At 41.8% G+C, this 144,179-nt stretch overlaps 3 protein-coding genes across 5 annotated transcripts; 2 read left to right on the top strand and 1 right to left on the bottom strand.

The window, feature by feature from the left end:
* Positions 1 to 8,195: 8,195 nt before the first annotated feature.
* On the bottom strand, positions 8,196 to 11,733 carry LOC147612979 (uncharacterized). The gene is made up of 8 exons (XM_086782731.1): positions 11,501 to 11,733; positions 10,860 to 10,968; positions 10,568 to 10,721; positions 10,066 to 10,336; positions 9,826 to 9,983; positions 8,802 to 9,718; positions 8,538 to 8,711; positions 8,196 to 8,393 (listed from the first exon to the last, which is right to left on the bottom strand). Exons 1-8 carry the CDS (start codon positions 11,731 to 11,733, stop codon positions 8,196 to 8,198), a joined length of 2,214 nt encoding a protein of 737 aa, XP_086638857.1.
* Positions 11,734 to 20,683: 8,950 nt separating this feature from the next.
* LOC147612978 (uncharacterized) lies at positions 20,684 to 24,314 on the top strand. The gene is made up of 10 exons (XM_086782730.1): positions 20,684 to 21,327; positions 21,433 to 21,643; positions 21,739 to 21,870; positions 21,981 to 22,459; positions 22,554 to 22,606; positions 22,824 to 22,958; positions 23,066 to 23,326; positions 23,447 to 23,697; positions 23,792 to 23,866; positions 23,967 to 24,314. The coding sequence occupies exons 1-10, from the start codon at positions 20,684 to 20,686 to the stop codon at positions 24,312 to 24,314; spliced, it is 2,589 nt and encodes an 862-aa protein (XP_086638856.1).
* Positions 24,315 to 49,307: 24,993 nt separating this feature from the next.
* LOC147612977 (5'-3' exoribonuclease 4-like) lies at positions 49,308 to 113,649 on the top strand. 3 transcript variants are annotated; one of them, XM_086782254.1, is made up of 22 exons: positions 49,308 to 50,669; positions 50,893 to 50,995; positions 51,178 to 51,254; positions 51,623 to 51,814; positions 51,898 to 52,017; positions 52,112 to 52,174; positions 52,250 to 52,387; positions 65,386 to 65,550; positions 65,637 to 65,714; positions 77,604 to 77,690; positions 96,378 to 96,467; positions 96,569 to 96,664; positions 99,761 to 99,831; positions 99,934 to 100,062; positions 100,169 to 100,245; positions 100,720 to 100,760; positions 111,738 to 111,812; positions 111,897 to 112,054; positions 112,163 to 112,267; positions 112,380 to 112,455; positions 112,558 to 112,634; positions 112,711 to 113,649. In XM_086782254.1, exons 1-22 carry the CDS (start codon positions 50,466 to 50,468, stop codon positions 113,420 to 113,422), a joined length of 2,934 nt encoding a protein of 977 aa, XP_086638380.1. In that variant the 5' UTR covers positions 49,308 to 50,465; the 3' UTR covers positions 113,423 to 113,649. The 3 variants fall into 3 exon arrangements, with proteins under 3 accessions (XP_086638380.1, XP_086638381.1, XP_086638382.1); XM_086782255.1 differs by having other exon boundaries at positions 49,442 to 50,669; positions 50,893 to 50,961; XM_086782256.1 differs by having other exon boundaries at positions 49,452 to 50,669; positions 51,726 to 51,814.
* The last annotated feature ends 30,530 nt before the right edge of the window (positions 113,650 to 144,179 follow it).

The following is a 144,179-nucleotide window of genomic DNA, read 5'->3' as shown; positions in this document are numbered from 1 at the left end:
GGAAAAGAGTTCCCAGGTCCCCCTAGCTGGCGCTTCATGTAAACTTCAACATAGTCACACCACTTACACACCCAATATAAAATTGCCTGTTTCACAGATTCAACTAACTTTAAAACAATCTTTTAATGAAATCATAGTATCACTTATCATAATCCTCCAAAATATCCAGTTGAATTCTAGTTTCCAATCATTCCTTCATCGGTGTAGCTATGGCATCATTGGCAACCAAAACGCTCACCACATGTCCACTCAGGGGTCTTTTCATAATAGTTCCTAGCTCATAGTACCCGAAAATATATTCACTTATAAAAAACCAGATGGACTGAAGATCAGCAAGATCAACCAACAGATCCATATAAAAGAGCCATGGACTCATCCGTTGAGGACCAGCAAGGTCAATCAACCAGATCCATTGTCCGAATTCAGAAAACAACTCTTACTCCTTGTTCCAATATCTTCCTCGCCGCACGCGTGGGTATCTTCGGTGACCCAGAGCCCAAGCACCATATGGTCAGCACCCTCTAGGATCCTTCACAGGTCACCTAGCGCTTCACTCATAGGCCGCTTCCTTGGTCCCTCATCCACCGTACCGGAAGTTAACCATTTAAATCGAACCGAGGCTTGGTCAAGACTGCGGCCGAGACCTTGCTACACGAGACGTCCTCCGTTGACTCTCCATCAGATATTGCAACTTTATCACTTAGGTCTCCATGACCTCATTCACACGACGGTCAAAATGCTTCCCCAACATTCTTAACATAAAACAGTCATTTAAAAAACAGGTCATAAATACAGTTTCTATAGCGAACTCTCGTCTTTTCACATTGTTCCACATCAATCCACATTACTTAATCCAAGTCCAATCATATGTACTCCAAAAGTCCTTCATCCATTCTCATCCAATCACATCATTTTCCATCTCATCACATCATTTTCCATCTCATCACATGTTTCCACATTTATACCATGACCTCATTCACACGACGGTCAAAATGCTTCCCCAACATTCTTAACATAAAACAGTCATTTAAAAAACAGGTCATAAATACAGTTTCTATAGCGAACTCTCGTCTTTTCACATCGTTCCACATCAATCCACATTACTTAATCCAAGTCCAATCATATGTACTCCAAAAGTCCTTCATCCAATCACATCATTTTCCATCTCATCACATCATTTTCCATCTCATCACATGTTTCCACATTTATACTCACTCATCACATCTCATCCACTCGCATCTACCCATATCCACATCTCATCACATCACATTCATTCATATCTCAATCATTTTCCATCTCATCACATCTTTCCACATCTATACTCATCACATCTCATCCACTCGCATCTACCTATATCCACATCACATTCATTCACATCTCATCCATTCATATCTACCCCAATCCACATCACATCACATCCATTTCACCTCACATCTCATTCATTCACATCTATCCCTTGGCTCCCTTTTGATTTGGTTTGATCTAGGAGAGAGAGGAGAGATAAAAATATCACAATTTTTTTGAGTTAAAAACTCCACCACATGTGTGAAATAGGCACCTCCTTGAAGTCCCCCCTTCTCCTTACCAAGGTGTCAAAAATGTATCATTATATCAAAATATCTCATTTTTCTAGTAATATCTTATAGTTTTTAACTAATAAATCTTATACTCAGTCAACTCTTCATCTTATGTGGGTGTTTACTCATTTTTGGATATTTTCTTTTATTCATTGGATTTATCTCCTCCCCACACTTGGATTGATCCTATTGGCGCATAGAAACCTTAATTGGATTGATCCTATTGGCGCATAGGAACCTTAATTGGATCATAATCTAAAAATTTCTGAAAAATCTAGACCCTCGGGCTAAGGTCCTTTATACACATTTCAATTAATTCCAATTGCACATTGGAAAGTTCTTTTTGAATTTCTGTTTCAGGGGAAACCATTTTAGACACTAGGAGGATTTTTATATCCAAAAATATCTCAATTTTGGATTACCTCCCTCTAGACATTTTCTCTCTCCAAGCCAAAACATGGTAAAACATGATCTTTCTTCTATTTCGGAGAGGGGAATAATTACACGATCAGAAGGGGAGGTTCTTACTCCTTTACACCTCAAAAGCTAGAAGGAGGAATCTTACATCCTATCTCACTTAAAAAACGCAAGATGTCCTTATCTCGCAGCTGGAGGACAACTCTTTCTCTTAAGATCCAACTGATTCTGGGGTTTCTTATGGTCTGGTCAATCCAACAGAATCCTGGGATAAGATCCCTTATATAGAACTCATTATTAGATAACAATTTATTTAAATCATTTCATTCATATCCTTAACACAATAATGGTCCATCAGACCGAGAATTCTATCTGAACATTCCTTCATGGGAATTTCAGTTATGCAGGTTCTCAATTTGTCATCCCTTAATTTGAGCCACTGGGTCAAAGGTCAAACAGCAACAATCTGTCATCAGCACAATCCACTAATCTCATAGTGATTTGCTGAAGTCATTATTGCCATTCCAACTATTAATATCATTACTGGAGATTCGTCCCATTCATCCTCATTGTGGTTTTGTTCAACTTATCTCCTTTCAACTAGAATTCAAGAATCATCATCTTTCAATCGGAATCCAAATCAATTCATCAATTCACAACCAGAATTTTAAAATCATATCAACCAGCATTTAAATTCGTCATCTAAATAGCATTTTTGCTTATAATTTCAAGGTCTTAGATTTACTCGTTATATACTGCCAGTAAAGAGCTACAGTTAAGTATTTAAATTCATCATCTAAATAGCATTTTTGCTTATAATTTCAAGGTCTTAGATTTACTCGTTATATACTGCCAGTAAAGAGCCGCAGTTATACTCTCAGTATATACGGGTAGTCACGATCCTTGGAATTATAAGGTAAATACCATCATGTCTAGGCCTCAAGCAAGTCAAGGATTCCATACAATTGTGGTACTTTAATCTGAAGACCCAGTTACCAATTTATGAATTTCATTCTGAATATGAATTTGTATGAATTTCGTCACACAATTTCAATCTTTTACTGGTACTTCATAAATTTTTGACATTTCTGGCTTCTCGGTTGATCCACTTTAGCCAATTCGCTCTGATACCAGCTAAAAGATCCCTGCCCCCTCCGCGTAATGATGAATTCGGGGGTGCTAACAGCAGAAGTAGCACTTCTTGCGTGGGACAGGGCCTCTCACTTGGGGCCTCGCCCACAGATATCCAAACAAGAGACTAATCCCTCAGTTCTTCCAAAACCGAACCCGGAAAAAAACTTCCCTCGCCCGGAAAGCACGGGCGATTCCTCCAGGATATTTCTACTCTAACGTAGTCAAGGTTATCACTGTGACCAAACTGATCCGATCGAACCTCTACGTCACTTGGTCAGATCAAGGAAGAAACTTGCACTTGGATCATAGAGACCAACGCTTTTTTCCTTATCGAGAGACACAGCCGTTGATTCTTTTCCATAGAACAAGACTATTCGGGATTTACTTCATCTATCGTACCATAACAGAATTGAGTCTCATCTTTGGGATCCATCAATCCAGCCTAACCCCATCCAGTCCCATGGGTTAGCCAACCGCCCAACCACTATAGTGATAGAATCCGAAGAAGAAATTTGGTTATGTTTTGTCCCGAGTACCAGGGAAAAGAGTTCCCAGGTCCCCCTAGCTGGCGCTTCATGCAAACTTCAACATAGTCACACCACTTACACACCCAATATGAAATTGCCTGTTTCACAGATTCAACTAACTTTAAAACAATCTTTTAATGAAATCATAGTATCACTTATCATAATCCTCCAAAATATCCAGTTGAATTCTAGTTTCCAATCATTCCTCCATCGGTGTAGCTATGGCATCATTGGCAACCAAAACGCTTACCACCTGTCCACTCAGGGGCCTTTTCACAATAGTTCCTAGCTCATAGTACCCGCCCAAAAATATATTCACTTATAAAAAACCAGATGGACTCTGCATTGAAGATCAGCAAGATCAACCAACAAATCCATATAAAAGAGCCATGGACTCATCCGTTGAGGACCAGCAAGGTCAATCAACCAGATCCATTGCCCGAATTCAGAAAACAACTCTTGCTCCTTATTCCTACACGAGACGTCCTCCGTTGACTCTCCATCAGCTATTGCAACTTTATCACTTAGGTCTCCATGACCTCATTCACAAGATGGTCAAAATGCTTCCCCAACATTCTTGACATAAAACAGTCCTTTAAAAAACATGTCATAAATACAGTTTCTATAACGAACTCTCGTCTTTTCACATTGTTCCACATCAATCCACATTACTTAATCCAAGTCCAATCATATGTATTCCCATCGTCCTTCATCCATTCTCATCCAATCACATCATTTTCCATCTCATCACATCTTTCCACATTTATACTCATCACATCTCATCCCCTCGCATCTACCCATATCCACATCTCATCACATCACATTCATTCACATCTCATCCATTCATATCTACCCCGATCCACATCACATTACATCCATTTCACCTCATATCTCATTCATTCACATCTATCCCGATTCACATCCCATCTCATTCATTCACATCTTTTCCGATTCACATCACATCCCATCACATCTCATTCATCCACATCTTTCCCGATTCACATCATATCCCATCACATCTCATCCATTCACATCACATCTCATTCATCCACATCTATCTCGATTCACATCGTATCATATCACATTCATTCACATCACATATTATCCATTCACATCTATCCCAATTTACATCACATCCATTTCATATCACATCTCATTCATTCACATCCCGATTCACATCACATCTCATCTCATCCATTCACATCCCATACCATTCATTCACATCCCGATTCACATGACATCCCATATCATTCATTTACATCTCGATTCACATGATATCATATCTCATCCATTCACATCTATCCCAATTTACATCATATCACATCACATCCATTCCACATCACATCTCACCCATTCATACTTATCCGACTCACATCACATCCACATTCATCACATTCATTGTATCCCCATCCTATCACATACATTCTATCCACATTACATCACATCCACATCATATCTCATTCATACACATCTCATCTCATTCATCCACATCCATCCAATCATTCACATGCACGACTATTCACATCTATCCATACATTCACATCTATCACTTCACATCCATGTATATTCACATCACATCACATCTCTTTACATCACATCACATCTCGTCCACATCCACATCACATTCAGATCCACATCTCTTTACATTACACCACATCTTATCCACATCTACATCACATTCACATCCACATCCCTTTACATCACATCACATTCTTTCACATACACATCCACATCCATTTACTTCCCATCTCACCCTTTCACATATCCTCTCATCTCATTCCATTTCCTTCACATCCCATCCACATTCATTTTCATTACATCACATCCTATCACATCTTATCACATCCCATTTACATCTTATCACATCCATTCACATCCCATCGCATCCCATTTACATCCTATCGCATCTCATTTACATCTTATCACATCCTATCGCATCCCATTAACATCTTATCACATCCATTCACATCCTATCGCATCCCATTTATATCCATTCACATCCTATCGCATCCCATTTACATCTTATCACATCCATTCATATCCTATTGCATTCATTCACATCATATCACATCCATTCACATCCTATCGCATCACATTTACCTCTTATCACATCTATTCACATCCATTCACATCTTATCGCATCCCATTTACATCTTATCACATCTATTCACATCCTATCACATCTCATTTACATCTTATCATATCTATTCAAATCCTATCACATCCGATTTACATCTTATCACATCCTATCGCATCCCATTCACATCTTATTCCCATTTAGTAGCTTTTCCTACTTCGATACCGATAATGGAACTTTTTCTAAATTTTTGCCAATTGTTTGGCTTAGATAAAGGTTCTTTTTCTCGACGGCTATTTCCATATTCTTTCTCAATTTCTCAAATGAATTATATTCAATATTTCTCTTTTGAATAAAAGAATTCATAGGATTTAAAAAATCAATTTTATCCATATTTTCACTTTTGATAAATATTCATAAATGGAATTATACTAAAATTTTCTCTTTTTTTCATTTAATTTCTTGGGTCTCAAATATCATGGGAATTCCTCTTTTACATTTAATTGCTTGAATTCTAAAGGTCATGAAAATTCCTCTTTTATCATCAAATAAATTTATTTAAAATTCTTCTTTGAATTTAGATAAAATATCCATTAATTTTAATATGCTAAGAATTCCACTTTTACTATTTAAATGATTGAATTCCAAATATCATGGAAATTTCTCTTTTATCATTTAAATATTTCTCATGCATAAAATAAATTTATCTAAATTTTTTTTAAAATTTAAATAAAATATCCAATAATTTTAATATACTAAGAATTCCACTTTCACTATTTAAATGATTGAATTCCAAATGTCATGAAAATTTCTCTTTTATCATTTAAATAAAATTACTATAATTTTCTCTTTTCTTAATTATTTAATTATACATAAACCTTAAAAAATAATTTTTCATTGAATGTGATGAAAATCATTCTTTTAGCATACGATGACCAATCCTAGAATATGGGAGGAAGTCCTCTTTTCACGTTATGCATAAGAATGAATTATGTATCAATTTCTTAAAACTTTTACCATAGCTCCGCTGCTATTACTGATAATTTTTAATATTTTTTAAAAGAATAAACTTAGTAATACAATTATGATAGTATAAATATCTTCTAAACTTAAATCCAATTTATGGATTTAAAGATTATCATAATTTTAGAAGCATAAAGATATAAAAAGCTACTTTCTTAACCTCTAGCTTCACAAGCCTAGAGTTTGATTTGTGAATTAATAATTTATCAATGAGAAGTATCATTTGAATAGAGAATTGGTCATAGGAATGACCATTCTTTGGGGGAGAGAGAGATAAACGTAAAAAGCATCCTAATTAAGCATAAATGTAAACTTTTCTTAATTATTTATTACAACTCTTAAGAAAAGCTTGATTTACAATATAAACACTTAATTTAGAAACTTCTCAAGCTTGAGAGGGATTGAGAAGTGAAAACATTAAGAATAGTAGAGAAAAACCATAAAATTACACTTTACCTCTTGTTTTTGCTTGCTTCTCTATCTTAGAGGAATCCCCCAACCAATCAATTAATTAGTGTGTTGAGAGGAAAGCTCCAAGGATGGTTGAAGAGAGAGAGAGAAGCTCCACTCTCTCCAAAAGTAGAGGATTTTTAAGGGATAATAGAAGATATGAGTATTTTAGTGTAATACTGTATGGTATATTTCAAAGATTTTTTTACAAAAGACTAAGGATCTATTTATAGGTGAGGGAGGCCTCTAACCAAGTCCAACTAGGTTCTAGAATTTTCCAGGTTCAGTTTGGCTGAACCTGGAAAATTCAATTTGGCTGAATTTGGATAAGATTTGGACCTAGTTTGGCTCCCTTTTGATTTGGTTTAATCCAGGAGAGAGGAGAGATAAAAATATCACAATTTTTTTGAGTTAAAAACTCCACCACATGTGTGAAATAGGCACCTCCTTAAAGTCCCCCCTTCTCCTTACCAAGGTGTCGAAAATGTATCATTATACCAAAATATCTCATTTTTTTAGTAATATCTCATAGTTTTTAACTAATAAACCTTGTACTAAGTCAACTCTTCATCTTATGTGGGTATTTACTCATTTTTGGGTATTTTCTTTTATTCATTGGATTTATCTCCTCCCCATATTGGATTGATCCTATTGGCCCTATAGAAACCTTAATTGGATCATAATCTAAAATTTTTTGAAAATCTAGACCCTTAGGCTAAGGTCCTTTATACACATTTTCAATTAATTTCAATTGCACATTGGAAAGTTCTTTTTGAATTTCTGTTTCAGGGAAAACCATTTTAGACACTAGGAGGATTTTTATATCCAAAAATATCTCAATTTTGGATTACCTCCCTCTAGACATTTTCTCTCTCCATGCCAAAACAGGATAAAACAGATTCTTTCTTCTATTTAAGAGAGGGGAATAATTACAAGATCAGAAGGGGAGGTTCTTACTCATTTACACCTCAAAAGCTGGAGGGAGGAATCTTACACTCCCTCCTGTGGAGACCCTAACTCTTTCTTTATTATCGGCTCTGAGCACTTGGCCACCATTGTGTTCTCATCATAATGTAAGCAAAATATGTCAACTACGAACTGTGATGTTAGCTTGACATTGGACAACACATGCCCATCCATTTTTCTGATTATCTCCATCTGTGTCTTTGCAAAAAAAATATTCCTCCACTGCTCCCATGGCAGGCATGCAAAGTCTCCCACAGTCCTATTTCTTTCAACCATTTTTCATTCTCCTCTAATGACAAATCCAGGTCTACCTTTAAATCAGCAACGGCTCCATCAATACCTGAAGAGCTTTAGAGTTCAACTTACCCGAATCAGGAGATACCTTTTCTCCAAGGTCGATGACGTCCGTTTCCTCTGCACAGTCATGGTGTCTGAAATCTCCTTAGTCGCTATGGCATAGTGGCGGGATGTTCTTCTTACCAACGTGCCTTCATCCCCCACTTTTAAACTCGTGTCCTTGCTACGCCCCATCGCTATCACCTGCTAGTGAAGGGCATTAGGCTTCTAAAGAGCCTCAAAGCTACTCATGCAAACTCGCAGAAAAACGCAAACCCGAAATTTCTGCCACACCTTTTGATTGAAGTGACCACCAAGTGTGTGGGTGTCATTTTTATAAACCCCAAGTGTTGGAAAATATTCTGTCGTACTATTCGACATGTCAATTCTCATAACTTGCACTTCTTTTAAAAGTCCGACTGTTGGTGGATTTCCTATGAACTTCTTTAGTCGAAACCCATTAATCGGTTTTTTCACCTCTGTTTTAAACATGTCTGCCAGTTTAAATGTCCCTTGACCATAGTCCCTCATTATTCTATATGGTCCAATATATTTCAGTTTCAGCTTCCCCGGGTGTGGCGGCCCCAACTTAGAGTTATATAGCATAACCCAATCATTTTCCTTAAAAACCTTAAATTTTATGTGCCTATTCACCCAAGCTTGTCTCCGCTTCTGAATGACGTCTGTTATAAATGAGCTGACAATTCTGTCCTCTTCCAATTGCATAAGATACTTTTGCCTATGCTTCACCGACTCCTCAAGTGACAATCTTTCTGCTGCAGCCACCCTCAAGCTAGGTACAATATACTCCATTGGCACCACAGCCTCCAATCCATAAACTAATTTTAAAGGTGTCATTCCTGTGGTTACCTTGAACGCTGTTCTGAATGACCAAAGAGCTGAGTCCAATTTAACATCCCAATCGTCCCTATTTTTTGACACAATCTTCTTTAAAATTCTAACCAAGATCTTATTAGAGCTCTCAGCCTGACCATTAGCCTGAGGATGATACGCAGTGGACTTCTTGTGAAGTATTAAATGTGTTTTTGTAAGCACAGAAATGACCTCATTCAAAAAATGTGTACCTCTATCACTAACTAACTCCACTGGGCATCCAAACCTTGTCATAATGTTGTGATACAGAAACTTTGCTACACTACTTGCCTTGTTATCCTTCAAAGCCATGGCTTCTACCCATTTAGTACAATAATCTGTAGCCACCAAAAACCCCACTTTTGAAAAGGCTCTAAGGGCAAAATCGGATTATCCGACATCCTATCCCCTGAATTTGGCTGGCCCATTTGCTAACACACAAAACAGCTCCTTGCATGATTATGAGCATCCTTTAAAATAGTGGGCCACCAAAGCCCTGCCTGCAGTATCTTCTTCCCTGTTATATCACCAGAAAAATGACCACCTGAAATTCCACCATGTGCTTCTTGTAAAAAAGCAGGCTGTTCAAACTCAGGCACACACCTTCTTGCAAAAAAGCAGGCTGTTCAAACTCAGGCACACACCTTCTTGCAAACAAACAGGCTGTTCAAACTCAGGCACACACCTTCTTATAATTTGATCTATGCCCTTCTTATATAGAGCACCTGCAATTACCAGAAATGGTTTGCTTTTTAAAGCCAATTTCCTTCTTTGATCAGTTGTGAACCCTGTGGGCATTACTCCATCCGTTAAGAACACCAACATCTGATCATACCAAGAATCTGATATAGACCCTGAAACTACAAACAAGGCTAAATTAGGTAGTTGATCATCTACTCCTGTTGGCTCTCCACTTTCCAACCTACTCAAATAATCAGCTATTGCATGTTCTTTTCCTGGTGTATGAATGATCACAAAATCAAATTCTTGTAACAAAAGCATCCATCTTACTAATCTCCCTATAAGATAAGGTTTCTTGATCAAATATAACAATGCTTGGTAATCCACATGGAACGTCACCCTATTACTCAGCAAATAATGTCTGAATTTGTTAAGTGAATATACCATGCCTAATGCCTCTCTCTTTGTGACAGTGTAATTTCTTTCAGCACTTGTCATCATTCTACTTGCATAGTATACTGGTCTGAACCAGCCCTTCACTTTTTCCTGCATAAGAACAGCTCCAATAGCAATGTTAGAAGCATCAACAAACACATGAAAAGTTAAATCCCAATCTGGGGGCTGCACTATCGGAGCTACCACCAACATTTTCTTCAAAATCTGAAATGACCTATCTTGAACTGTAAACTAGGAAAAGTCCACTCCTTTCTTTGTTAGGTGTGTAAGAGGTGCACACACATTTGACAAGTATCTTAAATACCTACTATGCCATTTAATTTGCCCCACAAATCGACCCACTTCTTTCAAATTGATTGGTTTTGCAGCCTTCTGTATAACTTCTATCTTCTTCGCATCTATGGACATCCCTTCCGGGACACCACATGACCCAGCAACACTCCCCTTAATACTGCAATAGTGCACTTAAAAGGGTTGAGTGCTACTCTGAACATCCAACATCTTTCCAAACATAGCCTAAGATGATATAAATGGAAATTCTTCTTACTAAATACTGAGAAATCATCCATGAAAACTCTCATGAAGTCTGACAAATATGGTTCAAATGTTTTGCTTGCCACAAAGGAAAATGACAGTGGACCATTTTTTAGTCCAAAGCTCATCACTGTATATGCAAATGCTCCCCATTCTGTAATAAAGGCTATTTTATCCATGTCTTCAGGTGCTACACTGATATGATTATACCCTGAAAAACCATCTAGAAAACTGTACATCTCGTGTCCTGCTATTGCATCAAGGAGTGTGTCACAAAAGGGCATTGGAAATGGATCAGTGATGGTGGCTGTACTTAATTTCTTGTAGTCCACACACACCCTCATCTTTCCATTCTTCTTTGGCACCACAACTATGGGAGATAGCCATGTCACCTCATTAATAGGCTTAATAAACCCTGCATACAATAATTTATCCAATTCCTCTTTTACCTGTCTTGCATATTTTGGATGCAATATCTCTGCAGTATAACAGGTACTGCATCTTTCTTCAAATTTATCTTGTGTTGATGAAGAGCCGGATCTATCCCCTTCATGTCAAAATATTCCCATGCAAATTCATCCTTGAACTCCATTAGTAGCTTCCTCAAATCTTCTTTAAACTGCCCTTTAACATGGATACTAACCCTTACTATCTTAGGGTCTTCCTCAATCCCCAAGTTCATATCCTAAAGCTTCGTTAGCACAAGCACAAGGCTCTTGGTATGCTCCTTATGTTGGGTTCTGTCAAGGCTCTCGACATGCTCCTTCTGTTGGGTGTCAAGATGATAATTAATGTTTTGGGAATCCATATGGGCTGTCAAAAATTTGCTATTACTTTTCAATAAAGTACACAATTTCATCCTAAACTCATCACATTCTCCAACAGAGGGCTGCTTCATTTTCTTTCGGTCGGGTAGGGCATCAGGTTTTTCCTCAAAAGCATCCTCACATCCATCCATGCTAAAAAAATTTGACATCATTTCTCATTAGCTAGAAGGACTGTTTTGCCTTATAGGGTTTGCTAGTCTCGGATTCTCTTGTAGTCTACAGAGAGGTTGCACCATCTCTTGCAGCACTGGGCACTATCTCTTGTACCATTGTACACAATCTTTCCCATTCATGTCTCTCTTGATTTGAATATGGAAGAAGATGATGATGATAATGTGACAATCATAGTGTCTCTTAATTAGTGGGATGAAGGTAACAACATATACTTTCCCACACCACGTCCCCTTTACCATGTGAACTCTCCCATATCAAACCCCCAAATCACCTCAGTGCTCCTCCCGTGCATCGTGTGCTACCATTGGAGCCTGTAGCTTGGCCGCCTCCCTAGCTCTCGCTCATGCCCGCCTTGCCGCCCGCCATGATCATCATCGCCACCTAAGGAGAAAAACTAGAGAAAAAAATATGGTCACTTGCTACTTGCCTATGAGACCTTAGTAAACAAAAATATAAAAGAAAGCCCCTGTGTGGGCAGGCCGTGTTGATGCGGCCTGCCCACTGGGGCTTTTTTTCAATTTCCTTTAAAAAAAGATAAAAATAAAAAAAATGATTACTAATTCTAAACAAAATTTTAAAAAATCCCTATGGGTTTTTTTTTAATTTTTGCTTACTAATCCTAAATAAAAATAAATTTTTTAATTACTAATCCTTAAGAGATATGTGTCTAGCACAACCTATCCCACAAGGGCTTTTTTTTTTAATTTAAAAAAAATAGTTTACTAATCCTAAACGAAAATAAAATTTTTGATTACTAATCCTAAAGAGATATGTGTCTATATGTCTATATGTGTGTTAAAGGAGATAGAGGGAGAGAGAGACAATTTTGTGAGAGAATGGGTATATTTATGTATGTTGTGAATGTGGGGGTATATTTATATATATTATGGGTTTTTGAATATATTTAAATGTGTGTTTTTAAGATAGAGTATAAAAGATAGACTTATTTATAATTGCTCATAGAGATTTCAAACATCAAAATAATAAAATCATAAGCGAGCTTAATCAAAGGATGGACTAGCACAAAGGGAAAATGTGAGCAACCACCATTAGTGAGCTTGATGAGCTAGATAAAAGCCTTATGAGAGCACTCAAGTGAGTAGTCAGATAATAATCATGACCAACAAACAAGTAGCTGAAGGAAGTCACAAATTATGTTGAAGCATAGATTAACTCAAGACAATGATTAAAAGACACAACCAAGTGATTGTGTTTTCCTACATGAAGAGGGATTAAATACTGAGGTAGTGCTATAAAAAAAATTTCAAGATTTTTTTTTCATTTATACAAATCAAATATGCATGAAAACTATCAAACAACCTCATTGTCATTTATGTAAAAATAGTGCACTATGAATGCAGTGATGTCAATTGTTTATTAGCCTTAGTGGTAGTGTTCTAGGAGCATAGGAAGAAAGAAGATTTCAATGGTTTATATGGCACTTTAAATGAGGCTCCTGAGTAATTTTTATGTCTAATTTGACATTGGGGTAGAATAAGTGTTGTATGACACCTCAAATGGGGCTCCTCAAACGTTGTTATGTCTAATATGACATCCGTGCTACCCTAGACGTAAGGTGTTTTGCAATAATAGAATAAGTGCCATTAATACCCTAGAGATAGGGAGGGATGCCCATTTTCCGAGCAAAAACCTCTGAGCGTCTGAGCGAAGGCAAAATATCTCAAGGAATACTCATTGGAGTTTTAGTTTTTTTGATGGCACTTAGCCATGGTTTCGCTAAGAAACTAAATGTGTTGATCAACCCAGATGGGCAAGGCAGTAGAATTAGTTATCTGTTTTGGATTTACATAAAGCATTTGAGCATCATTTGAAAACATAATTCTTTTGAAAACATAATTGTGTTTAAGGAGGTATCATTGGACAAAATGCAACATACGAACAAAATAGGATACAAAGAGAACATCTATCATAGTGGAGCTCTCTCTTTGTCAAGCAGACCACATCTATCAATTCAACATACGAAACATATAGTGGAGCTCTCTCTTTGCCCATTTTCTGAGCAAAAGAAACATGAGCGTCTGAGCGAAGGCAAAATATCTCAGGAATACTCATTGGAGTTTTTGTTTTTTGATGGCACTTATCCATGAAAACGCAACATACAAACAAAATAGGATACAAAGAGAACATCATTGTGTTTAAAACAGGATACAAAGCCCAAAAGGTAGACCAATTTTATCCAAACACCTAAGCATGTCCTAAGCATGTGAACATCTTTTACAAATATGATACCGTTTTACAAAACTCAGCATATAAATATGATAGCTAACAAAGCCCAAAAAGTAGACCAATTTTTTCTAAATACATAAGTTTGAAACCTATCATAGATACCATATCGGTCCCAAAAAACAGAGTAGTTGCCTAACTAATGTGCTGAAAATACAACTAAGTAGTCCACATCTATCAATTCAACATACGAAACATATAGTGGAGCTCTCTCTTTGTCAATGCTGCTTGGTGAACAAACTTTTGTTTGCTAACATCTAGCCCTAACTCCTTTATGTAGATGTTGTAAAGGTGTTTGCAAGGCATATACTTTTTCCCTTGGTCAACTCGTCTTTTGAAGTCCTGGCATGTGCAGGTAGGAAAAGTTGATATAGTGACCTTATATGTCTCCCCATTTTCCTAGCTACCTGGAGTTGAAATTGTGTAATCCACATGCTCCTTGTCCACAACCACCTGTCTGTGTGATGAATGGTGCAAACCAAATCCATAGCCCTCTTGATTCTGTCCTCCATTTCTTTTGTGACCGTCCTTGAAATGACTATAGGTTTACCTGCACATTCCATGGGTCGTATGTCTAAATTAGCATCATGTGATGTGCCTTCTTGTGCTGGCCTTCCACGGGATGGTCCAATGTGCTATAGATCAAACCCTGCATCCCATAGAGCTTGCACTTCTATGCTGTTTAAACAAGTCCCTTCTGCAAAATCAGGCCATTCTTGTGGACGATTGATTGGTTTCTCAGTAATAAGGTCCGACATCTCCCATGTATGGTCAACATTATCTCCACAGAACCAAACATATTGCTTCTTCACACAAGATGGCAAGGAGACAAGTCCCTCAAAGCATGGTGCAGGAACACCCATCAAGCCACCTCGACCCTTTTTATCAATCAGAGCGTTACACTTGTGTCCCTTTTCACGAAGGTAACCCTGACACCTTACTTCACTTCCTGGGTTTGTCCTCCTAATTGCCCATTTTGTTTGGTGAATTTTGACCTCAGTGTATGTACTTTCCACAGAAGGAAATTGATCTCTTAGAAGCTGGCGCCTTACATTTTGTGTCACATACTCATACTCAGGGCGATGAGAATCATTGGGTTGAACAGGTGTCTGTGATCCCACTCTACGTTTTCTTCTCACTCTGCGTACTCCATCATCTGTTGAAGCCCTTTTGTTTGTTGCATGTAGCTCGATGGCTGCATCATTAGTCAATTCAATGACAGTTTTTGTTGTCGGCAAACTGGGACTGGCCGAGGCATATCTTTTCTTAATCTTTTCAATCCCTGGACCTGTACCCCTATGAGTACCTCTCAAGAAAGAGTCATACCTTGCACTCTGAAGCAAAGTTGCCATCAGGTCATTATAGGAGGCAGTATATAGGGAAACATACTTCACACCATCATGTGAAGCAAGCCAGCTTCCATGAACTGATTCTGCAAGATTGGTTTGTGGTATAAGGTAAGTGTCCTTACCTTCAATTGCCTACAACAAAAATGCATTTGTAAATTTTCTCTCAAAAAGCGGGAAACATATACAATTATGAAAACTAGAAAAGATAATAGAAAATTTACATGCATCATGTACTCTCCCCAATGGGCAACTCTAGCATGCCACCACACACAATCCATGTCTCTAGCATAGAGATCTTTGTCTTGTCAGCATGGCCCTTCCTCAACCATGCTCTCAACTCATCAAGCTCAATTTCAGCTGCCTCTTCAGAAGGAGAATTCTTCCAACGTCGACATCTTAATTTAAACTCTTCTTGGCTATGTGGTGGTATACATTTCTTAGCATGTTGATTCAAGCTCTGCTCCCAATGGAAAGAACAAGAACGCTCCATACCTGTCATTACATTATCTGGCCCACCATTGAAAACTGCTCTCACAGCTCGCCAGTTTGATTGCGCTTCATCTGCCCCCATGAATCCCTTGAATTGAGCCTTCTTATAACCTTCTCGTTCCATCACCCGATTTAGTAACTCCCAAAATAATATTTGAGCATCTGTGTCCTCAACTTTGAAGTCTCCAATTGCTATTGTCTGCATCTCTTGCACAAAAGGGTTATAAACATGACAAGCCATGGTTGTCCAATCTTTGATTCTTTTCACAAAGTCAAAACAAATCCAGTAGCTTTCAAGCTCACCACCAGGTCTCATCTTGTTAACTAAATCAACCCCACTCCCTGGACCTTGTGTAGACATCTTGAAGACATGACACCTATTGAAAGAGGAAAATTCTAACTGCCCAGGAAAAACAACACTTTGGAAGTAGTCATACAGCAAGCTATTCTTCAACTTTATTATTGCCTCTATTTCTCCAATTGCTTGTCCCACCTCCATTTGTGACTCCTTTCTCCAGCGGGAAAGTCTTCTTTTGTCCAAGACAGGTGCAAGCTTCTCCAGTATATTTGTCAAATCATTATCAGAAAGCTTTTTTCCTGATGATACGTCTCCAAAGATGGCTGATTGAAGAAGGATTTCCCTAGCCAATTTATGTTGCATAGCTTTTGGTCTACCCAAAAAATCTTGCTATACCATCTCTTTCACTCTGTTCTTGACCTCTTCAGCATCCATCCTTGTGATTCCAGCTTTAACAGGGTGCATATGAGAGCCAATGTGAAGAACTGCACGTGTCACTTTCTTTCCTATTTTTTCAGAGGGGAAGCACATCACTAATTTGCAAGGGCATACAGCTTGGCATGTAGGAGGTGTTGAACAAAAAGAGCACTTCAAACTGCCATAGGTTTCCACACTTTGTTTAGCAAGACAAACTTTTGTCAGACGTCCAATCCAATGCTGCTTATTGGTCTCCCTTGACCTTGTCAATCCTGCACAAAGCACATTAGTGCACTGTAGATACCCTCCACATTTCCTTATCCTAACTGTCCCAATGAAACAAGAAATATTGCTTGTCGTCTCATCTGTCCACACATGGCCATCAAACTTGTTCTCCAATCCAACCATTCTATTAGCAGCACTAACATAGGGCAACTCAAACATTATATTCCCATCATATCTTGTAGGAAGCTCGTCAACCTGCCTGATTTCTCCCATTAAATCAAATTTGATTCTAAGCGAATTTTTAGCAGGCAATTTTTGTAGAATTTCAACAATACTAATTTTATCTGTGGCCCCAATGCTGATAACAGGCTCTTGTTGAACCTTAGCATCATCCAAAACTTCAGCTATGCAGCTTCGAGACAACATTTTTTCTCCACTAACTACAAAGGTTCTCCCAAATTGAATGTCCAGCTGAAAGACATTCTGATCTCCTCTGTTTATAGCTGGCATCTCAAATGAAAGACCGTCATTCTTGTCACCAAACATCTGATGCAGAATGAGTGAATCTTCCTTCAATCCAAAGGTCATTGAGAGATAATGTTTGGAAACCTCGGTGATACCATTTGTGGTTGCTAGCTCCACCTGCTTACTTCCAAATTTGTCCTCTAGATATGCAGTTTCCATTGTGCAAAGAGCAGTAAAGAAGACTAATTACCAAAGAAGGAGATGAGCATTACTTGAAAGAGGTAGCGTCTTGAAATTTATAATCTTCAGGATTTCTTCACATTAAGATATAGAAATAGTTATCTTAAAAACTTATTTAGAAAACCTCGCCTTTTTTGAGATCACAAAATCTTAAAGCTAGGCCCGGTTACAGCATCATGCCATGCTTAGGGAGAGTGGCATCTTAAATGATTTTTTATATTAGTTGTCATTGCTAGAATTAATTTCACCTCAAAGTAATATATCATTAATATTAGTTTATTAAAAAATATATATATATATAAATATATACTAGTCTTCAATGCGGCGCCGCCTACAGCGACGGCTTATCTCTCTCTTCCCCTCACCCCTGGGCCCTGGCGCTCTTTCTCTCTCTCTCTTTCCCGACACAGACATGCTCTATTATATATCGCATCTTGAGCCAGTGCTCACTGGTAGGCACCAAATATCACTGCCCTAGTATGTTGTCAGCCTTCATATTTGTGTAGTTATGATGTCAGCCGTCATACTTATGTAGTTATGTTGTCAGCCTTCATACTTCATACTTCACCGTTTGAGCAACAACAGCTACACTTATGTAGTTATGATGTCCTTTTCTTGTGTAGTTGCTCAGGATGCTATCGTAATCAATAGTGGAGCAATTCTGTTGGGAATGCAAAAGTGTCTGCACAGAATTCTGTTGGGAAACCCATAGTATCGTATGACTGCACGAGACCTAATATGACAACCTTAGTATCGTATGACCTAATTTGACAACCTAAGCTTGTTGGATAAAATTTGTTGGAGCAGAAAGGCGCAGGAGCATCCACGAGCACCAGAGAGGCGCAAGCAACGCGCAGGAGCTTCCACGAGCATCCACGAGCACCACGAGTAGAGAGGCGAAGGAGCATCCACGAGCATCCACGAGCACCACGAGCCACAAGCAACGCGCAGGAGCATCCACGACCTACGCCAAGAATGGCTCCAAAAAGAAAAGAGGTGCATTTTTCCTCTTGAATGTTCACTCTTAAATGGTCCCTCCTGCATAGTTCGCTGGCGAAACTAGCAGGAGGGATGATGTTGCTTGCGAGGAGCTGTTGCATGCGCATGATGTTGCTTGCGGATGATGTGGCTTGAGAGAACTTCCAATGCTCCTCCTGCATAGTTCGCTGGCGAAACTAACAGGAGGGAACAACATTGCCTACTCATTCCTTTGGCCACACGCCCCACTCTATAGTTCTCTTGGGGTTTTTGTTGATAGGGCGGTGGAATGCCTGAGAGATTCTATGTGGGAAACTAGCATTCTATGTGAGAGATTCTATGTGAGAGATTCTCTTAAATGGTCCCTCCTCCTGCATAGTTCGCTGGCGAAACTAGCAGGAGGGAACAGCAATCCAAGATACGATCCATGGAACATTTTTTAGTATTTACATTAACACTAAAGTTCCCCTATTTTTTAAACCTCCTTGATGTGGTGCTACAACGGAATTCTGTTTTGGCACAATACTATGTGTGCCATTTCAGAGACTTACAAGCACCAAATATTCATGTTATTCTTGAGATAATTGATTTTTCAAATGTGGTGCATCTCCACTAGATTACAACAGAGCCCTATTATTGTAGAGATGATTTGAAACATGGGTTGAATGGAGGATGATGAAGCGTGGAAGATCTTGTAAGTACTGCGGGCATATGTACTTGGATAGTATTGCCAATATGGTGACCAAAGTCCTAGCTTATGTCTCAGAAAGATGCATCTTTTGTAGCAAAGGCATAAGGTTGCTTTGAGTAGCTCGTCAATGCCTCTTAACCAAAGCTATGGGCTTTGAGCAGGCTTACATTTTGGAAACTTGGATTGTAAGCATGATAATTAGATGGTAAAAACCTTAACAGTGTCTTGGGGTTGTTTATCAGGTAAGTCTGAAATTTGAAGTATGGATAATTTAGATATATGTGCCTGACTTGTTGTGCATAGCTGCTAGAGTGGGTATACTACTTCAAAGGATTGAGATGTCTCATATGATCGAGATGTTTGCTGTTCACCTCCACAAAGGATCGAGATGTGTCACAGAGTTTTACACAAGCTTGCTGCATATGTGCATTTGAAGCAAACCATTGGAGTATAAATTTTTTAAATGGATGTGGCTGTGGAAGTTTAAGTGTTCTATCTATGATATGTTTCTTGCAGAAGCAACACAAAGAATTCCATTTCATATCTTATATGAGTCTCTCCCTCCCTCCCTCCCTCCATCTCTCCCTCCCTCCGTCCCTCCTTCATAATGACATATATATTATATGTTGTTATTTTGTGCACCATCACATGCATATTGAAATGGTGTTTAGTTGACTTCCAATGCTCCCCCTGCATAGTTCGCTGGCGAAACTAGCAGGAGGGAGCAACATTGCACACTTTCTCCAAAAGATATAGCTCCAATCAAGAAACATTACTGCATGTGGTGGCCTTCCATAAGGTTGGCCAAAAACCATAAAGGCCGCTCCAATCAAGAAACAACATTGCATGTAGTCATGTAGAGATGTAGATTACTATGGCGAAAGTGTCCCTTTGTGGTGTTTTTCTTGCAGATGTTTGTTTCTGATGCTTGTATTGGTTTCATGTGTGCTTATGCTCTGCCTATCCTAGAGCTTTTTGGATGTAGATTGTTACAGCCCTTGTGGTCATTGCAAAGTTATTGCCCTTGTGGCTTGCTTTTATAACAGGCATGGGTGTATGTGTTTTTGCAAAGAGACTTTTGGCTTCTTTAAATGGCATGTAATTGAAAAACCCAATATTTTCTCTCTATCATATATATATATATATACTTGCAGGCAGTCAAGACTAGAAAGAGAAAAACTCTTGCAGCATCTAGTGCTAGTACCAAGAAATCAACCGTGGAGCCTACTGAGAGCATGGAGCATCTTGAAGATAAACAAGAGGATGAACAAATGGTTGAAGACACAAATCTGGCTACTAGTAAAGAACTAGTTCCTGTTGCAGCTACACAAGATGATTCAAAAGATAAGGATGATACACCTGACGAGCTGATTCCTCAAGCAATCTCTAAGGCAGATGGTTCTGACTTTTTGTCTAGGTTGGCTCTTAATCCTAGAATTCTAGCACCTAGGATTCCCCTTTGCAGGTGCAGGATAAATGAAAGGGTTAGAGAGCTTAGACGTGATTTGTCCAGATTAAAGTCAGTTTTGGAAAAAGAGGGCTATATGGCAATGAAGGGTAGCTTGATTCTATCAACTAATTTGCCTGATGGGTCTACCTTGGATGTTGATGAAACAATAACAAGTACTTGGGATAGGCATTGGCAGGCTATCAATGCTGAGTTTGAGGAGGAGCTTGAATCTAAGGAAGAGTGGTCTATGTTGAGGGGGAAAATGTTTTTTGTATGGGAGGGTAATCACAGGACTGCAGCTTGGATGGAGTGTATCAATGAGAGTTTTGCAAATAACAAGGGAAAGCATATCAGAGTTCAAGCTGAGTTCATTGTACCAAATGAAAAAGATGAGCAGGTTCTTGTGGCTACTCTACAGAGAATTAACTTGTAAGATTCTCTCCCATATCTCTTTATATAATGAATGAATTTCTTTTCAATTTGTATTTTTGCACTAGGATTTGTTAGTATTGACTATTGTCAATCTTTATTTAGGATGCATGAAGAGGCCATTGTTATTACAAATCTGAAGGATTATCTCTATCACACAAGTACCCTTTGTGCATTGGATGAGACACCTCTCATGGAGAGTTTCACTGAAGCGGAAAAGAATCACATTGCCTCCGTGAGAGTAAGAGAGGCAAGCATGGGAAAAAGGGTGTGGTATCCCTTGACCCAATCAATACTAGGCCGCATGGTTTTTGCGGTAGGTTTTCTTTTGAGAAAGTGGTTTCAATTCATTCTATGATTCTTTTTTTTTTACTTTTTGTTGTTTTTTTGGTTTTTCATTTTTTATTGCAGGGAAAATGGGACACGGCATTTGAGGTAGCATGCAAGAAGATCAATCCAGGACTTTCCAAAGAGGATAGAGATGTGGAGGTGACAAAGGCAAAGAAGAATGTTATCAAGACTTACAATAGAAAAATGATAAGGGTTAGTTGATATTCACTTTCATGTATTTTTGGATACCTTTCTTTTGAGTTTTAAAGGAATGACTGGCTATTTAAGCTTTTGTGTAAAAGGATATTGCTTTTATGTCTTAGATGCTTTCGGTGGTTAATCCATCAAATGGCAAAGAATGGTTTGAGATATTGTGGAAGCTTCCCTTTGAAGAGCCCCAATATAAAATTAGTTTGGAGAAATTATATGCACTATCCTCAGCAGCATGTTCTCCAATTCTTAAATGCTCAATGCTAAAGCTTCTAGGACAAGATGACAATGTAAAGCAATCTTATGGGATGCCTCTTGGAGACCATCAATACATTTCATGGTTGGCCAAGGAGGTGTGGATGGACCAATTGCTAGAGGATGCAGCCAGATTGGTAAAACAGGTGGTGGATTCTAATATCGGCAAGGAGAAACTGACATTGCCTCAAGAGCCAAGTTTGGAAACATACTTCATGGACATTGTTGGGAGGTATCGAGCTGTATTGTTTTATTCATTTGAGAGAGAGATGAATGTGGCAACGCCAGCAGCAAAACATGTTGACTTAAAAAATGCTTCTAGACGTTTGGTCTACAGGTGAGAAATAAGATATCAAGTTTAGTGGTATTGTTGTTTAGAAATATTTTAATATTATGCTTTTCTAAAAGTTTGATTTTTTGCTTGGGTTTAGATATTTGCTGATGCTTATCTCTACGAAGAAAATGTCTTTCTTGCCTCATGTTTGTAAGGCATGGACAGTGGATTCTACATTCAGCATGTACTCATGTTCTATCTTTAGAGAAAACAACCAGACAGGTGGGGCTTTTGATTATAACTGAGTGGGAGAGGAAGAAGTGCCCTTGGTGGCTGGACATGAAGAGGGGGGAATGTTTGGAAGAGGACAAAGAGATATACTTGCGGCATTTGAAGGGGGAGTGCATGTCTGACTCTGGTTCTTCAGGTTCTATTAATGAGGAGGAGAAGAAAAGGATCGATGAAGAATTGCGAGCCTTGAAGGAAAAGGACCTGCAGGAACAAATTCAAGCCTCAAATAAGGGGGGACGACCACCAAATAAGTCTGTGAATGAGAGTCAAGGTAAGTTTACTATATTGATGTAGGATTGCATATAATGTTATAAATGTGTACTCTTTAAATGGATGCATTTTTTGGTTTTCTGGATCATATAGTGCTTGACCATGCAGTTCCAAGAAGAAGTGCAAATCCATCGGGGTTTGTTTCATTGACTGCTTTTCGAGAGCAAGAGAGGCTTGGTGTGAGAAGTCAAGTGAATGTATGGACATATGACTATATTCAGTTGGGAAAAGAGTTGCTAGAGCATAATTTCAAGGAGGGCTTTGAAGTCATGAGACAATTTTTCATGAGTCACTCCGGAGAGAAAAAATTCAGAGGAGGCAAGCCATGTAGTTGGAGCATTGACTTCACTGTCATTGATTTGCCAACAGGTTTGTAAAGACCTGCCCCCTTTTCCAATGGAACCTCTCTCTTGGCACACCTCTTATTTGTAACATTTTTTGAAACTTGCTTTCTATTTTGGCTTATTTTCTTGGATTGTCTTTTCTCAGGAACTCCAGTTGCAGGCTTTGATGGGATTCCTTATTGGAATCAAATTAGTGAGGATCATATAAAGAGTTCTTTGGTGGTGGCCAATGCTGTGATGGATGACTTGGGTTGGGTTTTGGTTATCACTAGTCCTGCTCACCTTTCTCTTGTGGAGCGAGTTGCTACTAGGACACGCATGGTTGCCGGATTTCGTTGGGCTTTAAACTCTTCAGAGCCTTACAGCTATGAAACAAGACTAGGAGTGTCTACAAAGGTAATGCTACCATGTACATTTATATTGATGTTTATTAAGTAGCTTGCAAGTTGTTGAAAATAATACTCTCTCTCATTATTGTATTTACATGTAGATGACATTGCTGCATGTGGTGGCCTTCCATAAGGCTGGCCAAAAACCAGTTGTTAACCTTTTGAATGCTCAAAAGGTAAGTTATAAAGTGTAAGGTTTGTGCGGTTTGTGCTATTGTGTTGTGCATTCCTTGAATGGATAATTTAGTTGTGTTTGCTTCTTTTTCTTTTTTGTAGGTAGGACAAGCGTTGGACTTAGACTTCTCCAAAGAGGTCTTGGTCCATTGCTTGCCTTCATCTGCAAGGGCTAAGCATGATGGTAAGAGTGGAGGTTGGAGGGGCCCACTTGAAAAGAGTGTCCCCCTGATGTTGTTCTTCATGGAGGCCTTATGTCCACATTTAGGCTCAGTGCTTGAGATAGGAGGTGGGACTGGCTCTGTTATGAGAGCTGCTATGCACAGTGCACGATTGTGCATGGTGATTGAGAGAGATGATGAGATAACCAGTCATTTGATGCCATTTGTAGATAATTACTATAAAGTCAGCACTGGAACTGCTGACTTGGGTGGTGATTGTGCATGGTGATTGAGAGAGATGATGAGATATGTACCAGTCATTTGATGCCATTTGTAGATAATTACTATAAAGTCAGCACTGGAACTGCTGACTTGGGTGGTGGGTTTGGAGATTTGCTTGGGGATGATGAGGAGAGTTTGGCAATCACAGATGTTCCACTGGACTAGTGAGTATCTCTATGCTTTGAAAGCACCATGGAATTTTGAAATATTCAGATGATAAGGTTCAATGTTTCTTGACCATTTTGTAGTTGTTTGCCTTCTTATGCAGAGAGCATGGCAAGAGAGATGGAGGCAGACACTCGTTATGATCACACTACTCGGCAATCTAAGAAGAGACCAAAATGTTATTTTGTAGATGACATTGCTATTTCAGAATAACTGCAAGAATAGGGTTTTTTTTTCCCTTCCATGAATTACATGTATTGCCTTAAGTTTTGGACATCTTTGCTACAAGTGATTTTAATATTATGTTTTAATTATGCTATTTTGGTCATTTTTGTGCGCACATATAAAAGTGAATTAAAAGACTCACACACATATATACACACACATATGCATGCACACTACACATACATACACACACATACATAGGTCTTATTGCTTGGTAGATCTTATGGTGACAATTAGGTGGATTGCCATGACTACACATACATACACACACATACATAGGTCTTATTGCTTGGTAGATCTTATGGTGTGAATTAGGTGGATTGCCATGACTAAAATTATAAATTCGTCTATTGATATCATTATTGTGGGTGGGTTTGGAGATTTGCATAGTGTTGATGCCACATTGAACTATATGATCACTTTGAGGTGCATAAACGAAGATCATAAATATAATATCAATCCTTCCCTCTCTCTCTCTCTCGCGCACACACAGAAACACACACACACACACACACACACACACACAAAATGAGGCACCACATGTTTAGTCTATCTTACAATCGTTGAGGTGCATAACCAAAGTACATAAATATAATACCAATCCCTCTCTCTCTCACTCTCTCTCTCTCTCACACACACACACACACACACACACACACACACAAAATGAGGCACCACATGTTCAATCTATCTTACAACCTCTCTCTCTCTCTCTCTCTCTCTCTCTCTCTCTCGTTTGTCACCACCTGTAGTTTCAAAGAGAACTATAGTTGGGTGTCGGTCTTCTTTTTCTCGCTCGAAAGAATCTTGCTCGTAATTTTTTGCTCATTTTTCGAGCAAAAACCTCTGAGCGTCTGAGCGAAGGCAAAATATCTCAAGGAATACTCAAGGCAAAATATCTCAAGGTATTTAACAACAACCAAATGAGTTTCATTAATGCTTTTGGGATTGTGGTACATGGGTTGATGGTCAAGCAAAGCACGGAGGGCCTATTGTCCATGTAGCATACTATTGGTCAACATAGTAGCCAATGCAATAGATAGCCTAGTAATGGAGTAAAGGGAAGGGTGGTGATCTTCCTCTAAAAATGAGAGTTTGGATTGTAATTGTCTTACATGATTAATGTCTGTTATTTTACGCACAAAGAGAGAGATTTCACCATGAGAGAATCTCAGGCTAGGTTCTCTATTCACAGGAGATGCTCCTAATGGGGCATATAGTGAGAGTGGTATTATGGAGCAACATGTGTGGAGGAAAATGTGTGGGTGCCTTATTGTGTGCCTGTTCCTTAAAATGTGTCGCTCAATTTTTTCCTTGCTCGAAAAGTTTTGCTCGGAGAACGGGAGGACTCCCACTTTTGCAAGTAGTCCTTAAAGGCTGTGCACATCAGTCGTTGGAAAGTTGTTGGGGCATTGGTGAGGCCAAAAGGTATAACCTTATAAGCATAGGTACCCCACATCATGTTGAAGGCCATCTTGTGTTGGTCTTTTGTAACCTGAAAACCCATCTAAGAAGCTATAGGCTTCCTCACCTGCTACCCGTTCTAATACATGTTCCGTATATGGCAATGGGTAGTAGTCTTTCCTGGTGGCTACATTGACCTTTTTAAGATCAACACAGATTCTTAGCTTTCTATTCTTCTTTGGCACAATCATGATTGGTGAAAGCCAATCTATGTGCTCAATCTCATAGATGAAATCGGCAACAATGAGTTTATCAATTTTCTCCTTTACAATTGCGCATATTTTGGATTCATTTGATACGTTTTTGCCTAGATGGTCTCAATCCTTCCATAAATCAGGATAGTGTGTTGAACCACCTCGAGTGGTACACCCTTAATGTTTGTGTATTTCCAAGCAAAAAAATCCTTGAACTCTTTGAGGAGAGTAACAAGTTCTTCTTCTTCAGTAGCAGTTAAGCCTTTAGCAATGTACACAGGTTTGGTATCCTCACTTGGCTCTATAATTTCTACCTCTTTTTAACTTCCGCTTTGGGGACCGTCATAGGATGTAGATTGGACATTTTCCTTCACATTTTTGGCCATCAATTGGACCACTTTTCATTCATCAATCGTGTGGGTTTTGAAATGGTCCTGAGAGCAGGCATGGCTTGTCGTCCTCATCATCTTCTATCCTAGCCATTGCCTTTTTTGCCTCTCACTCGGTTTCAACCAGAGCCTTATTTCGTTTTCTTTGTCCTGCCTTGGTGGAGAGTTTTGGCGTATCCAGTTCTCGAGGCATGGTTTTCTCCTCTTGTTTTCCTACCAAGGTTATCTTCCTCAATTTCTCACCCCTAGTTCCTAGGAAACTCCTCGTGCACCTTAGTGACTTTGAGATATCTTAGCCACTAGTGGGCATAATAGGGTATTTCGTCAAGCGATATACCTCCGTGGGTTTATTACATAATAGGGTATTTCGTCAAGCGATATACCTCTTTTGTTTTTGCCACTTCCTGAGGCATTGGGTGCTGTTGCGACCTTGTGGTCCATACCCTTCTATTCTGGAGGCTTCATCCTCTGTTTCCTCTTCTCTTGATTGCACATCTACCATGCGCACTGAGGTGGTGGGAATGATTCCTGATTCAACGTATTTGATTCCTCTGGGGGGGAACACATCTATGATGGTGGCAAGTACATGCATCTAGTTTTCACTAAGGTCCGCAGGTGGAAGCAACACGTACATTTTGGCTTCTTCCTCTTCCCATGAATTCTCCCTAACTGGTTGGGCAGACTTGTAAGGATGTAGTTCGTTTTGTGGTGATTAAATCATCTCCAAACAATTTTCCTTCCATGGGGTGTGCCTTCCATGTATGGAGATTGACTTTCAAAATTTGTGAATCCCTTTGAATGGTCTAATGCCCAATCATGCATGACCTTAGCTTCCCTCATGAAGGGTCTGGCCTAAGATAATATCATATGAATCTGGCTAGCACAAAAAGTCCATTACAACAAACGTATGATGGTAACGGAACGAAAAGACCTTAAGCCAAATGTTTTTCAATAGCCCCATAGGTCTTGAAGATGTTCCATCCACCATCTTGACGATTAGATCCGCCCTTTCTAATTTTGGTTTTCCCCAATTTTCTCGACATCTCTTGGTGATAATGCTCACATCTACACCTCCATCTAGGATGCCAAGTGCTTGGTACCCGTTATGGTGGATTGGGATTCTAGCATTCATGTTATCACTCTCATAAACAGGCCCAATTGGTTGACAGGTATTTTGATGAATCTAGGTGCTCCCCCTTCCTCGGGCACTAGGTTCTTTTCTACTAGAGGTGATTGGTTTTGTTCTGTAGTGGTCATATGGTTCAATCTTCCTTCTACCCAGTCCTTGACATCTGCCCCCAATGTCGGCATGTTGCGTAGCAATGGTCCAAGAGGCATTTTGACAATTGTAGATAGTATTGTTGAGAGACTGCCTATGTCTCTAGGTTCTTTAGCAAGTGAGGGCTCCTTCCATGTGTTTGTCTCATATTCAATCCTAGGGAATGAATGGATTAACAATTCTTAATCCTTTTCCTCAAACATTCTTGCCATTAGGTCACTATGAGTCCCTTCTTTGGACTCTTCTAGAACTGGAGTAGGCATGTCCAACTTCCTTTCTTTAAACAACTCATTTCGTGGATACACTATATCCCTAGCCTTGTTAGCCCTCAATTTGGCTTCATGGCTATGTTGACATTCCTCGACAAGGGCCTTAGCTTCCTCAAGATTCCTTATTCCTTCTTTAGTATTTGGATATTCTCGAACACCTTTGGGGGTTGCTAGTCTCTCTTTTGGCTACTCATCTAGTTTTAGCACTTGGTCATCTCCTTCCTTTGATTGGGTGGATCTGGTGTCAATGGTGTCTTCCTCGGATCCATCATGAATTATGCCCATGGTATCACCCTTGCCCACCTTTTCACACTTATAGTCCTGATGGTGGTATAGTTAGAAGTAGAAGCACAGCCATTGATCGATATGGGCAATCCTTGATCAAATGATCAACACCACACTTAACACATGAAAATGTCAGCATGGCATTGGTCTGCATTGTGATTGGATGTGTTTGGCTAGCATTAGCCACATTCTTTAGAGGACACTCCGCTACTCAATGAGGTCCATTACAATGGAAACATTGTATGGGTGCCCTTCTCATAGTTGAGTTTATGTCTTTTCCTTTCCATTGTACTGTGGTTTGAAACATTGGTACTAGTGTGCTATTCTGTAAGACAGAGATCATGGTTGATATGCAGCCAGTGGGATGACAGGCTGTGTGACAACCATTCTAGAGACTGGCATAGTTATAGCGCTAGCTCATTTAGTTGGGTTCACACTATAGAGAACTCTATTATGTATTTGGTTGAGTACCTTTTCATATTGTGTGTACTCTTATCTTTGTATATGGTGTGTTGAGTGTTGTGTGAAGAACAAGAAGATTTTCAGCCTCTCACCTTGTGTGTTCTCTTTTAGGGTTTTGTGAGTGTGTGTGTGCTTTGCAAGAGCTCAAGCTCTCTTCTCCCCTGGATCTTTTCATTACCAAGGTGTCAAAAATGTATCATTATACCAAAATATCTCATTTTTTTAGTATATCTCATAGTTTTTAACTAATAAACCTTGTACTCAGTCAACTCTTCATCTTATATGAGCATTTACTCATTTTTTGGTATTTTCTTTTATTCTTTGGATTTGTCTCATTCCCACACTTCGGTGTGATTTCCGTTGGGTTCCTCATAGTAGTCATTATTATTGACTTCTACCTACCGCATGACTTATCCTTCTTCCAAGGGCTCCTCAATCAACACCTGGTTGAGCTTAGCTTGTGGAGGCTGCGGTGGTAGGATAGGTGGTGGTAATGGCGACACATCCTGCATTCTAAACATCCCCCTTAGGATGTATTCAATTGCCTTGTATCCACATTGGTTTGCATTAGAGGTGTTGGTAAGGCTAGAGGCACTCTGGGTGTTGGCATTAGAGGTGTTGGTAAGGCTAGAGGCACATTGGTTTGCATTAGAGGTGTTGGTAAGGCTAGAGGCACTCTGGGTGTTGGCATTTGTACTAGAGGTTGGATCCTCAGATAGCTGCACATGGCAGTGTCATGGTTCCCTAGTCTCTAACAGTGAGCACAATAGAGTAATTCCCTTGGTCTTAGGTGAGGGCATTTAATGCTCGTGTGATTTTGTCTACAGATAGAGCACTAAATCAACACTCTCCAGGGGTAGAGATGGGCATTTCTTGATGCTTCCCTCCCATCCTTGACCTTTAACTTCTCCAAGATGGCATTACTAAATTCCTCAACTATCATGTTGCCAACTTGCTTATTCTCGGATCCCGTGTCGTCCTGAGATGACTAGATACTCGTGATACTGCTACCACCAAAGCTACCTTGGCATCTTCCAGTTATGGCAACTCAAGCATGCTATCCTCATATTCAATCGCCAACTTATAGCATGTATCTAGAGTGGTTGGTCGGGCTAACACCAGATAACCACGCATCTTATGATCTCGGACTCCTCTCCGAAAACAGGGCAATAACTCATCACTTAGCCTTCACCTCACTTCGCATCTTGAGTTCAAGTGTTTGAGTCGAGAAACATAATCTCATTGTCTTTTTGCTTGATGTTATGGAGTTATGCCACAGGAATCCACCTATCACCACTTCAAGCAAAGCTCAGTATGAACACATTCTTAAGCCAAGGGTAATTGACTTTATCCTCAGGCTTTAGGGTTTGATACCATTGGTGGGCTTTCCCTTCTAGGGTCAGAGAAAAAGCATGTATCATGGTTACATCACTCATCGGCCCACATGTTTCATAGGTTGACTCAAAGATCTCTATGTGTTGGATTGGGTCCCGATCATCTGAAAATTTTTACACCAGCTTTGAAACGATGTGTGCCTTCATTTAAGACAGTTTAGATTCTAGGGTAGTGCCTAGTTCCCTAACCATGCCTCTGCCCATTTCTACAGCCATATTTAACAAATTTACCCTTCTGACCGCATTTAGATATGTGTTAGGATCCACAATTGGCCTTCGAGGAGCTACCCCCTACCTAGACCCCTTCCTCTTCCTTCATTGGTTCTTTTATTCAATTCGGGTCTATGTGGGTCCGGGTAATTCCTCATCACCTGGCTCATTGTTAGCGGCCTCATCCCGCCTTTGTTGGATTACAAGTTCCATGCTCTGCAAGAATGTGAGATCCTTGATCATTTCTTGTATATCCTCTCTTGTGTAAAGCCAATATTCTCCTCCTACAGAAGCCCCAGGTAGATTATCCACCTCTTCTTGTGTTTCAAGGTTTTCATTAGCCGTCGTTGGTTCCTCATTGATGGGTTCTAGGGTTGGTATCCCTCCTTCTGTCATCCCCATCCACATGTTATCATTGGCATTTCTAGAGGTTTCTAAATCCTTGCACGTGGTCGGAATAGATTCAAATTATCCATTTCCCTCTATTCCACCATTGTTCTCATATCGAGCTCTTGTTTTTTTAAGCTCAGTAGCCGCAATTGTTGCTATGCTTTAGCCACCTTCGAGTTCACCTCCACTTCCTCAGATGTGGGGAATAAGATTTGACCTTTCTTGGTAACATTTTCCTTATCCCTCTTAACCCTAGGGGTCATCCCACTAATCCTCACTGTGTTAGCATTCCTGAGGCCAGAAGGTTGGGTTGGTAATTTCGATCTTAGATCATGTCCTGCACTTGTTGACGGGCCTGTGCCCATAGATTGCGCTTCATCTTCTGTGCTGTGCTGGAGACCAAAAAATCCCCTAGCCATATTAAAACTTATGGTAGACTTCGCAACGGAGAAGCTGGTTTTTTTCCTCTCCAAAGCTAGAGAATCTTAGCCCTTCTCAAATAGATTCTTCGCTACTTATTTCTATAGTGGTCAGATTTCTCCAAGTTGCAACACTCAATTGAGTGCTCGCTAAGCAACTTGAACCGACACTTCTTTGGTAGGAGGAACTTGGGTGATTTGATGCACTTCGTTAGGGGTAAGGTTGTCTCCAATGAGTTTCCCTAACCTCAAGTGCATGAGAATGTGTTTCAACAGGCTAAATCACTACTCTAACTGCTACGATTGGTTTTCTGTTGAGTTGACTCTTCTTGTCGTACAACAACAGATCTCTGTGAAAGAGTATACTACAGTTTATGTCATTAAGTAGCAGATTGCGGTTCACGCCGTGAACTGTGTTTCACACTTTGGAATTTTAGCTTAGATCTATAGTAATTAAGTCAGGGCGACTCCTATGGTGTACTTATGAACTTATCTTACGTTGGTCTGACAATTCTTACTTTTTTTGAACAAGATTTTTCTTGTCGTGAAGTAGCAGGTCTCCATGAACTAGTAGAGTGTGGTTCACGTCATGAACCAGATGGTGTTTCACATCATGAACTAGAATGTGTTTCACGTTGTGAACTAGAATGTGTTTCACGTCGTGAACTATTTCACTACACTTTCATAAGATAAGGTTTTTGGCGTTTATTTGTGTCAGATGTGTTAGGATAAGGCACCCTAAGTTTAGTAAGGTAATCCCGAAACAGTTGCATCAATAGAATGACATTTAGAGTGTGATTTTCCTATCCAAAAGATCCAAAAAGGTTGTGCCAAAATGCAATGCAAGTTACCAACACAACTAATGCCTTTTTGTTTTGTAATTTTTGTGATTTTTTTTTTGAAAAAATTAGAACAAAGCATGTCACCAACTGCTAGCTCATGCTTTAGAAATTGGCGATGACAACAACAAAATTGAATGAAAAACCAAGTGTAGCTTTTCTCAAGGCAATACCAAGTACTCACCCACACTTCCAAACACACGATTTTCCACAATTACTCTAATTTCTTCTCTTCCACATAAACCTTATCTACACAATTTTTCACAATGCACCTTCAAAATGTAAGGACAATAGCGAATCTTGCATAGTGGGAGTTGGAGCTCTAAGATGATGGAAGAAACAATGGTGTTTCCCCGACAGGCGATGCCAAAAATGTTATAGCCTATGGCACCTCGCAAGAGAGAACTCTACCCATTCACAATCGAATGAGGCAATAGACAACAACTATCATTGGGTACTTTTACCAACGCTTCGAGCTCACGTCCCTTGAGGCTCTCCAAGCTCGCTTTTGGAAACTCCACTCCTCTAATCTCCACCTCCATACTATCACCACAGAGTCGCTCACACTACAATGCAAGGCAATCTTCCTCTCACTCTACAATACACATGCATAGAAGAGGAACATGCACTAGAGTACACACACTCTCTCTCTCTCACACACACACAAGACAAAAAAGCAAGGGCTCTCATAGCACAAAGGGAGATTGTTATGAGAAATTACCTTTTATACATCTGGCCCTTATTTACACTTGGGCGCCCAAAACTTACTAACTAAGGCCTTTGGTGATGGTTAGTATCTCAAAATGTATAACTTTTATAACACTTATTAATGTCCTCAATTGAAATATCATCGTTGTTAATCCAAAATGAGATTAGCACCTGGCCAATGGTGTTGGAATTATATGAGCCTCAATGTTGTGGGTTGTGTCTAGGTTGTTTTGGTGCGAACATCCTCTTAGGTGTGAGTGCCCTTATTAAGGGGGATTAATTCAAAAGATAAGGCCTTAGTGCCTATAAATACATTGTACATGGTGTGTGTTATCAATCATAATATAATAATTGTGTTCATGTACAATCTCTCTCTCTCTCTCTCTCTCTCTCTCTCTCTCTCTCTCTCTCTCTCTCTCTCTCTCTCTCTCTCTCTCTAGCCTTAATCACCATCACCATGGCTAGACCTTCCATGTCCTTCACAACTTTCACCATTGTGTGATCCTGGCACCATGATATCCAACAATATCTGGCCAAGTTCCAAGTCCTCATCTTATCATTTCATGAAGGAGATCCCAGCTGTAAGTTCTTGTATGTATCCATTTATGATAATTTATCAAGGGCTTTGGTGGGTTAGGTGTCTGCTGTGTCGATGAGACTAGTTTAGTTCATTCTGATAATTGTCTGTATCCAATTGTGATAATTTATCAATGGCTTTGGTGGGATAGGTGTCTAGTATGTTGGTGAGACTATTTATCTCATTGGTGTGTGCTATGTTGGTGAAACTAGTTTGCTAACTCATTGGTGTGAAGATATCCATGTGTTTCTTGCTATAAATCTTGACCTAAAATAACCTATGTATAAACACATACATTTTATCTACTAAGTAATGCCTTGGGAGGCCTTGGGAGGACATCTAAAAGATCCTGGGAGGACATCTAAAAGATCCCTGCCCCCTCCGTGCAACAGATTCGGGGGTGCTATTAGTGGAAGTAGCACTTCTTGCATGGGGCAGGATCCCTCACTCGGGGCCTCGCCCACGGATATCCGAACAAGAGACTAATCCCTTGGTTCTTCAAAAACCGAACCCAAAAAAACTTCCCCCCTACCAGAAAGCACGGGCGATTCCTCCAGGATATTTGTACTCTAACGTAGTTAGGGTCATTACTGACCAAACTGATCCGACTGAACCTGTGAGTCACTTGGTCAGATCAAGGAAGAAACTTGCACTTGGATCATGGAATCTCCGTTGAAGATTAGCAAGATCAACCCCAACAGATCAATATAAAAGAGCCATGGACTCATCAGTTGAGGACCAGCAAGGTCAATCAACCAGATCCATGCCCGGTTTCAGAAAAACAACTCTTACTCCTTGTTCCAATATCTTCCCCGATGCACGTGTGGGTATCTTCGGTGACCCAGAGCCCAAGCACCGTATGGTCAGCACCCTCTAGGATCCTTCCCAGGTCACCTAGTGCTTCACTCATAGGCCGCTTCCTTGGTCCCTCTTTCACTTAACCGGAAGCTCACCATTTGAATCGAACCGAGGCTAGTCAAGACCTCGGTCGACCTTGTTACACCAGACGTCCTCCGTTGACTCTCCGTCACCCAGCAGCTGTTACAACTTTATCAATTAGGTCTCCACGACCTCATTCTCAAGACGGTCAAAATGCTTCCCCAGCATTATTGACATTAAAAAGAATATGCTACATTCTTTTTAGGTAGAAGCAGTAGTAGCAAATGCTATATAGATTATGAACAGGACACCCACTACAGTTGTTCATGATATGAGACACCTGAACACAAGTTTACAGGCATAAGATCGGATGTGTCTCACTTGAAAGTGTTTGGGTGTATTGCATATATGTGCATGTTCCTACTGAAGTAAGAATAAATTTGGATCCAAAGGTAGAGAAATGCATCTTTATTGGTTATGCTATAGAATAAAAAGGTTATAGATGTTATAAACTACCACTCATGAAGATGTGAGTAAGCAGCGATGTTTTTGACAAGACGAGTAGTTGCTACGCACCAACATTGAAGGTAACAAAAGATGTAGATGTAAGAAGTGTTGATGCTACACCACATGGGGAGTAACATGTGCTTAGTGGACTTGGAGAGTCCTCTAGCAGTGGATCCAATGTTAGTGAAAGGTCAGGCAGGTTGAGAACAGATGTAAGTACACATATATCATGCAAAGGGAAGGAAAAGGTAGTCAACCTTTTATGCATGATCTGTAGCAGGTCACTCATATGTGAATGGTGATTCTAGCGGCTCTGAGTAGAGCCTTGATGAGGAGCTTGGCATACCATCTATGGTTACTCCTGGTGTAAGGAGAACCAAGGTGTTTTTTAGGACACCTGGCAGTGATCCATGTGTATGCAAGTCTACAAGGGTTAGGTATCCTATTGATAGGTTGAGATATGATGGATATACAGCCCATCATTATGCTTACATGGTTAAAGAAATACAGGAGTTGAAGCCCACTTATTGAGTAGGCACTTGAAAATAAGAAATAACATTGGATGCAAATGCAACATGGAAGTTAGTGCCTTAGCCTAAGAAAAAGAAGGCAATTGGATGTAAGTGGGTGTATAAAGTCAAGCATAACGTTGATGGTTTAGTGAGCAGGTATAAGGTAAGATTGTTTGTTGCCAAAGGCTATGCAACTTATGGCATTGACTATGAGGAGACATTTAGCCCAGTTGCAAGAATGGCAACCGTGAGAGTTGTCATTGCTATGGATACAACAAAGGGTTGTTCTTTACATCAAATAGATGTAAAGAATGCCTTCTTACATGGTGATTTGCAAGAAGAAGTATACATGATGGAGTCCCCAAGTTATGAGAGTGATGCACACCCAGATTTGTGTGCAGGTTACGCAAAGTCTTGTATGGCTTAAAGCAGGCACCCAGAGCATGGTCAAACAAGATTGAGAAGTATCTTGTTAACATTAGATTTCAGATATCCGATTTAGATTTTTTACTTTGTGTGGAAAAGACAGATAGAGGGATCATGCTATTAGTCATCTACGTGGATGACTTGATTATCACTGGTGATAGTGATGCTAACATACATGATGTTAGAAGGCTTTTGAAGCAGAAGTTTGAGATTAAGGATTTAAGTGAGCTGCAGTATTTCTTGAGCATAGAGGTGGTGAGATCACCTCATGGCATTTTGTTATTGGCAGAGGTAGTATGGCTTGGACACGTTGTCCAAGTATGGTATGACAGATTGTAAGCCTTTTTTAGTGCCATTGGAGTAGAACACAAAGCTTTTCGCATATACATTGAGATTTTGGAGAATTCCACGATGTACAGGCACATAATGAGTAGCTTGATCTACATGACCAGTACTAGGCTAGACTTGAGCTATGATGTTGGACTTGTGAGTCAATTATGTAGGCCCCTAGGAAGCCACACTTGGATGCGGCTAGACAAACTCTCAGGTACATAAAGTCCCAATTAATTATGGACTTTTCTATTAGGATGGCATAGAGATAGAGCTACATGGGTATACAAATACTAATTGGCCTAATAGTGTTGCAGACATGAGATCTACTAGTGGTTTTATACTCATTTGGGAGTGCTGTTGTGAGTTGGAGTAGTAGTAAGAAGAAGCAACCAACAATTTCCTTGTCTCGAGTACATAGGTAGAGTACAGGGGTGTTGCTATGGGAGCTTGTAAGGTAGCTTGGTTTCAAGAGCTACTTGGGGATATGGGTGATCTCCTTGATAGGGCAGTTATCATTTATTATGAAAACATGAGTAGCATACAGCTAGCCAATAACCCAGTATACCATGCTAGAACGAAGCACATTGAGGTGCGCATTATCACTTTGTGAGGGAGAAGGTTCTAGCAAGTGATGTAGAGTATATGTCAACACAGATGGTCAGGTGTGGGTGACAACTTTAGAAAGGAATTGGGCACAGAGAAGCTCCACAAGTTTAGGAGCTTACTTGGGGTGTAGTGTGTGGAGTTGAGCTCGAGGGGGAGTGTTGAGAGCGAGCTCAACTAGTGCTATGACAAACATTGATGACTTGCTTGGTGATAACTTTGGCACTTATTCCACTGGCATGGTTGGAAAGATTCTAGAAGAAGAAATTAATTTGGCTCTGATACCATGTTGGATATTATGGTGCTGGGATCATAGGGTGGTGAAAGTGGTTAAGGAGATGGAAGATCAAGCCATGGTGATGGAGAGAGAGAGAGAGAAAGAGAGAGATGCAATAGAGCTCAAGTGAGAGAGATTGCACATGAACACAATGATTGGATTATGAATGATAATACTCACACCATGTACTAGACATTAAGGCCTTATCTTCTAACCTAACCCTTAATAAGCGGTGTTCACACCAAAACAACCTAGACACATGTTGAGAAATGTGGTGCTGAAGAGCACAAGGAAGAGGTAGGGAGTGAGAAAGAGTAGCCAAGAATGTGCAAAGCATAGCATGCAGCCACATGAACAAAGGGATTTTTCCCACATGGATGTACAACCCCAAGGGTGTACCTCCTCGTATAAAAGGGGACCATTTCAAGCAATGAAATCATATCACTTACACACATCTCAAGCCTCTTTATGAGTACAAGTCTTAATCTTATAACCTAATTATGCTTAAGTCTATTGCACGTACTCATCATCATAAGTAAACTTAGATTACACCCAAGCCTCTTTATGAGTACAAGTCTTAATCTTATAACCTAATTGTGCTTAAGTCTATTGCACGTACTCATCATCATAAGTAAACTTAGATTAAAAGGGGACCATTTCAAGTAATGAAATCATATCACTTACACACATCTCAACCCTCATTATGAGTACAAGTCTTAATCTTATAACCTAATTGTGCTTAAGTCTATTGCACGTACTCATCATCATAAGTAAACTTAGATTACACCCACCTTAGATTATTTCACTCTAATCACATTAGATTAGTGTAAGATTAGCACTAATCACCTTGTTTATGCACATGATGTCCATGATTCTCAACATGGTATCAAAGCCTTCCTTCTCCTTATGAGCCTCTCTAACCCCTCATTACACTAATTTTAGCTTAGCCCAATGTCATAATTAAGCCCACTAACCTCGGCCTTATCCAATCACTTCCTTTATGGGGCCAAAATTTCAGGTGCTTGCCATTGATTATTCTCTTGACCATTTTCAAAACCCTTCTACCCACACACTACTTGTCCCTAGGTGACCTACTGACAACTAGGAGGATTCGACAAAGTTGACACGTTGCACAATGCAAATTCATCCTAAAATCAACGATTAGTCTTTTGATCCTTTCTCCATGTGTGCTTGAAATTGACCAAATTCCTCTTAGTTGAAGTTTAGAAATGGTATAAGCTACCCACAGTTGAAATTTGGTGCCATTTCATCTAGTGTGTGTGTCACAGCAAACAAAAACACAATCAACTGCATTAGGTCAAATCTGGGAAGTTTGGGTGCATTTGAGCTAAAACCCTTACTTGTGCCACTTCCCCTCACCAAGGGCAAGAAGCTAAAGCAAAAATCCCCATCAAATTTAACTTCCTCAAGTTTAATTAAAGCCTCCAATAATTATATATGTTAATCACTGTGAGTAAGTACTAATCACTATCATTAGCGTAGCATTAGCAAAAATTGGGCTAAATTAATGTTGAAATTGGATAATTGGAGTATTGAGGGAAGTTTTCTCTTGCATCAAAATCCATCGCACCTATTTGCATTACTGAATTTGAGTACTTTTATACCGCATTTAGTGCATTTCTAGCACATAGTTTACATTCTAATCATTTTTCATCGGCTTGAAATCGTCATTATAAGGAAATCCAAAGCACATTACCAACCTTGTACGGAGATTAGACACTGCCAATGAAGCAAAACACAAGCTCATTGGTAAGACCTTCTCAAATGGCAAACATTTTGCATTTTAAAGCATCATTTGGGGAAGGGTTAAATCCTTGGGAAACTCATCATGGAAAAATACATGTGCATAAACATCAAAAGCAAAGAAAAGATGCATTTACATCCAATCTAAAATGATCAAAGCACGAGTGCATGAGATGACCACAACATACAGCATAGTATCCACACTAAATGCATAGCATCCACACTAAATGCATCAAAGAAAGCGCATCAAATCACCAAGCATCAAGTGGCAACAAGAAGAATGATGTTCACACCAAAGGAGTTGTCAAATAGCCAAGAGTTAAGCCAAAGAGCAAAGACCAAGAGCCGGGAAGTAGTCAACAAAGTGAAGAAGGAAACGTCATCGACGACAAGAAGGAGTTGTCAAATAGCCAAGAGTTAAGCCAAAGAGCAAAGACCAAGAGCCGGGAAGTAGTCAACAAAGTGAAGAAGGAAACGTCATTGACGACAAGAAGAACAAGAAGTGGAGTCAAGGTCATAGCAACCAAGAGGCTACCACGACATCGACATCAACATGAGCAACAAAGAAGCTACCACCACTACCATGTCCATCAGTTGTAAGAGGGGTCACCACATGAGTAGACACCCATCTTATCATTTCATCTTGTTTGTTATGTGTACCCGACCACCTGAGAGTAGCCAGTTGAGCACCTAGGGGGGTAATTATTTTTGTAACCCTACTCTTAGAAGAGACCTCTAGACCTTAAAGATAGGTCAAGTCTCTATCAAGGGAAGGCCCCACTCTTCGAGATAACCTCTAGGCCTCAAAGATAGGTCAAGTCACCATCAAGGGGGAGCAAAATATTTTGTAAAACCTCGCATCCGACCACCTTGAGTAGACCAAAGATTTGGCACCAAAGGGGGGTGTTAAGAAATGTGGTGCCAAAAAGCACAAGGAAGAGGTAGGGAGTGAGAAAGAGTAGCCAAGAAATTGCAAAGCATAGCATGCAGTCACATGAGCAAAGGGATTTATCCCAAATTGATGTACAAGACCAAGAGTGTACTTCCTCATATAAAAGGGGGCCATTTCAAGCAACAATGAAATCATATCACTTGCACACATGTCAAGTCTCTTTATGAGAGTACAAGTCTTAATCTTGTAACCTAATTGTGCTTGAGTCTATTGCACATACTCATCATATCATGAGTAAACTTAGATTACACCCACCTTAGATTAATTCACTCTACCCACATTATATTAGAGTAGGATTAACACTAATCACATTAGTGTTAATCCTACTCTTGTAACCTAATTGTGCTTGAGTCTATTGCACATACTCTTGTAACCTAGGGATACACGAAATCGGCTAAGGAAGATCGCACTCTTTCTATGGTAGTTAGCCCACTACAACCTCACCGTCAGCACTTGGTTATCATTTGGAGGACAACCAACACATTATGTGCATTGCAACCATGCCACACGAAGTCACAAGGCACACCTCCAAACTGTAATAGGTTTAGTAGAGGATCCTTTGCCTCTACACAAAAATTTGGGCCACTCTATGGCACTAGCATGGGTGACTAAGATTGGCCCACTCTCTCTTGTGAGGATTCATATGAGGAGGTATCATGAGGACATGCTCTCCAACTATAGCAGGATTGATACAATATCCACTCCTGACATATTGCTAGAGCCTTGGTCTCTAGGGACTAGCCGTGAGCAGTATTGCTACATAGCGTATATGGCGAGCCCATTGTAGGTGAACGCCCCTCAATGACGACACTCTCACCCCTATTGCTAAGTCCATCCATTTCATATAGACCAACATCATTCATACCCTCTACAGCCATTCATTCCTAATATAGTGACATCATTCATACCCTCTGCTGTGATTAGTGGGGGAAGCTTTAGATATTGGATTCCTTATATAGTGACATAATTCATACCCTCTGCTATACGGTCAATGGGGGAAGCTCTAGGGAGGTTTGAATTGCATAGAGAGATGGCAAGAGGCTTTTATACACACACGGTGCCACATGGTCCTTTTCTCTCTGATATAGGCTTGGCATTACAAGCTACTTGTATATGGTCCTTCCCCCCTACCCTACCCCCTTGTACTGCCCTTGCCCTCTTGTATGAGATAGGTTGCCTCTAAGAGCAGCTTGCCATGGAGGAAGCCACCTTCCCCACTTCCTACTTTGATTTTTTAGAGGGTCCTAGGCATGTACATTTAGCTACATTTAGCCTGTGACTTTTAACTAATAGAAGCATCTCTTTTCCTCAGGAAAAAAATTGATTTCTCGACTAGCTTAAGCTTACATTGAGAGCCATCTTGTTGCTTATCCATTGTACTCTCTATTGTTGCATGCATTTGCTACTTTACACGTTCTATGGAATTTGGGAGTTCTCTAGCTCTCACAAGAACTCTTGATTGTAGGATTTGTGATGAGTTTTACTTTTATAGCTTGGGATCAAAGAATTATGTATAGCATGAGTAGGAAGTGTCCAAAGAGCTTCTTTTGAGTAGTAGGGCAAATGCTCTTGCTTGAATGGAGTCAAGCTTATAAATGATAAATGAGTGGACCTAGTGAGTGAAAAGTCAATAAGGAGAGTAGAACATGAACACAACTTAAGAAATTGTAGGTCTTGAGGAGTGGGAATGAGAATTTGCTAGTATGAGCAATCTCTCATTGAGCTTCAGGAAGGCATCATGGACAAGGAAACATTTTCTTGTGAGTTGAAGCTTGGTAAGGATTTTAGTAGAAATGCTTCTCCCCAAAAATAGATTAATCAATGCCACATCACTCCGCATTGTGAATGCCACACATTCCTCAGCCTTAACATGGCCAAAAGTTATCTATGGAGAAATGAGAAACTGAATTATTCTTAATGAAATTGCAGGTAACTATGACTGAGAGACCTAGCGACACTTTGTCTGATAATCTCTACAATGAGATGATGGGTTACCAAGAATGCATTCATTGCTTTCAATGCACCCACATAATGAATTTTGGACGAGGAACTAGAGATATTCCATGGTCATCTATAGAAATGATGGACAAAGCTTTGGATGGCCAGTATACTAAATGCATAATTAAAATTATAGTTATTGGGGATTTAGAAATGGTGGAGAAAAATGTAATTATCTATCATGAGCTTGAAAGAGTTAGAGTGGTAGATTACTACTGGATTATAGAAATGGACCTAGTTTCATACAATCGGGGGTTTTGTGATTGAGTAGACCTATCTCAAACAACTCCTTCCTGTGCAAGATTCACATCTCCTATACCGTTAGGATTGTGACCTTAGGGGTTTTTGAAGAAAATGAGATTTTGAGATGTAAATAACCTCTATAAATAAACTTGTTTTAGAGTGGTTTTTCAAGAAGGCTTGCAATTCTAAGTTATGTGTGAATTTGTTATTAAACTCAAAAGTATGGTACATGATGCTAAGGGAAATCTTGATGGAGCAATCTAGGACAATCTCCATAACTTATCACATAGTGCCCACATCAGGGACCTTCTTTAGAGAGTAACCCAATGTCATAAAACCTTAGGGGAGTTGCTAGATTCCCTCCATGATTACTATGAACTAGCAAGGTATAATGAAAGGAGCAGATCCATCATGGTGTAGCTAAAGTTGTACGGCCTCGTGTGAATACATGGTGGAAGTCCGCATGTCACAAACATGTGGCCTCAATGAGAACACACTCACTTGGGACTAAACCACAGAGATCTGAAAGGAGTGATAATGGATAGCCAACTTCGAGCTCGATAAGGTGGACTCCTTTTTGGATTGTTAACGAAGGGGAAGATCTTTGGATGTATACCATTCAAAATTTGTCCACCTTCCAGATATCCTCCGTAAATGTTCCAGGCTCAACATTTACGTCGGTTCATCACTAGGCTTGGGACCCCCCTAAGTTTGGAGATTGAGGCTTTGCAGCCAGTCTTGATTATAAATGTCATTACAAGGGCCAAAGGGCCTATGCAATCAAGGCAAGCCCACCATCTAGCCACCCACCTTCATGATGAGATAGAAAGCATCTCCCTCTTCCTTGGGGTAGACAAACCTTCAAAGGTCAAGATTTCAAAGCTCCTTGCTCGAAATTTCAAGGACATGTACCAAGTTCTTACCTCTCGCTTGAGCTTTTGGCAAGAGCTAAGGAGGAGAATAGATGCTTTAAATGTTATGATAAGAATCACAAGGCCTAAGACTATGGGAAGCCCTTGTCTTTGACCACTCCCTCCTCCTTCACGTGGCAACCAACTCCATCCATGAACTCTCAACCCGATCCATGAGGAAAATCAAAGGTGAGTGTGGTTCATACGATCACCCTCAAAGAAGAAGAAGAATCTGCACACATCTATGCAGCTATGGAATCCTATGAGCCAATACTCTTTCATTGAGATTCTAGCTACTTTTAAAGGTGAAGGTTTTTTCCTTCTCGTTGATTCAAGTATCTCTCATTCCTTTATCTCCTCTAAGTGTCTTAAAATACTTGATTTTAAATCAAAGAGAACCAGTAAGTTCTTGAATGTTAAAATGGGTAGTGGGCATATGGAAATTTCAAACTTAGAAACTAATTAGGTTCTTTTTCCTCTCAACAGTCACCCAACCTCACAAGCTTTTTTAATGACATTCTAGATATGGATTGGCTCAAAAGGAATGATGCAGATATCTATTTCAAGCTTGGCCTTATCATTTTCCTAATACTTTTCAATATAAAGTGCAAGCTCAGGGAATTGAAGGAAAAGCTTGAACCAGGTTCTCGATTTATGGCAAGAAAAGCTTATAATATGTTCTTGAAAAAATTGAGCTCAAGGAGAAACTCTCTCAACTTATAGAACATGGGTTCATCCATCTAAGCATTTCATCGTAGTGTTTCACCATGCGGTGCTCTCGTGTTTCACCGTGGTGTTTCATCATGCGGTGCTCCCGTGTTTCACCGTGGTGTGCTCCCATACTCTTTTAGAAAAAGAAGGATGACACCTTGAGAGTATGTGTGAATTACAATTAACACACCATCAAAAGAACAAGTATCATATTCCTTGCATTGAGGAGCACTAAATGGTGCCAAATACTTCACAAAATTTGATCTAAAGTCTGGCTACTATCAAATCCGCATTCGGGAACAAGATATCCTGAAGCCTACCTTCAATCCTTACTATGGGCATTATGAATTCAAGGTGATTCCACTTTCAATAGATTGGTTTAACTAATACTCTTGCCACTTTCAATAGATTGATGTCGTAAATTTTCAGAGAACAACTTGGTGAGTTTGTGCTTGTGTTCTTTGATGGCATTCTTGTGTATTCTAAGGATGAGAAATAGCATGAGAGTCAAGGCAAGTTCTTGAGACTCTCCGCAAGCACAAGTATGCTAGAAAAAGTAAGTGCACCTTCTTTGCTTGATAAGGTGGATTATCTTGGCTTTGTCACCTTACGTGAAGAGACTTGTCTCCAGACCCCACAAAATCCAAGCAATTATCAATTGGCATACTCCTAGTTCAACTAAGAAAATTTACAGTTTCTTTGGTTTGATAAGATGGTATCAAATCTTTGTCAAAGAATATGCAAAGATTACCTTTCCCCTCACCTATTAGCTTAAAAAGAATTTACCCTTATAGTGGACCCCAAAGTGCCAAAGCAATTTTGAAAACTTAAGGTTTCTCTTGTCTATCATCCACTATTGATGTTCCTTGATTTTAAACGGCCATTGGAGGTAGTTGTACCCAAGAACCTCATCGGTGGTTTAACTTCTTGCATTTAGTGGAATCTACCTATAATGCCTCTCACCACCATAGTCTTGGTGTGTCCCCCTTCAAGACTATGTATGGGCAGGATTATATAACTCCTCTTACTTGGTCAGATCCTCAAATCAAAGTAAAGGACACTAAGATGAAACAGACAGACAAGCCAAGTTCATCTGTGAAGACTTGAAGTTCCTTAAGACCATCAGAAAAAGGACCTTATGTGGTTACTAGATGCATAGCTGACCACACCCATGAAATTCCTTTTACTTTGTATGTATTCCTTTTACTAGACACATAGGTGACTAGGACCATGAAATTCCTTTTACCCTATATCTTTGAGTTTACAATATATTTCATGTAAGTTTTCTCAAAAGGTATGTAGTAGATCAATTGCATATTCTTGATGTGATGAACATGTATGAAACATATTCTTAATGATACATGTATGTAACAGATCCGTTGCCTATTCTTGATGATGGAACAAGCAACAATTCCCAAGCAAGGTGAATTTCAAGTTGATCTAGAGAGGATAATTGACATTAGGGAAGAGAAGCCTCTTTGTAAGCACCTTGCTCGAGCAATCTTAATGTTCGATGAAAGCACCTTCCATTAGGAGATGCCACATGGAAAAGAGAAGATAAGTTCCGTCGACTAGGGATCACCTAAGACATAAAGAAAATCTATTCTTTCAGTTATAAACTTGAGAGAGAAAAATATATCTAGAGACATAAAGTTTGGTTTTTTAGTTTTTATCATTTGGAAAATTTATGCTAAGTTAAAGGAACTTGTGTATATACTTAGTTTCCGATTTGGACTTCGTTAGATCCATATTTTCAAGTTACGGACTTGATGAGAACCATAAATGGGAGTGGTTTTAAGAAAAATATGGAAAATGGCATTCTGATTGAGTATGGGGTCATGTAACCTCTAAAAGTTTATTTGTTGGAAAATTCAGGAACCCCAGAGAAAACAAATTTAAGATTTGAGCCCCAGAGCTTAGTTAAATGTGAATATGATTTATTATTAAGCGATTTTTAAAAAATAAAATAATAGAAAGAGTGCATGAGAGACGAGAGTTGGATCCATGACCCTCTCAATGCTCAAGCACCAAAGCCACTCCACAATGCTAAATTTTTGGTGATTATAATGATATTATGTATTTCTATTTTTTGCCAAGACTAATAATTATTGGCAATAATAATTACCTTTGACCTGTTCACCACGCCCACCCATGGCTCCTCTTTTCTCTTTTCCTCTCTACTCTTCTCCTGCCACCTCAACCCCGGCCTCACCCTTTCCTCTCATTTAAATGCTATAAAAGGTGGTTTGAATTGAATTTGGCTGAGGAGAGAGTGGTCAAAGCATGCCAAGTGGTCACTGGACCTGAGGATAGGTAGGTAAGGCCTAACACATATGTTTGATACCTTTTTTTCATGTGACACACATGTTTGACACCTTTTTCTACAAGACAATATGCTATACTTGTAAAGGGGAAAAAAACATGTCAAGAATATTGTAAGGCTTTTTCTTAAAAGCAGGTCATCCCAAGAAAGAAAGTGCCATATAATGCATAGACAACATGTTAATACATGTGAACTTTGCAAGGAAAGGTTTGCATCCTTACTTTGCATTTTAAAAGAACTATTGACTTTAAAATCCATCAAGTGATCCAACTAAACATTTCTTTGAATGCCTACACAATTTGGTGCTTTTATAGATTAACCCTTTCTTTTTCTCAAAATAATGGTAAACTACATGCACTATGAAATTTGAAAAGAGATAAACAATGAGGTAAAAAGGAAGTTCAAAGATGGTTAATTATGGAGCTAGGCCCTTGTTTATATGATTGCTTAACTTTTGAGAAAGAAAGTTATGGTAAACTACACAAGGTAAGCAAAGTAGGAAAAGAACCCCTCTCCTCATCACAAGAAAGAAAGAAGACATTATGCCTTTACAAAGAGAGAGAGAGAGAGAGAGAGAGAGAGAGAGAGAGAGAGAGAGAGAGAGAGAGAGAGAGAGAGAGTGCTGAGATGACCTATAAGACAAATGAATAATTGCATGACCATGTTGGTCTTGAGCTGAAGATCTATGGTCAAGAAAAGAAAAACGTACATGAAACACATGCTACTAGTTTACTAGTGAAATTGCAATGTCAAGCATCAATTACAATCACATCTGCAAAAAATCACATTTTCTCTTTTCAAAAATCCTCAATGAGTGCTCTACCTTCACAATAGACTACCACTTGCCTTCTTTCTGAGTTGCTCTAACCTTGGCTAATAGTGTATTCTTTTGCTTGAGTTGCATTGAGGTGAGTTCCTTGCAACAATCGATATCTTGGTACCCTTAAGTTTGTACAATTGTTTTAGGGCCCCAATCTTATCATTTTTGTAACAATAAGTGAGCACGACCTTTGTTATGCAAATACTAGCTCCCAATCTAGCATTGGCACTGTTCCGTGTAGTTACTCACTTAAGCACCCCTCCTCATTTCCATCCATGTACCATGCTTCAGGCAAACTACCCACATGGATGTGAGGGGTCTTTGACTTTCTAGCTCCTTTTCCTCAACTTTAGCTATGACTTCTGATTTGATATGTTCTCTCAAATATTGCTTGACCACCGTCTTGATGCTGCTAATGGTATCATGTAAATCTTGCTTCATTTCTTCTTTTAACTTGACAACAATTTTATACTTTTATGGTGTCCCAACTTTGTAGGGCTTGGATTGTTCTGTAGAGTCATGTGACGATCTGCTACTTCATGATGCTGCACCTTGATGTGTGTGTGTGTGTGTGTGTGTGTGTGTGAGAGAGAGAGAGAGAGAGAGAGAGAGAGAGAGAGAGAGAGAGATTAACGTTGGTAGAATGCAACATGAGGGCATATATGACCAACGGTGGGACTTGAACTTGGGTGGATCATGGCCTTTATAAGGGCCCTCGCACTAGCCAATCTGCCCCACTTGTGGGTGGCAGAAAGGTAGTGCGAGGGTCCTCTTTTTATTACACACACACACTACAGGAGAGAGAGGTATTAACGTCAGTAGAATGCAACACGAGGGCATATACGACCAACGGTGGGACTTTTGAACTCGGGTGGATCGTGGCCTTTAGGCCCCTCGCACTAGCCATCTGCCCCACTGGGTGGCAGAAAGGTAGTGCGAGGGTCCTCTTTTTATTACACACACACACATACACTACGGGAGAGAGAGGTATTAACATTGGTAAAATGCAACACGAGGTCATATACAACCAACGGTGGGACTTGAACTCGGGTGGATCATGGCCTTTATAAGGGCCCTCGCACTAGCCAATGTGCCCCACTTGTGGGTGGCAGAAAGGTAATGTGAGGGTCCTCTTTTTATTACACACACACACACACACACACACTACGGGAGAGAGAGAGGTATTAATGTCAGTAGAATGCAACACGAGGGCATACATGACCAACGGTGGGACTTGAACTTGGGTGGATCGTGGCCTTTATAAGGGCCCTCGCACTAGCCAAATCTGCCCCACTTGTGGGTGGCAGAAAGGTAGTGCGAGGGCCCTCTTTTTATTACACACACACACTACGGGAGAGAGAGGTATTAACGTCGGTAGAATGCAACACGAGGGCATATGAGAGAGAGAGAGAGAGAGAGAGAGAGAGAGAGAGAGAGAGAGAGAGAGAGAGAGAGAGAGAGAGAGAGAGAGAGAGATCTCAACATTGAATTTAGCCCAACCCTTTGCAACCCCATCTCACCTCATTAGGATTCAAGGGCAATTGCCATTCACGAAAAGAAAAATAATGGAGATGCAACTTGCGAGCTATATTGTTACTTGCTTTCTGAAGAAGGGAACACATTCTACATAAGCGTTGCTTAAATGTTTGCATAATGCCATGTCTTTCCTTTTGCGAAATGACAATGTCCTACATTGTTACTTGCTTTCTGAAGAAGGGAACACATTTAAGCGTTGCTTAAATGTTTGCATAATGCCATGTCTTTCCTTTTGCGAAATGACAATGTCCTATACACACACAGTGAGAATGGTAGTCATCATGACTTGGGTGGCTGCCTATTTGTGCCTATTTGAACATCAATGCCTCCTCTACTAGTCACATCAACACGTGAACATAGCCATACGAAGAACATGTGACTAGGGTGGTGCTGGGTACAGTTGACTAACGAGTGTGGCTTTTGAGCCAATCCAAGCTGAGCTTAGTGGGAGCATTAATGAAGATGGCAAAGCAAGCAAAATGGAGCACATGAGAAGTGTAGTCCAAATTTGTATAGCTTTGGAGTCTGGAAAGTGCAAGGTTCACCAGCAAATCGGTAGGTTAGTTGGTTAAAGTGGATGGCTTGGAACCCGAGGTAATGGGTTTGATCCACGACTTCCTACATTGCATGGTGCTACCTTGTACCTCATGAACCCGTAGGTGTGTGTGTGTTTGTAAAAAGGGTACGTGGGACCCTCATGTAATAAAAATCGTACAACTTTAAAAAAGAAGAAGAAGAAGGAAAGTGCAAGGTCCCAATATGTTATAGTTTAAGCACAAAAATATATATTGTGGGGGACCTTTTCAATGAATATATAAATATTGTAATCACAGATTACACACCTTGTATAAGCATGAAAATAGTGTGTAATGTGTAGTTGAGAGACTTTGATCGAACACGAGATTGTATAAGGGCTTGCCTTTGTTGACTATATATAAAATAAATAAATATATATTTATAAGAATATATATATATATAATATTATATTAATATGGGGGGGAGAAAAGCATAGCATACCATGTAACATTATATTTTGTCTGGATTAAAATTCCCCAAAATGTAAAGTTTTTGACCGTGGTACAGTTTGAACTCAGTCTGTCGTGAGGAAAATAAAGGTCGGAGTGTTTACTTCCTTTCCTTTCTTCGTCTTCGTCTCTGTGCAACTCTGTGCTGCTCTAAACGGCTTCAGACTATCTTCCTCGTTCTTCGTAGCGTAGCAGTATTCCCGCGCAGATAAGGAGGGACAAAACAGACGCAGACGAAGACGAAGCAGCAGCAAAAAGGCTGATCTCGCTTCTGAAATCGGTCAAGTTTTTCTGGCTTTTGCTGATTTGAATCTGCGGGTTTGGTTTACACTTCCTACGAAGCTTCGCTTTTTTATGTGGGCTCTTAGATTCATCCACTCCAAAGTTGAGAATTTCCTGTGTTTCTCTGGCGTTTGGCTTGCGTTCTGTTCAAGCTCCCATCATAGATAGATGCTTTCTGCTCTTAGGCTCCCATCATAGATATGTATACATATATATAGTTTCTGTTCTCATCTACCATCATTTCCTAGCTTAATCTTTTTTCCTGTTTTTCGTGCATAGAAAGAAAGTTAGCATATCAGTCTTCAATTAATTTCCATTTCCTGCGATAGTCTTTAGGTCAATTTATTTTTTGGCCTGTAAATCAGCTTTCAATGCCTTGTTTACCTTAGCTTTTCAATTCATAGAGCACTTTACAAGCTTTTTGAGGCCGTTTTTTTTCAACAGATGCAGTCTCACGAGACCACATGTCGGTTTTGCTAGTTTCACTCTTTATTTCATGATTTCCTTCTTAGTTTAGAGTAGTGTAGCTGCTTTTAGCTGTCGATATTCCTTAAGATGTGCGTTACCAAAAATTTTGCTAATATGGATTGACCTAATTTTGAGTTACCATTAATATCCCTGGAGTCTCATCATCATATTTCAAGTCAGCTAGTGATCTACCCAGATTTCCTCACATTTTTAGTGAGTTAGAGGCAGCATCAAGAGATCAATTCTCCAGCCTTCTTGCGAGTGGTGGTGGATTGTTACATATCGGAAATACACTGTACTGAACTGTGTAAAATACACTATGGGAGTTCCAGCCTTTTACAGGTGGCTCGCAGACAAGTATCCCCTTATAGTTGTAGACGTGGTTGAGGAGGAGCCACAACAAACACAAGGACAGATTCAGCCTGTAGATACATCCAAACCGAATCCAAATGGGATGGAGTTTGACAACCTTTACCTGGATATGAATGGCATTATCCATCCATGCTTTCATCCGGAAGACGCAGTAAGTGGTGTAATCCCTTTTCTGATCGTCGTTTAGACATGAATATATGACTAGTTCTTGAGAATTCACACATCAGTATAATAAGCATGTAGCCTTTTGGTTTGCTTTTTTATCTTGACAGGCCACACCCACCTAAACACACTAGTTCTTGAAATCTTGAGAATTCACGCATTAGTATAATAAGCATGCAGCCTTTCTCGGTTTGCTTTTTTTGTGTTGACAGGCCGCACCCAAGACATTTGATGAAGTTTTCCAGCGTGTGTTTGAGTACATTGATCGCCTTTTTGCAATGGTGCGGCCAAGAAAGCTTTTATACATGGCAATTGGTATGCAAGAATGTAGTATGCATGGTTTCATGCACATCCATTTTCTCCTCTTGTTCTGGGCATGGCGTCGACTTTTAGTACCTCAATAGGAAGAGGGCAGAGGTCTGAGATATTAAGATTTCTCATTCTTTACTGAAGATGAGCACTTTGGCTGACTTGCTTTGTTTTGTGGGGGTGTGAAGATGGGGTAGCACCGAGGGCAAAGATGAATCAGCAACGATCTAGGCGTTTCCGTGCTGCCAAAGATGCTGCTGATGCGGTAAGCCTCATCCTCTGTGTAGCATTATCTTCAATAGTGCATGTGCTAGTACAATGATTTTGTGCAGGAGCTTCAAGCTAAGGCTAACTTTAATCTTGTGCCACTTAAGTTCGTGGTGCCATTTTCCCACATGTGAGTTATGATACTTTTGTGGGTATTATGTGAGCAGTAATATGATGCTGGTCTGTGCATGAATAATGATGCCAAATTCCAATTGTAGTGTGATTGGGGGCTTAAGGTTTTGGTTCTCGCAAAGTAAAGTCAACACCCTGGATTTGGGCATATTTTGTACTTTCCTCCTTACCAAGAGGGGTTGTGTTGTTTTTATTGACTCCAACATAGTGTAAACTTTGTAATTTGGATTCAAGGCCGCTGAGGAAGAAAGGCGGCGCAAGGAGTTTGAGGCAGAGGGTAAAATTTTACCTGTTAAAGAGAAGTCTGAAGCATGTGATTCAAATGTGATCACACCAGGCACACCTTTTATGGACAGTTTGGCAATAGCACTTCGGTACTATATACATCTTCGACTCAATTATGATCCCGGATGGCGTCAGATCAAAGTAAGGTCTTGACAGAGGTTTTCTCTTTTCAAGATCTGAGATGTTGCATTTGCTCTTCATCCTGTAATATATCTGCTTCTCAGGTTATTCTTTCAGATGCAAACTCCCCAGGTGAAGGGGAGCATAAAATCATGTCATATATCCGCCTGCAAAGAAATCTACCTGGTTTTGATCCCAACACTCGCCATTGTCTGTATGGGCTGGTAAGGTTTTGCTAACTGTATGCTTATATGTCTTTATTGTGTACTTTTGGCGCTCCTGGTGTAAAGACCTGTCTGATACCCAGACATTCTTCAGGATGCTGACCTGATTATGTTGGCCCTTGCAACTCATGAGTTGCACTTTTCCATCTTAAGAGAGGTATGGAGGATCTTTCTTTTTTCTCCCTTAGTCCTCCCCTGTTTGCATATTAATTCCAGAAGTGGCAAACTGCAGGTTATTTTTCAACCTTTTCAAGAGGACAAGTGTTTTCTCTGTGGTCAAAGTGGTCATTTGGCAGCTGAGTGTGATGAGCCGCATGGAAATTCTAGTAAAAATGGAGGAGAAACTGCAACTAAGAAAAAACCCTTTCAGGTGATGCTGTATATACATGTCTTAAATACAATTTACATTTTGGCCTTTTAAGAGTTAACTCCTTATTTTTAGGGCCAGAGTAACTGAAATTGGATGTTGCTAAGGCCGGGCCCTCCAAATTTTCAGTGGTTTTCAGCTATTTGATTCTTTATTTTTCTTTCTTTACTTGCATGAAGAATTAAAAAGTGTGATCCTTTCTGCGATTTGCTATGGTCTTTTTGTGAGAAGTCAGATTGATGCTCATTCATTGAGCACCCGTTGGGTCTTGGGGTTGCAGTGTAGCTACCCTCCCCGAAATTAAGAGGGAATTGGTCATGGGATGGCAGTGTAGATTCCTCCCTTGGTGGTGCCATATAATTTATTAAGGGAGGGGCTCCATCCAAATCCAGGAGGCCACACTCACTCTGCTCCCTAAAGGGAATGGGAATGGTGGAGGTAAACTCAGAAAGTGAGTGGCCTGACCAAGTCCTACATACTAGGCTTCTGAAAGGGAACCTTATATCCACCCACGGTGCTTTCGATACAGGGGTTTGGGCCAACGGTTTCTGCAAAGGAATGGAGTCCCCCCCCCCCCCCCCCCCTCTCAGGAGGTATTGCTCAAAAGTATACTACAACCTCTCAGGAGGTATTGATACAATGATAGAAAAAGAGAGAGGGGGGGGGGTGGGGGCGTGTGCTCTCCTTCTATTGACAAAACAGGTGTTCACTCAAAAGCATACTACAGCCCTCTCAGGAGGTAATGATACAATGATATAAAAAGAAAAAAGAAGGGGGGGGGGTGGTTGCTCATAATGGGAGCCTAATGCCAAATTATGCCAGAGTCCCCTTGGGAGCCTAATGCCAAATTATGCCAGAGTCCCCTTGGGTGAGGAAGGGGCCCTCTTGTATATTGATTGGCGACGCAAAAAAAGAAAGGAAAACTGCGGTGATCTGGCTTTGCAGTGGGTCTCTCTTCTGCCACTCTCGTGGGTCCCACTGCAGCCGAGCCAGGGGGTGCTTTCCCAAATCCACAGATGCCAGGGTCATCTGGGACTTTGAGAGGGGAGGGGTCGAGACTCCATGTGCCATCTATGGTTGTGGAAGCCTGCGCTCTGTTGAGGGGTCCTCCCTGAAACTTGGAAGAGACTATGGTGGGCTGCAGCCGGTTGTGCCTGCCTACCACAAATGCTAATGGGGGGCTGCAATCCCAGATGCTGAGGATTGCCAGAGGAATGTCGAGCTGGGAGAAAGCAGCAAGGGGGGCAGGCTAAAGGGGTGCGCCATTTGTGGGGAATGGCTGAGTCAATGAGGAGACAAAGGCGTCCTCTCCCCTAGGCACCCCAAGAGATGAGCAAATGGGCTTCAAGGAGGTGGCCCAACAGAGGTGGATGAGCACATTCCATACCAGGGGCTGCTGGATTCTCTTGTCGTCGTAGGAGAACGGGATTGGAAAAGGGCTGGTCGGAGGGTATTCTAAGCACGAAAGAGGCTGGGTGTGAACTTTTTCTTGGAGGAGGTGCCAAGCTTTTGGAGTGGGGCGTTGAGAAGCTCTATTGGGTGCTTGGGGAGCAGGGACTGCCCCAAGGATGCAGGGTGAGGAAATCCTTCCACAACTCTTCCCCCAGCTGGAGGTTGTGAACAATGACCTTGCTGAGCAAAGCTCTATTCTGTACCATTGGATTGCTGATGCCCAAGCCCCCTTTGTGGGGGGGTTCGACAATAACTCTCTATGCCACCCCCAAAGGAAGTTGCCAATGAATGGGAACTGAATCCGACAAATGCGTATGGTGGCTAGAGGAACATGGTTGGCCAGGCACCACTGGCCAACGCAGTGTCTTGTGTAGGAGCGCTCTGGATCCATCCCTCTCTCTCTCTCTCTCTCTCTCATATTTGTCTTGTGGCGCAGATTTTGCCAGTTCTTGTTAGAGAGACAGCACCACAGAGAGACACTGATACGGACTCATACCATAGGGAGAGGTGGGCGACAGCTCCAGCTCACTGATTTCTTCCAGAGATCTATCCCACTGCCTACCCTGACACAGGAGGGAGTTACACTTCAGCGCACTGCGGACCTCCGAGCCAGACGGAGACCGAGAGCACCAGGCTACCAGACTCCCAAACTACATCAGAGGGAGATCACAGAGATACGGGCTCGACATCAGCACCATATCCAGGAGTGGCTAGCTCACTTACACTCACACTCGGAGATCATGCTCCGAGGTATTTTTGCCTCGCCATCGCCTATGTATCACATATTACACCCCCATTATGGTACTGGTTGGAGCTAGACAGATCTGCATTGCATTCTTGTATACCCTACGCATATAGGCTGCATACTGAGCCTCTAGCAGTAGTGCTCCATCCATCACACCCCCCCACTAGCTCAGTACTTTCATGCTTTATTTCAGGTTCATTTTGTCCTTTTTTTTCTGGACATCCAGAAGACATTGATAGTTGTACATTGATTTGTCTCATAGGTCGAGTTCGGCCTCCAGTAGACGTTAATACAACTTTCTCTCTCTCTCTCTCTCTCTCTCTCTCTCTCTCTCTCTCTCTCTCTCTCAGAGTGGAGACAGGTAGAGCTGAGCGCATCTTTAGAGCAGGGAAGCTCATACGAACACCCAGAGAGGAGAGGATCTGCCGACTATGCCACACAGAGGTTGAGACAGAGGAGCATTACATATGCCGCTGCCCAGTATACTATGAGATTCACGGGAGGTTTCACTGTCTATTTCGTGAGGGATTCGGTCCACTCTCCAGGATCATTGACTTCCAGGACTAGCGTTGCCTGGGCCTCTTCCTGCTTGAGCTCCGCAGACACAGGGACACCTTCTTGAGACACAGGCCATAGCCACCCCGCCCCCTACCTTGGCAGCCAACCATCACCTGTTTCTTCCGGACCCAGGAGGTGGAGGACACCGACATAGTGGATCTTGTGGACCCTTCATGAGCTGCTCTGGACCTACCTTGCCCAAGAGGAGTTACCTCGGACCGAGCCTCTGCACTCTAGCGTGCCTGACGCCCTCAACCCCCCCGCCGGCCACGATCACCTCATCAGCTCCAGATCCAGGACATGCTCCACCTCCATCGAGCTACCTTTCCACGTGACATAGCTGAGGGAGACCTCTCGGCCATACTCGTCAGCCCCATGCTTGACATTTTGGAGAGTGGTATACCATCTACTCGGAGCTGATCTTGCTCCCATGTTTTTATGTTTTAGTATTCCATGATGAGTTTCCATGGACAGTTTTGAATCACCCCGGTGAGATAGCTATATTTATGTTTTCTTTCTGTTTTATTTTCCATTCCATGATGAGATATGCCATGGACATTATTGTATCACTTTGGTCTCATAGGCCCATTGGGTCTTTAGTAGACGCTTAATCTCTCTCTCTCTCTCTCTCTCTCTTCAAGTTTCAGTTGTTTAAAGTGCTTGTGTGTGGAAAAGTTGTTTTATTGAAGGCCGGTTTCAAGGTTCCATTGACGGGATCATGTCAACCTTCTCAAGGGGGTAAGCTTGTGGTCGTCTACACACAAGCATGACGAGAAAGTAGCAAAAGAAGAGAATTGGTTTCTTTTGGGAAAAAGCAAAGAGAATTCACATGGACCAAAAAAACATGAAGATGCACCGTGAAGGCCTGTGTTGGCATGTGTAGATCTGCCATGAGCATTCGCAGGGCTGCTTTGCTAAGTTTGACAGAGTCAAAAAGCGGATCAAAGTGTATGGAAAGGGTGACTACGTCAGGGTAATGGCATGTATGTGGTTTGGAACAATTTGGGGCATGAGAACATGCAAAGGCAAGCATGTTTGACCAAGTTTGACCAAGGGTTGACCATGTTTGACCATGCTTTGATTGAGGGTTGACCAATGTTTGACTCGATGGACAAGGGTGTCCAAGGGTGGACCAATGTTGTGGGAAAGCATGGTCTGATTTTGGCTTGGTCAGCAAAAGTTGCTTTTTGTGCTTTCTTGGTTGGAAAAGTCACTTTTTCTCAAGGTTTGATGAGAAGTGCTTTTGGTAGTGTGTAGGAGGACAAGATTAGGGCCTCTTGGGTGTTGCATGCACGGAAGCCTCGCTGTACTGATCCACAGCCCTAAGCTTGATTAAGAACATTGATGCTAATTAAGAATGATTAAGAGAGAGGAAAGAGAAGAAAAGAGAGTATTTGGTGTCAGGGTTTTCTTGTATTAATATGGTACACGAGACTCGGAGGCGAGATACATGTGGATTAGCTTACGCCTGTCGGAGACCAGATGGATTTATATCGCCCTTTGCTACTTTCCTCCGAAGGGGTCGCGGTTTGCCACCACCGAGGAGCCAGGTGGAGGAGAGGCTAGTGAGTCTCCATACTCTGTCTTATCTGAGGAGATCTTACACTATTCGACACTGGGAGAAGTCTTCTTGATGGGGGACTTCAATGCACGGACTTAGAGCAGACAGTGCGAGATCTATGACTTTGAGGATCCCCTGAGACTAGAGCCACTAGCTACAGAGGATACAGGGACCACTCGGATCTCCGCTGATGGAGGAGCTGATAGCACTGGATATGGGCAACATTTGTTGGAGCTTGGGGCCCGACACCATCTCGTTATTTATAACGGGATGACTCAGTGGCCAGATTCAGGTGGGTTGACTTGCTTTCCAGTGGGAGGCGGTAGTAGTACAGTGGATTATGTGATGGGATCCCGGGAGGCAGCAGATATGGTGTCTCACTTCACCGTACCACCATGCCCCATTGGGGCGGATCATACATACCTATCCCTCACTTTCAGGAGCCCACCCACCCATCATACAGCCACCACGCACTATTTTTCACTTCACTCAGGGCCTAGCCGAGGTGTACGACTATCATGTTCATGATCAGCTATTTGCCTTAGATCCATTGGCACCCATGGCCATGCTCACCTCCCAGCTCTCACATGTACTGCACTCCGCAGCCGCGAGGAGTTTCCCATACCACATACAGACAGGACGGCCACCTACATCTGGGAGCATGCCCCAGAACCGATGGTATGATGATGAGTGCAGAAACCTTTACCGTAGTCTCCGAGTGCAGAGGGCTCGCGGGGAGATCACCCGGAGGCAGGTAGGCAGGAGGATGCATACTCTCACCCGCCGTAAGCGGCGAGCTTATGAGGAGGCTCAGTATTGGGACACATCACATGCTCATGAGCAGAGATGCTGCTGCTGCTTGGAGGAGACTCAGAGAGCCCCGTCCTCCCACACCTATTGCCGATCCTCAGACTTGGCAGACATATGTAGAGAGACTTTATGATGTGCCTGCACAGCCCCCTATACCACAGCCCACAGAGCCATGCTCCACAGTCTCCACCTTCTTCACCCCACCTATGGTTAGGAGGGCCATATGCCGACTCCAACATGGACGGGCGACAGATCATACAGGATTATAGGGAGAGCATCTCATCTATGCTATTGATACATTGGCACCATTTCTTGCTCATCTCTTCAACAGAGCTCTGTCAGAGGGGTTTCCGGCTGAGTGGACGATGCACACTATTGTGCCAATCCATAAAGCGGGAGATGTACTAGACCCCGGGAACTATAGGACCATCATGATTGGCCATATATTGGCCAAACTATACGGGGCAGTTTTGGAGGCAGAGTGAGCACTCATGCAGAGGTTGGGGGATCGAGAGCAGCAGGCCAGGCAGGCTTCCGTCGAGCCTTCTCGACCATTGACCACATTTTTACATTGAGGTGCCTGATTGATCAGGCCAAGGCACGGAGGCAACGGCTCTATTGTTGCTTTGTGGATTTCCGCAAGGCATTTGATACTATGCCCAGAGAGCGCCTCTTTCGGCGACTACAGACACTAGGCATACCTTCAGACATGATGTGGGGCATATACAGGCTATATGAGCAGGTCTTTGGGAGAGTCCGATGCCCAGGAGGCTTGTCCGACACAGTTGCTAGCACCATTGGTGTGAAGCAGGGGTGCCCGCTCTCCCCCACGCTCTTTGGGCTCTATATTGATGAGGTGGTCGATTACATCACACAGGGAGGAGGCTCTAGGGTTGAGCTATCAGGTATTACTGTCCATGTTATGCTTTATGCTGATGACATCGTCTTGGTATCCGACACGCAGGTTGGGCTTCAAAGACACCTTGTGGCTCTTGATGACTTCTACGCACAGCAGGGGCTCACAGTGAACCTTGGGAAAACCAAGGTTATGATCTTCCACACTTCACCCGCAGTCAGGAGCCACACTACTCTCACATTAGCAGGAGGGCGGGTCGAGGTGGTGAGCTCTTATGTTTACCTTGGCATCACATTTACTAGCTCAGCTGGACGCTTCTCCATGGCTCAGGCAGTCCGAGACAGAGTGACCCGGGGGTATGCAGCTCTTGCTGGCCTTGAGCGTCAGTGTCATCAGGCACATTTTCAGGAACCCCGCACGAAGGGGTGGCTCTTTGATACATTAGTGACACCAGCCTTGATGTATGCAGCAGCGGTTTGGGCACCAGGGCTTGCAGCCTCCACATGGGTACAGCTGGAGAGACCACAGATCTTGATGCGCTCGAGGATGATACGCAGCAAACCATCCGTCCCGCACGACATTGTTCGAGCTGAGTTTGCTGCACCACCTATGGCAGTGCAGTCATTGTTCCAGACGATCTCCTTTATATACAGGATGAGGGAGATGCCCATGGAGAGATTATCCCGCCGAGCTTTTGAGGCATCCAGACAGCTGGCCGAGGCTGGACACATTGGATCTTGGTATGCACAGATGCTACAGTGGTTCTCACATCATAGTATAGACATTGAGCGGTTGCCACCTTTTCAGTATGATCAGTCTGCTCCACGGGGTTACCTCTCTCTCAATGAGAGGAACAGAGTGATGAGACAGGACATATGGCAGCACTACATACAGGAGACATGGACAGCACCAGAGAGCCCACTACCACCGAAGATGCTGTATTACAGAGACCACTTTATGAGCATCTCAGGGGATGGGTTTATACATCGACCGTGGTACATGGATGTATACATGCCACACAGCTCTCGTGTTGCTATTGGACAGCTACGAGTCTCATCACATCAGCTAGAGATAGAGGCTGGGAGAGCGGCACGGGTTCCTAGAGCTGAGCGGATATGCAGATTGTGCCGCGAGGAGGTGGAGACCGAGGATCACTTTGTATGTAGATGTAGAGCCCACCAGGGGGTCATAGATAGATATGCAGGATTGTTTGAGGAGCACTCTTCACTACATCAGTTGATGGAGGCCTCGGACCAGCGACAGCTTGGCAGACTACTACTAGAGCTTCATAGTTCTCGAGAGAGACTCCTCCAGACACCCGCTCCCACTAGGGGTGGGAGACAATCCCAGCTCACAGATTTCTTCCAGAGAGCTATGCCAGTGCCAGCTGATGTACCACGTGGGGTGACCGCACAGAGAGCAGAGGAATTGAGAGCCAGGAGGAGACCTAGACAGACTGGACATAGAGCACGCCGACTCCGTCACCGAGAGATAGCATCTATCCGAATGAGACACCAGATGGAGACACAGGAGAGGCTAGCTCGCTTTCATTCAGACTCAGGGTACATGTTCATGCCATTCACAGCCTCAGCATCGGCGATGTATGATATCTTATATCCCTCTTATGGCACTGGATGAAGTTAGACATAGATCTGCATAGCATGCTTGTACTACCCCTTCAATGTATAGAGATGCATCTTGCCTTAGCACTCCATCCACATCCCCACCCCCCTTATATTGTTTGTATATGGGCTCCACCGATCCATGATGATTCACAGTTGTATCCAGACACATGCACACTTTTTCTTTTGTTTCTTTTCTTCCGATGACCGGAAGAACACAGCTGTATTATTTTTTGTCTCATAGGCTGACTTTGGCCTCTCGTAGACGTTAATATATCTTTCTTTCTTTCTCTCTCTCTCTCTTTTTCTGTATGTGAGCTTCTCCATCCTGCACCTAACCCTAATGTGCAGGTTTGTGTTTTGTGAGTGTGTGAGTCCAATACCAACAATTGGTATCAGAGCTGGGAGCTGGCCCTGGAATCTGCCCCTTGAAGAGCTGCAAAAAACCTGCAGAACTCGCGAATTTCCGTCGCCGGCGCTTCCGTTGCCGCCCAGCGCTTCCGTTGCTGCTCCGCCGTCCGGCCACCAGAAACTGGTGGCACTAGTAGGGAGCCGTCGCTCAGTCCACGGGCGGCACCTCCCTCTCTAGCCGGCGGCGATAGTGCTGCCAGGACTGCCTCCGCCCGTCAACGCTCCGTTCCGGCCACCCAGAGCCACCGTCGCTGTTCCATTCCGGTTGCCCGGATCCGCGCCGTCTGCTCCGAGCTCCGTCGGTGCTCCATTCCGGCCGGCCATAGCCGCGCCGTCTGCTCCGAGCTCCGAACGTGCCCAGGTCGATGACTCAATACCGTTCCGGCCTCCCGGCGGCCTACCCGCCTCCGCCTGGACCGTCTGCTCTGTGCGCCGCCACCACCGTCGGGTCCCTGGCGATAATACGCGTTTGCCGCCTCCGCCTGTCCCGTCAGCTTTGTGCGCTCCAGCTCCAACTCCTCGCCGACTCTCCAGCTCCGGCGGCCCCCTCCAAAGGCTGCGCCTCGATACTGGCCCGTTCCTGCGCTCTAGCCACCTCCGGCCACACCTGCGCCTGGCTGCTGCTGCTGTTTGCTGCTCGACCGCCTCTGCACGCCCCCAGCTGACCGTGTTGCAGGTACAAATATGCAATTTTTTTAACAGAATTTTTTTAACAGACACTACAGTGCAGGTCAGATACGATTTTGCAGACACTATAGTGCATGTGGTAAAGGGCTCAGGCGATTTGGGGGATTTCTCAATTTGAGGACAAATTGAAAAAAAAAATGGGCATGTTGCTTTGCTTGCAATTTGGGGGTTTTCAAAATTGAGGTCAAAATCAGCAAATTGAACCTCTTTCAGTTGCAGAAATTTGGGGCTTTTGTGAAAATTGGCCAATTAAATGCACATTGAAGCGATTGGAGTGCATAAAAATTGGGGATTTTCAGATTGGAGCATGTAATTGGGCATTACAGCTCTGGTTTGTCGCGTATGTATACACATTGTGTGTAATTGGACAATTTGGTGCAGGTTTACACTTACTTTGGTTTGCAGGCATACATTTGCACAGGACATTTGGTTGCCTGGCAGTGCACATTGGTGCTTGGTTTGCTTGCAGGTATATTTTGTTGATATGGCACAAAATGCTATAGATGTATTTGGTGTGCTCACCCAGGAGGACAAGCTGGATGGATCTAACTACTCCCTCTGGAGTTTCATGATCCGTAATTTGTTGGTAGCCAAAGGGCTTTGGGGCATCGTGTGTGGTGATGACACACGCCCACTTACCATACAGCCAGCCACGCCTCAAAGTGGAGGTGCTCAAAGAGCTCCTGATGTAGAACCTGCTCCCACACAAGAGCAGAAGAGATGGGACTTTAGAGATGCACAGGCCATGTCATTGATAGCCCTTTCAGTGAAAAGGACTATTATTCCGCACATTCGTTCTTGCAAGACATCGAAGCTTGCATGGGACACATTGGAAGCAATGTATCAGGTACGCAACGAGGCAAGAGTTGCCTACTTGAAGAGGCAATTGGATCTTCTTTCTATGGATGAGGGTGACTCCATGGCAGATCATCTCACCAAAGTGAAAGATTTGCAGGAACAATTGCTCAACATTGATGAGGTTATCCCAGACAGACAGATGGTCACCAACACTCTTCATTCTTTACCACCTTCCTACTTGGGCTTTCACACCTGTCTCAACCTCTCAATGAGAGGAGGTGGTGATCCCGTTACTTTTGAAGAGCTGGTGGGTTTACTCTTGCAGGAAGAGCAAACAAGAGCAAACTTATCGAGCAATCTGGTGGAGACAAGGCATTTATAGCCAAGGATAAGGGTAAAGCATAGAGCTTTAAGCATGGGGGACAACAGTCTAGCAAGGCTGGTCATGGACAGCCCTCTTCTGGTGGTGAAAAGTCTGACAAAGGGGATGCAAACAAGCCCAAAAAGAAGCCAAATGTCACTACTGCCATAAGCCTGGACACTACATCAGTGAATGTAGGAAGCGGATTGCAAAAGAGAAAAGGAAAGAAGCAGGCAATGCAGTAGCAGACTCTTCTGATGACAAAGCACAGCAATCAGCTAATGTAATCCAAGAAGAGTACACTTTTTTGGTCACATGCACTAGTGACACACCAAGTGCTTCAGACACTGATATGTCTTCCAGTATTTTGGGAAGGATGCAACGAAAACCATTCCCCAAAGATGGAGCTGTTAGAGCTAAAAGTAAATTACAGCTCATACATAGTGATGTATGTGGTCCAATGCGGACACCATCCATAGGGGGGCATCTTTACTTCGTCACATTCATTGATGACTACTCCAGGTTTGCTTGGGCTTACCCCTTGAAAGTGAAAGCAGATGTGTTTACATGCTTTCGACACTTTGTAGCAATGGCTGAAAATATGTGTGGATGTAAAGTCCAAACACTCCACTCAGATAGAGGTGGAGAATACATGTCAAATGCATTCAAGGATTATATGCTTCAAAAGGGCATCAAACACCAATGTACTGTGCCTTATACACCGCAACAGAATGGTGTAGCTGAAAGGAAAAATAGATCTCTCATGGAGATGGCAAGATGCATGGTGAAAGCACAAAAGTTGCCTCACAAATTTTGGATGGAAGCTATAATGTGTGCAACTCATGTGTTGAACAGGTGTCCAACAAAAGCTTTGAAAACCATAACACCATTTGAGGCTTGGTATAGCCGAAAGCCAACAGTGGATTATATGCGTACATTTGGGTGTTTGGCATATGCACATGTGACAGAACAACTCCGAACAAAGCTAGATGACAAAGCAATGAAATGCATTTTTGTGGGCTACAGCAATGAGAGCAAAGGTTACCGTCTTTATAATCCAACTACACGAAGGATTTTTGTAAGTAGAGATGTGGTATTTGTTGAAAATTCAGAACAGCCTATGTACAGCTTGTATAAAAGCAATGATATAGGCATACAGGACATGTTTGATGGACTTTTGCCCATTGCAATTAGGGGGGATTCAGATCAGCCAGCCCCTACACAAGAAAATCCTCATGTAGAACATGTGGAACAGCCAACCATTCAGCCCCCTTCTATGGAAGAAGTGGAAGATCTTGTCAGGGAAGAGCAAACAGCCATAGACACAGCCAAGTCAGTGTCAAGATGTTTGCTGAAAACTTTGCAAGAAAGCAAACTTGCAGCCCCACTTACAGGTAGAACAAGGGCTAATTCCAGCCATGCTTTGAATATACATTGTGGGGAGTCTGCATTAGCAATGGGTGGTCTCTTTGATTCAGAAGAGCCTTCTTCTTATGAAGAAGCACATGAGAATGAGCATTGGTTGCAAGCTATGCAAGCTGAAATTTCTTCTATCATGAAGAACAATACATGGGATCTTGTGGAATTGCCTAAAGGCAAGCATGTCATTGGAACAAAGTGGGTGTACAAAGTCAAAAGAAAGTCTGATGGTACTATTGATAGGTACAATGTATGTGAACTTCTCCATCCTGCACCTAACCCTAATGTGCAGGTTTGTGTGTGTGAGTGTGAGAGTCCAACACCAACAGAAATCAGCCCCAAGCAAATAGTGTTTCCATGTAGAAAGAGCATGAATTACAGCCAATGTCTCTTTCTCATAAACCTGTAAATGCTTCTCGGCATTCTGTAATATACGCTCTCATAGGCTATCACATGTCCTTCTTGCATGAGAACTGCCCCAATGTTGTTCCCACATGCGTCACACTGGACAACAAAAGCCTTTCGGAGATCCGGGAATACCAATACGAGATCCGAAGTAAGCTTTTCTTTAAGCTTTTTAAAGGCTGCAATTTCCCGACAGCCCATCGAAATAGAGTTCCCTTCTTAGTTAAAGCATGAAGGGGCGAAGCAATCTCAGCAAAATACCGTATGTACCGCCTGCAATAAGAACATAATCCCAAAAAGCTGCGTACATCATGCACGGTCCTCAAATCTGGCCAATTGAGAATTGCTTTCACTTTCGAAGGATCCATACGGACTCCATAACAACTCATTTTTCTCCTCAAGCATGTTAAAATAAGGCGCCCATGCTAACACAGGATGCCCATGCATGTTTATTCAGAAGCTAGGTATCCTTCCCATCGGTGTCCTTGGCTTATAAAAAATGGGCCCCTTGCAAAATTTTTAACTTCAGAATTTTTAACTTGTCCGGCCTTCATTTTGTGTAGTTTGTACTTGCCATTCAAACAGTATTAAAGCCTTCATTAATATGAAAAGGTTTTGTGTGCACACTTACCACCTGAAAGACCATAAGAGACCCCCCTTTATTCTCAGACAGATCAAGCAAACCAAGCACACATGCATCCATGGGGTGCCCTGGCAGGAGGAAGGTTAGGGCAATCTTTTGGGGGTGGGCACAGGGAAAAAACGTGGGCACACAAGGGGAAGGGGTGCAAGTTAGGGTTTAGGGGGAGGGGGACTGCTCCTACTCTTTGAGAGTTTATTTTTCCAGATGATGGGAGTGGATGGTTTTTTATTTAAGCTCGGATACAAAAGATCTACCCTAGGCATGCAGAGGAGGAACCATTGTGTATAGGTCGCCCAAGGTCGGGTACTCCATGTGAAATGGTAAGCTTGGTTGGTGAATGACAGAAAAGGGCTTACGCCCAGCATGAGGGCTCATCGAAGGGGCTCATGTCGAAGTGCGGGGAAAGGCGTAGGTTCTAAGTTCTGGCACCACCCTCTTGTGGACCTCGGCACTGACTGCTGTTAAATTAAAATAGAATCAGGGCTTTTTTTTATACTGGCAATGTTAACGATTGGTCTCAATTTTGAGAAGCTGATGAGCTTTTAGTTCAGCTTGTAGTTGATTGCTATGACTTTTCAGTTATTGATGTTTTAACTGTGAGCAGGTTGTATGAATAAGCCGTTGACCAGGTCACATGCAAGAAAATTAACCACTTGGCTATTTCTTTTTGCAGTTTCTTAATATTTGGACCTTGAGAGAGTATCTGGAGCTCGATTTGAAGATTTTAGAACATCCCTTTGAGGTTGATTTCGAGCGCTTGGTGGATGACTTTGTATTCATGTGTTTTTTTGTGGGAAATGATTTTCTTCCTCACATGCCAACTTTGGAGATTCGAGAGGTATGCTCCAGAGTCTCGTGAATTTTTGCATTCTGATCATCGATTTGGAGTTGGTGAGTAATTCGTCATGTGATTGTTTTTATTAGGGAGCAATAAACCTTCTCGTATCAGTATACAAAACGGAGTTTAAGAACATTGGTGGATACCTCACCGATAGTGGAGAGGTACTTATACTGTAGAACTACTTTAGACTTATTCAGAGCATGTTGTTTTTGGGCATGCATGGAAGAATGAATGGTGGAAGCCTCTTTAATCTGAATATTATAATGACAATATGCAGAATTGACTATTTGTTACTGGCAACTGCCTCTACACTGTATTGCTAGGGCTTTTTACAATATGCAGAATTGACTATTTGTTTCTATGTCTGTCTCTACTCTGTATTGCTCGGCCTTTTTTGGAGGAATACCCCCCCCCAACACACACACACACACAAAAGAAAAAGTAAAAATAAAAAATAAAAATAAAAATTCATCAACTGTAACTGGGATGCCTCCTTGTCACATGCATCCATTCTCAGATGCGTGTGCCTTGACAGTTGAGAGCAGTTGTAAATGGTAGTTAGTGTATTCATGTGTGCAGTTAAGGTTAGTATTAGGGCATAAATATTCAGTAATTTTCAGTTTTGGACCAGTTTTTGGGGAGCCTAAGCATGTTAAACCAGCCTAGCCAAGGGCTGAAGGGCTGGGCACCTTTTTAGCCCAATGTAAATGCGTTTAGTGAATTTTATGACATGATTTTTGGGCTTGCAAAAGGCTGGTCAATTGAAGTAGTCGGATAAGGATTTCTTCTAAAAAACAGAACCCTGAACCTCCATTCTACACATCTTCTACAATATCTTTACAAGACTTTCTAGAGCAGCCAAGAGAGAGAAGGTCCACTCAGAAGCAGAATTTAGTCAAGACCAGCAGTAGAGTTAACGCTTATTAGGAGTTCAGATCTTGCAATATCATTTTTAAGTATTCATTTTGAGTCAATCAGTTATTATATGCTTCCTATTATTTGTGTATATCGAGTTTGATGTATTTCAATAATCTAAAGTAGCATGCTTCCGTTCGTTTAAATTTGACATTAAGTACTAGAGCCTAGGTTTTCGTCTATGTGTCATTAGTATTAGAGGAAGTCTAGTCAAGTAGCCAAAGAACTCTCTTGTTGGATGAGTAAGGTGCTGTGGTAGGAAGCATAAACTCCATAGCAAATTGTTGCCGGCAAGAAGGTGGAATCCTGGATGAGCAATACTGTGAATGTGAAAAACGCGACGCCCAATGCTGTCGGAATGTGGCTGGGAGGATGAAGAACGTCGAGCCAGAGATTGAAAGGAATGGGAGAAACTTATTGCGAGTTTCCAAAGGCCAATTAAGTATAGCAAAGCTGCATTGGCAGCAAAGGCACGATCGACAAGAGTACCAAAGTTGAAACCTCACTAGTGGTTGTAGGAAACGGTGCACACAACAGAGCCACAAGCTATGGTGGGTGGAAGATATCTATAGTGTGTGTATATAGATATATATATATATATATGTATATATATATGTCGAGAGAGAGAGAGAGAGCTGTATTAACGTCTACTAGAGGCCGAACTCGACCTATGAGACAAATCAATGTACAACTGTCAATGTCCTCTGGATGTCCCAAAAAAAAAGGACAAAATGAACATGAAATAAACTATGAAAGTACTGAGATAGTGGGGGGGGTGTGATGGATGGAGCACTACTGCTAGAGGCTCAGTATGAAACCTATATGTGTAGTGTATACAAGAATGCAATGCAGATCTGTCTAGCTCCAACCAGTACCATAATGGGGGTGTAATATGTGATACATAGGCGATGGCGAGGCAAAAATACCTCGGAGCATGATCTTCGGGTGTGAGTGTAAGTGAGCTAGCCGCTCCTAGATATGGTGCTAATGTTAAGCCCGTATCTCTGTGATCTCCCTCTGATGTAGTTTGGGAGTCTGGTAGCCTGGTGCTCTCGGTCTCCGTCTGGCTCGGAGGTCCGCAGCGTGCTGAAGTGTAACCCCCTCCTGTGTTGTTAGGGTAGGCACTGGGATAGATCTCTGGAAGAAATCAGTGAGCTGGAGCTGTCGCCCACCTCTCTGTGTGGTATGAGTTTGTAGGAGTGTCTCTCTGTGGCGCTGTGTCTCTAGCAAGAATTGGCCAATTCTGCGCTGGTCTGCAGACTCCATGATCTGGCGGAGTGAGGGATGTCCACTGAAGATGGTGGTGTCTCTCTCTCTAATGACACTATATGCTCTGCATCTGCATACATAATGCTCCTCACTCTCAACCTCCTCCTGGCATAGTCTGCATATCCTCTGTGCTTTGGGGATCCGTGCTGCCCTACCTGCCTCAATCTCAAGCTGGTGTGATGACACTTTGAGCTGGCCAATCGCCACTCGGGCACTGTGAGGCATGTACACATCCATGTATCCAGGTCTCTGTATGAATCCATCCGCTGAGATACGCATAAACTGATCTCTGTAGTAAAGCATCTTTGGTGATAGAGGAAGATTGTATTAACGTCTCTCTCAGGCCAAAACGCCATGACATAATCGACTGTCCTGCCTCCACCTGCTCCTCCCTCTGGAAGCATGTAAGCCCTCCAGAGTCTGACCAGCGCGTCATACCATTATAGATAAGGAGCTGGTGTGCTGCACCCAAGGCCAGTAGGTGTGATCCATAACTTGTGTTGTCAGCACCTCGGTCAGATGATAGTCTCCCCAACCCAACTGCATCCATATCAAGAGCATCTAGTAGTATAGGATTTGCAAAGTCAAAAATCTCACACTGCCGGTTCTAGGTTCGGGCACAAGGAAGACTTCACCCTGCTGTGAGAAATGAATGATAGTCCTCAGATAAGATCGAATAGGGTGACTGCTCCGTCAAGGAACTCTCCTCCACCGCCTCCTCATATCTGCTGTCCAACTCCTCCCCCATCTCACCAGCATCATCTGTGTCCTCCTCAGCCTGTCTCTGAGTCCTCTATCTGGCAGGTGCGTATATGGACCCCTTGGGTGGAAAATAGCATAATGCGAAGAAAGCCGCTCTCGTATCTGAGACAGAGAGAGAGAGAGTTGTATTAATGTCTTCAAAGGCCAAAATGACCTATGAGACCAAAAGGTTACATCATATCCATGAGGTACATCATCCTGGGTACAAAATAGTAATAAAGAAAGATAACAAAATTCTAGATTTATAAAATCTGATCTAGGTACATGAGCAGAGAAAGATAACAAAAATCTAGAACTATAATAGTAATAAAGAAAGATAACAAAAATCTAGAACTATAAAATCTGATCTCATATCACCCTAATACATCCCTCATGGGCCGTTGTGACATGGTGTCAAGGTGGTAAAACTGAGCCGGTGCGAGAAGGTCCTACAACGATGGGAGATGATGGCCCGAATCCTCCTATGGTGGCATGGCTGTGGGCGAGGGCAATGGGATCTGGGGCGTCAAGCTTTGCATAACTCAGTGGCTTTGTCGAGCGTCACACCTCTTGGCCGAGCTCCTGCACTAGCTTGTGGTCCGGGTATGGTGGGTGTTGAGATGTCACCCCCAGGTGACACTCATGATATGCCTGGGTGACCTTTTCCTCCACTTACATCACTGGCTTGTTTGGTAGGATGTTGACATGATAGATCTTCGCCAGTGATTCTACAGCTGGACTACACCAGCTACTAGTCCACCACTGAGTTATAGCATACTTATCTTGCCAACTCACTCACTTAGCGTGTTTACATTATGGACCGCATGTACATAGTACTTTAGTACTTATGTTGTGTTTCCCTTATCTTTTTGTAGAACCCTTTTGTTGTGAAGAAGAAGAAGACCAATTTTCAGCCTCTCATCTTGTGTGTTCTCTTCTAGGGTTTGTGTGAGTGTGTGTGTGCCTGCAAGAGCTCAAGCTCTCCTCCTCCCTGCATCTTTTCATGCTATCAGAGCCTAGTTCATGCTATTGCGGGTGGGCTTCTTGTCTCTTTCTTTCTTCGCCATTGGGACCTCATAGAAGGTGGCCTTCACGTTGCCTTCAATGAGATTATGCCCACAGGTGCCATGCTAGAGAGGCTCACAGAGGGCCTGATACATTTGATTCCCAAGGAGGGTGGTGATAGATTGGAGATCCGGCAATGGAGACCCTTCACCCTTCTAGGGACGGCCTATAAGGCCATCAGCAGGCGACTTCAGCTTTCTCTCCCATACTTGATCCATGACACTCAGACTGGTTTTTTAGGATCGGAGCATTTTGGACAAAAGCTTTACGGAGGCGACAACTTCGGCCAAGATACGGTAGCACGACCTCATTGTGCTCCTCCCAGACTTTGAGAAAGCTTATGATAGGGTGGATTGGAGCTATTCCCCATGGAGTGGAGATTGGAGCTATTCCCCATGGAGTGGATTCGTGGAGTCTCAGGACTTTATTTAGCATCGCACAACCAGGTTCTCATTCAGGGAGCCCGAGGTGACAGATTTTCCCTTTCCCGCTCAGTTTGACAGGGCTGTCCTCTGGCACTGTACCTCTTCCTATTTGTCGCCGAGGTCATGAGTAGTTTTCTCTCCGCCCAGGAGACCAGACTTCAGGGATTGCGCCTTCCCCTCCGCACGCAGGAGGAGCTGTTGGACTCAGAGTTTGTAGACGATAGAGCAGCCTACCTTGCAGGAGATGTTGGGAATCTCTAGAGATTCGTGGAGGCAATTGAGATTTTTTGATGTGCATCAAGAGCGCAGAGCAACTGGCACAAGTCGCATGGTTTTTGGGTAGGGTCAGCACTTGCCCCAACTTGGCGACCAATTGAGGCTTTCCAGTGGATCCTGAGGGGCACTCTAGTCCGCTATCTCAGTTGCCAAATGGGCATTGATATCTCTCCCGAGCAGCAGCTCGCTCCGCTTCTTCTGAGTATTCTAAAGACGCTTTTATATTGGAGCTCGGTGAGGCTATCCTTAGCAGGCAGAGTGGTGGTGGTGAACTAGGTATTGCTTGCCACCACGTGGTGGGTCTTTTCTCAGGCATGTATTGGCTAGGTACAATGTTTGATCCGGAACTTCTTGTGGGCCGGAAGTGATGGGAGGCCAGCTACCAAGGTGGCATGAAGAGTAATCATTTAGCAGGGGCTTGACCTCATCGATCCTACTATACAGAGCCATGCCTTGCTGGGCAAGTTGATTGTCAGAGGACTCCTACCCGGTGGTGAGCCTTGGAAGGATTTCCTCTTGGCCCGGATTTCAGCCCGCACTCTGAGCCTTGGGGGCCCGTGGCCGCAGAGTACTAGATGGATCTTCACAAAGATGCGAGCCCGTGGTTTTAGCCCAATTTTGAGGACAGATTCGTAGCCAGTCTACTTCGTGGTTGGAATCATTTCAAGCTAGCCCTCATATAGATTGTTCCAGTTGCCTAGGGGGGCCGCTTCCGTAGCCTTTGGTTTGGAATCCCCTGATTGGTTTACCCAGTGGCCACATGCTAGGGGTCCGACCGCATATATATCCTTTGGCGCCTTGAGCATGGGACCAGCCAGGTCTCTCGGAGATTGGATTGCATACAGGCAATTACCTCAGGAGGAGCAGGAGAGAGGCTTGACAGGGATCCGGGGTAGAGACAAGCTTAGCATGGACATTGACTCAGCTATTCCTGAGGAGTGGCTGACTCGTAATCTTGACCCGACTCCCCCGGTGTGGCTAGGCGTGTTTACCAGACACGATATCCTCGTGGTGGTCCATGGAGCAAAAGAGGACAGTGGTCTGCTCACTTTTTCTATTGGGTCCCATGGCAGACTAGAGAGATCAGAGCACCCCTTGGAGGATTTCAGAGGCTGCACCTTGCAGACGGTGAGGGTGATTGGTTTTCGGGCACGGGAATGGCACATAGATCCAGCATTGGCCAAGGGGCCAGGGAGAGACTATGGCGGCTATGGATTTGGGAGTGCCGACCTCTCACGCGGCTGTAGTTCCCGCAGATCCCGAGGAGATTGTGGATGCCCCTTTCTTTGCATATATAGCAGAGATTGGCCGTAGGATCCAGATGCCTGAGATAGATGGCACACCGGCAGCAGCACACTGGCAGCCTCAAGGCCTATCACAGCGCTTTCTTTCAGATTTTTGGAGGAGGCTCTGAGACAGCTTTCCGCTGAGGAAGATCACTCTCTTTCTTTGGCTGATGGCACATAGGAGTTTGGTAGTTGGTGCTTGGTTGGCAGTTGGAGGTTGGTGAGCAGCTTGCTCGAGGTGCGGCCACCCGCAGGAGTCTCAGCGACATTGCCTTTGGGATTGCCCAAAGGCTCAACAGATTTGACAGTGGATTCTCTTCATCTTCTCTATGGACAGGGCATCGATCCGGATCATCACTTGGGGTACTGTTGCTTGGGCCACCGAGGCTAGAGTGGTTAGGACTTATGAGGAGGATGGGGAGGACTAGCCCTCCAGGTCTCCCACCATCGTATTGCATCAGTACCAGTCACAGTCCCACCGACAGGAGACTGGCGACCACGCGCATGTCAGAGATGGGAGATTTGCAGTAGCCTTGGCCCCTTATTTATACAAGTTTGAGGGAAAAGCTTTTTCCCCTTGGAAAAATCTATTACAAAGGCTTTTTTTTTCCCAAAAACTATCGAATAGCTTTTCTCTTCTCTTTTTTTTAAATAAAAAAAATACATGGGCTTAAGCGTTTTCGAAAAAAAAGAAATCCCACGTTGATTTTATTTTTTCGCTTTTGGGCTGCCTGGCGCTTTTCCTGGCGTTTGCTTTCCTTCGCGTTTTGTTGCCCGGCGCCCACGCTTCGCTGCTGCCCGCCTTGCGCTTGCTGCATGGTGCCCATGCTTCGCTGCTGCCCACGCTGCTACCTGCACTGCAGCGCCTGGCGCCTGCTTACGTGGCAGTCGGCTGCTTGCCCACGTGGCAGCACCTACACATGTGCAGTCCAGCCTGCCACATCAGCCAGCCGTCATCCCCTGCTCTACAGCCAGCTGTCTACAAAGCACGCCTCTTCTTATTGGGCTACACTCACCCTATAGGGTGGCTTATTTGGTGGTGAACTTCCAGGAATCAAATTAATCCCATGATCCTCAGGCCTAGCAGGCGGCAATTCCCCTGGCAAAGCCTCTAAAAAACAATCTTGAAAACTTTTGAGAAATTCCAATCTTTCCTTATCCAACCAGACAGATTAGAATCTGTGGTATCCTGATTCTCTTTAACAAACAGTAAGTAAACAAAAAGATGTTTCTTTATTAAACGAGAAATGGCCGAGGCCAATACAACAGGAATAGATTTCCCTTTAAGCTTTACATCAAGAGTGTGTTCCTTATTCTTATTAGTGAGAGAGATTTTCCTGTTGAAAGTATCTACTACTGCTTTAACCTTATGGCACCAAGGCATACCCAACAAAACATCACGACCCTCCAAAGGCATTATGAAGAAATTATCCTCTCTGTGCGTGTAAGTCTGCACATTGAGACGCAGTTTCCCAATGATCGGTGTAACCTCAACTGAATGTCCAGGACAAGCCAAAGTAGCCTCATGTAACACACCCATCTCCTCTAGTTTGATGCTCTTTATAATCTTTTGGCTTCTCGCCCTGAACAAGATTATCATAGGGTTGTGGTTTGATAAAAGAATTGCCCACAGCATTAGATCCCATGCCCATCATACCACCTCCCATACCAGGCATACCGAAAGCACTTCCGCCACCACCACCAAAAGTTCCATACATACCTCCTGGCATACCTCCATGCATACCTGATTGCATACCATAGCTCCCAGTCATGCCCATGTTAGGTACACCGGTCATGGAATGAAAGACAGAGCCTTCGCCAAAGTAACCAGGATGAGAAGTATTGAAAGGTTTTCCATGGATAGGTGGGGGAAAAGAAGAAGAAGAAGAAGAAAAAATACATGGCACTTGCGTTTTCAAAAAAAAAGAAATCCCACGTTGATTTTAATTTTTTGCTTTTGGGCTGCCCGACGCTTTACCTCGCGTTTGCTTTCCTTCCCGTTTTGGTGCCCACGCTTCGCTGCTGCCCGCCTTGCGCTTGCTGCATGGTGCCCATGCTTCGTTGCTGCCCACGCTGCTGCCTGCGCTTGGCTGCACTGCAGCGCGTGGCGCCTGCTTATGTGGCAGCCAGTTGCCTGCCCACGTGGCAGCACCTGCACACGTGCACTCCAGCCTACCACGTCAGCCAGCCGTCATCCCTTGCTACAGCCAGTTGTCTACAAAGCACGCGTGCAGCTCCATGTCACTTGCCCCTGTGCCACGTGGCAGTGCCACATCAGCTATTGATTGGGTTGACGGTTGACCCACAGGATGCCTCAGTTGCTACTCCTGCATCAAGGTAAGAGAAACACACATATACATGCACATGAACAAACATATGAGCATGCACACATGTACACACACACACACCAAACATGTATCTGAATCCACACACATGTACATACTTACACATGCATTTACTGGATTAAACATGATTAGTGAATGCTTAAACATGTTTAAAACATAATTACAGTGCTTAAGACAAAGAGGTAAAATACTCAGTCATGTAACACTCCGCCAGCTAAGACCATCAGGAGCATATGACTCAATCGTTCACACTCTCCGTGGTCAATGGGGGAAGTTATAGGGAGGTTTTGACCGCATGCAGAAGCGGCGGCTAGCCTTCTTGAGACTTTGGAGACGTGGCCCTTTCCTCACAGATAGAGGTGGTGATCTCATTTGGCATTACAGACCACCGTGTGGTTGTTCCCTCCCCCCCTCCCCCCCCCCCCCCCCCCTTGTATAAGAAAGTCTTCTCCTCGCAGAGCGGCCCGCCGGAGGAGAAGCATCTCTTCCCCTTTGATTACTTGTTTCCCTCCCTTATATGAGGCGAGTTTGTATTTAGCCCGTCGTGGTTGTACTTAGCTCTTTGTGGCTGTTTTTTCTTTAACTAATTGAAGGATCTTTTTCTCGAAAAAAAAAATACAGCAAATAAAAGGGATGTTTTGCTGAATTTCAATCATCAGGAGTGTGTGGGAGAGTGAATGCGACCTGGAAACACTCTTAGAAGCTTGGAAAACACACTAGCTAGCTTGGATATGGTGTTGGGAAGAAGAAAGTGCAGAAAATACAGCCAAAAGGCCTCATGAAGGAGGGCGCCAACTTCTAGAGAGAGAAGGAAGAGAGTTGATGAGATGAAGAGAGAGATGATGAGATCTCCACCTTGGGTGTCAAGTAGAGAGGAAAAGTGACTTGTGGTGCAAGCTGGGTGGACACATGGCTAGATGCTTTCTTTGAACAAAGAGGATAAGGTCTGGGTGGTGGACATTGAGCTTTGTCTACCTTGGGACATCAGTGTGTGTGAACACAGGGTTGGTCATAATTTATAAGTGAGTTTTGGTCGCCCAAAACTTAATAAAGTGGGTACACACTTATAAATTAATGCTAGTTTTGTAAGGCTAGGTTTTGACCAATACTTACCACCTATCACATGCCACACAACCATGTCAGCAGCATAGTAACAAAAAAAACGTGTTTCTAGCTTTCGAAACCTCAGAACCTCGAAACTTCGAAACGGTTTTTAAAAAACTCGAAACCTCTCCAGTACGACAGTTTTGCCCAAATTTCAGGTTTTGTTTTTTTCTCCCTTGATTTTTATGGGATTTTTTTAATTTTGTTTTTCTTCCATATTCTCCTCGTCGCCTTTCTTCCCTCTTCTTCTCTTGCCTCCCTCCTTTCCTTTTTCCATCTTCTGCTACTTTTTTCACCTCTAGTACTCCTTCATTCATTCTCTTCTTCTCTCCTCTTCTTCTTCAGTTCTCTCCTTCTCTCCTCCTCTTCTCCTTTTCTCTTCATCTCCTCTCTTCTTTCCCCTTTTTCTTCCTTCAATGTCTTAAATCTTTCCCAATTTCTCCTTCTCTTCTTCAATTTCTTAAGAGTCCTTGATTGAACCACTTGTGGCATCTAATCAAGCAAAATTGCCATAATGCTTCACCAAAATAAGGATGGTTTCTCGAGATGTGTCAAAAGAGACCATTTTTTCATCATTACACTATGTTTTTAGATGGCTACTATAAGTTCTTTAAGTATTTATACTTTATGAAATTATTGTTTTTTCGAAACCTCGCTGTTTCTTAACCGAGGGACGAAACCTTTCGAAAACAAACCCAAAAACCCCGAAACGAAAAAAACCTCGAACCGTTTCTTATGACTTTGGTTAGCAGATAGTTTCACACGCATGGTTCACGGGCGGGCGTCCCCTTACCCGACTACACATTGACTAAGTAAGCATGAAAACAATATGTGAATTTAATTTGCAGGCAAGCGCATAAAGATCTATGCAATGCCACATTGGTATGGACAATCCCTGTTCATGAGACTATAGCAAAATAGACGTTCTCCAGGCAAGTACATGAGGTATCAGACCCAATGGAACACTAATCCTCCAGGCATTTCCGGGGATGTACACATGCACAAGTCCCAATAGAAAGCCAAGTCCACAGTATCATGTGAGTTGCATCAATCCTTGGCATATGCAATTGCCATCAACACCAGTCCAATGTATGTACATAATGAGAAAGCACGGGCGGACCAGTTGGGTGGCCAAATGGTGACATACACACATGAGGCTCGGAATCCCAATGATGGTTTAAATTTAGCATGAGGGAGTATCCTTTGTAGACGGAGATCTTCACAAAGTGGAAGTTCTCCGGAAGTTCGGAAAACCAGTTGAGGATTAAACAATAGACTCTTGAGTTTATTGTAGTTGTGGAATTGTGGAAGTTTTTTTTCACTTTTAGAACGAGAACCAGACCGAGAAGTATAAGATGTTGATCCACCATAGCACCAATCCAAACGGAGCATTGGGGATGATAAACCTTCCCACTTTATAAGTAGGAGGGAATAATACATGCATCATCCTCAGAGAAAGATGCATGTGCCATGAAACTGAAATGGTGAGAGATTAGGGTTAGAGTGCAGCATGTATCGTGAGCTCTAATTTGTAAAAGGACAGAAGAGGCCATGAGGGAGAGACATGTTATATAGAATGGGCATCGATGCAAGTGCAATCAATGCAAACAAATAACACTAATAACACAAACACATATAGAGCTACTTTTTGGAGGTCTATATATAGAATCCCTCTCCCCATTTTACACATCTTCTGTAAGTCTTTTGGGGTAGCCAAGGGAGAGGCAAGCAACAAATTCAACTCAAGTGCAAACCTTTATACTGCAGTGGATTTGAGAAGCTGGAAGAGGATGGTAGGTGAGGTTGAAATGCATGCCATATCTCATCTCTTTGTGTATTGCAGTATGTGCCATGAATTCATAGTTATGGGAAACGGTGAAACGGAAACGGAAATGGAATCGCCACATCAGCATATGAGACTAGAGAGGGGGAAAGAGAGATCATGAACAAGAGAGATGTGACTTTAATCATCAGATTTACTAAGCCTTCATAGTATAGAGAAGGCTAAGGTGGAGTTAGTCTTTTCAAAACTATCAAGAAGGGTCATCCCATCCAAAAGAAACCCAAAAGAACTATATATAGGAAAATTTTTGGAGAAATGGCTTGGGGAAATGTTTCAGGTGTGGGGGAATCGCCTAGGAAACGTTTCCCCTAGCCGTTTTGAGTTTCAAAACGTTTCAGAGTTTCCCCATCGTGTTTTGGTGTTTGGCCCAAACATATAGCGTTTCGGGGCGTTTCCTGCTACCATGCATGAATTAGTGTCAATTAGTGTTGAATCGAGCACACTTCTGCTTAGCTTTTGACACCTCTTACTTTACACTTTCTAAAAAAGGAGCTTTTTCTATTGCTGTTTTTGGGTGAATGAGAGAGTGTTGAGGTTGCACATGCATTACACGTTGGGTGGGCTGATGGGGGGCTGGAATTAATTAGATTGCAATCCGCAGAGAAAGTTGTCTTCAACATAACCGGTAATGCGAAGATGTAACGGTAAATGGTTTTGCACTGCTGCTTGATTTGCACATTCTGGAAAAACTTTTGATTGCTTTTGCTTATATCTGGCTTCTAAGATTCATTTTGTCAATCACAGGAGGAGTTTAAGTTATGTTCTTTTTTAAAATGTCCAGGTCAATTTGAAGCGGGTCCAACAATTTATACATGCAGTTGGTGTTCATGAAGATAAAATATTTCAAAAGCGAGCCCATATAGAACAGGTATACATAAGCATCTCCTGCTGCCCTCTGTTCCACAAACCTTTCACATGCAGATGGTTAGCACTTTGAAGGAGTCGTAGTTGATGAATGGCATAGACTGTTACCTTTTAGGTACAACTTCGACACTCCCTTGCTCTGGCTCCGCAGTACATGAATACAGATAATATCATGCTCAGTTATATTTAAGATGCTCTAATCCATTAGCATCAAGCACATCGACCTACTCTCTCCTTTCTTTTAGACTAAGTAGGATAGCAAGAACTGGAATTAGAGTCCTTTCCAAGGGTTTTGATTGTGTATGCACAAGCTTCTTACAATGGTGAAAGGCTATCATATGCCCTTCAAATTTCAAAGAGGAAAAGAGTATTTCCTTCTCTCTCAGAAGGAGATTACATATCTTAGGGAGGAGAGAGACAAGGGCATGTAGCATCGCTTAGGATTATCAAGGCTCACCTCAAGAAGCGGCCCTCTGTGAAGGAAGTTTGCCTTGCATTCTTGAGTTTCCTTGAATGCGCTCCTAGTGTGATTGGAAAAGGTATGATAATGAGCACTTATCATTTATGTTTAGGATGGTTAAGCCTGGGCAGGATGTCACATGCACGTGATGCACTAGGGTGCCACATGGACATACTTTGTGACACATCTCACCTGTAGATATACGTGGACAACATCTAAGGTGTTACGTACCTGAAGCTAACCACATGGTCAGTGGGCTTAATCTGGGGCTAGGGGACCTTGAGGATTAGTGCAGCAGGCTGTGATTACTTGGGTAAGGGTTATTAGTGTTATCCCATAAGTTATAGCTATTTCGACTATTTATAATAGGTTGACTGAGGCTTTATAAGTGGGGTGAGCCTATTGTGTAGACAATCGTATTGTTTTGTATCCTACGGGTGTGGTCCCTTGGGATTTGGTGCATGGAAGCCTTAGCCCAGGGGCTTGGGGGTGGTTTGCGGACATGGACCCACGGTTGGGAGGTGAGCTAGCCTGTACCCCTTGTATTTGGTACTAATCTTGTTGCTTTTGTTTAGGGAGATCTTGGGGGGATCTTACATAGGTGCGCAAGCAATTGGGCAATATGGGTAGGACAGGTAGGCAGGCAAGCGCTTGTGCCACATGGCAGTTGGCATCACTAATTGTTGGTTGTGGGCAATAATAAGAGGCCAACAACATTATTCACTGGTTGATCAGCACAATGGTTGGCCAGTGGATGAAGGCACTTCACTCACACAGATTGAGGTGGATATGCTAACTGTATCAGGATTCAAACTAGAGACAAATGGACAATTCTCTCCCCTTGGGGGTGGTGGTAGCAACCAACCACAAGGTAAAAACGATTTACCTATTCAGAGAGACTCGTTGCCTGCACGTCATTCTTACTACAAGTCTAGAATATCGAAGGGTGTTGAATAAAGAATCGAGAGAGCTATAGTATCGGATGCACATGTTCTTGAGGAAAGGGTTATCAAGAGTGTGAGCATGAGGTGTTTCTTGTGGATAGCAAAATGGGAAGCTCCATGGAGGCAAACCGCTATGAAGTTGCAATAAAAGAAACACCTACATGCACATGCGAGGACTTCCAACATCAGGTGAACAAATGCTTGCTAACTCTCATATATTTATGCATCAACCAGTTTCGAAGGAACATGAGATCAGAATGGCATTGACAAAGAAAAGATCATATATTTAATACCACACTTCTCCTACATTTTTGCCATTCTTTTGCACACCCTTAGTAGTATTGCAATTTTTCTACACCTCTCCTGCATTTATGCCATCCTTTAAGACATTTTGTAATGGACTTGCTTTTTGTGCTTCCTTTTGCACACCCTTATGAGTATTGCAATTTTTGTTTTCTGACTATTCAGAAACTAGCCAGAAAGTCAAACTTTTCATGAGTTGGTTTTTTTTTTTTGCAATTCTTCTATAATCTATAATCTCAATAGTGTCACCAGCCTGGACATTTCCTAGTCTGAAAGAGGTCTGGTGGACTCCAGGATGTTTAAATATTTGGAAAGTACAAGCTTTGGGAATGGGGGATTATCCTAGAATACAAAGGACCACACTCATAAAATTTAGGAGAGTTGCTATTTTTGGCCCGACTCCGATGGAAATTCTGTTCGCGTCATTACATCTGGAATTGAGCAAATACCAAGAGTTGGCAAAGTGCCTATGACAGAATGTCTACCAGTTGGGATATTTTTAGAGGTAAAGATTATGGAAGGACCCATCTCTTAGATTGGGACATGTGGCAAGAAAGTGGACCAAAGTGAGACAAGTGGCCTGACACTTGTTAGAAAAAGGATCAAAGTGAGACAAGTGGCCTCACACTTGTCACTTCAGCTATTGTGTGGCTCTCCACTTGTCATTGTAGCCTTCTCTTGCCATTTCAGCTCATGGGAGGCCCAAATCTATAAATTGGAGCCCTCTCTCTTCATTAATAGAGGCTCTCTTGCTGCACACTAGCGTCTACCACCGTTGAAGGCTTCTCTAATGACGGCTACTCTCTTTCTCTCTCACTTGAAGGCTGCCCATGAAGAATACCGGCTGTATGGGACTGTTTTGGAGGCTTCCATCGCGAAGAAATACTGAAGGCAAGGGTATTCAATCATTTATTATGATTTCTAGCCATTGTATGTGTTGTACCAGCATTTGTACTTGCTGTACCTGTTGTACCAGCCACCATACCGGCTCTACCAGCCATTGTACTTGCTGTACCAGCCACTGTACTTGCTGTACCAGCTTCTGTACTTGCTGTATCTGCTGTACCAGCCACCGTACCGGCTGTACCAGCCACTATACTTGCTGTTCCAGCCACTGTACCTACTGTACCAGCATTTGTACTTACTGTACCTACTGTACCAACCACTGTACCGGTTGTACCAGCCATTGTACCTGCTGTACCGACTGAATGGGAGTTGTACTTGTTGTACCCTTTCTATTGCATGAAGACCCGTGGTTTTTGGGGAAGAATCAGTACCCACACGGAGGTATATGGATTATATTGTTGGCTCGGCATTTCTACAGCTTATGTTCCGGCTTGGTTGCCTCATGTTGGGCTGTGTTATGGCATTTGTATTTGGATAATCCGGCATCTCCCGTGGGGAGAATAAGGCCCTCAAAGCTTGTACATGATATTATTCTCCTTGGGTAATAAAATACTCCAAGGGGGGGGGTCGGCCCATTCCGGCCTCTATGTGGTGTCACATGTGCAAGATCCATTTTCAGCATTTGTGGATGTTTTGTCCAGCTTTATATTTTTATGCAAAGTGATGATGGATATGTGTTAAGGCTATGGCCATGTTTAAATGTTTTAATATGCATTGATGGTATCAACAAGTGTGTCAAAGGCCCTAGTCCCCCGGGCACCGCCGCCGGGAGTTACATTGGTATCAGAGCATAGGCTTTCTTGGAAGCGGAGGCTTCCTTCTATCAATAAGGAAGAGAAAAGATCTCGAGTGGGGACCACACTTACCATCATTGCTATTAAGCATGGCCAGCCACTTCAGAGCCTATGAAGCAAGAGCATGAGCAATAGACAGATTGGTCTAAGGATTTATGAATTCACAAAATTTATCTTGGAAGTATGGAGTTGGCTTTATGTGCACACATTTAGCACTCTTTCCATATGGATATTGTGGATTATATTATCAAGCTTACAGGCAAGCTATATGGAGATATATCTCGGGATATCTTAAGGACATGGTGAGGAGATATTTCTTTTGGCTTCATGACCAACCTGGCAAAGAAAAGCTAAGTATACTTTGAGTTTGCAAAGTTAGTGCTTTTGCTATCAAGTGTTTTTGATGTTCACTAACCCTTGTATAGCTATGCAAGGAGAAAGGTGGTGTTGTTTGCCTTGAGATGGTTTCAGGGAAACATTGTTTATGACTCCCTTTAATGGGATGAATTCTTTTCATGGCTCTCTTTATTGGGATGGAATATATCTATGGAGATTTCTTTCTTGGAGGAGATTTATATACATATTGGGCTTCACAAGCAATTTCTATGGACGAATCTGTCCCAGTTTATAGAGAAGAAATCTTTGGATATCTCATGGATATGATGCTTTTATGGATAAAGTCCACCTCTACTCCAAGGTGTGTGGATGGCACGGAGTATGTGGTAAGAGTTATGGTATACAAAGATTATGGTATACAGGTCTATGGATTCCTGGACTTCTTTTCTAGAGATTTGGATCCATCCTCAGGTTTATGGATTATGTTTATGGCTCCCTTTTACTGGGATGGATTATTCTTTTTGGCTCCCTTTATTTGGGATACATTGGACTTATGAAACTCATGATTCACATACCCTGTGTAGTGTTCTCTTGTCCTACGTGCTCTCTTGAAGATTGTTTCTACCATGTGAGGGTGGAACAATAGAGAGCAGATGGAAGGGAACATGGGCACTTCAAAGGGTAGTGTCGAGCACAACATACCCTGTGTAGTGTTCTCTTGTCCTACGTGCTCTCTTGAAGATTGTTTCTACCATGTGTGGGTGGAACAATAGAGAGCAGATGGAAGGGAACATGGGCACTTGAGAGGGTAGTGTGAGTTGGTGGCCGAAATGCCTATAAACTATGTGTAGCAGAAATGCATATGGAACACCAGGTTATCTATGCCTGCGAGTGATTGTTTTCAGGACTCCTTGTTTAGCCGCCCTGTGTAGTATTTCTCTTGTCCTAAGTGCTCTTCAAGATGTTGCTACCTTGCTTGGTAGAACATAGAGCCAATGGTAGAGAATATGGGCACTGAAGTCGGGCCGGGCGTCAAGGCAGCTCCTTGGTGATCTACATGGATTATGATATCTGGACTTATGGGACTGATTTGTCTCGCCCATTTACTTGGGACATGGATTATGATATCTGGACTTATGGGACTGTTTTGTCTCGCCCATTTAGATTGGGACATGATTATGATATCTAGACTTATGGGACTGTTTTTGTCTCACCCATTTATCTTGGGACACGATTTTGATATTGGTATTATGGAGACTTATTGAGTCTCGCCCATTTCTTTGGGACATGGATTCTTCAGTTATATTGGATTTTTTGAGACTGTCTCGTCTCGCCCAATCGATGGGACATGATTATATCTTGAATATATGGCTTGAAACTTAAAGTTGCGGACAACTTTTAAGAAGTTGGGGAGGATGTCACCAGCCTGGACATTTCCTAGTCTGAAAGAGGTCTGGTGGACTCCAGGATGTTTAAATATTTGGAAAGTACAAGCTTTGGGAATGGGGGATTATCCTAGAATACAAAGGACCACACTCCTAAAATTTAGGAGAGTTGCTATTTTTGGCCCGACTCCGATGGAAATTCTGTTCGCGTCATTACATCTGGAATTGAGCAAATACCAAGAGTTGGCAAAGTGCCTATGACAGAATGTCTACCAGTTGGGATATTTTTAGAGGTAAAGATTATGGAAGGACCCATCTCTTAGATTGGGACATGTGGCAAGAAAGTGGACCAAAGTGAGACAAGTGGCCTGACACTTGTTAGAAAAAGGATCAAAGTGAGACAAGTGGCCTCACACTTGTCACTTCAGCTATTGTGTGGCTCTCCACTTGTCATTGTAGCCTTCTCTTGCCATTTCAGCTCATGGGAGGCCCAAATCTATAAATTGGAGCCCTCTCTCTTCATTAATAGAGGCTCTCTTGCTGCACACTAGCGTCTACCACCGTTGAAGGCTTCTCTAATGACGGCTACTCTCTTTCTCTCTCACTTGAAGGCTGCCCATGAAGAATACCGGCTGTATGGGACTGTTTTGGAGGCTTCCATCGCGAAGAAATACTGAAGGCAAGGGTATTCAATCATTTATTATGATTTCTAGCCATTGTATGTGTTGTACCAGCATTTGTACTTGCTGTACCTGTTGTACCAGCCACCATACTGGCTCTACCAGCCATTGTACTTGCTGTACCAGCCACTGTACTTGCTGTACCAGCTTCTGTACTTGCTGTACCTGCTGTACCAGCCACCGTACCGGTTGTACCAGCCACTATACTTGCTGTTCCAGCCACTGTACCTACTGTACCAGCATTTGTACTTACTGTACCTACTGTACCAACCACTGTACCGGTTGTACCAGCCATTGTACCTGCTGTACCGACTGAATGGGAGTTGTACTTGTTGTACCCTTTCTATTGCATGAAGACCCGTGGTTTTTGGGGAAGAATCAGTACCCACACGGAGGTATATGGATTATATTGTTGGCTCGGCATTTCTACAGCTTATGTTCCGGCTTGGTTGCCTCATGTTGGGCTGTGTTATGGCATTTGTATTTGGATAATCCGGCATCTCCCGTGGGGAGAATAAGGCCCTCAAAGCTTGTACATGATATTATTCTCCTTGGGTAATAAAATACTCCAAGGGGGGGGTCGGCCCATTCCGGCCTCTATGTGGTGTCACATGTGCAAGATCCATTTTCAGCATTTGTGGATGTTTTGTCCAGCTTTATATTTTTATGCAAAGTGATGATGGATATGTGTTAAGGCTATGGCCATGTTTAAATGTTTTAATATGCATTGATGGTATCAACAAGTGTGTCAAAGGCCCTAGTCCCCCGGGCACCGCCGCCGGGAGTTACAAATAGTCTTTCTGATCTGTCTGATCTTTGTTCTTGATCTCTCTGCCTCATTTACTCTGCTTCTAAACATTAGTTAAAGCAAATATTAATTGTAGCGTTGCATATTCTTAAGAAAACATGGTATGCTCACTGGTGAGTTCGTAGCAAACTCATTTAGAATAACTTGATCTTCAAAGGTTCTTCAAATGTTATGCATACACAGAAAATGATTACCACCTTTGGAGACATGGTGTCCACTCTTGAATTTCTTCAAAAGGTTATCCACACTAAAGGATTGCCACTTTTGAGACATGGTGTCCATTCTTGAATTCCAAGCACATGTACAGTTGTTGTCAAATCACTTCATCTTCTGATTGTGCATTTTGTGTCAGCTTGACCTCAGTACAGTCAGTTGAGGGTGTAGGGATCTTGCTTTGGTTTGTCTGAGTTGAGGAGAAGTGTCCCTAAGTCTGCTACCAGTTTGAAATCTGTCATAAGTCTGCTGTCAACGGTCAGAAGGCTTTGTGGTCCAAATGATGTTTCTGTGACAGCCACAGTCAGGTTCCTGTCAGCAGGGTGTCAATAGGGTTAGGTCTTAGCTTGGTTTGAGTGTATGGAGGGTATTGAAGTGTCAGCTGACACAAAGGAGAGACAACTTGTATCAGTTGGGTCAGTTTGAGCCATCCTTGAGAGGAAAGACAGTTCTGAGGCAGCTGTGGATCAGCTGCAATCAGCAAGAATCCAATAGTGTGGTATCCTGATCAGTTTGGGGATGCCTGAGAGCTTGAGGATGACAGAGGAAATTTGAGAAAGGTTTATGTTTCTGTAAGGGCTTCTGAGTGAGCAAATTCTGTGTCAAAATTCTGAGGCAGAATACAAGAAGTGAAGGTCAGAAGAGAGGGTCAAAGGAAGGTCAGAAAAGGGAGCAGGAGACCCCTGTGGTTGTGGATATATGGTCTGCTGACCCCAGCTGACATCAGAGGATCCTGGAGAACTTGTTTTTGCCTCGGGACAAGAGTATGACTTCGGAGGCAGAATTCTACCCTTTCTGCGTCAGCCGGGTGTGCATTTGGTCAACTGGTTGTCAGCTGTGGTCAAGAGAGGCTCTGAAGTGAAAGATTAGAGGTGTTGGAGGTGTGTGCTGACCTGGTAGGACATCTGAAGGAGGCAGCTGAGGATATCATTTCACATTGAATCAGAGAGATTATAGAATTATAGATTATGTGTGTGTATGTATGTATGTATTGAAGTAGAGTAAATGAGGTTTTGTGATTATTGAGAAACTAGCCACAAATTTAGACTTTTCATGAGTTTGTTTTTTGGGCAATTCCTCTATAATGTATACCTTTTAATCAAGTTGTTAAATGAGTATTGGTGTTTTACATTCGAGTAGGAAGCTCATTAAGACACAATTAGTGCTTCCATGTACTTGCAAAAACAAATGTAGAATAGCCATGAAGCTCACTCAAATAAGCTTGACATAGCTAAGAAGCTTGTTAAAATTGCCAAAGCTCGCCTAGCTAAGCTTGCCAAAAAAACTTTCCCCTCAAGGATCAGCCTGCCCTCTTCACGTTTGACAATTGCTTTACAAACAACTTCATCTCATCTCAAACGGCTGCTTCTTTGGGCCTTAGCTTGGATGATATGGGAATAGAGATTGATGCATGTTCTGCATTTGCAGACAATACCATGAAGGTCATCCCTGTGAGATAGGGAAACTTCGTATTCATATACAAGGTTATGTGGACCATGAGGACTTTTTGATTGCTCCATTGCAGGGATGTGGTGTGTTATTGGGAATGCCTTGGATTTTCTTCGTGGGTTTAGTGATTTCACATTGTGAAGTTTTCGTCCGAGTTGCAGCCAGTTGATATTGTGCTAATTCTTTCTATCTTTAGCGGTGCATTTGCCCTATCAACTACTTATTTACTGTACTAATTCTTTCTATTTGCTACTTCCCTTAGTGCTAGGCTTCATTATGGTTCAGTCTGCCTTGCATCTCCGGAGGTTTGATAGAAACTCAGTACGATTATCCCATAAGATACACTTCTGACCTCATCCCATACACATCTTATCACATCCTAACTCATCATCCTAACTCATCTTAGCAAGGGCTTTGTGTGAATATATGCTCTTATGTGTGTGTGTGTGTGTGAGAGCATATCTTGATACAAAGGCTGTGGGGGGTGATGGCACGGCACCGCGGGGGGTGGGGGGGGCTAGGGGGGGTGACGGCACGGCACCGCGAGGAGGGGGACGGAGGGCATGGCACCCGGGGGCTGGCTGGCTGCACCCACTATTGGACATTGATGACGTTAGTGGGGATGTCATAGTATCTAGTCCATACTATACATAATGGAGTTGATAGTTATATAGTCTTGTGGGTTGACTACCATGAGTATATAACATGTATGTTCCCAAAAGGTGAATTTGGGCATGTTCTTGGATTCATCTAGATATATAATTCAGCCGTATTAGCAGACATGCAAATTTCACATTGTGAAGTTTTCGTCCGAGTTGCGGCCAGTTGATATTGTGCTAATTCTTTCTATCTTTAGCGGTGCATTTATCCTATCAACTACTTATTTACTGTACTAATTCTTTATATTTGCTACTTCCCTTAGTGCTAGGTTTCATTATGGCTGAGTCTGCCCTGCATCTCCGAAGGTTTGACGGAAACTCAGTACGAAGGGCTTTGTGTGAATATATGCTCTTATGTGTGTGTGTGTGTGTGTGTGTGTGTGGAGTGCGTGTGTGAGAGCATATCTTGATACGGAGTTCTACACCCACTATTGGGCACTAATGATGTTAGTGGGGATGTCGTAGTGTCTAGTCCATACTATACATAATGGAGTTGATAGTTATATAGTCTTGTGGGTTGACTACCATGAGTATATAACATGCATGTTCCTAAAAGGTGAATTTGGATATGTTCTTGGATTCATATATATATATATATATATATATATATATATATATATATATATATATATATATATATATATATATATATATATATATATATATATATATATATATATATATATATATATATATATTTCTTTGGAAAGTCCCTACCGGCTAGCATGCCACCCCCTAGACCTGAAGATCATATCATTGATCTCACATCTGGCAGTTCTCCTCCCAATAAGCCAGCTAACAGAGTCAGTGCTAGCCAACAAAAAGAGATCATGACACAGGTGAATGAACTCTTAGAAAAGGGTCTTACTAGACCTAGTTCATCCCCTTATTGCTCTCATATTCTCCTTACTCAGAAGAAGAATAATTCTGTGTATCGATTACGGGCTCTTATCAAAATCGTTTTCCTATTCCTCGCATTTATGATACCTTGGACCACTTGCAAGGAGCTTCATGCTTTGGCAAGATAGACTTAAAGAGTGGCTATCATCAAGTTAGAGTGGCACCTCGGGATGTGCATAAGATTGCTTTTCATACTTCAGTTGGGCTTTATGAGTATTTAAATGGTCATGCCTTTTGGTCTCACCAATACTACATTTAACAAGCTTATGAATCGCATCTTCAGAGAACATTGCAAATTCACTAGAACATTTTTTTTATGGCATCGTGGTGTTCTCCTGAAATGAACAAGAACATATCAATCCTGTTTGAAAAATTAAGGAAATACCAACTCTTCATAAATGCTAAGAAGAGTGACTTTTTCCTTTCTGAGATCCATTACTTGGGTCATATTGTTTCTAAAGGTGGTGTACATATGGATCCGAAAAAAGTTCAGGCATTAATAAATTGTACATGAAGTACGAAGTTTTCTTGGCTTATGCTCATATTATAGGATATTCATTAAGCATTTTGCTCATAAGGCATCGCCCTTGCATGCTTGAACTAAGAAGAAGGCTACATTTATTTGGGAAGAAGCAGAGTCCAATGCTTTTACAGCACTTAAGAATGGCATTGCAACGGGACCCGTGCTTATTGTACCTGATTCATATAAGCCTTTTTCAGTTGAATGTGATGCATCGGGAGGATGTATTGGAGTGTCCTCAATCAAGAGGGACATGCAGCAGCCTATAAGAGCAGGCGTTTGCAAGGTGTGGAGAAACATATGGGTGTTTATGAACAAGAACTCATGGCTATAATTCATGCACTAAAGGTGCGGAAACACTACCTTTTGGGAGCTGAATTTGCAATAAAGACAGACCAGCAAAGTTTGAGATTCTTTCTTACTCAAATAAAGCTTTCTTAGAAGCATATGCGAATGGCCAACTTTCTTTTCATGTTTCTTTTCGAGATCATTTGTACCCCTGGAAAGAAGAATGTAGTGGCTGATGCACTCTCTCGAAAGCCATTTGTAGTTGCTATTTCAATGGCATCACATGAAGACTTGACTACGATGCGTAATGCTTATGATAAGGATGATGATTTTGCATCTTCATGGGCTGATTTGCAGTCCGGACAGCATATATGCTATATGTATGTAAAGATGGATATCTTATGTATGCTAACAGATTGTGTGTTACCAAAGACTTCAGGCAAAAAGTTTTGCATGAGTTTCATGCACCACCTTATGCAAGGCATAGAGGAATTTTGCCAACCACTCAGTATATTGAGAGAGATTTCTTTTGGCCTAGTATGCGTAAGGATATTGTTGCATATGTACGTCAATGCATTACTTACTAGAAAGTAAAGTTTAACAAGAAAAAGACCCCGGGGTTACTTTAGCCATTACACGTGTCCAATCAACCTTGGGAAAGCATAGCCATGGATTTTATCATGGACTTGCCTTGTATTTGCAATGGCAATGATGCCATATGGACTATTGTGGATAGATTTGGCAAGCAAGCTCACTTCATACCAGTGAAGAAGACCATTAACCACATGGTTAAACTTTGCCAAATATTGGAAAAGATCAAGAAGGTGGCTTTTAGACTACATTACCCAATCATTGGAGGATTCACAATGCTTTTCATGTGAGTCTCCTAAGAGCTTATAAGAGTTCCGAACCTTTGGAATCAGTGAACGAGGATCCATTAGAAGTTGAAGAGCTAGAGAAAGTTCTTCAACTAGAGCAGGTTGTCTTTCACAAGGAAAGAAGGGGATTGCATGGTAAGGTTATTAGAAAGTACCTTGTCTAGTTCAAGAATTATATTCTATGGATTTCAAATGGGTGGATGAGAACTTCTTTGCGGAGTATCCACATGTTTTACAGGCATATTAGGAAGCTTTTCAGTTGAGGGCAACTAATTAGAAGCTGAGGGGATGTCACCACCTGCCTTTGTATTTTGACATCCAAGGAACCAAGAACAAAGGAGAATGCTCAAGGTTTATATTCCACTCCAAGGAATTGAGTGTTCTAGAACTTGAGAGTTGTTGTCAAAGTTGTACCCAAAAGAAGCGACTATGAGATTTAACAACACTAAATCTTTTCTACAAGAGTCATGGGGCTAGCCATCTCATGGAGGTATTGTTTATCAGTGAAGGAAATCGGAATTGAGTACCTGGATATGAATATTGTTAGTCTACCATAGTCAAACACTAACATGGGTAGTTGGACTACAGTAGGAACCGGTGTAAAAACCAAGAAATTGGTGTCAAAACCAAGGAACTGTTTGTGCATTCATTTGTTCATTTGATTTATGCTTTTGAGTATATCTGTGTATGTGTGCCAAGGGTCAGGACACCTGGTTAAACCGAAGGACGAGTATGTGTGTAGATGTTTGTGTCTTCTGACATAACGGGTACGTATTGATCTTCACAAGAAGAGAATCATATTGGGAAACTCTTGCTTGAGGGCGACCGTAGTGGTGCAAGGGGTGGGAGTATCTGCCAGAGGTGTCAAACCCAAGGTCACTCTATGTGAAGGGTGAAAACCATGAGGGCAAGATGCTCCCTGAAGCCAAGCACATGACATTCCACATAAAGATCCATATCTCAAGAGCCAGAGAGAAAAGAGCTAGGTCCACAACAAGAAATTGCAAAGAAAAGCAAGAAAATGCCAAAAAAAAAAAAGCAAGGAAAAGCTTAGACAAAGCTATAACTATCAGATGAGGAAAATTGTTTAATGAGTTTGGGGGGGGGGGGGGGGGGGAGGGGAATGTCATTGAAGCATCAAAATACAATTTGCTGACATGCAAAAATGCAACGCAGCAACAACAACAAAAAAACGTGGCAATACTGATGTGGTGTTGATATGGCGTCACACTGCCACGCGGTAGGACAACAATGCAGGGCAACCTTATAGGCTTGGAATGATGTGACCAGCTTTTGGAAAGCAAAGATTTAAAGCTTTTTAAATACTAAAAAGAGGAGCTTTTATTATTTAAAAGATGCTTTTGTGGCTATAAGTGAGTTCTAAAGCGTTTTTCTTAAGTGCTTTTGGGCAAGAACTATATATTCAGCTATTCTCTTGTTGTTGAGATGTGTAAAAAGGCAAAAGAGCTCTCTAGACTTCTCCAAGGGGTTTTATGATTTATCTAATATAACTCCGAAGGGGGGGGGGGGTGTCGGCCCAAGGCTATTCCGGCCCCTAGTGTGGTGTCTTCTCTCTCTCTTTTGTTTATTTTCATATTTTCCCAAGGTTTTATGCGTGAATTTGTTATTTTTTTGAAGATAATCTAGTACCCGTTGCACAATTGTTACGAAGGCGTGTTACAACTCCTCTATCCACTTTGCATTAATGGGCAATAGTACCTATGGCAGATCTTCTTTGACATGTTCTTTAGGGTTTGGCCCCACATACTTCCGCAATAAACTCACATGAAAGCAATATGAATATGCCAATGACTAGGCGTATTCATTATGAATATGGCTAGTCATAATGAATACTTCTGTAAAATAAACTCACATGGACGGCATTATGAATACGCCAATGACTAGGCAATGCTAGTTGGAAAGCATTGATCCGCCTGATCACCTTAAAAGGCCCATAGTACCTGGTAGAGAGCTTAGGGTATGCTTTGCTTTGCCTCTTACATAGCCATGCTTTCTCAAATCTCAGCGATACCCAATCATTCACTTGAATGTCCAATTATCTTCTATGCTTATCAACCCCCCTTTTTATGCTCATCCTGTGAGCGGGCTATGGCTGTCTGCACCTGTGCAAAGGCCATATCCAAGTCCCGTACATACTCATCAGGTGCAAAAACCTCATCCTTTGTGCAGAGGATGGGGTGGCAAGATCACTCTTCCATAACAATCTCTAATGGGGCTTTTCCCGTGGATGCATGCACCATGTTGTTGTAGGTGCCAATTGACTTCTTGCCAATAAGCAAGTCTTACAAATCCCAGGTGTTGTTTTTGTGGATAGAATCCATCTCTCAAGCTGATATAACCCATAGCACAATGTGCCGGATGTGACTAATGCATAGCCACTATCGCGGTCTTTGACTGTGCACCTGTCGTCCTTAGTGTTCACTGCATATCCTCTTTTAGCAAAAGAGGAGACAGACAACAAGTTCTTAATCCCAAGCATATACAATACATCTAGAAGACATAAGTCTGCACCATCTACTACTGTGAGGATCACCTCACTAACACAGAATTGTTTGCACATGTTACCTGTTTGCCTTCAGAGGCATTCATAAGCTTCTTAAACAAATTCCTCTGTGAGATAATGTGTTTAGAAGCACCACTGTCAAAGTACCATGTGTCGTGTCTTTCATTGACACTAGGAGACATATGCTCTAATGATGCATCATAACTACAAGTAAGAAAAGTCTGCTCATCCTACGTAAGATTTACACACCAGCTCTTCAAACAAGATTGGTTCCGGGTTCCCCCACATAGATATAGTGAGCAATGTGTGGAAGTTAAAGTAAGTTTCTGGCAGTGATGATAGTGTCCTGGAGACCAACTCCTTTTCAGGAATGACCTCATCAATGTTAAGCAACTGCTCCCGATCCCGAAGATCTTGGATCTTCGTAAGATGATTAGCCATGCTGTCCCTATCTTCCATGGACACATTTTCCAACTCCCTTTTTAGAAAGGCAACTTTGGCCTCATTCTTAGCTTGATACATGGTCTCCAATACATCCCAAGCTCATTGTGAGGTCCTGCAAGATCTGATATGCAGTATGATTAATCGCTTGGGCATCACGAGTATCCCATCTCTTCTGCTCCTCTGAGGGAGAAGTAGGTACTACAGCTTGCTGAGCACCATGTCCAGGTGTGTTAGGTGCTGTGTCTGTAGGGCATACATCTTCACGTGATACATAATCCCATAAACCTCTAGCCACAAGAAGGTTTCGGACCATGAAACTCTTGAGACAAAACCCTGAATATATCGGTTGTATTCCAAGCCATAATGCTGAAATCTCTTTGCCAAGAGATATGCAAACACTTGCAATCAAGAATGCTATAAAAAGCACCTTCAGGCAAAAACCCAATTCTCCAGAGTGGTATTGCCAGGCAATCACAGCTTCCTGAGTAAACTTTTTGCCTCTAATACAAGGCTTCAAATTTGGAGTGTCTTGACAACATAAGCAATGCGAATCTCTGCATAAACATGCAATCAAGGCTTGTAGAATTGAAAGCCCCAAATTTTTTTTTGCACCAGTGAGCTGTATCATGTGCCAATTGCACACAAATGCGGAAAGCCCCAAATATGTGTTCTCTGCAACTTCAATTGTGCAGTTAAGCACTAACTTCTGAAAAGCCCCAAATTTATGCCTTCCATACGCTTACTGTCTTGTCTAGCCCGATGTTTAGGGGTCGAGGGTAGTTGTTGGTACCATATGCTGAACTTGTGCTGCAGAAGAAGACACCCAGGTAGTGGTAGGCACAGAAGCACCCAAAGATACACACGAACCTGACACGGTCTCCGGCTGAGTTGATGATGATGCATCTTTGGACGACCATGGTGGTACCTATCCTCCCTGAGAGAATGTCCCAAACCGAAGTCTAGGCTGTCAGTGCAGCAGGGCTCTCCAAATGAGGCTGGATACTGGAATCATGGGTAGACGATCCATATTGCGTGCTCTCGAGGTCTTCAATCCCTTTGCTCACAATAGCTCTGATACCATGTGAGGGCAAAAGGATGAAAGGACCAGACGTGTATAATGATGGATGTAATCCGGTATAAGAGGCCCTTAGATGTGAGTTGACTCTGAGTAGTAGACCGGCGAGGAAGCAAAGACGAACTCAAACAAGAGGCTCGGCGGTGAAGAAGGCTCGCGTCGAGTACGGCGGTTGACGCAGACGAGATGATGATGTTGAGTTGTCTACGTTGATCATGTGCGAATATAACGTTGGTTTGATGTTGATGTGCAAACTCGTTGGAGTCTAGGTTCATGATCACAATCGTTGTTGTTCAGGCAAGTGGTGCTGCAGCAATAGAGACGATGGGTTGATCGAGGCAACTGTCTGCTGAGTGTTGAGCCGACGAGTTGACGTGTTGAGCTGATGAGTTGACGCATTTATATAGTGCTGGGAGCAAGCAGTCGGCCAGCATGGCGCGGTTTTGGGCGGGCAATCACACAACCTGCAGCTTTAATTTCCGCAAAAATTCTACAGTTGTGTGCATGAAATTGTCCTGTTTGCCTTGAATTATGCGATAAATCATGAATTTCCAAAAATCCCCAATTTTCATTTAACCCTACTCTTGAAATCTTGCAGTGTACTGCTGTTTGCACTTGGAATTTTGCAATGAAGCATGTAATTCACAAAAGCCCCAAGAATAGAAACCAAAAGCAAATATTTTGAGTCACTTGCACTAGATCTGCCTCTGCAGAGATGTGGAGACGGGCGTGAGGTAGGCCGTCAAAGCGTTGAGCACCGCTGAGAAGGTGGTTGGCTGACAGGTAAGCGCAAGTGGTGGAGCACATTGCAGTGCCGATGGTGCGCACATGGTGGAACAACAGCAGTGACGGGGACCGAAATTGGATCAGCGACGGGTGTGTGGGCAGGCTGAGTGTGATGGATGGTGGGCAGGACCTCAGCCATTATTGTCGATTGGTGATGCCCATTGGAGGTCGGACGGCGAGCAATCGGGTACCCAAAGGCGGAGGCGGCCGTGACGACAACTGCAACAGCAAGGTGTTGGGTGTCGAAACCACTGCCCCCCGCGCCAAAGAAAAACTCAAAAATCTCCTTGTGCCATGTCAGCCAAAAAGTGGGCTGAACTCTGCTGCTCACTGTCATACAAGCGTCGCCGCAGGACTGGGCGGAGGTGGTGACCCCTGCACTAGTGCCACTGGGTAGGGCGGCCAAATTGGGTGGCGGGTGGCGAGGGGGCCAGGGTGGGCAGAAGAACAGATGTGCATAGGGAGCTCAGAAGTGGGGACGGAACAGAGCTGACCGAATATGCCGAATGGAAAGCTGTTGGCAGGTCTTCACGAACAGACGGAGGCATCAAGCTGGGCAGTGGCTTACGCAAGAGGAAGCAACTTTGATACCACTGTTGGCTCAGGAGGGGAGCTGCAGCAACAGAGTTAGGGTGTGGCACAGCAGCACACTCGCAAAAGCAGGTACACACAGTAGACTCAAGATGATGGTGAGAGATGCAAAGAATAGGATTGCATTGGAATGTATGGAGCTAGTAGGTCAATACCATAATATCATAATACAAGTAAAGTAGATGGTGTCCTATCACACCAGACCTCCAATGGAAAAAACCCAAAGGGAAAAAGTGCCCTTGGTTAGCCCATACTCACATGTGGCACTACTCATATCATATATGCCAATAACTAATGCACTTTCATCTCCCTCCTTAGATTGCTTGTGATGTGCCACGTGCAGAAGCTCAAGGTGAGAGTAGCAGCAAGAGATTGAATGAAGAAAGAAGTAACATAACTCTCAGAGCTTTTGGGAAGCATATTCAAGAGTCTTATAGTTATTTGATTGTGAATCAATGGTGTTACCAATTGCTGTGAGCTGATCTTGTGAATCCTTCATCTTCACAAGGTGCTCGACTATGGAACTGCCCTCCTCCAACTTAAGATTGAGAAGTTGGCATTCAAAATTGAGTACTTAGGGGATGATATTATTCTCATAGAGGTTCTTGAGGATAATTCATGCATAGAGGCTGTGGTGGAACCTTGGATATACACAATCAGGCTGTCCATACTGCTCATGTCACATGATGATAAATGTGAGTGGTGTGTCCTTCCATGCTCAAGTGTGCGGTTTATCCACTTCTAGCAATATAAGGATGTCATGAGCCTTTAGGAGGATCTTCACCTTAACATAGGATACTTCCATCCAATCTTGAAGCCTCATAGAGAAAAGAAAGTTGAGAAGCTGCCTTGATGTCCCACAAAAAAGACTCATTGCTTTAATAGGCAAATTTACAAGGTATGCTACCCTAGCAAAAATGACTAAAAGAAGAGGAGGTGCGCGGGAGATTTCACAGACTCAACAGTCCCTATGCATATGTTCTGTCTGAGAATGTGCCCCAAGCAATACATGAATAATGCAGAAATATGCAAGAAATACAAGCCCAAGCAAGGGAAACATTGTGGAATAAATTGCATCAAAAAATCTTGAAGACAATACTTGAAAAAATTGCAAACTACTTTTGAAAAGAAACAAATACAATAGAGGTGCCTTTTTATAGGGATCCTCCGCCTTCTTTTAAGTTGGTTCCTTAACATCCTAAGTAAGGTCGATCCCTTACCTCATGAGCAGACCTTTTCTCCCTCCAAGGGCTCCTTCAGAATCTAGGATACATCTCACCTATACTTGAAAAAAATTACTGCACCTATGCTGTATTCCTTACTAGTGCATGTTCCTTTCGTCCTCCCCAGAGGCTCACAAATGAGAGCTGCACATACAAAGGATTCTAGCATAGTGCACCCCTACTGACCTGAAAAGCCTTGCGGGGGAAATGTTGTCCTCAATGCTGCAGTGAAAAGGATCACAAAGATGGGCAACAAACACTCTCCATGCCTAATTCATTGACTCAAATGCATTGCAACTCTTAAACTGGAAACAAGCTTCTAGAGTAGAGAAGATACTTGACAAAGGAACTAGTTTGGGTTTGATAGTATGATGGCATTAGTCGCTCAATACATCAATTGTACTTCTGTGGGCACATGCCACTATTTTAGTGCGTTTCTTCAATGATAAAGTTTCTTCATGTGATCTGCAAATGTAGTTTTGTTTGCTGCTCCTATAGCAATTTAACTTGTCAACTGCTGTCTAGGCTGGAAACAGTGATAACATGCAGCCAAGGTTTAAAAATTTAAAGCTGGAAAAGTCCCAAACTAAGTCCCATCAATCAACTGAAGATAAGGTACTAAAGCGATCTAGTTCAATGGCTTTCTGGTTCTGTGTTTTGATGCTTTTACAAGGATGAACATAAGTTGCTTTATCTTACTTTATATAGTGGAGCAGGTGAAGTTAGGGGAGCCTGGATGGAAGGAGAGGTATTATAAGCAGAAATTCCAAGCTGTGACACCAGAGCAATGTGAGGATGTAAAAAAGGATGTGGTAAGATTTACCCGAATGTTACAGCTCTTCAAAAGTGTTCTTGTAGTTTCTGTAAATTTTTTCAGCGTTATAAGAAAAACTAGTTTAACCATGATTTTGAGTTATGGAGGCAAGGCTTTGTTTTCCTTAAAACTGGAAAAGCACAGGATAGAATGTTATGTTAGAGAACTTAAGGGTTGCCAAATGCTTTGAGTGCCTCATTGAAGACACAAGTGCATGAGATGGCAAGTTTTCATGATGATGGGCAGTCAGTTGCAAGTGTGTCCATGTCAAAAAGGAAAAGCACGGTTAAAAATAGAGCTGGTCAACTCCATGAAAAGCATGGGCAGGGGCTGTTTTTACATACATGCGCATACACCTTCAGGCCGACAGCAGCTGTTTTCTCTCTCATGCACTGGCCGTACACAGGACTGCAGCTAATCTCTTTCTCTCTTCTGTACTTGAGAGTACAGGCCCTACAAGAGTGACAGTTTTCTCTATCTTCAGCGCTGGTCGTACAGGCTGAGTTCTTCTGGCTGTGCACAAGAAGCTGGCCTTCCCCCCTATTCTGCTGCTGGCCATGGGCGGATAATTAAGCACCTATGGGTGGTGGAAAATTAGTAACTATGGGAGGATCTTGGGCCTAAGGCTAGTCGGGAAAATGCCTATCCCTAGGTTATGTGTTAACCTAACCTGAAGGTCTTAATCCCGGTTAGCCTTGGGACGTAACATACTTCCCGCCTTAGAGGAACCATTGATGTCCTCAGTAATGAATCCGGGGAAACAACTCTTCAGACTACGCATTGACTTCCATGTAGCCTCAACCTCAGACCATTCTTTTCATTTGATTAAGTACTCTAAATAGACGGTATGCCGAGTGTAACCGATCGGGGACCTGGAATAATAGAAAAGACACTTTAAATACCAAACAGAGAATGAACACAGCAGGAAGTCACAAAAATATAGAGAGACCACATTGAGCCAGAATGGCCAGCCCCCCGTAGGAACTTCTTTATTCTGTAGAAGCTTTACAAGAACTCAAGGTGAGAGTGCAGTCATGCACCAGACTTTCCACAGAACACTAGGCAACCTTTCACAGAGCATATACAAGATTCAAACCAAACTCTCTTTCCAGGGCCAGCACAAAACAATATCAACAACTGTCCAAAAACAGTCCCAAATCTGTCTCAAAAACAGTCCCAAAATCAGTCCCGAATCTGCCTGTTGCATGGCCAAGACTCTGAGAGAGAGGAGCAGCAGCTGGAGTCACACATGTGGGCGGGTACAACTGCTATACAGATGCTGTACAACCTGTAGGCAACCACTTTGCAGGCAGGCGATGCTGCCGAGGGAGCACCAAGGGGGATTTTGAACCAAGGACCACGTGGTTCTAGGCAAAATCCTTCACCACTTGAGCTATCAGCTCATTAGGGATAAGGCATTTTAAGTGGGTGTAAGGAACTATTGTGAGACATGTGCTATCTTTGGCTCCTTATAGGAGGCCTATATAAGTGACTTTATGAGTTTGTTTGAGGGAGAGCTTCTTAGACTTGGACTAGAGGCCTTGAGACTACTCCGTGCTTACATTTGATGGGTGTGTAATAGTGGTATGGGATGCCAAGGACTTTGCACATGTAGCTATGTCTTTGATGCTACTATCCCCTCGTGTTGTGGGAGTCTGGGCCCTAGGGTGAACCTGAATGGCTCTATGGTTGGACGGTGAGCTAGATGCCTTAGTCCTTTTTTTTCCCTACTTGTTCATGCTGAATCGCAAGGTCTGTTAGCCTCATGGTGTGACACTTGCCCTTTTGGTGAGCTTGCTGTTGAGCCCCAGTGCTCCACCGCCTACTCAAGGTCGTCATCATCCTGTTGGGATTGGCTGGCCACCACAGAAGCGAAATCTGGGGTCTCTTGGGCTATGATGGTTGGATACACTCTTCCATAGTAAAATCGTTGATCTCAACGAAAGTTACAGATAAAATCTGATAAAATTGATAAAATTGTTGATCTCAGCCAAAGTTACAGAGGAATGCGCCAATGAGGTGATAGCTCAAGTGGTGAAGGTGTTTGCCTAGGACCAAGAGGTCTTGGGTTTAAAACTCCCATTGGTGCTTCCTCGGCAGCATCGCCTACGGGCGCATAATTAAGCGCCTACTGGTAGTGGAAAATCAGTAACTATGGGAGGAGCTTGGGCCTAAGGCCAGTCAGAAAAAAAAAAAGTTAGAGGAATGCTGCTGTACGCTGACTTGTAGGTCCTTCTCCTCGCTTCTTCAATCGCTTATGTACTTGCATGCTGAAAAGCCTTGAGTGCAGAATACTAGACAAATTATTTGGTGGGATTGAGGCACCTTCAAATAGGGCCACCTGGGGGCTGGTCACTGACTGCGTGACTGCCTTGCCCGATCTGCCTAATGGGTTTCCGCATGTGGGCTACCCTGGCAACTGATTCCGGGCTATCCTGGCCGTCAATGGGGCTGCCCAGTGGGTCAATCCAGTGAAGGTGCGTCACAGGTTAAGGTGAATGGGCTGAGGTACAGGCTTGAATTCATACCCTTACATTGCAGAAGCTACTTTTGAGTGCCATTGCAAGTAGTGATATGGGTTACTTGTCAGGTCATGGCCATGGGCTGCAATGCTACTGACGCTGGGCTTTAGGAGGGGTTGGCTGGCATTTTGCAAGAAGGCAGAAGGCAAGTAGATGGAAGTGCATGGTTGGTGTTGCTGACAGAGCAGCAGCTTCTCAACTATGCTGCTAGATATATATTTTGAACTTAACAAACGCTTTTGTCCTATGGGATAGCATGCAGAATATGTATTTTGTCTGGTGTGGTGATGCGTTGCAAAAATAACAAATTGTTGAGGTTTAAGGTTTAGCATTGACCTGTCTTATCATTTGGTATTAGGAATGTTGTCAGGTGTGAAGGGGCAGTCATTTGTACTGTTTTGTTTTCCTCTTTAGATGCCTTTATTATAACACATACAGTTCATTCTACTTCATAAGTGTTTATGGGTTTGGATACTGGCTTATCAAAGATCTTTGTAGAGGACTCGATGCCGCAACTAACAAGGTTTCACTGCTGTTTGTAATCATTTCATGGGTCTGAACTTGGTTTGCAGGTGCTTAGCTATACTGAAGGTCTTTGCTGGGTTATGCGTTACTATTATCAAGGCGTATGCTCATGGCAATGGTAATTCATGTCATGAAGTAGTGCTGGCCTTAATGTAGCTCAGCCCATGTTTGCCTGTTCATGAACTCATGGAATTTCAAAATGTGTACAACTCTCTTGCAGGTTTTACCCCTATCATTATGCCCCATTTGCATCCGATCTCACAGATCTTGATCAATTGGAAATAACTTTCTTTCTTGGGAAACCCTTCAAGCCATTTGATCAACTTATGGGTGTGCTACCTTCTGCAAGGTCTGGAACACGTTCTCTCTATCCAGAAGAGAATGCAGTCAGTTTCTAGTTGTAATCCCTTTCTGCACGAGCCTCTGACCCTGCTGTCTTGTTAAAATGATTGCAGCGCAAACGCTCTTCCTAAGCAATACAGGGTTTTGATGACTGATCGGAACTCTCCAATTATTGACTTTTATCCACCAGGCAAGTACCATCTGTGTGTCTCATTTCATTGGTCCTCTGCATATCATTTTCCTTTCTATCCAGAGCAGTGCATTTGCCCAAAAATGTTTTTTTTTGTGGAACGACCATACGCTTGTGAGCGAACTGGCGTGTGTGAGTGTGTTGCCTTGCGTCATGGCTAAGTTTGCTCTTTACCTATGGAGAAGTGATAGAAACTCAGTTTGATGGTTCATCTATGAAGATTTGTTTACTAAGGTGAGACATCTTTATGCATGAACCTGCACCTACTCTTGGGTGCTGATGACGTGAGTGCGGATGTGATAGCACGTAGTCTATGCATGATGGAGTTGATGATTGCGGCTGTATATAGACTCTCATGGAGTGAAGATCGCACTTTGGTTTTGGTCAAGTTTGGGAAATAACCCAAACTTTCTATTGGTGTATAGGTATATCATCCCTTCACCTAAATGTGTGAGTGAATCTTGCCACATGCAGATTTTGAGATTGACATGAATGGGAAGCGCCATGCTTGGCAGGTAAATACTTCAATTTCATGCTTCATAACGAATACAAATGAAGATTACATTTATTGGGCATTTTCTGCATGACCACCTGCATGGAAATTTTGATGAATAAAAATGAATGCTCAATGAACTTTGCTTTCTTTTTTTGCTTTAAAAGACTGGAAAAGATAATTTGTAGGAGATACTGAACTGCCAAGAGAATCATTTTCTCTATGACTGCAAACCTCACACAAATTCAAACTGGCTTAATAGTCTGTATATGTTTAAGGATGGTGTGGTTCCTCACGCCTCCTCTTCCTCTTACCTTTTCCTGTTTCTCTCTTCTCCTCCACGGTCCACCCCTCCTCTTCCCTCCTCCTCTTTCTCTCCTTTTCTTGTCTTCCAACTTTCTCACCTCCTCCCTTTTCTTCTCACCTCCCTCTTCCCTTCCAACTTGTTTCTTTCCTCCTCTCTTCCTCTCCTTTTCTTGGCCAAATTTTGAAAATACCAAAAAACCTACTCCCAAAATCATGAATTTCATACCCACTAGTCTCAAAAAATGTATCTTCATCTTTTTGTTGGCTATGTTATAAATTTGGTATGTGTATATAAGAAGTGTCATTTCGAACCTTTGCATTTCGTCCAAAATAGACAAAACGAAACGAAACGAAACGAAACCTTCGAAATGACGAAACGACGAAATGGACGAAACGTTTCATGTTACTATGGTGTGATGACACTCTAATCTGACGATCAATGTGGCATGTGAGTTGGCATGTACCATGCCATCTGGGTAAATATTATGCCAGGTGTCGTCTTGTATAACTTGATGCAGCCATTGCTGTGGAATGCTTCTGTATGTCCTTGGTACTGAGATGGTGGTAACGTGTCATTGCAAGGCCATGTGCTGTCATTTATCTGGATGCTATGGCACATAAAGTAATTTTGAACGATCGTGTTTGTATTACTGTAATGGGACAATGGAACCTAAGAGTTCAGAATGCTGAATGTGAGTAATGGAAATCGGCTAATCCTAATGAAACAAAAGATAATATAGATCTTGGGGAGAGGGGGAGAGAGAATGTGGCTGTTTTTTCTCTTGTTTAGGTGAGGTGCACTTCTGAAGTGAGTTACAATTGTTTCATTGCCGAGTAGAACTGCTTGCCATGAAACACATTTCATAGCTCTCCTGAGGTATGTGATGTTTGGTACCTCTCCCCAGTTATGAAATGTTTCATATGTTTGAAACGTCTTTTTGCTAGACATTTTTCTGAAAACGAGTTTGGGGCCCTTATCTTGAAAGCTACCCACGAGGTTTTTTTTTTTTTTTAACTCACCTGTAGAGAAGAGTGGTGCACATAGTTATCTCTGCTGCAAGCTGGTTGGCCTGATTTTGTTGCCAAAACAGCCCACCCGGATTCTGTTGGGACTTCTCCAGCCTTTATATGAGGTAGGTGCATTCAATAATTGCTGATTGTGCTTGGTTTTTGGGAGAAAAAAATTGGGCTTTTTTTGCCTGGCTCTCCCATAATTCATTTAATTACCAATATGCCTTGCCCCAAGTATGCCATGTCACTAAACAAGCAAGGTATTCTGGTGGAGGCACTGAAAAATGGAAATGCAGTCATTGCGGGCAGATAGCAGGCATCAACATAACCTGCATTATGAAGGCCCATTTTTAGGGTTGTAGGGGAAGGGATTGGGCCATGCTCAAAGGTTCCAAAAGAGATATGACTCCCTGTAGCCATGGAGGAGACTATAGGAAGGATTAGATTGAAATCAGCCTGAAGATGCACATGCAAAGGAGGATACTAAGGAAGTATCTAAGAGAGCAAGGGTAGGTGCAAATGAGGACATGCAAAGACTATATGAATTTGAGAGTTAGAGTGGGAACATTGGCTACAGTTCCATTCCGAGAGCCCAAAAGACTGCTTTGCTTGTTGCAAGCAGCTCCCTGAAGAGGGCAAGTATTAAAGCGGGGGTTTAAAAAAGCAGGCTGTTAAAGAAGACACAAGGGAGTTGTCGAAGTTGTTCATCCAATGTGCTTGGTCATTTCACATTGTGCACATCCCTCAATGGAAGAAAGCCATGAGAGCTATCAGCCTCCTTGGGTATGACTGGGAGGGACCATGTAAGGACCTCCGTGACCAAGCCCTGGAACTATCCAACAAGGAACCACGTAGGAGCAAGGCTTAAGGCTCACCTCCCAGCCAAAGAGTCCTCTGGACTTTCCCTTGAGCTAGAGGCCATAGCTACATCCTTGGAGAAGCTCCCCCGTAGTAAGACCTGGAGTCCCATACCACCATGCCACACCGTAGAGGTGTTGTTGCGGTGAACATCCCTGGTGGGCTGTGCTCAATGATGCAGATCTGAGGATCGTAATAACTTATGTGCCTAGGATTAGGCCAGTGGGCTTTATGATTAGCCTCAGTGCTTTTATAACCTTTTAACCCTATAACTACTTATAACTATGCCTCGACTTATAAGCCTTTTCCCACGTTAGGGATATCTCCCCACTAGGCGCCCCCCATGTCCAGCCCCTCCAGCCTGACCTTGCACTAATGTGCACGTGTCTCAGATGTAAGAGACCTGGTTATCAGTCATTGCGCACAACAGACATGAGAAGGGAGAAAGATGTAGTGCACTAGAGATGCAGGCTTTGAAAAGCACATGGGCGAAGTATGAATGCACTTTCTTATGTGTGGATAGGAAACACGTTTAACATTCTTGTATCTTGTGTAAGGACACAATGTTTCTGGCTTCCAGAGATGCATTTGTAGCAGGCACAGTCATCACACTCTTTGGTGGCAGAGGCACTTGCGCGAGGCAATCATGGAGATCGACCTGTAAAACCTTGTTTAGAAATAATGGATCTAATTGTGTGTCAATGGAAAGAATGCAAGTGGAGTTTCGAGAAATTCTGTGGACTCCATGTGCAACCACTTCGTTTTCTTATTGAAAATGTGGCAAATCTTGGGTGGTTAGGCGAGATTTTTTAACACGTCTCGCCATGTTTGAAAGTCTGTCACAAAGAGGCCAAAAGTCCCTACCATGAATTGGGTGATAGTGATCAAGAGCTTTTCAAGCCTTCAAAGACTATGTTTGCTTATATGTTCATTGTGGTTGAGAGGGCAGTGAATAGGCCAGTGGCTCTGGCGTATTGTTGCCTTGAGGATCATCATGAGCAGCCAAAAGCAGTGGCTTTTGCGTGCACAGTACTGGGAGGCACTTGGTGAGCAAAGGCCGATGCTCTCGAGAAAGTAATCGAGTCCATATACAATGTTCTTCGCATTACATATATGGAGAGCAGCATGCTTAGACCCTTATATGAGTTCATGGAGAAGATCGGTGAAGCACTTAATCAATGCACTGTCTTGTCGACTCAGAGGTATAAATGCGCATTGTCAAGACTTACCTTTTACATCTTAAGAATCAAAATTTAATATTGTGCATGCTTATTCTTGATTCGTAAAAATCATACATACTGTCATTCATGGCTGTTTTTTAGTGTCCAGGACATTTGAGCTATGGAACGGACCATGAAATTGGTTTCATAGATGAAGAGCTTGAAAATGGAGGCATGAGTATATAAACAGGTAGACAAGAGGTGTCCTTAGCCTCTTGAGAGAGGTGAAGGATGAGCTATTGATATATTGCAACGGCGGTCATGCTTTTGGTAGGCCCACAGCTAGAGAAACTCAGCTTCCTGTCTCTTGGTGGGGAAAAAATGGGATTAGCACTCCTCATTGGTGAGTACAACTTACATACTTAGTTTTAATGCTTACAAAGTTTTGTCTTCTCAGTGACAGAAACACCTCACCATTAGAGTCCTCTCACAGGATTGCAGCTTGGATTCTTGTGAGAGGAACTGGAGTACATGTTCCTCTTCCATACAAAGAAGAGGAACTGGTTAATCACTGCTCAACTCAAACGGTTTGTTTTTTGCCATTACAAACTCAGCTCCATAAAGGGGAGCGAGAATCAAGAAATTGTAAAGGGGGAGGATGCTCTTCTTCTTCGGTTGGCCGCTTTGGGAGGAGAAGGCTTTCTCATACAATTTTTTATTTTTTATTTTTTTTTTTGGGGGGGGGGACAACCACACAAGTGGTCTATAGTGTTAAATAGGCTCACCACCACTATCAGTGAGAAAGGGACCGTGACGCCAAATCCTCAGGAAAGCCTCATGGCACTTCCACATACCGTCAAGAGCCACCCTGAAGCTTCCCCCATTGTCCACAGAGGGTATGAAGAATATCAAGCCAGATGCTCCAAATGGACTTTGCTGGTGGGTGAGGGTTCTCTCGATGGCCTCACCGCAACCTCTCCAAATGTGCCATGCAACAATACTATTGCAAATCTCCCATCTTTGGCTAGAGCCGAGAGTTCAATGGTCGGTGGTTGGTGGAGCTAGAACTGGCACTGCAGAAATACAACGGTGAGAGACTTGCAGGGCAAGTGCCCCACCCTCCTCATATGCCATGGCAGCCTCGGCCTTTGTAGACCAAGAAACTATGCCCCAAGTAACTATGCGGGAGGGGGTCCAGTCCATAGTGAAAATGCAAAGAATTCGCTACCAAACTTGTTGATCCTTCAGGCGGTCCCTAAGGCAATGCCACTAGGACTCCTATGGATGGCCACACCTCCAATAGCCTATTGACCTACCTCCTATGGCATGTCAAGTGCCAACCGCCAAGCTCCGTTGCCCCAACTACCACAGAAAGAGAGTGATCTTTCGTGATCCAAAACTATCCCTTAACCTCTTCTAGAAATCTGAGAGAAACTGAGGGAGGCCCTGAGACTGCTAGTGCCTTGCTATTGCTAGAGTGCCCTCAATCTCTGGCACATGAATCTTGCGGCTGAGCCATGCGATGTAAGCAAAGCAAGGGTTCCGAGAGCTTGATAGGAATCCTACCGAGTCCACTCCTCAAGTCCACTGGAGTCGCATGAGAGGCATCCCTCCCAAATCCATAGTCGCCAGAATCTCTCCCTCGCCACCTTGGCTGGAGGAGGGTCTATGTGCCACTTATGTGCTTGAAAACCAATCATTGTCACCCCCTGTAAGGTGCACCCACTAAAATCCTCCAAAGGGGGCTCTGTTGTCTACAATGTGGTCCGACAGAGAAGGTGAGTAAGGCAGAGCTTTCATCAGCGCCTTGGACTGCCAAAGGAATGTCGTGCCTAAGATATGCTACTTCAGCTTGGCCAAAGCGGTCGCCTCCCAAAAAGTGGAAAAGGTATGAAACGTTTTATGAAACATGTTTTTGGAAACACTTGGCAACATGCTTTAGATGAAGGTTAAGAATCTAAGTGTGGAAAATCCTCATCTTCAGCACTTGTCTCTCTTGCTCTATGTTGAAAAAAGGATGGGAGAAGTGTGGCTACTCTCATATCTCGTGTAAGACAAGGACCACTCATCTTTGATCCTCATATAGTTCTTCTTCTGGATTTTAAGAAAGCATGTGACAGCGTGGATTGGGGCTTTCTGGAGGGGACGATGCACCAGATGGCAATTCCGGAGGTGTGGGTCCGAGTTGTTTCAGGGCTCTATTCGGCTTCTCACAACCAGCAAGTTCTCATTCAAGGAACCAAAGGTGATAGATTTCCGCTCTCGCGCTTGGTCCGATAGGGCTGTCCACTGGCACCTAATCTATTTTTGTTTGTTGTCGAGGCCATGAGAAGTTTGTTGTTGCGCTCAGGAGACAGGGCTACAAGGGCTGCATCTCCCCAGCACACACAAGAGGAGCTGCTCAATTCAGAGTTTGCCGATGGCATAGTAGCATACCTAGCAGGAGATGAGGGGAATCTCCAGAGATTCGCCAAGGCAATAGAGATCTTTTGCCAGGCATCCGAAGCGCAGATTGTTTGGGACAAGTCGTGTGGATTTTGGGTTGGCTCGCTACTCGCCCCGACTTCGAAGCCAGTGGAGGCTTTTTAGTGGATTCCGAGTGGCACTCGAGTTCGTTACCTTGGATGCCAGGTTCTTCGGGCGTTCGGAAGAAGTATCTATATTGAAGTTCAGCCAGGCTTTTCTTAGTTGGCAGAGTCGTGGTGGCGAACTAGGTTCTTCTCGCCACTATGTGATACATCACCTCTTCCTGGGCCTTCTCTGGGGCTTGCATTGGTGAACACTCGCAACCATTGCGGGGGGGGGAGTTGATGTCAAGGCTAAGTCTGTCCCTACCCCATATCCCAGTGAGGCTCCTCTCCTAGGCGTTTGGGGATAGTTTTTGGAAAATAAGCCAATCTCCGAGAGACAGAGTGAGCCCATACTTAGAGCTCCTCCCATTATGTGACCACTGGGTAAACGGGCCATGGGGTTCCAAATCAAAGGTTGACAGAGGTGCTCCTCGGATGCAGTTGCAGTGGAGTGTTGAAGGGCCATCTTGAGGTGATCCCAAGCGCCCAAGAGATTGGTTGCAAATTTGTCCTCGAATGCGGGGCCAAAGCCACAAGTCCACATCTTTGTGAAAATCCATCTCGTATTCTGGGGCCAAGGACCTCCCAAAACCAGGGTGTGGGCGGAGATCTTGGCAAGGAGGTCCGAGGAAGTCCTCCCAAGGTTCGCCACTCCGAAGGAGGCCACAAACTATCAACTTTCCCATAAGGCACGACTCTGAATAGAGGGCTCAATGATGCCCAAGCCCTCCCTATGTTGCAATTGAATGATCAGTCTCCAAGCCACCTTGGCCTTGGCGGGCCTCCCGTCGCTACCAGCCCATAGAAAGCTACATGACGATCGTGCAAAAGGGACCAAACCCCTCATGGGACATGCAATGGGATCTTGGATCTAATTTTGTAGTATGCTCATTGTAGGATTTTATGCTCCTTTGTCTCTATCTCATGCATACCATGAAGTAGTTATGCATGTAGCTCATGGGTTTTTTTTCCCCAAGAAAAGATGCTTTGTTAGTAATAAAAGAAAACATTTACAAACCAGCTGTCATGCAGAGCAATAAAGTACATTCCTAGGGTGAGGTATAAAAAGCAAGAAAAGAGGGGGGGCTACCTCGCCGGCTGGCCGCTCTTGGGGAGAGGCTACATCAGGGATGGGTCCCATGAAGAAGAGGGGCTCTGACTCCACGTGAGTAAGAACATTGCATGGCATGTCGTTGCTGCATTGTGTTGGACTCACCTGTGAGGTGCTTCAGTCACAAATGACGGAGACTCGGAACAAGAGACAGAAACACCTCTAGCCTTCAAACAGAAAACACACAGAAAAGATGGCACAAGAAACCATAAATAACACTGCACTGAGCTGGAACGGCTGGCCCCCCGTAGGTATTGCTTTTGTTAAGCTAGAAGCTTTTCTGTTACAGAGATAACCAAGGTGCAGGTGAAAACATCGGATCTTTCCCACAGTACTTCGGCAAGGCAACTCAAGTCCAAGACCGGCAAAGAGTTCCCAAAAATTGTCCAAAGACAGTCAAGAAACAGTCCTCAAAACTGCCCTCCAAACCGACCCGATTGGACTTCACACGTGCGGGCTTGTACCGTCCCTGTACGGCTGTACGGACAGGACCTGTCGGCAGCTGTACCACTGTCCTGTCAGTGTAGAGAGAAGAAAAAGAGCACACTGTACCGCCTGCAGCTCCTTTGTATGGCCTGCGCAGAAAGGAAGCTGGTGGTATGGCTGCCGTACTCTAGACGGCCAGAGTAGAGAGAGAACAAGTAAACACAGTCGGCTGTCCTGGCTGTATGACCAGAGAAAACGAATCCTGACCCTGCCTGCAGCGTACGGCCAGTGAAGAAGAGGAGAGAGAAAGCTGACGACTGGTGCGGCTGTTTTTTCTGGTGGCAGCAGCTGTACAGACAGTTCAGCGCAGCAGAGAGAGAGTGAGTTCGTCGCTTGTTGAAGGTGTAAGCGCATGCCCACAAGAGAGAGAGGCAGCCCCTTTTTAATGAATCTGGCCGGCTATATTTGCAGTGCTTTTCCCCTTTTTGCCATAAGTGGTTTTAAATAGCTACTTTTAAGCTTTTCCCCAAGCTTGGAGCTAGGCGCCTTGTTTTGTCCACATATACCTGTCGAATAATAATAATATGTCCAACCCCTTTGTTAATAGTGTGTGAATTTGTGAAAACACTGATTCATCTCTTTAATGATAAAAATCCCATGCTACTTTTGCACTGATGCCATCTTTCAAGTCAAAACCTTGCCAGTTAATGCGCCCGCTTTCTTTTGTGGAAAGATTCCCGTTCACACCTTGGTTCCACCCAGTGTGAAACACTAATCGAGACGGGTGAAGGGACCAAATGGTGACAACTTCCATCTTTTTGAAAGGGTGCATGATACGCCCATCTAGTTGTGGTAAACAGTCTCTACTAGAGAAGTGTTGGAACAGTCAATGGTCTCGCGGCAAATGGCACGTGAGATGTGCCATGCGGAAATGCTGATGATGAGCTACCATCACTGGCACACCCAGGTTTTAGGAGCCTAGGCTTTGTGACCGAAGGATCCTAGGGCTCAAGGGATGCGAAGGGGGTACGGAGGAGTGGGTGTGAAGGACAAAAAGGGGGCGCAATTGCAAAGGAGGGAGGGGGCAAAGGCATGAAAGAGGCAAAGGGGGGAGGGAGGGGGGTTTGGAGGGTTGTAGGGGCATGCACAAGGGGAGCTCCAAGCTCTGGCCTCTATTCTCAATTGCTAAACTTAACATAACTCACAATTTTCCCCATGTCTAATCTAACATTGAGGAGATGGATTTGTATTAGGGCTCCAATTGTATGCTGTGGGTTGATAGATCTAGATTTTTGCTTGGTTGAGCACATAATGGAAGATAGGATATTGTATACCCATGGGTCTACCTGTGAGGAAAATAATTCAAGACAGCATAAAGAAGTCTCAAGATAGAGCAAGAAGTTATCTTGACTCACTTGAAAGGAAAGTAGATTTTACTAAATATGATAAAGTCTTGTCTAAGGTACTGGACTCTTCAAAAACCTTATAGAGGGGCAAATGCCCTAAGCTCTTGTAGGTAATGTTCTCCATTCACAATGCTTAGGTTGCTTATGAACAAAAGCTAGAAAGGATGTAGAGTTCATCCACTATTCCATTTAAAGATAATTTGTATGAATGTATGCTCTCTTGTGTGTGTGTGTGTGTGTGTGTGTGTGTGTGTGTGCGTGGGGGGTATGTGTGTGGGAGCATATATTGATACCAAGTTCTACACCCACTATTGGGCACTGATGACATTAGTGGGGATGTCGTAGTATCTAGTCCATACTATGCATGATGGAGTTGATGGTTTATTGTCTTGTGGATGACTACCATGAGGTTATAAATTGATCTTTCTTATAGGTGAATTTGGGCATGTTCCTGGATTTATCTAGGTATATATGATTTGAGATAATTTGATAGATGATGAAACCCTTGTTGAGGTCATAGAACCACCTAGTCTTCCATATGTACCAAAAAGGATTCTTGATGTGATGATGAGACGCACTCAACATATTGAATACTTAAGACTATTTGGAAAGTGGAGTGCTAGGCCAGAGAAAACCGGAACCTAGTGGGTGAGGTGGTCAATGTGAATAGGATTGCATTAATTAAGGTGTTAATGGGTTAAGGCCTAAAGGGTTTAACCATATAATAAACATTCCCACCTCCATCACCCACACACCATGATCCATGTGATATAGTGGTCGTTGAGATGGTCCACAGTGAGAACATGCAAGATCCTGCACCAATTTTACATTCTTGTACTCACTCAGCCCGTATCATAGGTATTCAGCCCAATTTAACCCAAATTTTATGGTTGGCATCAACTGCTTAGAACCCCCAATCCAATCTTCATAGATGGATTTCTTCTCCCTTCAGCTCCACCCCTTGACTGCCCTTACACGATTTCTTATCCTCTAGCCCCCTACTTGGGCATTTCACAGTCGGCCTCCTGATCTCATGCTAGGCTCCCTGGCTGCCATGCGGCCAGAGCCAGACACTACAAGGTTGATGGCATGGGCATGGTGCTTCATCTATCTTACCTTTCTTCAGCATTTGTCTTTTCTTCCCACCATGGCCATGCCCAGAGGTTAGGGCAACATCGTTCGGCACTACTGATCCCTATTGTGGCTCCCCCCCACTTCTATGCAATATACACAAAATGTATTAAAGGCTAGGTGTAATGCTTCTGCATCACTATGGGACTGCCCAGCTGCCGAGCAGACCTGTTGCAGGATCTTGCATGTGTTGACTGTGGACTTTCATGATGACCACCACTATATCATCTGCATATTGGTGGTGTATGTGACTTAGGTGGGGCCAGCCAGTCAACTACGAGGACAACTGGTTACTGCAGGGGCGTGGCAGCCTCCTCTATCAACCAGGATTTTTATGTCATAGCTGCACACCAGGTTTCGCCAGCCCTTCTTTCCCAATAAACCCCCCCAACAATGGCTGTGGAAGCTCAAGGAGCATACTGCAGCATGGCAGATGTGACGAGCTTGCTGCGGATTGAGGGCACAACACCACCTCCAGTAGAGGTCTAATCCACTCTCCGTGGCTATGGGGAGCACAATCGTGGCAGTTCCCAGGCCGTGCAAGAGAGGCATTTGTCTTTTCTTTGCACCAGGCCCTCTCCGGAAACGAGGGCAGCATCTTTTTGCACTAGTGTGGCTCCTTCCACACACCCCCCCCCCCTCCCCCCCCAATCATTTCAGTTATTGCGTCTACAATAGGGTTGACATCTTGGGTCTCCTGATGTTCTTTCTTTTTATCAACAGAAGGATATTTTTTGAGCAGATCCTTCTGTAGTAGCAATTTGAGTACCCACCCATTGGCAGCTTGGTCTCCCACCCGAAGGTGGTACAATTATGGCTGCAAATGGCCCGGATGCTACTAGGGAGCCTGCAGGGATTTGGACTCCGGACTTCCCCCTTCCCGGTTACACAAACCCACACCGCTAGGCTACACACCCATTGGCATCAACAGAAGGAGATCTTGTTTTGGGGAAAAAAAGGTTGTATATTGTACTGACTATTTCAGGGGTGTTCATGTTGATATCTGTTCTTGTGCTGTAGGGAGTCGCAAAACTTCCTTTCATTGATGAGGACCGCCTTCTTGCAGAAACCAAGAAGCTAGAAAGAACTTTAACGGTTAGATGTTGTTACTGTTCATCTTGTGCTTTGTGTTTTTCTTGATTTGTTTATTTTGTTGAATAAAGCCATCTTGTCCTGCAGGATATGGAATGTTATAGAAATAGCCAAAGGTCAGACATGCTTTTTGTAACTCGCAATCATCCTCTTGTGGAGCTTATCGTGGCATTCCACAAGTTGTATGCACACCTTGAGGGCCAGCAGAAATTAGAGGCAATAGAAATTATAGATCCTGTAGCCAGGTGTTCCTTTTAAACATCTTTCTTTCCATGCAGTGGTATGAGTAGAGTATAATCCATTCTCAGTTCTTGGCTACTCATAGACGAGCTCGTGTTTGGTTTGTTTGACAGCGGAGGGATGAATGGCTACCTAGCATTTAATGATAATGATATCTGGGTGCCGAAGGTTTCTTCTCCTATGTCAGGAATGCCCAACATCTCAAATAATCAAGTATTGTAAGTTTGGTACTTTGTGATGTAGTTTTTGATGTTTGTGTGGAAAACCTGCTTGTTTTTAACTTGCATTTCATGTAAATGTTTTTAATATTTTTTTATGTCATGGCTACAGGTCAGTATCATACAGATTGCCTCCTTCACATATGCATATTCCAAAGCTTCCCGATGGAGTAAGCATTCCAGAAAAGGTGATGCAGAAAGCTGTAGTGACTTTTTACTTCTTTTTTTTAGAAGTATGACTGCTTAGTATCACTAGCCTTCCCAGCTGAAAGACGTTTGGTGTTTTACAGACAGTCAAAGAGCAGGATTTGAAGCACCAGCCTTTGTGGCATGACGAGATTGGTAGAAAACAATCAGTACGGGAAAGGTTCTGCTCCATCTTTCTTAGTCTTGCCTGTAAAGGAAGGAGTCTTATTCGCTAACCCATGGGCTTGTTTATGCAGGCCACCAGTTCCAAATTCCATTTCCGGTGTACAACTTAGTGGTGCTGCGCACCGTCTCTTGGCTAACAGTTTGCAGCAAAGACCTAAAAACACAGGAAATGTGCTCCAGATTCTTCAGAGACCAGGCCTGCAAGGAGCCACTTCTTCTACAGGGGGGATACTCGGATTGCCCTTACAATATCAGCCTTCCAACCCTGGTCACACAGGCTCTCCAGTGAAAGCACAACCTGCAGGTCCTCCAGGATATGAACGTGGTTTTTCTTCGGCAACTCCATGGGTTTCCTCCAGTGTGATTAAGGAAGACAGTGAGCCTTATGCCCCCAATCACGGTGGGCATGCCCAGGCCCTGGCTAGTTATCATGTTGTTGCTTCAGCACAACCAATTTCCCACCCAGGATTCCAACTAAATCCTCCACAACAATTAACAATGCATCAGAGATCAGCACCTGTAGTCCCTCATGGAGGTGGGTTCATGGGACGAGGAGGTGGTCATGTCCAGCAGGGACCTCACGTACCACAGTCTTCTAAGCAGCAAGGATTAACAAACTCACCTTCATCTCGCCCATACCTGTGGGGTGGGAGTGGAGATAGTAACTTTCAGGTTGGCATTCCCTTGCAGCGCTATGGGCCAGGCAGCATGATTCTTTCACCTGAGAACAAACCATCAAATAGGGGGAGGGGATTCGGCGTGAGGCGTGACTCTTTTAACTAACGTCCCATGTGTAAGAAGTTGGGTGAATGGTGCTTTCTCTGTGCCGGTTGTGCAGGTTCAGAACCAATGGCAAGCATATTTAATCGGTGCTGCTGTTGAACTGATGCTTTTGTGGTGTATCATACCTTCTAGAGGTAGCTTGTTGACATTTCTTTTTTAAGGAATTAAGAATTGTATGTCTATATTTACAACCATTGAAAATCATTAATCATGCACGTTCAACTAAAGCAATTGTCCGGCTGTTCCTTTACCAGTGTTATTAACAGTCTTGAATGGCCTTGTATCCACCCACAATCATGTGTCGTCATACATAAGTTTTTCTGTTTGGGTCTTCACCCAAATTAAGAATCATGCTTTTATGGCAAACTGAAATTGAAAATGGGCTAAGAGTCAGCTATTCCCAACTCTCTCTTTACAACATCCGGCCTTATTAGACTGGCCAGGCCCTACATAAACTATTATCGAATAATATCAGTAGCACATAATCCAAAGGTTCTGATATGGGGGTGAAGACTTTCTCATGTGTTACATCCATTCTGATTCAGTAGCTGAAGATGGGCTAAGAGTCAGCTATTCCCAACTCTCTCTTTTCAACTCTGGCTTTAGACTACTGTTCCTCTTGTTAGAAGAGGAATATTGTTATATCCCATTGTTTGGACATAACAAGGCTAGAATGAGGGCGGCCAATTCATAATATTGTGGTTTAGATTATTAAGGTATGTAATTGGGTTGTGACTCATTTTAAAGGGAGTTTCATGGGACTCGGGTCATGGGAGAGTGCCAAGAGCCCAATTAGTAGTTTGCCCACTGGCCAGTTGCATCCATGATTATTACGAGGCTTGGGGTGCATGGTATGGGATATGCATACCTCTGAAATATAGACTGGGCAAGGTACAAGTGATTTGCTTGTGTGTCAGCACTAGCTCATCACCCACAATGTTCATGGTGTATGCGAGGGCAATGTGAGCCCTGTAGAGAGAGAGAGAGAGAGAGAGAGAGAGAGAGAGAGCCTCATTGAGCTCAAGGAGCTCTCAGCTCAGTAGAGCTGGCCACCCAGCATGAGGAGAAGAGGCAATTTTTACATTTATTTTTTGAGAAGAAAAGAAGGGGGGTGCCTCACTTTTTTTAGGGTTTTCATTGAGCCCAATTACTAGTTTGCCCACTGGCCAGTCGCATCCATGATATTTATGAGGATGGTATGGGATACGCGTACCTCTGAATGTAGATTGGGCAAGGTACAAGTGATTTGGTTGTGCGTGCCCATCACCTTCAGCATTAGCTCATCACCCACAATGTCCATGGTCTATGCGAGGGCAGTGTGTGCCTTGTAGAGCAAGAGAGAGCATCATTGAGCTCAAGGAGCTCTCAGCTCAGTAGAGCTGGCCGCCCAGCATGAGGAGAAGAAGAGGAATTTTATTTTCATTTTTTGAGAGAAAAAAGGGAAGGGGGTGCCTTTTCACTTTTAGAGTTTTCTTTTGAGCCTTTCACACCTTCCCTTTTTCACATCTTCCATCCTTTTTGCCACTTCAAGTATTAGGCATGCGCAATTACACTTTGGACATGCCTTGTATTTGTGGATGTGCTTCACATTCTGTGAGCACTTTGGTTGTGTTCACATGCTTTGAGTGTGTTAGGTGGTGTTCGCGTATAGCCATGATTTACTGCTACTATCCTTCATTGGATCAACATGCTACACGCCATCATTGTCGTCGACATCACGTTGTTTCATTTTAGATTTCGATCATAGGAGATTTGCTTATGCTTTGTCATCATGGCTCTACGCTCGTTATCACGAGTCTCCATTTCGTGTCTTGGATCACTTTGTTGACTTCACACAATCTTTGCCACTTCGAGACTTAGACTTGTTATGTCCTCATTCGCTAACTTCATGCTATGACAAGGCAACATACTCATGCCGTGGTTGGATGTTTGAGCTTTAGGGTTTGATACCTAGCCATTTGAGGCAACTGTTTGGTGAGGGATATATGTGCCAGATGGTCCAGACAGTTTGTATACGACAACTTTGTTGATTCATTGTTTGTCTACCTAGTGGTTCGGCATTGTTCACATGGGATGATTCTTCTTTTGGAGACTTGCATGAGTGTCTTGCTCTTAAACCATCATGATTATGTTTCTAAGAATGCAAACTACTCTTATCTAACGTATCGACACAGATTTAGATGGTCATGATGATGTACTGTACATATACACATGATGTTATGATTATATTGATACATGTGTACAAGATGATACACATGTACATCATGATATTTTTTCATGCACATGATGGTGACATTAACACATGCACATAGTATACATGATGATTTATGTGATAGTGATGTGTGTGAAAACATGCGGGCATGATCTTGAGAGTAAAAATGGCATCGAGCATTGTGGATGGTGATACTTCACATGTGCCTACCTACCTTTTTAGGGATCATTTAGATGCATTAGATGATCATGATTGAGGATCGAGTAGAGAATTATGAACATTTGATTGGTGTTGCATCAATTATTACACACAAGGTTAGTGATACTTCACATGTGGGTTCACGGGATACCTATGAGCATAGGCTTGAGCTTCTTGTATTAAATATGTCAAGTTATTTTTCTAGAGTGCACACATGTGGATTCATTCTTAATTTGACCACTACTTCTAGATCTCGTAGCTTTCCTCGTAGTATTGGTGTGGATAAAATTCATGTATTTGAGCAATTAGGGATAGTGCATGAAAGTGGTATTTACTTTGTTGAGGTGAGATCTCGTAGGAGGCAAGATTATGCATATGGAGCATATTCTTATTAGATCATATGTTGTTGATCTTGAGATATTTGTAATTGAGATAGGCATCATCCCAAATTTAGTATTGATGAAAATTGATCTATCATGAGACATAGGTTATATAGGGGTATCCTTGACGGAGATAGACTATGTCCAGACTTTAGAGACCTTGAGAATGCTATAGATGATACCACTTATTTGTCATGTGTGGATTCATTATCAATATTTAGTGATGATTATGATGATCATGTTTCTACTTGAGTTCATCGTACACACAGATGATCTTGTACATGAGGATATATTACTTGGTATGAATCATGTCTATATACATATTGATTCATTGGATCATGTCTTGTATTGTTCGAGAACTTATCTCTCGTGTATGGATTCATTATCAATATTTAATGATAATCTAGATGATTATGTTTTTACCTTAGTTCATCACATATAAACGATCTTGCACAGTTCATCACATATAGACGATCTTGCACATGAGGATATATTACTTGGTATGGATCATGTCTATATACATATTGTTTCACTGATATCTCGTATTATTCAAGAGGTGGTACATGGTACGATGGCATTGATTCACATTTAATCTTGCACGATGCCAACCTTCAGTTCTATTCATTTAGCTCCTATGATTGTCAACATGATCGTGTTATTTGGAGCCGAGACTTTTCTCTTTGGATGCACTCTATGCCACTTAGAGTGTGTAGAATTTGATTATGTGGCATGTCATTTGGATATACATGCGGCACATTTTGGTTTGGGTCTACACGATGATTCATTTGCGCCAAGACCATATTCTAGCCATGAGTTATGACTACATTTGGTGAATACCTTGGATGATATCGGATTCACACCATGGTTGAGTGAACGGGCTTGTGAGTTTTTCTTCAACTTAGGAGCTATTACTACATTAGATTTAAGGATCCGTGATGTATATTGCAACTATCCATTTGACCTAGGAGGACATTTGGCTGTATGCTAAGGAGGACGTTAACAAGATGATAACGATTCTTGAGTTCCTCGCTTACATGCAAAGAGTGCTATTGCAAGAGTAAGATAGATTTTTCCAAAGGGGAGAAGCAACCACAAGTAGAGAGAAGTATTAGAGAGAGATCTATCCAAGAACGGGGGGGGGAGGGGGGGGGAGGGGGGGGGAGGAAAACAGGGAGAGGGAATATACATTTCACTAAACTATAGAGCTAGTTCTGGCCTTAGCTGTAGCTACTCGAACTGATTTGTTTATGAATGGCAAATTGAAATAGATAGGGGGTGACAAAGGAATTGGGGATAGCTCAAGCTCATGCTCTAGGGCAAAATATTATGAAGCCATGTCACATAGCCAAACTAATACAAAGCTTCAATGAAGATGGGGTCCCACCAGCATTTGGAAATCTTTGTGAGTCCATTTGTGAAACATGTGGACACATCGATAAGCTCACCAAGGTCCATTCCTTTTCCCTAACATTAGGAGGGAAGGCACATCAGTGGGGTATAGAGGATGCCTAAGCTAGAAGATAAAGTCAATTTCACTCAGCTTAAGAATGTCTTTATGCTAAGCTTTGCTAGAAGCAGTATAAGCCATAATATCTTTCTCATTACACACGAGACTAGCCAAATAAGTTTTATATAATGATACTTTAAACGTCGTATATATTATGAGAAAAGCTGATAAATAACCAATTAGGCTTAAGTTTGGACTCCCAAGTGTGAATAAAGGCTATTTGTGTATAAGCAACTTTCTCATAATGAAAAAACTTATTCTCCCTTTGTGCCAATTAAGTCTTGCTTGTCTCCTTGCTCTTTTCTTGGAGGGAGAGAGAGAGAGAGAGAGAGAGAGAGAGAGAGAGTAGGGTGTATGAATCTTGGCGAATATGCCTCTTATTCATTATGTGAGTGAGTGAAAGTGAGGGAGGTGAGTCCTTTGTAGCAGCAAGGAGGTGAAGCATGATGCCAAGAAGATGAAGAAAATGGGAGATTGGAGCTAGAAACCATTGGTAGCTAAGATCGTCGAGGAAGAAGCAAGGTAAGTATCCCACGATGGTTGTTGCTTATTTCACATATTAATAGAGTGGTAGAGTTCTTGTGAGGCTAAGAATAAGCCAAAACAAATTGCTATTGGATGCGTGTTAGCACAGCCAGCGTAAGATCCCCACACGGGGGATTTTATGGCGAACAAATTTAGGCGAGCATTTTCTCAAATATGGCGAGCAATTTTTTAATAATGGGGCTCTCTCTCTCTCTCTCTCTCTCTCTCTCTCTCTCTCTCTCTCTCTCTCTCTCTCTCTCTCTCTATCCAAGCATAATACCACATAGCTATGGAGGAGAGAGTCCAGAGGCTACACCAGGGCACAACAAATGTGAGAGTTCCCCTCGCCCCAAGCCCCATGTATGATGTACTACAACCTACTATCTCCATTAGGTGGAATTAGTAGTATACCACCTATCATGATTGTACATCTATAGCATGCTAGACAATGATAAATGCATAGTGAGCTGCATATGACTAGGATTAGCTTTTCATTTCAGTTTTTCCTTCCATGATACTCAGGACATGGACTTGTATACAGATTTGTCTCATAGGTCAATTTGGCCTTCCGTAGACATTAATATCTCTCCTCTCTCTCTCTCTCTCTCTCTCTCTCTCTCTCTCTCTCTCTCTCTCTCTCTCTCAATAGTTAAAATTACACCGATAAAATAATATATCCCAATCAAATTACTCTAATAAAATGATACATCCCAATAAAATTGTTTCAATAAAAGGATACCACATGACATTTTTGCACATCCAAGACATCTCTAAAGTTAAATTAGAAACATTTTTACATATACTATACATCCAATGCTTGGGCTTCATCTACCATGAAACCAAATAAGTCTTCCTTTTCAAATCCATGTGTCACCATGAATTTATTTATGCACTCCCAAAACAATACTTAGGAATTCTTGTCCTCATCTTTCATCTCACAAGTTGCAATAGTTATTAGAAGCTCCTGTACGCTGCAACTAAAAGTCAATATGCTAAAAGAGGTAATAACAAAGAACTACATTTTCATTATTACTAGCGTGACAAGACATTATTACTACCTTGAATCATAAACGTGACAGCCCAATCCATCGTGCATCTAGTGTGGTCAAATTGGATCCAATCTCTTCTTAGATCACATGAACGCCTCATTGTATTGACGAGTTCGACACCTAAGGTTGGTCCTTTAGTAGACATTTTGCACCTTCCTTGGACCAACACTTGTATTAACTTTAATTGCTCTTTGAACCATTGCTTTAGTCTTATCAAGCAATGCCTTTGATGTTCCGGTTTGGACACCATGTGAATGAATTCTGGTGTGTATTAGAAGCCGTGTTAGTATGTCATCACTAGGCATGACATAATACACATAACACGCACAAGATGCCTTGCAAGGAGCTGGCTTTTTGCAATAGTAACAATTGAGCTTTCCATCATTAATGGCTAGGACACCAAACTGCACAAGTTTTCTTTATGCACCCTTTGAAACTAATCTCATTAGGGAAGCCATTGTTCAAATACCAAGGGCATGTAATGTGTAAACAATGCATTTCACCAATGCAATGGCTTATCCTACTTACACACCCCTAGAAAGTTGGCATTCGATGTAACTGTCTTTGTCCACATGTAACCATCATACTTATAATCCATGCCATTCATTCCTACTTGAGAACCCATGGTGGTAGGAAACTCAAATATTACATCCCCATCATAGAATCTAGGAAGCTCATTCACCTAAAACACCTACGATATATGTCTCACTAGCTTTGTCAAAGTGTTCTCCTTCCTCATGTTCAACAAGAACTCTATAGTGCTTTTTGATTTCAAGGGTGAGTACTTCATGGTTGGATAATTGGATTTATAGAGGCACTGCATCTCTAATATACAGATGTCTTTTGTAGCAAACTATCATTAAAATTAGTTGAACTTTCAATATTCACATAATAAGAGGTACCAATTAATGTATTGGATTTTGAGCTTACACATATCTCATATGTAAGAGATATCAAGTCATCAAGGAAGTAGAGATACTTACCTTCTATATCTTGTAGTGGAACAAGGGTAACACGTAAGAGGTCTTTACCTTCTATATCATGTAAGAGATGTTGTAGGACTGCTTGTCTCTTCACACTATGTCGATGATGTGAGACTTCCACTTGTACCATTGAATAGGCTTTGTGTGAATCTAGCCATTCGAACTACAGACAACCATCTTTTGGAACTTGAAGAGAGCTTAAATAGGCATGGTTATGTGCCATCAATGGTGGGAGAGTTCATTGTTTCTTAGACTTTTCCTGGGGATGCCTCCCAAGAACATAACTCCAAGGACCCGAGATGGAAAAATGGGTTTTGGTGGCAACAATCAAATATGTTTGATGAAAAGATCAAAGAAACACAAAAGTGGGCTCACCTTATGAGGAAGAATTTAGTTGTTTGGTACGGAAACCATAGACTTGTGTCATGGCTTCAATGTATGCAAACAAGTAAGTTAAATTCACACTTCTCAAAGAATTGTTTTCTAATTTTCTTGGAAGCTCCAATATATTTTTCTTCATTTTCTTGGACACATAGAATGGTTACATTCGAAGGATATGTATCCTCAAGTTCGGTGTCGCATAATTTCCTTCACAATAGAAGAAGAGGCAAAATTATTAATGAACCTTGCAAACCTCAACAGGTATATAAATATTTCGCAAGTTAGAGAAGAGGTTCAATGTGTAGTATGTAAGTATTATCTCTAAAGCTTTTTCTTTTTGCATCAGGGTGACTCATGTGCATGTTCCACACACACGAGGCCATAATATTTTTTTTATGCAATGTTTCGGTCTTACAAATCCAAATACTCTGCTACAGAAGCTAACAGAGGATGAACGAAAGTAGGCGACCACATTAGTTGCTCGCAATAATTAAAAAAGTGGGTAAACCAAGTTGGTTCAGTGTCCCAATGATGGCATTGTTATCCCAATTTATTTTTCTAGTAATATCCATGCGTACCTCTAATAATTATGTCAAAAACATTACTTCTTTAGCTCCAATTTTATAAAAAAAATTTAATCTTGATTTGTGATTACAGGATGACTTCAAGAAGATGATTCAAATGAAAACAAGAGGATTGCCTAAGGAAGGGGAACGCACAAAAGATGAGAAAGAAGTGTACTAGAATTACTTGAAGAAAACAAAGCTAATTTTTACGAAAAAGGGGTATACATATGCAGCCATCGCAAATCTTGAAAATGAAAAGGATTTCTTTGATGTTGTATTTAAGTACTAGGATTGGCATGAGAAGCAACAACTCACAATAGAGAAGCTGCAACTCATAGTCTGCTCTAGCTTGCCTCCAAATGAGTAAGTCAAATAATGTCTAAGAGTGTAATGTATGGCTGCTCTATTTGTGCAAGAGGGTGACTCATGTGCATGTTCCACACACACCAGGTCATGATATTTTTCTTATGCAATGTTCCGGTCTTACAAATCCAAATACTCTGCTACAGAAGCTAACAGAGGATGAACGGAAGTAGGCGACCACAATAGTTGCTCACAATAATAATAAAAAGTGGGTAAACCAAGTTGGTTCAGTGTCCCAATGGCACTGTTATCCCAATTTATTTTTCAAGTAATATCCGTGCGTAAACCAAGTTGGTTCAGTGTCCCAATGGCACTGTTATCCCAATTTATTTTTCAAGTAATATCCGTGCGTACCTCTAATATTTATGTCAAAAACATTACTTCTTTAGCTCCAATTTTATTAAAATTTTTAATCTTGATTTGTAATTATAGGATGACTTACAAGAAGATGATTCAAATGAAAACAAGAGGATTGCGTAAGGAAGGGGAACGCACAAAAGATGAGAAAGAAGTGTACTATAATTACTTGAAGAAAACGAAGTTGATTTTTACGAAAAAGGGGTATACATATGCAGCCATCGCAAATCTTGAAAATGAAAAGGATTTCTTTGATGTTGTATTTAAGTACTAGGATTGGCATGAGAAGCAACAACTCACAATAGAGAAGCTGCAACTCATAGTCCGCTCTAGCTTGCCTCCAAATGAGTATGTCAAATAATGTTTGAGAGTGTAATGTATGGCTGCTCTATTTGTGCAAGAGGGTGACTCATGTGCATGTTCCACACACACCAGGCCATGATATTTTTCTTATGCAATGTTTCGGTCTTACAAATCCAAATACTCTGCTATATACTACAGAAGCTAACAGAGAATGAACGAAAGTAGGCGACCACAATAGTTGCTCGCAATAATAAAAAAAGTAGGTAAACCAAGTTGGTTCAGTGTCCCGATGGCATTGTTATCCCAATTTATTTTTCAAGTAATATCCATGCGTACCTCTTATAATTATGTCAAAAACATTACTTCTTTAGCTCCAATTTTATTAAAAAATTTAATCTTGATTTGTAATTACATGATGACTTCAAGAAGATGATTCAAATGAAAACAAGAGGATTACCTAAGGAAGGGGAACACACAAAAGATGAGAAAGAAGTGTACTAGAATTACTTGAAGAAAACGAAGCTGATTTTTACGAAAAAGGGATACACATATGCAGCCATCGCAAATCTTGAAAATGAAAAGGATTTCTTTGATGTTGTATTTAAGTACTAGGATTGGCATGAGAAGCAACAACTTACAATAGAGAAGCTGCAACTCATAGTCCGCTCTAGCTTGCCTCCAAATGAGTAAGTCAAATAATGTCTAAGAGTGTAATGTATGGCTGCCGCAAGAGGGTGACTCGTGTGCATGTTCCACACACACCAGGGCTATGATATTTTTCTCATGCAATGTTTCGGTCTTACAAATCCAAATACTCTGCGAAGCTAACAGAGGATGAACGAAAGTAGGCGACCACAATAGTTGCTCGCAATAATAAAAAAAGTGGGTAAACCAAGTTGGTTCAGTGTCCCAATGGCATTGTTATCCCAATTTATTTTTCAAGTAATATCCGTGCGTACCTCTAATAATTATGTCAACAACATTACTTCTTTAGCTCTAATTTTATTAAAAATTTTAATCTTGATTTGTAATTACAGGATAACTTCAAGAAAATGATTCAAATGAAAACAAGAGGATTGCCTAAGGAAGGGGAATGCACAAAAGATGAGAAAGAAGTGTACTAGAATTACTTGAAGAAAATGAAGCTTATTTTTACGAAAAAGAGGTACACATATGCAGCCATGGCAAATCTTGAAAATGAAAAGGATTTCTTTGATGTTGTATTTAAGTACTAGGATTGGCATGAGAAGCAACAACTCACAATAGAGAAGCTGCAACTCATCGTCTGCCGCCCTAGCTTGCCTCCAAATGAGTAAGTCAAATAATGTTTGAGAGTGTAATGTATGGCTGCTCTATTTGTGTAGAAAGAGCAAGTTGGTTCAGATAATGTCTGAGAGTGTAATGTATTGAAAGATCCCTGCCCCCTCGGCGCAACGAATTTGGGGGTGCTAGTAGCGGAAGTAGCACTTCTTACGCAGGGCAAAGCCTTGCAACGAATTTGGGGGTGCTAGTAGCGGAAGTAGCACTTCTTGCGCAGGGCAAAGCCTCTCACTCGGGGCCTCGCCCCCACGGATATCCGGACAAGAGACTAATCCTTCGGTTCTCGGACCTAGAAAAAACTTCCCTTGCCCAAAAAGCACGGGCGATTCTTCCAGTATATTTTTATTCTGACGCAGTCAAGAGCCTTGACTAACCAAATTGATCCGACCGAACCCGTAAGTCACGTGGTCAGATCAAGGAAAAGATATGCACTTGGCTCATAGAGACCAACGCTTTTTCCCTCATCGAGAGAGGCACATCCATTGATTCTTTTCCATATAGAACAAGGAATATCCGGGATTTACTTCATCTATCGTACCATAACAGAATTGAGTCTCATTTTAGGGATCCATCAGTCCAGCCTAACCCCATCCAGTCCCATAGGTTAGCCAACCGCCCAACCACTGTAGTGATAGGATCTATTTAGAAATTTGGTTATGTTTTGTCCTGGGTACGAGGGAAAAGAGTTCCCTGGCCCCCTAGCCGGCGCTTCATGCAAACTTCAAGATAGTCATACCACTTACACACCCCATATGAAATTACCTTTTTCACAGATTCAGCTGTCTTTAAAACAATCTTTTAATGAAACCATAGTATCACTGATCATAATCCTCCAAAATATCCGGTGGTTGAATTCTAATTTCCAATCATTCCTTCATCGGTGTACCTATGGCATCATTGGTAACCCCCGAACGCTCACAACCTGTTCACTCAGGGGCTTTTTCAATAGTTCCTAGCTCATAGTACTCGATAATATAATCACATAAGAAAATCCAGATGGACTCTCCGTTGAAGATCAACAAGATCAACCTATAGATCCATATAAAAGAGCCATGGACTCATCCGTTGAGGACCAGCAAGGTCAATCAACCAAATCCATGCCCGAGTTCAGAAAATAACTCTAACACCTTGTTCCATTTTTTTTCCTCGACGCATGCGTGGGTATCTTCGGTGACCCAGAGCCCAAGCACCATATGGTCAGCATCCTCTAGGATCCTTCGCAGGTCAACCAGCGCTTCACTCATAGGCTGCTTCCTTGGTCCCTCATCCACCGTACCGAAAGCTCACCATTTAAGTCAAACTGTGGTTAAGACCTCGGCCAACCTTGCTATGCAAGATGTCCTCCATCAGCTGACTCTCCGTCAGCTGTTGCAACTTTATCACTTAGGTCTCCACGACCTCATTCACAAGATGGTCAAAATGCTTCCCCAACATTCTTGACATAAAATAGTCATTTAAAAACAGGTCATAAATACAGTTTCTAACGAACTCTCATCTTTTCACCTCATTCCACATCATTTCTCGTTATTCCACATTCTTCTAAATCAATTTACTTTACTCAATCCACATCCAATCAAATGTATTCTCATCGTCCTTCATCCATTCTCATCATCAATCACATCATATTACATCTCATCATATCTATCCTCATATCTCATCCATTCTCATCTACCCATATCCACATCACATCATATTACATCCATTCACATTTCATCTCATCCATTCACATCTACCCTGATCCACATCACATCCATTCACATCACATCTCATCCATTCACATCTATCCCGATTCACATCACATCTCATCTATTCACATCTATCCCGACTCACATCACATCACATCACATTACATCCATTCACATCACATCTCATCTATTCATATCTATCCCAACTCACATCACATCACGTTACATCCATTCACATCACATCTCATCTATTCACATCTATCCCAATTTACATCCATTCTCATCACATCTCATCGATTCACATCTATCCCGATTCACATCACATCTCATCCATTCACATCTATCCCATTCATTGTATTCCCATCCCATCACATACATTCTATCCACATTACATCGCATCCATATCCATCCATATCTCATCACATCCATACACATTCCATCTCATTCATCCACATCCATCTAGTCATCCACATGCACGTCTATCCACATCCATCCATACATTCACATCCACATATATTCACATCACATCTCATCACATTCACATCCACATCCCTTTACATCACATCACATCTCATCCACATCCACATCCACATCCATTTACATCATATCACATCTTTTCACATCCACATCCACATCCATTTACATCACATCACATCCTTTCACATCCACATCCACATCCATTTACATCACATCACATCACATCCTTTCACATCCACATCCATTTACATCACATCCACATCCACATCCATTTAAATCACATCACATCCTTTCACATATCCTCACATCTCATTCTCATCTCTTCATTCACATCCACATCCATTTACATCATATCATATCCTATCACATCCACATCCACATTCATTTACATCACATCCTTTCACATATTCTCACATCTCATTCTTATTTACATCACGTCACATCCTATCACATCCACATCCACATTCATTTACATCACATCCTTTCACATATGCTCACATCTCTTCATTCATATCCACATCCATTTATATCACATCCTTTCACATATCCTCACATCTCATTCTCATCTCTTCTTTCACATTTAGTAACATTTTCTATTTTTGATACCGATGAGACTTTTCTAATATTTCTGTCAATTGCTTGGCCTAGGTAAAGGTTCTTTTTCTCAACGGATATTTTCATATTCTTTCTTAATTTTCTCAAGTGAAATATATTCAATATTCTTCTTTTTTAGTAAAAGATTCATGGGATTTACAAAAATCAATTCTACCCATATTTCCCAATAATGCTCAAAATTTCACTTTTGATAAATACTCATAATTTAAATTATGCTAAAAATTTCTCTTTTTTTCATTTAATTTCTTGGATCTCAAATATCATGGGAATTTCTCTTTTTACATTTAATTGATTGAATTCTAAATGTCATGGGAATTCCTCTTTTATCATCAAATAAATTTATCTAAAATTTAATATGCCAAGAATTCCACTTTTACTATTTAAATGATTGAATTCCAAATATCATAGGAATTCCTCTTTTATCATTTAAATATTTCTCATGTATAAAATAAATTTATCTAAAATTTCTCTTTGAATTTTAATAAAAATATCCATTAATTCAATATGCTAAGAATTTCACTTTTTTCATTTAAATGATTGAATTCCAAATGTCATGGGAATTCCTCTTTTATCATTTAAATAAAATTACCATAATTTTCTCTTTTCTTAATTATTTAATTATGCATAAATCTTAAAAATTAGTTTTCCATTGAATGTGATGAAAATCATTCTTTTAGCATAGGATGACCAATCCTAGAATATGGTAGGAAGTCCTCTTTTCATGTTATGCATAAGAATAAATTATGTATCAATTTCTTAAAAATTTTGCCATAGCTCCGCTGTTATTACTGATAATTTTTAATATTTTTGAAAAGAATAAACTTAGTAATACAATTATGATAGTATAACTATCTTCTAATCTTAAATCCAATTTATGGATTTAATGGATTTAAATCATAAGATTATCATAATTTTAGAAGCATAAAAGTATAGAAAGCCACTTTCATAACCTCTAGCTTCACAAGCCTAGAGTTTGATTTGTGAATTGAGAATTTATCAATGAGAAGCATCATTTGAATAAAGAATTGGTCATACGAATGACCATTTTTTTGGTGGGGAGAGAGAGAGAACATAAAAAGCATCTTAATTAAGCATAAATATAAACTTTTTTTAATTATTCATTATAACTCTTAAGAAAAGCTTGATTTTCATTATAAACACTTAATTAGAAACTTCTCAAGCTTGAGAGGGGTTGAGAAGTGAAAACATTGAGAATAGTAGAGAAAAACCATGAAATTGCATCTTACCTCTTGATTTTACTTGCTTCTCTATCTTAGAAGAAGCCCCCAACCAATCAATTAGTTAGTGTGTTGAGAGGAAAGCTCCAAGGATGGTTGAAGAGAGAGAGAGAGAAGCTCCACTCGTTCCAAAAGTATAGGATTTTTAAGGGATAATAGAAAATATGAGTATTTTAATGTAATACTAGCATGATATAGCTCAAGGATAAAAATACAAAAGAATGAGGGTCTATTTATAGGTGAGGGAGACCACTAACTGAGTCCAACTAAGTTCTAGAATTTTCCAACTTCAGTTTGGCTGAATTTGGACAAGATTTGGATCAGTTTAGCTCCCTTTTTTATTTGGTTTAATCCAAGAGAGAGGAGAGATAAAAATATCATAATTTTTATGAATTAAAAACTCATCCACATGTGTGAAATAGGTGCCTACCTCAAAGTCTCCCCCCTCCTTTACCAAGGTGTCAAAAATGTATCATTATTCTAAAATATCTTATTTTTTTAGTAATATCTCATAGTTTTTAACTAATAAATCTTGTACTCAGTCAACTCTTCATCTTATGTGAGCATTTACTCATTTTTTAGTATTTTCTTTTATTCTTTGGATTTATCTCATCTCCACACTTGGATTAATCCTATTGGTCCATAGGAAGCTTAATTGGACCTTAACCCAAAATTTTCAAAAAATCTTGACCCTTAGACTAAGGTCCTTTATACCCATTTTCAATTAGGTTCCAAATGCACATTGGAAAGTTCTTTTTGAATTTCTATTTCAGGGAAAACCATCTTAGATACTAGGAGGATTTTTATATCCAAAAATCTCTCAAATTTGGATTACCTCTCTCTAAACATTTTCTATCTCCATGCCAAAACAGGGTAAAACATGATCTTTCTTCTATTTCAGAGAGGGAAATAATTACAAGAACAGAAGGGGAGGTTCTTACACCTTTACACCTCAAAAGTTGGAGAGAGGAATCTTACATATATGATTACTCTATTTGTGTAGAAAGAGCAAGTTGGTTCAAATAATTGTTAAAGAAGAGAATGCTATGAAGACTACACGTGTACAATGCAAAGAACTTGCATTCCATGCGTTCTTCAACAAGCATGTGTATTGGCATCATTTAATAACCATATCACTTGATATGAAGTGCAAAATAAAAGAAGAGAAGCCAATCTTGCGGGAGGTTCATGTGGAAGGAGAATCAAAGGGAATAATGACCTTGAAAGATTATTTGAGCGATTGCAAAGCAAAACACTTTGACACTGCATTTGTGTCTTGGCAAAAAGTAATGCAGTCTTCGGTCACAGCATCGGCTCAACCACACCTCATGTGTATAGCAAGACGCACCATGTATAGGTATGCTTAGAACAAAATATTTCATTCCATGAGCTTGTACACTAGGTATAGGTATGCTAATAAGACTACTTCTAAATTGTCCTATTTATTACTAGATGGTGGGTTTTGATGAAGGACATAGTTTCTTTCCCCGAGCTTCATCATCCCATAGATGAGTGGGTGTTGAGTAAGGTCGAGGATAATGGCATATATCCAAAAATCTAGATAGAATAACTTATCAAATAACAGGTCTCGAGTTTGTGCCCATGTTGTTTATATTATGCCAATAGGACATACCCCTCTAACGAGCAGGCCTTATGGAAAGGTATGATCCCATGACTTGTTCCATGTGATATATTGCATGCCTTGCTCCATGTTATCCATTTGTTTGATGTGATTTTGTGAAGCAAATTTTCATCAACCTAAACGGCCTAGAGCCAAGGGATTAAAGTAACCTACAGGCCATGGTGGTGAGAAAGGTTTAACAAGGGCAGGCAGTGGGGAAGCATTGCTACAAATGTCACAAAAGAAGCAAGTGGGCAAGACAAAGGTGTGACAAATATTGGCACACAAAAAAAAGGTGGCAAGTCAATTGTGGAGAGAATTGGTCCCCAGAAAAGGACGAAAGTCACCAAAAAAAGAAAGATTGTAAGCAAAGTTGAGGGGGATGATAACAGGGAAGATAAGGAGGATGATTACGAGGCAGAGGAGGAGGATGACAGGGAAGATGAGGAGGTTGAGGAGGACGAAGACAATGACACAATTAGTTCAGACAATCCTCCAACTAGGAATGGTTTTTTACTAACATTCTTTTATAGTTGTTGTAATCGTTTCCTTTAAAACATGTGTTTAATTGTGTGACCATGTTTTATTTTTTGTATAACCATGTTTTATTTTTGTATACAAGTGTTTCAAAATATGTCATCCAAGCAAATGGCTATTTTGGGAACCATCACTGATATAGCTGACAATATAATTGGGAGAAACATCTCACAGTAAGTGCATGAAAACCCCAACTTATATTTTGAACATAACTACTTCTAGTTCCAACAAGGTTCTAATATTAACTTGGCTCCTAGGCATTACACTAAGTTTGCAAAGTTTGTTAGGGACTTGAACAAGTCTAGAAATATAGGGAGCTAGACCTCATCTTTATGTTCAATAGTGTTGGTAGATTTTCCAACAGGGTTGCCTATAGATAAGGACACTCCGCTAGTCCCTCGCTGGAACATTTGGAAGAAAGAGCTTGAGGCTGCATATGTGCTTGCCAATGAATTTTTAAGAGAGGATGGAACCTTTGTAACCACTTGCATCGGTGATCATTTTTGTGGCATAGTCGAGACAGCAAGAGTGCATGATCTAGCTCTACAACGCACTTTGTATCTTGAGTTGCAAGAGAGTTACCATCGCTTTGACGAGATAGATTTTGAAGAGGTATGAATCACCACTTTCTTTTCTTCTAGTATTGGGAAATTAAAAGAAAACTCTAAATCATTTTTCAACCAAACAAGGTGTATGTCATGAGTGTGCATGTAATAATATTGATTGTTGGGGTGTTTGTTCAGCGTGCGCCCACCAAGCATCCGACCTCCAATATATATGAGAGTCATGAGTGTGCATGTAATAATATTGATTGTTGGGGTGTTTGTTCAGCGTGCGCCCACCAAGCATCCGACCTCCAATATATATGAGAGTGAACAGTAATGATACATGAGACACAAACTATGGGTTTACACGCTACATTGACCTTTTAAGTGAGTCACTCCACCTAAAAGAAAATCGTGCAACTCATATTAGGGAGACAGATAATCATCCACTACGAGGTGTAGCTGAGCAACCCATTCAAACTGCAAGATACATAATAAACACTATGCACTTTTTGTTGGTAATAATTTGATACAATTATGGACATTGATCTTAAGTTTTTCTTCATTTTGGCAGGTGGCTCCTTGGTACTTTCACAATGGAGGAGGAACTAGTCCTTGATTGCTTTGTAAGGGACTTGTGTCATGGCTAAGGCATGTAAGGAAATTCGTCGACATTGTATAACCATAGAAAATGATTGGATGTGCTATAATCAGGAGTTGCCTCATTTGCAAGATATGGCCATAGACTTAGATTCCACGTTGTTTCAAGGAAAAGAATCCAAGAAAATTATTCAAGAAAGCACACAATCTCAAATTTCGTTGGAGGAACCTTGCTTATTATCCACCACCACCTAGAGTAGAAATGACATCGACAATGATGCCATACCCTTATGGTATACCACAGCCTAACATGACCATCATATGTCCATGCCATATACACTTAGAAGTTCCTCTAGGTTCACTCATTAAGTCAAATACTTTAGACCTCTCAAATCAAGACGAGGTACCTTAGACCTCTCAAGGATAGCCCTATCTAGTTTCAAATTTATAATGGCCAGATCAATATAAGGAATCATCATATCTCTTTCTTTTTCTCTTATTTTCTCTTTCTCATGACCATTATCTAGATCACTTACCCATCCGAGTTCTATATCAATCATCATCCAGTGCACTTGGGAATTACTCATCCAAGTTTCATATCCATTATTCAATCCACTCGATTACCCAACCGATTTTTCAACATCTCTACTACCTACTTTTCTTTTGGGCTTGTATCACATGAAGTTTTTCATGACACTTTGATGATCCTTATTATTATCAACAAAAGAATAATCACCCACAGAGGCTCTATAGAGCCAACCTTACCACCTTGGTTGTTCCAACTCATCGTTTCACATGTCAGGGTTCCCAATGAACACATAAGGCATGGACCTACATGGTCCACAATGTTGCCTGGATTATTACTCAATCATTCCTTTCACCAAACATTGGAAAACCAATCCTTTACAATAGATTTAGCATCACTTATTGCATTAATAATTGATATGAATCAATTATTCTTTCACCAAAACATTGACGTGAATTAATAATTAATAATTGACATGAATGGATCATTCCTTCATCAAAACATAAAAAAAACCAATCCTTTACAACAAATTTAGCATTAGACATTGTATTAATGGTTGACATGAATCACAGTGAATAATTATATTAGTAAAAATATTCGGGGTCAGTCCCTTTAAGGACATTTAGAAGGTTTATCTCAATTTCTTCTCGGCCTCTCTGGGTAGCTACATCAACCATTCTCTTTTAACCATTGGAATATAAACAACTTAACACATTTCTTTACAAGGACACCATTGCATATAAACCTTTCATTTAAGAGAAAGAGATCACTTCATTGTTAGTCTATGATTACACCCATTCATAGGCAAATCCTCTACTTAAACTTACATCAACCTTCCTCTTTAATAACACTCCATGAAAAGGATTTTACTTATAATCCTAAATTGACCTATTATTACTTTAAGTATCATAAGTTTCAACAAAATTCTCAAATTCTTGCTTGAATTATGACTAAATTCAACAAGATGCAACCATTCATCCCATGAAGCTTGTATATCATGACAATAGTGTCTCAAGTACACCACTTGTTAATACACTTTGTTTGCCCATCCATTTGAGGATGATAGGTTATATATGGACTGATTTATGTGCCCATATTCTTATATAACAATCTCCAAAAAGTTTCCATGAACTTAGTGTCTCTATCACACACTATGTTGAGTGGCAACCCATGCAACTTGAATACATGTTCCATGAACTGTTTAGCAATTTGAGATGCTCCATATCTGACCGTGGAAGCAATAAAATGGGCTGATTTGGTAAGATGACCAACCACCTCAAAAATTTGATCCCACCCATGCTTAGTCTTGGGAAGGCCCGTGATGAAATTCATTGATATGTGAGTCCACTTCCCATCTGGAATGGGTAAAGGATGAAGTAAACCACGTGGTAGTTGATGGCTATCCTTGTTTTTTTAACATGAAAGACACTCCATCATCACAAACTTCTTGACATCCCTCCACATGCCTTTCCAAAAGAAGCTTTTTCTCACTTCGTCATATGTCTTCAATACACCAAGATGACCCACAAGTACATCTCATGAAGCACCTTTGGTATGTAGGATGAGGTAGTAAACAAGATACACTTGATCCTTGTACCATAAGAGGTTGTTGTGAAGCTTGTAATGAGGAATCTCTTCATGATTACCTTGCTATAATTTCCTGTAAACGTGGACAACAACCTCATTTAGGAGGTATTCCTCTTGAATTCCCTTAATCCAATCACTATAAACCTCCATAATCAATGCTGTGGTGCAAGCCCACATTCTTGATAATGCATCCACTACTACATTGTCCTTGCCAGAAGTGTATGACATCTCAAAATCATAACTTTGAAGAGTGGCTTGCCACCTCTTTTGCTTGGGATAAGAAAAATTTCAACACCCTATGATCACTTCTCACCTTGAAGTGGGAACCATACAAGTAGTGATGCCACTTCTTGATAGGACGAAGGATAGCAAGCATCTCTTGCTCATAAACATGCAATGCCATCTCCTTTTCGGTAAGCTTTCTACTCTCAAAAGCAATGACTCCATGCTCTTAATACAAAACAACCCCAAGTTCTCTTCCAGTTGCATCCATCTCACATAGAAAGTCTTGGAAAAATCGGGCCAAAAAATAATGGGGGCCGAAGTAAGCAAGGCTTTGAGCTCATTGAAGCTTTTGTCGACAATAGCCTCCCAAAAGAAAGCTTCCCTGTTTGAGAAGATCAGTGAGTGGTGCCACTATAAATGCATAATGCTCCATGAATCTTCTATAGAAATAAGATAGCCTCGAAAATCCTCTCAATTGAGTTGAATTACTTGGTGTTGGCCAATCTTTTACTACACATGCCACCTTCTTTGGATCGGCTCTTATGCCATTCTCTCCCACCAAATGCCCAAGATATTCCACTTCATTAACCACCATGAATGAGAATTTTCTCTCTTTGGCAAATATCTTGTGCTCCGTGATCACTTCATACACTTGATTCACATGAGATTAGGTGCTCTTATTTGCTCTTACTATATATCAATATATCGCTTAAACACTAGCACAAACTTGAACAAGAAAGGAGCCAATACCCTATTCATCAATGCTTGGAAAGTGGTTGGTGAATTTAAGGACCAAAGGGCATAACCATACAGTGAAACAACACTCTTTCGGTCCTAAATGCGGTCTTCTCTTCATCACCCTCCTCCTTCATCCTTATTTGATAGTATCCCGATCTTAAATCAATCTTGGTGAAAAATCTTGCTCCTTTGAGCTCATCCAAGAGCTCATCAATGGGGGTGGAATGGGGTACCTATTCTTGATGGTAACTTTGTTCAAGTCACGATTATCAATGAACATGCAAAAGAGCCCATCCTTCTTCTTCACCAATAGAACGAGAGAAGCAAATGGAGATTGTGAGGGTTGAATAAGACCCATGGAAAACAATGGCATGATCAATCTCTCTTAGGAGGCAAACTCTTTGGCATTTGTAAAATATCCTTGAACTCCTTAAGAAGGGCTGCCATATCTTTGTCCACATGCTGTCCACTACTTTCCATCTCTTATTGAGCAAGATACAACACATAAATAGTGCCAAGAGTCTTGATTTCTCTCTTCAGTTGCTTTGGGGTGATCAAAGAGAGCTTCTTTGAATGATTTCTAGCCAATAATACTTATTGTCCATGATGCATGAAACTCATAATCCCTTGCTAAAGGTTCATGTGGAAATCCCCAAGTGATGTGATAACCAATCACACCCCAAAATCACATCAATAGGACCCATCTCCAATACTATCAAGTCACCCTTCTAAGTATATGGAGAAGATAAAACCATCTCAATAGAAGGAAATGCCAAACTAGTCTTCTCATTTTCTCCATTGGCTACTTGCACTTGAAAGGTTATGGTTGGGTAGTTCCACTGGAGCAAGCTTGAGAGAGTTAATGGATTTGGAATTGATGAAGCTATGGGTACTTCTAGAATCCACTAATATATGCACAACTCTCCCATTGATGGATCCAACTAAATGTAAGGTGTTTGGGCTCTTGCAACCCGCTATTAGCTCTTGAGAAATAGAGCACACTTGCTGAAATTTCTGCATTTGTGGATGCAACTTCATCCAACACATTCCCTTTGTCTCCTCCACCTAGATCAAAAGGAAATTCCCCGTCTTCTTTTATGAAGGAGTGATCCTCAAGTGACTCATCATGTGCTTCTTCATTGCAATCCTCTAATTCTTCCCCATCATGAGAGTCATTGGCATCTTTCTCCTCATCCATGAGGATCATAATGGCCACAGCCTTCTTTAACTTGCATTTGTGCCTAGGCGACCACCTTTCTTTGCATTTAAAACATAGGCCTTTTCTCCTCAACTGTTAAATATCTTAGGGTCATCTACTCTTTGAGTTTTATTGAAGGCTTGGGGAGGCTTGAAGGTTTGGGAAGGCTTCTTGTGTTAAAGTTGTGGGGAATCTTGGAATGGATGATTAGGTTGAAGGAAGATTTTGCCAAAATAGGAAGGAGTGATGGTTGGCTTAGAAGAGTCCTTTATGGTACCCATAAGTATGGATCTCCTATATTTGGGTTCATAAAGCTCATAAGTATGGATCTCCTATATTTGGGTTCATAAGTATGGATCTCCTATATTTGTTTTCATAAAGCTCCACCAATCTCATGGCCTCTTTGATAGTGCTTGGTCTTTGGGCTGAAACATGCACCTTAATGTTGAAATCCAAACCATGCACAAACTTTTTCATTTTCATGTCCTCATTCATTCCTTCCACAAACATTGAAAGCTTCATAAGATTCTTGATGTACTCTCTCACCAACATCCCTTTTGGAGATAGCACATACCACTCCTCATGGTACGTATCAAGTACCAATGGTGAAAAGAATGACAAATTCATTTCCCTCTTCAACTCATCCCATGAGTGTGGCATATTCCCTTGTTTGACCATATGTCTCCACCATTGATTGCCATAGTCCTCCATATATAATGATGCAAATTAAACTTTGTCTTGCTCATATTTTGGATAGAGCTGAAAGTATGTCTCCAATTTAGCAATCCATTCCTCCAAATCATATGGGTTTGAACCATCACCTTTGAACTTTGAGATTGTGACCTTGTCTTTGAAATCCTTTGAAGTATGATTTGAGTTCCCAAGATGTGGTGAAGGTTTGAATTTCTGCATTTTGGAGTAAGATTCCAAGAATTGAGAGAAGTCCTTGTATTCCCGCTTGATGAGGTAGTTCCATCCACCTAGCATGTGCATACCGTTGCCTCTCTATGAAGGATATATGATCCCAATCTTGTGTCATGCATGACCTCTTCTTCATCCCAATACATATCCTCTTCCTCTCTATGGAAGGACATATGATCCCAATCTTGTGTGTCATGCATGACCTCTTCTTCATCCTAATACATCTCCTCTTCCTCCATCATAGATTGATTTGCCTTTTCTTGGGTAAACACCCTCTTGTCATCCCCATAAGATGTATCCATAGATTTAAATGGTACTCGTGGTGCTTTCCCATTCATTGAGATGAACCGCCATAGAATGAAGTTGGTCCCATATTCTTCATGATGAGTGGTCTTCTAACATTCATCACTCATGAGTGTGGTTGAGGGAGCCTTAATGTTGAAATCACGGTGAATCTTCAAGAAAGCCTCTTGCCAAGCTTGCTTTCCTTCCCTATGGCTTTCAACAAAAGTTTATTGTTGGAAGGTTTTCTTGCCAATGTCAACTTGATGCCCACTATTCCTCCCTTCATGAGTGATTGCCAACTTGAGGTTGACTCATGGGTTGGGTCAACCTTTCCTCCATAACTCCTATCTTTGTGACCATGGTGTCAAACTTGGAGTTCAAAGTGTAGTTGATAGACCCCAACTTTTCCACCAATACTTAAAAGAGGGCATCATTCGCGTCGATGTGGGTTATGAGGCTTGAGGGTTTGGCTTATGAGCACTCCCCACTTTCAACTTCCTTTAAAGCTTGACCCATTGTGTCTTCCATATTGTCCATAGTGTCATGAACATCCATATCCCCACCATCCATTTCCTCAATGGTCACCAATGACAACTTCCTCGGTCTCCCTTTTGGCTTGCCAATGAGAATACAATTTTTCTAAAAGTATATGTTAAAATAGAGTAGAGAAGTCGGAATGAGGTGATCTAAGGCTTGTTAGAAAGCTCTTAAGGTGCCCTATCCATCTATGGAAGAACAATAGAAATTGGATGTGCCCTAGTATTCTCTGTTTTAGGGCTCACATGGGTATAGCTGAAAATGAAGTTTTTCTCCTAAAATCGTCAAAACTTATCGGAATTGAAAGATTCTTGGCTCTTGAGAATGCTCTAGGAGGATACTAAACAATGGTGTAAAAGGTTTGATCTTGGTCAATGTATAACCATTCTTTGCTTTTTGACTTTTAGGTCAAAGTCAAGGTTCTATAGATTTGACCATCCAAATGACATTGGATTTGGGTGTACTTTGGTTTGTTGGAGAGCCCTAAGGTTGTAAAATCATAGCACGATGTCAAATGCCCCAAACAACTTGTTTTTTACTAGACCAAAGATTGCCTTCCGGTGAAGTTTAACAATTTGGAGAGTCAGACGGTGCCCAATTTGACAATTTGACGACTCGATAGGAAGATCTAACGCAGTACTCTGAGAGTATATAAATGCCCAAACCCTAATCCAATTGTGCATGGATTGAATTAGGGTTTTCAATTTCTGCAAAAATTATCAAAATGTGTCTAAATGGCTTCCAATTGTCTTCCAATTGCACTAGGTCATTCTCCCTTACATCATAAGAATAATAAGCATTCCAAAGGACATCATCATCACCATATTTGCCTTCGATCCCTTACGTGCATAGAATCTTGGAAAATTTTTGACATGGTCACCTTTGCACTCGGAACCAAATCTCAATTTTCCTAATGCAACTAATCCAATCAATCACTTACACTTGCCCACATTGCATACTTCATTTGGAATCACTTAATGAAACTTTTGACCAATCCAAGTGTAATGTGTCCACAAGATAGGCCCCATTGCCCTCGTGCAAGTGTTCTTTAAAGTCTTCAAATGTCGAAGGAGCGCGTTGATGCTTGTGCCAATCTCCCGGCCAAGCACTTTCCACCCTCTTACCAAGTTTATATCCAAGGCAATAATTGGGGCCAAGTCTTCATGCCAATGTACCTAATCCCCTCCTATACTGCTTTACCAAGGTATTCATAGTATGTTCGGTTCAATAAATACTCCCCTTGGCCTCTCCACCATGTGCCAAGGTACACTCACACATCACTAGTATGCTAGGAAAAGTAATATGTGAGTATAATGTGTAGTTTTGGTGTAGATGAATATCAATTGCAGAAGTAGAGATGCTTACAATGAGTTTAGCATGAAGTCATGCCACAATTTCATATCATTAACCAGCTTAGCATGGACTCATGCTTCCTTCCATTGTCCATAGTAGCTCCCAAACATCAAAACCACAACCAACTATAACTCATGCCAAATATGAGCATTTTGCCCATCAATTTCTTCGTGCATATAGGCCTAATAGAATTCCAAGGCATCCAATGAGTGTAGAAGCTTTGACCAATTCCCTCTCAACTCGATGAAACCACAATGGCATGTGGATGGCCATAAATGATTTCATAAGCATGTAAATGGCTTCAATATGCAATCCAAAGCATCAATGGTGCATCCATAGCATGTATTGTCATTCAACACATTGTTACTCATGCAATTGGCAATCCATAAGCTTGAAATTCCATCCAATGATGCCATGATAAGCCCCCAATCTTGGCCAGATGTCGAAAATGAAAACCTATGCAAGCATTATGGCATAAGCAATGCTTCCAGTAGCCTCAATGAGTTCCCAATAGCAAGAGGGAATGGCCAATTTCTGAGGAATTTGGGTTTCTTGAAGAAATCCCTAAATTCCATTGAATCTTGCAAGAAATCAACCAAGAAATTAAGATTTGGCAATAGCAACTCACTAACGGCCCTTAGGAAACACCAATGCTTAGAGTTGATGAAGATCTGCCCTCTCTTTGTGTAGATTTGTAAAGAACTTTTCTATGGTTTGTCCCCTTCAAGAGAGCTCCAAAATCTCCAAGATCTTCAAGAAATACACCAAGAATGTTCCATTTGATCTCCCAATATCATTTCTAAGCTAAAGTAGCCATCAAATCTTGCACCTATCGAGTAGTTGAAGCAAATTAACTTTTCGTGTGGCTAGCACTTATTTGGAAGAGAAAAGCACACAAACTAAACTCCCAAATGTGCCCCTAAGCTAGTAGATGGTATGTATGATGGATCTTGAAAACATTAAAAGCTAGAGATCACAATTCTAGGGTTTCTTAAACACATGGGAAGAGGGATGTGTGGTTGGATGATGGCTTATGTAGACTTGGCACTCTGCGTTTGAGGGTCCAGACGGTCTCAGATGACCATGAGAACTACATGGAGTTCTTAAAGGGATCATGTTATAGCCTAATATGGACCCAATTAGATGATGTGGTTGGTTGGTCATTTTTGGACCAAGTCGTGGGCCGACGTGGCCGACCTATGTCTATGCCGACCTTGGGTACTATATATAGACTAATTTGGCAACCTTAGTTCATCATCAAATTCTTTGTGTTCAAGCACTCTTGTAAGCAAGATATCCTCTATCTAGAGTTTATCTAGATAGCCATTAAAGCTCCTCAACTTGAGCACACGGGTGGTTGAACACCATCAGTTTTTATAAATCAAGTTTTTTGCAAAGTAGTAATATTGTTTACTCTCCACTTCTTTCTACAATTAAGAGCTTTGGATTGTGTTAATCTAGCTTATGCTATTGTGTATTCTTACATGGAATTGGCTTCGTCAGTTAGAGGGCTCACTTTCCTCACTCATCAAAGGAGTAGGGAGGACCAACACAATTAAGTACATCACTTACCATTCTAGCCAAGGTGCTTACATGCCAACCAGCAACTTGGGCCGATGCCTTTACTAGTGAACTCTAAGGCTCATGAAAGAATCTTTCGACGACAGGTAAGGTACACTATTCCCACATGCTCACAAAATTCCTTTGTTATGCCATCAGCAAAGAACTTTCACCCCTTATGCCTCGCCCAATCTTATCCCATCTTATGAAGTAGCGTCTCTTTGCCAATCCCAAGCCCCATTTTCTCCTCCTAAAGCAATAAAAGGTGGAAACATCCCAAAACCCCTCAAGCTCCTTGTTGCCCATGGCATCCAAGGAGGATCATTCAACTATCCACACGAGCCTCTTGCCCAAGAGCAACCACAGCAACTGCCTCAAGAATCCATAACACCAATGACCTTCCTAGCTCCCTCAACCACTTCAAAACTGGCGAGTCGAGCTTATTTTCCATGTGGCCACCACCAAGACATCTAAGAGCCACATCATGTGGCAACAACATAAACTCAAGTGTTGGGATGAGTTTATCTAAGAGGAGCGTTGGAAGCTCAACCACTATTAACAATAAGCACTTTAGAAATGGATACTCACTGTGAGTTGAGCTTCTCGGGCATGGGGTCATTGAGACATCTATGAAGAGGCACATCCTCATGAACTCAAGTGCTGGGATGAGTTTATGTAAGAGATGAATTAGCTTAACCACTCTTTACAACAACTTCAAACTACAAGTACGAAGAATACCAAGCTAGATGCCAAGCTCAAGAAAGCAACAAGTGAAGTCCACATGCTTTTGAGAATGAGCTTGTTAGCAAGGCTGAGGCCAGGAGCTCACCAATTGTCACAAGTAGGATGTGAATGTTCTCCAACTGTTAATCCAAGATTGCAGGTTTAGACACTCAAGTTGAAATTATCAACAAAGGAGAAAGTATTCTTTGGTTTGATTTCTAGAGACAAATTCATTATTTATGAAAGCTAAATTCTTGGAAGTGTTATCCACATTTAATTTACTCTTACAAAAGGTCTCACTTTTACTAGCAAGTACAAACACTTTATGTACATTGCAGGTGAAAAGATCTACTCCTTTACCACCTATTTCCTTGTGTAGACTTGTACCCAACAGTTTAGGTATAAGAAGCTTACAAGTATACAAACGGCTATGTTACCGATAGGTGCATATTCATATGCTCCAAATGGTTATGTTATCGATAGGTACATATTTAAATGGCTATGTTGCCGTCGATAGGTACAGATTCATATGCTCCATCTTCTCATCCCATGGTCCTATTAGAGAAGTATCACAAGATGATATTAATAGATGGGATGATAAATGGCAAATGACAAATGAGGAGTTTGAATATCAGATCAAGGATACAAAGTGGGCATTCTTGGCAAAGGTGATATTTTATGTGTGGGACGACAAACCATCGTGTTGTAGCATAGATGGAGAAGATAAGTAAATGTGAGTCATCTTCACATGCTAATGCTTTAAATGTGGCATTAAGTTTATTAAAATAGAAATGGAATTATTTGGTTCATAATGAATGTAGCATTCAAGAATATACAATCAAGACATCCTTTATGTTCACACCATCCTATTTGAATTTAATGAGGATAGTGAGGGAGAGGTCCTCACGGTCATAGCATGATTAAATAGGTAAGGCAACATATTCATTAGGATATAATTTGCTTTAAATCTCTTTGACTTAGGATAAATAAAGTGGGGTATGTTTTATCATTCCTCGTGGATAAGGTGTGCATAACTTATAATCTTTTTGTCTTAGGATGAATGAAGTGGGCTATGTTTCATTGTCCCTCATGGATAAGGTGTGCTTCATTAAGGCGCTTGGATTGGAAAATAAATAAAAAATTTATACAAGAGCAATGAATAAGGCATGGATGAAGATGCTGCGATTTAAAAAGAAAAGGGGTCGCCCATCTTTGGTGCAATTGTGAGCTATTCAAAATAGTATTCTAGGTACATTCTCTACATCACTTGGTAGTGGAATAAGAAATTGTAACATTTATAATAAAGATTAGGATTCCTATATTCTCATACTAATGAAGTAGCTTGTGAAATATAGAACGAGTATCTCGTAGAGAGATCAAGAACTGCTTTTTTAAAAGGTGAGCCAAAGTAGAGGCATACTACTAGACGGCTAGCCCTGATTGCAAACCCTTCCCAAGGGGATAATTTCTTTAAGTTTAAAAACCTATGTCCTTCCCTTTTATTCATTTAGATAGGCAATGATGTAATGTTTCAAAGTGTTGCAGTTTGATTGATGTTATGTGTTGCAGTTGACTAGTGCACGTAAATTGGGATGAGAGATTAGATTATTTGACAAAGGATAGATTATGTAGCTTGGCATCCATCACATTGCCAGATAACCAAAAATCTATGATTTTGGATGTCTTGTGATTGATGGAGATTCCCATAGGCTTGACTTGCAAATCCCAAAGAGTAAGTAATCATCATTTTTCCCATTTTCTTCATATATACAAAGCACCTTATCTTATAATGAGAACACTTTCAATTGCAAAGCAGCAAATGCAAGTCAATTCAGAGATTGGCTAAGACAAGAAGTAATATGGCATGAGATTGGAGAACAAAATGTGGCAGTCCTTACATAAATTAGAGATAAGTACCAAATAGAATTTCCAAATACTTTTAAGGAAGAAATCTCAGAGCTCAAAGGAGATGTACACTTGAGATTGTAAATCTAAGAAATCCAAGATAGTATGTACTATATATCTACTCATGCTTTGCAATTAGATTTTTGGGTATATATCTAATATTATATCCTACTGATTCACGATTTTATATTGTAAGACTTAAATTCTATGTGATCAATCAAATCTTAACGGAAAGGGCAAAAACTTGTGGAAGACCTAGGGGATGATGAAGATAAAGAGAACAGAGGGGATGATGAAGAAGAATTGGGAGAAGTGCCAGAGGAGGATGCCAAGAATGAAGAGGAAGAAGCAAATGCAAGAGGGGAACAAGATGACGAGGATGCTGACATTGCATTAGAGTACAACGATAACAATTTTAAGCATGACAATTGGCCCATGGAGTCAACACCAAAAAATGAGGAAGCGGATCATGCTACATGACAAGCAAGCCATTCTTCTAATCATAATTGATTGCTTTCATTATAGTTAGACTACTAGCTTACATGATTTGGTTATGGGTGCAGATAATCTTGGCTAGAGGTAAAGCGCCAAATACACCAATACGACACAATAATCCACCTACCCATGAGGTTTTAACGCCAATCCAAATGAAATTGCCAAGTATGATTTTAATAAATAGAAATGACAATGTAATATATATCTGAAATGAATGTACTTGCAAAATGTATGTTTTGTAGGAGTGTCTCATGGTACAATAAGTACATTGTCTCGTGGTATAACACATATACTACATGCACCTGTAACTCTACTGGTAAATATGGATTTGTGTCTTTATCGCATTACTTCACAATCCATAAGATGGATTTTTTTAACTAATAAAAATATGTGTTACACAGTAGTTCTTGGTGTTCCAAGCGTGTTGCAACATCAAAGTGCAAGTTTCTTTGCTATTGTAGGTACCTCTACGTTTATCGGTATATTAATCATTTGTGCATCACATGTTATGTGTGTATTTTGTATCGTTCTTAATAAAATCTTCTCAACATGTGTAGCATTAGATACTTTTGCGAAGGTGAGAGCATTTGTAGGAGATCCTATCAAGATAGGAAGTGCAATTCAAAACCAAGAGAGTCCAAAGGAGCTAGCATGTCTTCAAGAAATGTTACAAAGTGTTTGTGCAACAAATTGGACCTTCAATATCAAAGGTATCAATGTGAGCACAGGATGTGATTGTATTATAGTGAGAGGAGGTTCCGTTTGTGAAATCTCTCTACATATGATTGATTAAGAGGAGTTGTTCAACAATAAAACCTTATGTGTTATTGTCTAAGATAAGGCACAAATTCTCATGTTTTCACGTCAATGTTACGTAGATAGAGTTCAACCTTTATTGCTCAAATTTGCGAGACCATCCTTGATGAAAATGGCTCCCTTATTGTCATTGGTACAATGTATCAAGTGACAACCATGATAGGCAAGGCCGAGCAATATGGCTTCGTATATTGGACACGCTATTTGAATGTGCAATGTGCAACGAAGATTGGAAAAGCATTTAGACAAGAGGTGAGTAACACTGAACATAGTGGTACTTATGATCTTATAAAAGATTGTCATTGAATAACACTTTCTATTACAATAAATCTTTTAATACTCTTGTGTAGACATATGCCCTCATCGCTACTACCTTCTTGAGCATAGTTGGAACAAACAAGCACAACCATTTTCACTTAATTATGT

This window comes from Cibotium barometz, chromosome 44 (genome assembly GCF_041138505.1).
Source record: "Cibotium barometz isolate CiBa-2024 chromosome 44, ASM4113850v1, whole genome shotgun sequence".
In the NCBI taxonomy this organism is placed as follows: Eukaryota; Viridiplantae; Streptophyta; class Polypodiopsida; order Cyatheales; family Cibotiaceae; genus Cibotium; species Cibotium barometz.
Note: the sequence above shows the minus strand (reverse complement) of the source record. Positions and strands in the feature narration are given on the sequence as shown.

Bases quoted from the DNA above. Each gene is read 5' to 3' on its own strand.
- LOC147612979 (XM_086782731.1), bottom strand. From the start codon at position 11,733: ATGAACTTGGGGATTGAGGAAGACCCTAAGATAGTAAGGGTTAGTATC. The intron at 10,722-10,859 runs GTGGGTCGATTT...AGGTCATTTCAG, and splicing joins AACCAATCAATTTGAAAGAA to ATTTTGAAGAAAATGTTGGT. The intron at 8,394-8,537 runs GTAAGTTGAACT...CCATGGGAGCAG, and splicing joins AAAGGTATCTCCTGATTCGG to TGGAGGAATATTTTTTTTGC.
- LOC147612977 (XM_086782254.1), top strand. From the start codon at position 50,466: ATGGGAGTTCCAGCCTTTTACAGGTGGCTCGCAGACAAGTATCCCCTT. The intron at 52,388-65,385 runs GTGATGCTGTAT...TTCTTTTTGCAG, and splicing joins CTAAGAAAAAACCCTTTCAG to TTTCTTAATATTTGGACCTT. The intron at 65,551-65,636 runs GTATGCTCCAGA...TGTTTTTATTAG, and splicing joins CAACTTTGGAGATTCGAGAG to GGAGCAATAAACCTTCTCGT.
- LOC147612978 (XM_086782730.1), top strand. From the start codon at position 20,684: ATGGAGCATCTTGAAGATAAACAAGAGGATGAACAAATGGTTGAAGAC. The intron at 23,327-23,446 runs GTTTGTAAAGAC...GTCTTTTCTCAG, and splicing joins TGTCATTGATTTGCCAACAG to GAACTCCAGTTGCAGGCTTT. The intron at 23,867-23,966 runs GTAAGTTATAAA...TCTTTTTTGTAG, and splicing joins ACCTTTTGAATGCTCAAAAG to GTAGGACAAGCGTTGGACTT.